We start from the raw sequence: 144,179 nt of genomic DNA, 5'->3' as shown, positions 1-144,179 counted from the left end.
AAAGAATACCAAAAGTTCCCTACATTGTGGAGCCTAACTCAATGAGCAATTCTACTCTTTTTAATTCGCGATACAACAAGTGAATCACATTCTATCACTCCTAAAGTATGGAGATCTCACATTTGTACCTAAAGACTAGACGACTCACCTCTAAATCTTCCTCTTGAGAATTTAGATCGTTAACACAATTGGTTTACTCTCAATTGCACTCACAAATATGTTCCTCGGTGAACAAATAGATGCTCACTTAAGCCTATAGGGGTGGAGGCAAGGGGAGGTTGGCAGAGGCCCTGTACCCCCTAAAATAGAAAATTTCACATTTAGCCCTTTTATAATTTATAAAAGTTTAAATTAATATATGGTAAAATTATACTTTGGTCCTCAAAATAGAAATATTTGATTTAACCCTTTAAAAATTATAAAGGTATAAACTATTGAAATGGTGAAATTGCATTTTTGCTATCGTAAAAATATACAACTCAATTTTGCCCCCTCAAAAAAATTTCAAGCTTCGCCCATGAAACCTATACAAGTCTCTCAAATATATAGATGTTCGAGACTTGCTAAAATACTAGAGATGAACTATAATTCAATCCCTATTAAATAGCAAGTAACAATATATTAATAAAGTCCAATATAAAGTAGATTCCTTGGAAATATGTCTTTAATGTAGTCCTGATCCAATCTCCCTATTTCAAGGGATTTGATTACTTTACCCGATTCGATCTAAACTTCAAAGGTTTGTTGCTCCTCAATATGGATCTCCAAATATAGGCCAACACACATCCTCAAAATCATTAAGTCATTAGTCAAGTGATTCAATTAAAAAGATTTCCAAATCCAAATAAGGTGTAACACCCCTAACCTGTCTCCATCGTCAGATTAGGGTTATGGAGCATTACCGAACAACCGAAAACATTTAAATATCATACCATTCAATAATTTAAATATATCATAAACCATTCATTCTTATACATTTCATCCCTAACACGAACCCTTGAGGCCCTAAAAATAGCTTAGAAACAATTCAGGACTAATTTGAAACAAATTGGAAAGTTTAGGAAAAAGTTGTAAAAATTGGAAACAGGGGTCACACGACCGTGTGGAATCACCTCAGGCCGTGTAACTTTCAAACGAAGGACACACGGTCGTGTCCTAGCCTGTGTCCTCACCTGTGTAACTCACTGAGTAGGGTCACACGGTCGTGTCACACGCCCGTGTGCCAGGCCGTGTGTTAGGCCGTGTAACTCACTGACTTGAACCCTAAGAAAATTATCAGATAACACACGGCCGTGTGAACCCAAAAGTACTTAAAATAAAGCCATTTCAAAACCATTTCATACATAACTTTTCAAACCATTTAAACACACATTCAAGGGGTTCAAACACCATTCAAACTTGCATAATTATACCATTTCAAAATAGTCTAATTCACCTAACCAATATGCCATTCAAAGGACCACATTTGCATCCAAACATCACTTACCTAAACATGTCAATTTTGCCTTATTTCAAGCATGAATAGTTAATTCCATTATGTAGCTAGAACACATCATAAATGACCATTTTCAAGCTAACATTAATATACCATATGGCCATGCACATCAATTACCTAAATTGATCAAAGGGACTTAACATAACAAACATTACAAGTCCATCAACCATACATAAACATCAAGGCACAAACATGCCAAATTACCATTTACACACTCACTAATTACCATTACAAAACATCCAATACATGTTAATATTGTCATTTCCATACATACTAACCTAGTTCAAATATGAACTAAAACAATCACAAGTAACCATTTTCAAACCATTATCAACATGCAAAGAGAACCTTATAAACAAGCACTTTAAAGTTACCAAAACAACATAACTTGGTAAGGCATCAAAGTGTACCAAAACAACATAGCTTTCCAAAGCTTATACAAGCCAAAACACCATTAACACATACACAATATTACCATTACAAATCACTGTATACATGTCATTATAAACCTTAACCAAATTACTCAAAAACTACCGAATTGTCTACTGGATAGTTTGATAGGTCTCTAACGAGATTCCAACCGGTCGAGCTTTCAAAAAAACAAAAGAAAACAACTACGTAAGCAACAAGTGTTTAGTAAGCTCGTGCAAACTTTAAGCATAACTTACCATTTCATTTATACAATTCATAGAATAAGTATAAGTCATTACCAATGCCATAAGCTTAGCAAAGCCTAATCAACATCACCAACTAACAAGTTAGTATATCTATCCATAACATAATTGAAATAAACCATAAGACATGTAAATTTTCAGATATACAACATGATTTAGTTCATAAATCCTTTCACTAAGTCATGATTCAATCCATTTGCATACTTATCATTTCGTTCCCTTTTCTTACCCATTGAACCTTCTAGAATTTCATCGGATACTCAGGAAAGCTCACACAAAGTGCACCTTTACATATAACCGTAACATTTCCTTTACATCAATGCTCACACGAGTTGTGAAATGGGCTTACTCACACGAGCTGTGGGTTGGAATGTAAGCTACACGATGCTGCTCATACGAGCTGTAGAGAATTTGCAACAAATGCAGGACCTTTGCCATCGATAGGACATTCAAGACCAGCACTTGAAACATGAAACCCTAAATGACATGTCATTGTATCCTAAGAATTCTGAAGGTTCAATCAGGACTCGGTATTTGTCAATTAATCATAGCATTGATACATTTGTATACTGATTCATTTACATCAAAAAAACATAACAAACATTTAATTTAAACAACATTTAAGCAATTACAGTTCATACGAACTTACCTGTACCGAAACGATGCCCTAACGTGATCCAACAACTAATTTGCTATTTTGGTTTTCCCACGATTAGTGTTCGTTTGACTCGTTTCTTGATCTAAATAAATATTTTTATTCAAGTAAACCATTCAAATAAGTTAACATAATTAATTCAAACCTATAATCCATTTTAAGGTGAATTTACAAAATTAGCCCTAATATTTTAAACATTTATGCAACTTAGTCCCTAAACCCGAAACTTGCAATTTCACCTTTTTTAACCATAAATCATGTTAGCCAATTTTCATCCAATCTTATAACAGCTCAGATTTATCCACAATTTACATTATTTTCCTTGAATTTTACCATTTTCATAAACCAGTCCCTGAACTTGTAAATCATCAAAAATTACTTATATTTACCAACCAAGCTTAATAATCGATCATAAAATTTCAAGAACTTCACAAATTCATCCATGGAAAAATTCTAAACATTTAACAATTTAACAAATTGATCCCCGAGTTAACTAAATTAAACTAATACGATAACACAAACATAAAAATAATTAAAACGGGTGCAAAATGGACTTACATGCATAAATTGGAGCTTGGGAGAACCTTAACTCAAAAATGGCTTCCTTCATTTATTTTTTTTCGGTTTGTTTATCTCTTAAGAAAAAAGATGATAGCATGTTCTTTTTTTTATGTTTTAATTATTATTAAATTACAATTTTAACAGTACTTTCAACTTATTTCATATATAAATTGCATGTACTTATATGTCCACACAAAAGTATAGGGTAAAATTGCTACTTAAAGCCCTTTAATCATTACCTTTTAGCTATTAAACACAAATAACTAATAACGATTAAATTTTGCATTCTACATGATTTAATCCTTTTTTTTAATTAACTATCTAAACATTAAAATTTCTTAACCAAATTTTAAAACAACCTTAATAACATACAGTTCAGTTTATAGAAACGAGGTCTCGATACCTCATTTTCTAAAATCACTTGACTTAAGGGTCATACCACTTGAACCTAATTATTCATTCAAATAGCATAAATTTTCAATTCAAAATTTATTTTAATACCATATTTGACTGGGCAAATGACCAAAAAAAGCCTTTTTTTTTCAAAAATTACCGAAATGGGCCAATTATTTAATTATTTACCGGAATGGACCATTTTTCGCGAAATCTCGTCCACGTCAGCGCGATGTCAGGGTACGCGCGAGGAAATCGCGTCCACGTCAGAGCGATTTGCTTACATGGACACAAATCGCGCCCTCTAGGATGCGATTTGCTTACGTGGACAGTTTCTCATTTTTAGCTTGGAAAACTTTGAAAGGCCATAACTTTTGGCTCGGTTGTCCGATTGAGACGATTTTTTTATTTCCAATAACTTTTCAAGATCTACGCGCTGACAAACTGCTTAGAGATGAATAGGGACTAATTTGTAAAGTATAATTTGTTAGTTATGAGTATAGGGACTAATGTGTAATTATTTCAAAATTAGCATGAAATTTTTGTATTTAAGAATATTTGAATGTTATAAAAGGATGAAATTGAATTTGAATTGAAAAACGAAGCTTAGATTTGAAAATATGACTATTTAGGTTTTAGGGACTAAATTGAATAAAATGGAAAATTTTAGGGAACTTCTCAATAGTGGAATGAGCTGACTTATACCTATAACAGGATGATATAAGACAATTCTGTAAAAAAAATCCGGTGTTTACTTCAAATAAATAAGGAAAATAATGATTTGAATGTTTCAAAATTCAATTTTAAACCGAAAAAATCAAAATTTAGGGGCAAAAAAGGATCTTTTTTGATGAAAACTACAGCAAACCACCTTCGGTTGTTTGTCAGCGCGTAGATCTCGAACATTTATTTGAAATAGAAAAAAATCATCTCAATCGGACAACCGAGCGAAAAGTTATGGCCTTTCAAAGTTTTCCAAGCTTAAAACCATAAACTGTTCATCCACGTCAGCAAATCGCGTCCCCGTAGGCGCGATTTGTGTCCACGTAAGCAAATCGCGCTGACGTGGACGCGATGTCCTGACACATCCCTGGCATCGCGCTGACATGGACGCGATTTCGCGGAAAATAGACCATTCCGGTAAATAATTAAATAATTGGCCCATTTCGGTAATTTTTGAAAAAAGGGCTTTTTTTGGTCATTTGCCCTATTTGACTCACAAATATTAAATAATAACATTTATTAATTTACTTGTCGGATTGGTGGCCCCGAAACCACTATTCTGACACCACAGAGAAACGGGTTGTTACATAAGGCAAGTTACATGGCTTGTCGAAGTGCCCTGACTGCAACGGCCCAAGCCTATTTAAAATATGGGTTGATAAGGCTCGGTCTCAAACGTTCAATGCCCGAGCCTAGCCTATCCCATTTTCTATGTTTATAATATATTATATTATTTTTTACATATTATATAATTTATAACAGTTAAAAAAAACTAAATCTATAGTAATATATAATATTATAATGTAAATATTAAAAAAAATTAAGATGCTTATATAATTTTAATAAATGAAGAATATATTAGACGGTTATATATTAAAATAAAAAAATATAATTCAAAAAATAAAAAAAATATAGATAGATCTAATATAAATTTGAATTAACCATTTACAAATATTTTAAATCTGAGCACAACTTTCACAGTTAAATCCTATCTAAGCCATGAAAATTTTTATTCCTATCAATCTTAGTGAGGTGGATACAGAATTTTGTCGACACTATCAAACACAACAATATCTAACAATATATCAAACACTATGAAACCCAACAAATGAATAACAATATAAAATAAATTTATTAAATCAACTAACCAAACATACATAATATTTAACAAATTTTTTATCATATCAGATCTTGCAAATGTTTAACTTTTAACAATATCTTTTCAAGCAAACAATATCTATATATAAAACAAACCAGACAATAGCCAAACTTATATAACACCATGCAGTAATCAAACATGTATAAAACAAAGGATAAAATAATATTTTGATAAAGTTTTAATTTTTTTAATACGAAGTTTTTTCAATGAAATAAATATTAAAAATGATAATTAAATTACAAACTATTTATCACTTATGCTATGTTTGGCTAAGGAAAAATTTATTAAATACATATGTGTAAAAATAATTAGGCATAAAATAAAGAATAATTTGTACAAATTTAAACTTAAAATTAGGAGATTGTTAAAAACTATTGTAATTACAATATGTGGAAAAAATAATACTCCTAACATACTTTACTTTGAAAAAATTTTAAAGATTATATTTATTAAGCAATCTAATTAAATTTTAAAAACGTTTTAGTTTATCAAACAACACCTTAATTTCTGAAGTTGACAATTTTTCTCAACTTGGTCCTGAAACTTGACAACTTTTTCCAATTTAATCTCTAAACTTGGATTCCTTCCAAGAATAATAACATGACATCATCTTTGAATGTTATATCATCATATATAAACAAAAAAAAATCAATTTTAATGATTAAATTGAAAAAAAAACTTACAAATTTCATGTGTAAAAATAATTTAAGAACCAAAATAAAAAAAAATTACTGAATTTAAAGATTAAATATTACTTTTATCCATAAAACCAACACTAATCAAATTCCCCTTAATTTTATCAACTCCAATGCCTGTTTTCTTACTAATCAAAAATCGAATCTTTGCTAAAACAAAGTGCTTTCAACTTTTTGCGTGGACTCCAATAGCATTTTTCAACACAAAATCCGCCCAGGAAAAAAAGAGAAGAAAACATTAGATTTCAAATAGGAGTATAAAATCAAAAGTTTATTTTTTTTCAAAACTCCTTCGAAATTTGCACTGAAATATACAAAAATCAATTTTGTTCGAAGAAGACTTTAGGTTATTTGGTATAACCTTAAGATGCAAAATTTCTATTTTATAATATTCTAATATTATATATTTGAATTTATTGTATTTTTTAAACTTAGGCCTTTATTAATAAGTCGTTGAACAAGCTAAATCAACGGGAAATTAATATTTTTGGTAATTTAATTTTTTATACATTTAATAATCTATGATAAAAAAATATTTTATAATTTTTTCCATAAAAATTAAAAATAATAAATATATTAAGAGCTAATTATTAATTAATTGAGAATAATTTATTTTATTTTAACATTATATTGTCTTATAATGACTTTACATTTAAATATTTACTTTGTTTTAATAAGTTTTTGTAAAATAAAGATAATAATGTAAAATAAAAGGTTTCCATAATTTAATTTCTTTCTTTTAAAAAAATTTAATTTTATCAAACGATCTAATTATATTTTTTACTTAATTTTAAATAATACAAATACATAGATGATATTACCACATCACTAAAGACACTAAATCCCAACATAGTTCACATATGAGGTATGATATTGAAGCGTATATAAAGACATGTCTTGTGTGCCAACAAGACAAGGTGGACAAAATGATACCCATCGACTTTTTAGAGCCATTTCCCAAACCAGAGCGCCTATGGAAGCATTATGGTCATCAGTGGATTCCAAAAGGTTGATCAGTTGGAAGCATTATGGTCATTGTTGATCAATTCTCAATGTACATGTAACACCCCGAACCCGAGACCGACACCGGAGTCGGACACGAGATGTCAACAAGCTTTGAAAATTTTTTTCCAGACACTGCCCAGTCTGAGTACTAGTCGCTTCAAAAATCATATCTTGAGTTTCACAACTCGAAAATCAATTTTGTGATTTTTCCCTGAAACTAGACTCATGTCCCCACCTATGTATTTTTTTCTAGAATTTTTGGTCGGGCCAATTAGTACAGTTTATTAGTCAAAGTCTCCCATGTTACAGGGGTCGACTACACTGACCTTTTCCCATTACGACTGGGATATCTCTCTGCACAGAGCTTCAATGCTGATGCCGTTTGTTTCTATGGAAACTAGACTCAGAGAGGAATCCATACATATATGGTATGACCCATAATTATCTCTGGTCAATTTATAGTGAATTTCCAAAGTCGGAACAGGGAATCCAGAAACTGTTCTGGCCCTGTTCCACAAGAACCCGAATATCTCTTACTGTACTGTTCCTATGATTGTTTCGTTACTTCCATATGAAAGTAGATTCATCAAGGTTCGATTACATAATTTATTCACTATTTAATTCCACTCCTACGAATTCTTGTGATTTTTCCAATCCACACCACTGCTGCTATCAGCTTCTGTTTTCAAAGTAAACCTTACCTAATTTGGGGTTTCATGGACCAACTAGGGCCTTGTCATACATAAGCCCACATATGATCATACTTAGCCATTCTAGTGGCTGGTCATTGGCTCAACACTTCCATTCCAACTATAGTTACATCATGAAACCATCTATACATTCATAAATACGAATGGTCTAATGCCATACTCCACTTCTACAAGCCATTTTCGCATGGCTGTAAACTTATACATTTCATAAAGTACTCGAAAGACAACGATGGGTAGTCCTATACATGCCATATCAAAATTCAACCAAAATAGTACCCAAAAGAGCCTTTGATAGTGTGGGCGACTTCGACTTCAAGATCCCGAGTCCGATAGCTGGAGAACCAAAAATCTATAAAACAGAGGAGCAATGTAACGAGTAAGCAATTTATGCTTAGTAAGTTTGAGCAAGGAATTCCAGCATGCACAAATAATAGCACACATTTAGCTAAACGGAATATTTCATAATACGCAATTTACCGATATCGAACTTGCTTCACAACATTAACAACCCTTATGTACATACAAAATAAACTAACTTGGCCGAAGGCCGGTAGCTCGTTTATCAACTGAGCGAACATTTATTTGTAAGGGCTCGATTAATATTCAACACATACGTAACATATCCCCATATTGGGATGTTTTTCGAGTATTCGCTGGAATTTTACAGCAAGCTCATTCATTACCAAATCACGTACCTTCGGGATTTAACCGGATATAGCTCCTCGTTCAAATGCCTTCGGGACATAGCCCGGATTTAGTAACTCACACAATGCCTTCGGGACATAACCCGGATTTAACAACTCGCACAAATGCCTTCGGGACTTAACCCGGATTTAACAACTCGCACGTATGCCTTCGGGACTTAACCCGGATTTAACAACTCGCACAAATGCCTTCGGAACTTAATCCGGATATATTCACTTAGCACAAAGCCTTCGGGACTTAGCCCGGACAGCATTCAATTAATCATGCACATTCATATTTCATTTTCGTTTACGAAACTCAAACACAAGGCACATATTGTCCTTGCACATTCGGCTCAATAGCCACACATAGAGCATGATTTAATCACATCGAAATTTAAGCTCTCTTACTCAAGAACTTACCTCGGGTGTTGTCGAACGATCCCGCTAACTATTCGACCGCTTTTCCTTCCCTTTATCGGATTTATTTCCCCTTTGTTCTTGAGCTTAATCAAACAAATAAATTGATTTCATCATTTAGGCATCAAAAGATGAACACAAGGCACTTAGCCCATATTCATACATTAGACATTAAAGTCTCATACATGCAAAAATCATGCATCAACACAACATATTAGCTAATTTCTTTCCCCTTGGCCGAATATGCATGTCCATTTTTGGGGTCGATTTCAACATTTAATACACACATATACCCACTAGTAAAGCATCCTCCCCCTTTTCATCGATTTAACACATGCATTGCTCATCAACATGCAAAGTTACATTCGGCCTTAGCACACATCTTGCTAGCCGATTCTTCTCCCTTTAGCAACCAATGCACATATGTGCTCACACAAAAATGCTAAAAAGGAGGTTCAAGAATCATCAAGCCATCATCACATGCATCATTAACAAGCTTCATATTTTGCATGCAATGGCATTAACACAACCTCCACCTAGGCCGAATCTTAACTCATCCTCATACCTCATCACCACAACATCAAACATCAACCAAGAATGATGCATCCATGGTCGAGTGCCATTTCCATCACATAGCAAGATTTAGACCATGGGCTAGGTAGAACTCAAGCTAACCACTAAATCATGCATGCATCTCATGAAACATCATCAAACATACCTTAGCCTAGCTACATGCATGGCCGAATCTCTTCACCTTTCTTCTTCTTTCCTCCTTAAAATTTTTGGCCAAGGATGAACCAAAGGATGAGAAATTTTTTTCTTTGTTTTTTTTCTTTCTAATTTAGGCTAAAATGGAGGTGAGAAAGGATGAACACAAACTTTTCTCCTTTCTTCTCTTGAGCTCACGGCAATGGGGGGGAACAAACACTACACACATTTTTTTCTTTTGTTTCCATTTCTTTATTACCCATACTTCTTATTTTATTCTTCCACTAACAAAACATGTTTCATGACATGTTTTGCCCATCATTCTTTGTCATGGCCGGCCACTACTCATTAGGGGGGGAATTAGACATGCAAGTCCCCCCCTTTGTCCACATGCACTAATAGGTCCTCACACATTGACCTATCACATTTTAGAATTTTCTCACATAAGTCCTATTGACTAAATTCACATGAAATCAACCAAATTGAAGCTTGAAATTTTCACACATTCATAATTACAAATTCTAGACAATAAGTATCACATTCAAACATTTCGGTGACTCGGTTTAGCGGTCCCGAAGCCACTTCCCGACTAGGGTCAACTTTGGGCTGTCACAACTCTCCCCCACTTAAGAAATTTTCGTCCCCGAAAATCTTACCGGTAAATAGGTCTGGGTATCGTTCTTTCATCGAGCTCTCGGTCTCCCAAGTAGCTTCCTCGATCCCGTGTTTGAGCCATAACACCTTTACTAGCGGAACTCTTTTGTTTCGCAACTCCTTCACTTCACGAGCTAGGATACGCATCGGTTCTTCTTCATAGCTCATGTCAACTTGAATTTCAACCTCCGATGGGCTAATTATGTGCGATGGATCAGATCGATAGCGTCGAAGCATCGAAACATGAAAGACGTCATGAATCTTTTCAAGCTCCGGGGGCAAAATCAATCTATACGCAACCGGACCAACTCGTTCGGAGATTTCGTACGGCCCAATGAATCTTGGGCTCAACTTGCCCTTACGGCCGAACCTGAGTATCTTTTTCCAAGGTGAAACCTTAAGGAACACTTTGTCTCCCACTTGATACTCGATGTCTTTTCGTTTCAAATCTGCGTACTATTTCTGACGATCCGTGGCTACCTTCAGACTTTCACGGATTACCTTTACTTTCTGTTCAGCATCTCTAATCAAATCAACTCCGAAAATTTTACTTTCACCGAGCTCGGTCCAAAACAATGGTGTACGGCATTTACGACCGTACAAAGCCTCGTAAGGTGCCATCTTAATACTTGATTGAAAACTATTGTTGTAAGCGAATTCAATCAAAGGTAAATACCGTTCCCATGAACTACTGAACTCGAGGATGCAACATCTCAACATATCCTCAAGTATCTGAATTATCCGCTCGGATTGACCATCGGTTTGGGGGTGAAAAGCAGTGCTAAAAATGCAGCTTGGTACCCAGAGCTTCTTGCAATTTCTTCCAAAATCGTGAGGTGCATCTCGGATCTCTATCCGACACGATAGAAACAGGTACCCCGTGTAATCTCACAATTTGATAAACGTACAATTCAGCTAGTTTATCCAATGAAAAATCCGTACGTACGGGGATGAAATGAGCCGACTTAGTCAGTCTATCAAAAATAACCCATATCGCATCCTTCTCACTTGCTGACAAGGGCAGTCCGGACACAAAGTCCATTGTGACTCGATCCCATTTCCACTCGGGTATCATGATCGGCTGAAGTAATCTTGAAGGCACTTGATGTTCCGCTTTCACTTGTTGACATATTAAACATCTCGAAACAAAGTCAGAGATGTCCCGTTTCATACCATGCCACCAAAATTGACGTTTCAAATCGTTGTACATTTTCGTACTCCCCGGGTGAATTGACATTCGGCTACAATGGGCTTCGTTCAGAATCATCGAAATGAGTTCCGAATTCCTTGGAACACACAAACGATTTCTAAACCTCAAACAATCATCATCATCAATTTGAAACTCCGATTCCTCGTTCGGAAAACACTTAGCCCGTTTTGCAACCAATTCATCATCGACTTTCTGAGCTTCACGAATTTGGTGAGTCAATAATGGTTTAGCTTTTAATTCAGCTACTAACACACTGTCTGGTAAAACAGACAAATGCACGTTCATCGCTCGTAAAGCAAACAATGACTTCCGGCTTAAGGCGTCCGCAACCATGTTAGCCTCTCCCGGGTGGTAATCAATGACAAGCTCGTAATCTTTCAACAACTCAAGCCAACGTCTTTGTCGCAGATTCAAGTCTCGTTGAGTCATCAAATATTTGAGACTTTTGTGATCCGAACATACATGGCACTTCTCACCAAACAGATAATGTCGCCATATTTTTAAAGCAAACACGATGGCAGCTAGTTCGAGATCATGGGTCGGATAATTCCTCTCGTGTGGCTTCAATTGTCTCGACGCATAGGCCACGACTCGACCTTCTTGCATCAATACGCAACCCAACCCAAGTAGGGATGCGTCACTATAAATGACAAACTCTTTACCTGATTCGGGTTGCACCAAAATTGGAGCTTCAGTCAAACGAGTTTTCAGTTGGTCGAAACTTTTCTGACATTTCTCCGTCCACTCAAACTTAACATCCTTTTGAAGTAGCTTCGTCATTGGTGTGGCTATCATCGAGAAACCTTTCACAAATCGTCGGTAATAACCGGCGAGCCCCAAAAAGCTCCGAACTTCAGTAACATTTCTCGGAGGTTTCCAGTCCAGTATGGCTGAAATTTTGTTCGGGTCAACTCGAATACCCGACGCGGATACCACATGACTCAAGAAGCTAACCTCTCTTAACCAGAACTCACACTTACTAAACTTAGCATATAACCGCTTATCCCGCAAAATTTGCAGCACTAGCCTCAGATGCTCAGCATGTTTGGTCTCGTCTCTTGAATAGACCAAAATGTCATCAATGAACACCACTATGAACCGATCCAAATACGGCCTGAAGATCCGATTCATCAAATCCATAAATACTGCAGGGGCATTAGTGAGCCCAAACGGCATCACTAAGAATTCGTAGTGACCATATCTCGTTCTGAAGGCAGTTTTAGGAATATCTGAATCTCGGATTCGCAACCGATAATAGCCCGATCTCAAATCTATTTTTGAGAACACTGAGGCTCCCTTCAGTTGGTCGAACAAATCATCAATGCGCGGCAACGGATATTTGTTCTTTATCATCACTTTATTCAGCTGACGATAGTCAATGCACAACCTCATGGTTCCGTCCTTCTTTTTCACGAACAATACTGGTGCACCCCAAGGTGAGAAACTTGGTCGAGCGAAACCTCTATCCGTCAGTTCTTGCAACTGAGCTTTCAACTCCTTTAACTCAGTTGGTGCCATACGATACGGAGCTATCGAAATCGGCGTAGTCCCAGGTACAAGCTCAATACCAAACTCTACCTCCCGAACAGGTGGTAAACCCGGTAATTCTTCCGGAAAAACATCCGGGTACTCACAAACCACCGACACAGATTCGGGTTTCTTTTCTAATTCTTTGTCATCAAGCACATATGCAAGGTATGCTTCGCACCCTTTTCTTACATATTTCTGTGCCAACATTGCTGATATTACAGCTGGCATCCCCTCCAAGTCCGCAGACTCAATTCGGACTACTTCGTTATTTGCGCACCTCAAATCAATAGTCTTGCTCTTGCAATTCACAATCGCATCATGCGCGGTCAACCAATCCAACCCAAGGATAACATCAGGCGAAGAAGCATCCTCGCGGGCACGTATAGCATAAGCTCTAGCAGGCGCACGGGCTTCGGATCTGGTTATATCATCTCTAGATCCTTTCTGACCACCACTAGCATTGCCCATATTTCCAGATGGTCTACCTCGAGCAGTGGTAGCACCCGGTCTCCCACTCTGATTTGCATTCTGTCCCGACAACCTCTGGCAATCTTTAATGAAGTGGTCCACTGATCCGCATTTGTAACAGGAGCGGTCAGGAAATCTACAACTCCCCGAATGCCATTTACCGCAATATCGGCATTTCGTCCTGTCTCGACGTTCATTCCCAACACTGGCGACCGAAGTGCCTCGTGTACCCACAGGGGGTCGATCACGATCTCGTCCAAAAAGGCCCGAAGTGCCTCTAAACTGGCCCGCATCATCTCGAAATCTCTTCGATGTCTGTTGAAGAGACCTTCCCGAGGATCTTTTACGAAACTCTCCAGTTCCCTCATCAACTCTTTGCTTTTCTTTTCTAAGCTCTTCGGCTTTACAAGCTCGTTCAACAAGTACCACAAACTCTCGTATTTCAAGAACGCCAACGAACATCTTTATATCTTCATTCAGCCCATCCTCGAAGCGTTTACACATAATAGCTTCGGACGAAACACATTCCCGAGCGTATTTGCTAAGTCTAACAAATTTTCGCTCGTAATCAGTAACCGACATGGAGCCTTGCTTAAGCTCAAGAAATTCCTTCCGTTTTTTATCAACGAATCTCTGATTGATATACTTTTTCCGAAACTCAGTTTGGAAAAACTCCCAAGTTACTTGCTCTCGGGGCACAACAGAAGTCAGAGTACTCCACTAATAGTAGGCAGAATCACGTAGCAAGGAGATAGCACACTTTAGGCATTCATCGGGTGTACAAGATAGCTCATCGAGTACCCGGATAGTGTTGTCTAGCCAAAATTCAGCTTGCTCGGCATCATCGCTATCCATAGCCTTAAATTCAGTAGCCCCATGTTTTCGGATTCTGTCAACTGGGGGCTTATTTGACCTTATTTGGTCCGTTACCGGTGGTATTGTAGGTGCGGGGGTAGTATTTGTCGGGAATGGAGGTTGTGGAACAGCCATATTAGTTCGAATGTATTGGTTAAACCAATCATTCATCACGCTATAGAATGCTTGTCTAGCTTCATCATTCGGATTACTAACATTAGGTTGAGAGTCTGCCGGCACTGTCCCTTGTGCGGGAGCAGGCGCTACACTCTCAAGATCATCAGCTACCTCTCGGTCACGATCGGGATCCATTACTATAAACACATTTACAATTGTCGGAAATCACCACACTATCAAGTAATCACATAAAATGGCATGTATAGCTAGACCCAACACATTACGGTAGTCCTAGAATCGACTAAACCGTAGCTCTGATACCAATAAAATGTAACACCCCGAACCCGAGACCGACACCGGAGTCGGACACGAGATGTCAACAAGCTTTGAAAATTTTTTTCCAGACACTGCCCAGTCTGAGTACTAGTCGCTTCAAAAATCATATCTTGAGTTTCACAACTCGAAAATCAATTTTGTGATTTTTCCCTGAAACTAGACTCATGTCCCCACCTATGTATTTTTTTCTAGAATTTTTGGTCGGGCCAATTAGTACAGTTTATTAGTCAAAGTCTCCCATGTTACAGGGGTCGACTACACTGACCTTTTCCCATTACGACTGGGATATCTCTCTGCACAGAGCTTCAATGCTGATGCCGTTTGTTTCTATGGAAACTAGACTCAGAGAGGAATCCATACATATATGGTATGACCCATAATTATCTCTGGTCAATTTATAGTGAATTTCCAAAGTCGGAACAGGGAATCCAGAAACTGTTCTGGCCCTGTTCCACAAGAACCCGAATATCTCTTACTGTACTGTTCCTATGATTGTTTCGTTACTTCCATATGAAAGTAGATTCATCAAGGTTCGATTACATAATTTATTCACTATTTAATTCCACTCCTACGAATTCTTGTGATTTTTCCAATCCACACCACTGCTGCTATCAGCTTCTGTTTTCAAAGTAAACCTTACCTAATTTGGGGTTTCATGGACCAACTAGGGCCTTGTCATACATAAGCCCACATATGATCATACTTAGCCATTCTAGTGGCTGGTCATTGGCTCAACACTTCCATTCCAACTATAGTTACATCATGAAACCATCTATACATTCATAAATACGAATGGTCTAATGCCATACTCCACTTCTACAAGCCATTTTCGCATGGCTGTAAACTTATACATTTCATAAAGTACTCGAAAGACAACGATGGGTAGTCCTATACATGCCATATCAAAATTCAACCAAAATAGTACCCAAAAGAGCCTTTGATAGTGTGGGCGACTTCGACTTCAAGATCCCGAGTCCGATAGCTGGAGAACCAAAAATCTATAAAACAGAGGAGCAATGTAACGAGTAAGCAATTTATGCTTAGTAAGTTTGAGCAAGGAATTCCAGCATGCACAAATAATAGCACACATTTAGCTAAACGGAATATTTCATAATACGCAATTTACCGATATCGAACTTGCTTCACAACATTAACAACCCTTATGTACATACAAAATAAACTAACTTGGCCGAAGGCCGGTAGCTCGTTTATCAACTGAGCGAACATTTATTTGTAAGGGCTCGATTAATATTCAACACATACGTAACATATCCCCATATTGGGATGTTTTTCGAGTATTCGCTGGAATTTTACAGCAAGCTCATTCATTACCAAATCACGTACCTTCGGGATTTAACCGGATATAGCTCCTCGTTCAAATGCCTTCGGGACATAGCCCGGATTTAGTAACTCACACAATGCCTTCGGGACATAACCCGGATTTAACAACTCGCACAAATGCCTTCGGGACTTAACCCGGATTTAACAACTCGCACGTATGCCTTCGGGACTTAACCCGGATTTAACAACTCGCACAAATGCCTTCGGAACTTAATCCGGATATATTCACTTAGCACAAAGCCTTCGGGACTTAGCCCGGACAGCATTCAATTAATCATGCACATTCATATTTCATTTTCGTTTACGAAACTCAAACACAAGGCACATATTGTCCTTGCACATTCGGCTCAATAGCCACACATAGAGCATGATTTAATCACATCGAAATTTAAGCTCTCTTACTCAAGAACTTACCTCGGGTGTTGTCGAACGATCCCGCTAACTATTCGACCGCTTTTTCCTTCCCTTTATCGGATTTATTTCCCCTTTGTTCTTGAGCTTAATCAAACAAATAAATTGATTTCATCATTTAGGCATCAAAAGATGAACACAAGGCACTTAGCCCATATTCATACATTAGACATTAAAGTCTCATACATGCAAAAATCATGCATCAACACAACATATTAGCTAATTTCTTTCCCCTTGGCCGAATATGCATGTCCATTTTTGGGGTCGATTTCAACATTTAATACACACATATACCCACTAGTAAAGCATCCTCCCCCTTTTCATCGATTTAACACATGCATTGCTCATCAACATGCAAAGTTACATTCGGCCTTAGCACACATCTTGCTAGCCGATTCTTCTCCCTTTAGCAACCAATGCACATATGTGCTCACACAAAAATGCTAAAAAGGAGGTTCAAGAATCATCAAGCCATCATCACATGCATCATTAACAAGCTTCATATTTTGCATGCAATGGCATTAACACAACCTCCACCTAGGCCGAATCTTAACTCATCCTCATACCTCATCACCACAACATCAAACATCAACCAAGAATGATGCATCCATGGTCGAGTGCCATTTCCATCACATAGCAAGATTTAGACCATGGGCTAGGTAGAACTCAAGCTAACCACTAAATCATGCATGCATCTCATGAAACATCATCAAACATACCTTAGCCTAGCTACATGCATGGCCGAATCTCTTCACCTTTCTTCTTCTTTCCTCCTTAAAATTTTTGGCCAAGGATGAACCAAAGGATGAGAAATTTTTTTCTTTGTTTTTTTTTCTTTCTAATTTAGGCTAAAATGGAGGTGAGAAAGGATGAACACAAACTTTTCTCCTTTCTTCTCTTGAGCTCACGGCAATGGGGGGGAACAAACACTACACACATTTTTTTTCTTTTGTTTCCATTTCTTTATTACCCATACTTCTTATTTTATTCTTCCACTAACAAAACATGTTTCATGACATGTTTTGCCCATCATTCTTTGTCATGGCCGGCCACTACTCATTAGGGGGGGAATTAGACATGCAAGTCCCCCCTTTGTCCACATGCACTAATAGGTCCTCACACATTGACCTATCACATTTTAGAATTTTCTCACATAAGTCCTATTGACTAAATTCACATGAAATCAACCAAATTGAAGCTTGAAATTTTCACACATTCATAATTACAAATTCTAGACAATAAGTATCACATTCAAACATTTCGGTGACTCGGTTTAGCGGTCCCGAAGCCACTTCCCGACTAGGGTCAACTTTGGGCTGTCACAGTACATGACCTTCATCCCTACCACCAAGTGTTGCATGGCCGAAGAGACAACCCGATTCTTCTTAAAGCACATGGTGAACCATTGAGGCGTGCCTCAACCCATAGTAAGCGATCGGGATGAAAGGTTCACGAGACGATTTTGGACAGAGCTCTTCAAGTTGCTAAGGACCAAGCTCAACTTCTCAACTTCTCAACTTCAATGCATCCCCAAATCAATAGTGAAACTAAAAGGGTCATTGGGTTGCTTGAAGTCTATTTTAGGCACTATATGAGCACCACTTGGGGAGACTAGTCAAAGTTGCTTAAAATGGCCTAATTCTCATACAACATTCAATGTAATGAGGCTACAAACTAGAGTTTGTTGGAGATTGTAATGGGGCAGCAACGATTGACACCAAGTGCCATTGCATCGAGGTATACAAGACCCAATCCGTTAGCATTCAAGTTTTCCCAAGGCTTGGCATGAGCAAGCTAACTTAGCCAAAGCTTGTTTACACAAGACAACTAAGAGATCCAAAGTTGGCCCAACTAAAAATTTTGAGTTTTAGGGTTGTGTGTCTCGAGACATTGTCATATTACTATAGAACTTTTAGCTTTTGAGTTGCCTTTTCTCAAGGCAAATGGGTGTAGGTCTTGAGAAAATAGAGCTTTTGTCTCGAGACAAAATCTAATATGTCTCGAGACATGATCCTATTACTGTAGCTTTTTAGCTTCGAAGTTCTTGTGTCTCAAGACATATTTCGAATGTCTTAAGACTTGGGACAAGGGACCTAAAACTTCTGCTTTTAAACAATTCCAAACCATACCAAATTTATCCATCACCAATACAAACATTACCAACACTTGTAAACTATGTAATACCTTATATCTACCATTCAAAACAATATTAACATAAGTATTGAAACAAATAACCACTCACTTACTCCATTTTTACACCTATGTACATGTCATTAACTTAAACCAAAAGATTTATTCCATACATTTTTCAATCCTTGATGATGTGATGAGATGAAGTCGCTACTTCAATCAAGAGCTTCACGCTGGTCTTTCACTTATGCGTCAAACAACAACGCGTTAAGCTACATTATAGCTTGGTAAGTACCCTTGAATTCAAATATTACCACTTCTATAATTTATTCAATATTAACAATTTTACTATTATAATCTCACAACTATATTACAAAAATCAAAAGGTTATTTAATATTTACAAAATTCACTAATACTTTGATTCTCTATTTTACCAGTTCACGATTTAACATGAAATTTTATTAGAAATCACTTACCAGGACTTTTAGCCCATGCTAGTCACATTTGAACTAGAGGTGATCATGTGTTGGGCTACCCGGCCCTGCCCGACGACCCACCCAAAAAATAGAAGGGTTCGGGTAAAAATATAGGCCCGAAATATGGGTTTAGGGAAAAAACGAGGCTTATTTAAAAAACGGGTCGAGCATCAAGTAAGACTTTTTTGGCCCGGGCCCGGCCCGGCCCGAATTATATTAAATATATTTATTTATTTTTAATCAGATATACTTTTTATTAAATATATTTTTTGGACTTTTAATCTGAATTATATATTAAACATATATATATTTTTATTTTTAATCAAATATGGGACGGGCCGGGCCAGGTTCGGGCTTAGCAATTTTCTTTCGGGTCAGGCTTGGTTAAATTTTTAGGCCCATATTTTGGGCCGGGCCAGGCCTGGGCCTAGAAAACGAGCCTAAAATTTTTTTTGGGCCCAGTCCGGCCTGGCCCATGATCACCTCTAATTTGAACCATATGGATACACAGAACATATCACGATACATAAAGAACAAAAATGTTAAAAACACAGGCACCGAAGTGCATTAATAGAACAGGAGGCATTGAAATGCGATATCACGAATATCACTATTAATACGAGAGCGCTCGGGTTCCTATCGCATGCCAACTACATCCACAAAGTTCAATACTAACCTACATGGGCTCTCGATACACGAATGTAATATTTCATGATTTTTACAATTTAAAGAATACTTGTAAATTTCAATTTCAATTCACTAAATTCTTGGTCCATAATACATCATATATTTTGTACTCTCTAAATCATTTTCACTTATCAAATAATAACATGTAGAACTTTCACATACTTTTCAATTTAGTCATTTTTACCTTAAAAGACACTTTAAATCAATTGTGTTCCTTGTAACACTTCACTTGAATAATTATTTTCAAATTTTTTAATACTTATATTCATTTTGAATCTTACAATTTAGTCCTTAACATTATAAAGGTTAAATAATTTTTATAATATCATTCTAGTTTCGCCCTTCATTCAAATTCACTATCACTTAACACTTCAATCAAACAATTCATCATAATATCATATTTAACATATCTTTTTTTTTTGGCACTTCACTTCTCTTATTTCAATTGTAAATTTCACAAAGTTCACAATTTAGTCCTTAGCATCATGAAAATTCAATAATTACTATAATTTCACTTTAAAATCCCTTTAGTTAAGCCTTCTATAATAATATTTAATTTCACATATCAAATTACTTTACACTTTATTTTACTAGTTTACCACAAAATTCATAAAGTTTACATTTTAGTCCTTAGATAGCAGGAGAATTCAAGGGTACTTACCTATCTTCATCATTAAATCACTTATTTTTCTCTTTTCTTTGTAACTTGAATCACTTTCTATATCTCTTTCTTCAATAACATGTCAAAAACATAAAACTTTCATAGAAATCTCTACTTTAACATCATTTCTTTACTTTTCTAGGAAGATTAAACTTGAAAGCATGATGGAACTTTGATATTCTTACCTTGTTATCTTGATTTCAAGCCTTAGCTTGATTTTCTCTCTCCTTCAATATGAACATACAATCATCCTTCTTGAAATCTAAGTTCACTAGATTGTTGGAGGTTTGATTTTACTAGAAATTTTAATGGAATTTTAATGATTTCTCTCTTAATTTCAAGGAAAGGACCAAATTGCATAGAAATAAAACTTATTTTCTCCATGGATGGTGGTGGCATGAACTTGAAAGAAAAATGGAGAGATTCTTTTCTTTTCATCTTTTACTTAATCATTAATCAATATAAAAAAATCTTAAAATAAAATAATAGTATAATAATATTTTAACCAATAAGATTTCTACACCAACAATATTTAATTATTACACCTCGATAATTGATAATTATCAAATTTGAGATATGACCATCTTTCCTTCATAATTCTCTACAATTTCATTCTTGAATCACTATTTACTTTTGGTAAAATTGTGATCTAGTCTCTCGTATTTCTCCACTTATTCAATTTAGTCCATGTTAACCAATTTTGTGTTACAGGACTTTTAGGTTATTTTCACTTTTGATCCATCAAATTTTTCATATTTATATTTTAACCCCTTAAATTTTAAATAATTATATTTAGGTCTCAAAACTTTTCACATCATTACGATTTAGTCTTTGGCTTAAATTAATATATCATGGCATACTTCTTAATTCAACTTCCTTTAGAATCCATCAACCTTCTCTTTTATCAATTATATTCATTATTTTACTTTACCAAGAAAATCATTATGCACAATCTCAATTTATTGATACTTTTATAACATAACAATTTTTGGGGAATTACACAAGGCCCATCCGATCTTCCATGTAAGCATGTTGAAACAATTCTATGAAGACTAAGAAGATTCGAATCAAGGCATTTCCCAACAAGCAATCGTATGTATAAAAGCATCATATGAAAAAGAAGTGGAGTGTATCTTAGTCGACTAGGTCCATAGACAACAATACCACATGCAAAGGCGAGAGCACCTTGTGAAGTGGAAGAGGCTTTCCGATGTTGAAGCTAGTTGGGAACCGGAGGATTCCTTATGGCAATTCAAAGACAAGGTCAAGGAGTTTCACTTGGAAAGAGAAACAAGGATGTCATTCGATTAGATGGGGGAGAATGTCACACCATGACTGAGTTTAGCATTTATACAGGCAACAACAATATATCATAGAGCAGATAAGGCCATCAAGAGAGCACAAAGCATAATTAAGAGGCCCAACTACACACCACAGAGATTTTGTAGGCTACAAGGGTCCATGAAGCCTTAGCACATTCTAGAAGAAAGCAGATAACTAGCTACCACTAGATATCTCTAGAATACTCCTTTCTTGTATAGCATTTATTAAGAGTAGTTGGGAAGATTCTAAAGATTAGATCTTCACCGTCCATAGTGGACCTTTGTACCTCAATCGTTGATGTAAAGGATCTAGGCCTATAAATAAGGGGACATCCCACCCCTCATTTGTACATAAGTCATTTGAGTAATACAAGTCTCCCATTCTCTAAAGATCTCTTATTCTAGCTTTCTAGCCAAGCATTTTAGGCACAAGCGAGTCCAACAAGCTCTCTCGAAGGCTTACTTAGTGATAGGGACGTGCGTGGAACAGGATGGAAAGTTTGTCCAAGTCGTAGATTTGACTTAGGGCTCTATACGATCAGAAAGAAACTTAGAGTTTGACTCAACCTGAAACACAAATAATCCAAGTTAAAATTGAAGGGCAACAACAAAATCTAACAAGTAAAGAACAAGAAGACCAAATCTAAAAACTAGGGTTCTTGAAAGAATCCAAGTCAGTTAATAAACCCCTTGTTCTTGATTAATTCTAAACGAAATCAAGCTACCAAGACAAGAAAATAGCAATTTATAAACAGATCTGAAGAATAAAAACTAAAACTGAATGAAAACACAAGAAATATTAAGAGGAAATTTGACCATCCCAGAACAAGAGAAAACCCAGAATTTTGAAGTGTTTGGGACGTTCTTGGTGAAGAAGAATTTTCCAAATTGAGATCTAAACAAGAAAAATAGAACATATTAGTATTTGAATGGAAACAAATGAAAAAGAAATTCAAACAACAAAGCAAAAGAGTGTGGCCAAAAAGAGTCCAAGAATAATTAGAATAAGGTTTCTTGGGAGAGAAGAAACCGTTCTTGAACCAAAAGGAGGCCTCCAACCAAATTTGAAACAAAAACAACAAAATAGTTTGTTATAATGAAGAATTAAGCAAAATAAAATTTGTTTTGTAACAAAAGAACTCAAATCAATAAGAAAAGAAAAGAACTCCTATTTTTATTGTTTCTTGAAGTATTATGATAGGAGAACGTCTTTCCTTTACTAATTCAAATATGGAAATAAATCAAACAAAGATTAAAATAAAAACAACAAGAATTGAATGGAAAATAGAAGAAAAACAATGAAGAAATATGAAAAAAGATTACAATGGTATAAAAAAGTCCTAAAGAGCCTTGGAAACAAGATGAATCCATAACCCCCCTTCAAACGACTCTAATTTTTCCTCCAAGAAAGACTCCTTGAAAAGAAAAAGCTTGAAGACGATTCTTACAATCTAAAAATATTGTTAAAACTTTTCTAAAAGAAAACTCAAGAGAAATTCTTTAAAAGAAAACTCAAGAGAAAAATTGTTGAATGAATGAATAGGGAGCGACACACCCAATTTATAACCTACCAATCCTTAACTAATCTCATAAAATTAAGGAATGTGATAAGTATTTCAACTAAGCATGACAACTCATCAACTAACTAACTAACTAACTAATTAACATGATAAAATGTCTAAGTGTGAAAATATGGATGAAAATTCGTCCAAAGGTCTAAATGGGATCCTTGGGCCAAATTTTTACATCTTGATCCACTTTTTAAATAAAATTGGAAAATAAATTTAAAATGTTTTCAAATTAAGCCACTTTAACAATTTGGCATGATATTCAACTAACTCCTCCAAACTTCATGATGAGCATGTGGACATCTCAATGGGCTAATTTTCAATAACTTGGACTTGTTGTCCGTTCCCTCCTGAAATTTGTTCATTTAGGCTTGCACATCTAATCTATCACGCACCGGCCTCAAGATTTGATTTCTTGGAAAAAAAATTCCAAGATTTGAAATCTTCATTTTCTTGATTTCTGAAATCACCTGAAATAGTGAAATTGGACCAAGATTTAGTTTCTTAATTTTCTTGAAAAGAAGAAAGTGAATCTTAATTTTCTTTTCTCCTCACATGTGCTTCTGAGGCCTTTGTAACGAAGTATTGTACGGTCTCGTTCAATCTTGCTTTGATTTCCTTGGCCTTTGACCTCGTTATTAGGCCTTGAAATAGTGTAAGCCCATCACATCCATGGGCTTGAGATTTGGCCCTGAGCCTCACATCACTTAGGCATATAAGTGGTCAAATTTCAAAGCCTAAGGTCACATGGTTGCTTGATTTAAGATTTAAGCCCGTGACACATATTGCTAAGGTTAAGCAAAAAACTCAAAAAACAACCCGAACTGAGGTGTTTGGATGGCGTAGCACACAAAACAGATTAAGGCCACAAGTCTGCATTACACCATGTTTACTCTAGATATTAAACAAATTATATAACTTAAATTAAGTATTTAAAATTTCAATTTATCAGACAACTTAAATTTAATATTTATTTGATTGTGACGATTAAAACATAATTTGTGTACACACATTCTTATATTCGAGACCTTAATTCGGACATTATTTATTTAATCAAATATAAAATACTTAAAATCTCTAGTATTTATTCATGTCCTCAAGGCACTCATAGAACTCCGTACGAAGGCGTGGCCTTAGAACAACATCAATAGGATTCAGCTTAGGTAAGGCAAGTCCGAAACCTTCTTCCATATCCACCGCAGTCCCTTCTGCCGTCTTAATATCAAATCCCTGAATTAGTTTGGCCACCATCAAGTGAACAACTTGTAACCCAAACGTGATTCCAGGGCATGACCTTCTACCGGAGCTAAACGGCATGTACTCAAAATTTTGACCCCTAACATCGAAATCAACATGCGTTGTCATGAACCTTTCTGGACGAAACTCATCGGCATTTTCCCAAACCCGTGGGTGGGTCTCGTTGCAATTTCCAAAGATTCACAATCAAACGAGTACCCTTTGAGACATCGTAGCCAGCGATGCGACAATCTTCGGTGGCTTCACGGATTCCGGTGATGGGTCCCGGTGGGTATAAACGTAGAGTTTCCTTAACTATGGCTTGTAGATATTTGAGGTTCTTAATGTCTGATTCTTCGACCCACGTTTGTTTTCCAACATGGTGGTCCAACTCTTGTTGTGCGGCCATTAAAATTTTCGGGTGGTTCAGTAGTAAAGAAAGTACCCATGTGACTGTCACTGTTGTACTTTCTCCTCCGGTCAATGAAAGAATCTGCAAACAGTAGAGTTTTAATAGCAGTAAAAGTAAGATGTCCGGATTGAATTTTGTATGTAAATATGAGATACACATGGCACATTAGGTATAATTATCTGATTATTTTATTAAAAAAGACTAATTTTTAATAATAGAAATGAAATTTTTAATAGAGAGACTAAGTTTCTATTTAATCTAATATGTATGGACTAATTTGTTCATATTTTAATTAAAAAAAGATAAAATATAATTTGACGCTCAGGCTTCTATAATACTTTTACCCATATAACCCCAAAAATTTATTAAAAATTATTAATTTTAGATAAAATTTAATATTTATATTTCGAATTAAGTTGTATTTTTGCAACTATATATAATGCTCATATCATGCAAGAGCTCAACATGAATCCTACATAACCTATGAGTACTTTTAGCCTATTTTTAACTAAATTGAACTTAAATAAGTATATATAGTATTGATACCGTATATAAACTCCACCGGAAGCTATTGAGAATAGCTAAAAGCTAGCACAACTTATGGGACCATTACCACTTACCAGTGTTGTTGCTTTTACAATGGTGTCGCGGTTATGGCCTGAAATTACAGTATCTTCCGGTAAGTGATTTAACATCACGTCCATGAAATCATTTTCAGAGATACCCTGGTTTGCCTTTTTCTTCTTTAGATGTTCTTCGAGCCAAACACTGAGTACTGAGTCGAGTTCTTTGGCTGTTCTCTTCATGGAACGAACATGGCCTTGAATATCAAGCCATTCGAGGTACGGTACAGCATCCGCCAAGACGAAGATCCCGGAAAGATGCAACGCTCGTTTAATGGCCTTCTCGTACCGCCACGGTTCGCTGTTTACTTCCTCGTAATCACAGCCGGAAAATCGTTTTCCGACGAGTAACCGTAGGTTGATGTTGAACGTCAATCGTTCCAAAGCCTCGTTGATGGTCACTTTGGCACCGTTTCGTGAAAGTCCGTACAACTCTTTGATGAACGAGTCCATTCCGGAGAAACGTATGTGCTTTAGCTTCTCTAAACGGTGGCTAGAAAGAAGCTCAACCGTGGCTATCTTACGGATGTTACGCCAATATTCGCCGTATGGGGCGAGAGCCATGATCGCATTGTTGTAACCCATGTGCCGCCCAGCAGCGATGCTAGCTCGAGTAGCCAGGGTTCGGTCATTGTCCTTGAAGCAATCCTTGGCGATTTCCCAACTGCTCACCACCAACAGTCGGTGGGTTCCGAGTTTGAGTGAGTAGAGTGGGCCGTGTTTGTCCGCTATTGTTGCTAGCTTCTTGCAGATTGGCTCTTTCCCACCTAGGAGATGGAGGTGACCGATGAGTGGCAATGAACCGGATGGTTCAGGGATGCAATTTTTCTTGGAATTTTTGGGTGCTCTTCTCGAGAAAGTATATAACAACAGCAACAAAATTGCAATTGATTGAAGGTAAGTGTAAAGATCCATGGTGATTATGGGAGGTATTGGAATTCAAGTTTTAGGTTCATATACTACTGTGGCTGCTAACTACCTTATTTATAGGGCTAAATTAGAAAAAGAAAAATTAAGGATTTAAGTGGATTTTTTTATTATTCAAGGAAGGAAAGAAATAATATACGCGACTATAAATTAAATTTATCCTTCTAATTTGTATTGAAAAAAAATTCAAATCCATTCTTTTTACGGAATAGACTTTTGTTGTTGACTGGACAAAAGCTTATTTTATGGTTGCTGACTCGACAAAATTGGGTGGGTGATTAATTGCTGATGTAAAGCTTATTTATAGTATTACGTGGTATCACAAGTAAAATTATGAAAATATTAATAAATTATACTATTTGATATTTTTATTTTAGAAAAACTAATAAAGTTGTGCATACTTAAAGATTTAAACCCACACCTATTAAATTAGTAAAACTCTAAATTTATCATTCCACCAAAATTTTATTTTAATATTTTTTATACATTTTATTTTATTATCTCCATCAATTGCAAATCTATCCAATTATTTAATCACATGGTTGTGTTGTTGTCACGAGTCAATCAAATACTAACTTAATTAAGAAAATTACAAAAATATTATTTCATAATTAAAATAATCATATTATTCAAATATATTTTAAACTTTTTTTACCTTAATATACAAATTCATTAAAAATAATTCTAAATTTTGAAATAAATCTCTATAACTTGGTTCTCTTCCAACCCCTGCAATTTCTTTTTCCAAATTTTGAGATGGATCTCAACAACAATTTAAACTTGATTCTCATCATCCAAACAACCAATAATTTCATTAATTGAGTGTTCCAACTTAATTTTATCTAATTAATTCCTTACGAAGGTGGCCTTTAATTTTTTTTTCTAAGGCAAGTGGTGATTGTTTAATTTGTATGTTATTTTTAATTATATAAATTTATGTTTTAAATGCGTGATTTTCACAATATGTGTGATAAAATTTTTAATTTAATTTAATTTTATTTTATTTCGTTTTTAGTTTTTAATTAGTAAACATGTTTTTCAAGTTATTTTATTTTATTTTTAATTCATGCTTTTAATTAATAACTCTTTTTATTTATACAAACAAAATAATAATAAATATGTACTTCAAGTTATTTCCAGCCTTTTTATTTTTATTCTAAATTTTTAGTTTCTAATTAATAAACATGTTGATTTCAAGTTTCTTTAATTTTATTTTTAATTCAACTTTTTAATGAATAACTATAACAGCCTAATTTTCAGTGGTGACAGAACAGTGGTTTTGGGACCACGAATTTTCATCGTGTCCACTCGTAAATATTATTTTTAGAACTTTTATGGAGTCATTAGATTCATATTAAATTTAGGTTCAGAAATATTAACGTTTAGATAGCTAATTAAAGAAAAAAGACTAATTTGTAAAAGGCGCAAAACTTATAATTATTGCAATTAGTTTATTAAATAGCTTGAAAGTTAAATAAGGAATGACTTAAGGGGTAAGTTAGTCCTAATTAACTTGGTTGGACGGCTAAACAATAGAAAATGATAAAAAAAATGTAATTTTAATGGCAAAATTGTAATTTAGTTGAAATTAAACAAAACAAATTGAAATTTGAAGTTTTCCTATTCATTTTTCTTCAACCTTTGCCGAAACCACCACATGAGAAAGCTTTAAGTTTCGGTTTCTTCATCGTTGTGCATATGAGTTCAATTCTTGTAATTTTTTATGTTTTTGATATCATTGCAATTAGGTCCAACTAGCCCGTACTTTTGTTTTTGAATCTGTTAAAAATTTTAGAAGTTGTCATGGATGAATCTTGAATTTTTTTTATAATACTTATGTATTTTAAGCTTTGATTGTGTTATTTGGTGATTTTTTGAAGTGATTTTTGTTAGATTTTGATTTAGGGATTAAATTGTGAAAATGTCAAAACTTTAGGGTTTGATAGTGAATTTGGTGTTTAGTAGGGAAGGGCCTAGTATATTAGATTATCATGTTGACTTGAGAAAAATGGTTAATTGATGATTTTTGGGTCAATGGACTAAATTGAAAAAATTGTAAAAATTTGAGGGTAATTGGTAAATTCAAAAAATAAAAGGGTATAAAATGTAAAATGAATTGGAATGTGAAATGTAAGCTGATAATTAAGAAATTTTACATTTTAGATAAAGACCCAGTTGATACTCGTGGAAAAGGAAAAATTACAGAATAATCCTTAAACTTCTGCAACTACTACAATTCAATCCAGGTAAGTTCGTACGATTTAAAATCCAGGTAAGTTCGTACGATTCAATCTGGTGTGTTTCGGTTAGATTATCTATGTACTCTTATCCGTAAGTCATTCATCGAGTTGAAAATATTGATAAGGTATCTTGATTAGTTATTTTGATGGTTTTGTCATATATTTGAGTATTGAATTGAACTTTTATGATTTACCGGTCGAGATTGTAGATGGCAGGAAACATTCATGGTTGTATTATTATTTGATTTGTTGTATTTACTTCGGTAAGATTTATCGTTTTAATATGTCGAACTTACTAAGCTTTATTGAGCTTACTTGTGTTATTTATTGTTCTTTTAGATATTCAGAAGGTTGGACGATCGGATCAGCACTCAAGTCACACTATCCATAAATTTTGATAGTTTTTGGAACGTTCATTTCAGATTATATGGAATGTAATAGGATTGTATGTCATTACTAATGTTTTGTATATGTAAAATGTTAAGTATGATCTTATATGTAAATTGCTTACTTATATGATACATGTGAATGAGGTAAGATGTTTCAATGCAAATATGAATGATATGTGTTAATGCAATGTTGTGTTTGAGGTGCCTATGATTGCTATATTGGTTAGGTGTTAGATTTGATGAATTGATAAGTTTTGATTGATGTTTCATTTTGATGTATAATTGTATATACTTGTGGTATAAATGATGATACATTGGTTAGGAACTTAGGATGTTGATTTGGCATATTTTTGGCTTGTTTAATGTCACTTTGAATAGGTCTTTTGGCTGGTAAATGGATTATTTAGAGTCAAAGTAAGCTTGAAATGGTAAACTTATTGTTTAAGGTTCATTTTGGGTCCACACGACCTGAGACGCGAGCATATGACTCAACTGTGTGAGACACACGGCCTGGTGACACGGTCGTGTATCATCTGATGTGTTCTTAAAGTGCAAGTCAATGAGTTACACGACCTAGCACACAGCCTGGCATACGGGCATGTGGGGCAATTTCAAGTGTTACACCGCCTAGCACACGGACGTGTGACATGGCCGTGTGACCCTACTTAGTGAGTTACATAGGTGAGGACACAGGCTAAGTGTAACAACCCGTTTTTTAGTGAAATCAGAATAGTGGTTTCGGGACCACAAATCTAATGTCAAAAAATTTATTTTATTATTTTAAGGTTTGCAGCATGATAATAGCTTCGTATAAAAATTTCATGAAGAAATGTTATCGTTTGTATGTTTTATTTGATAAAAAGGACTAAATCGCATAAAGTGCAAGACTTGTGTTCTATTAGAAAAGGTGTTAAATTACTATGAAATTTAATTATAAGTGGCCTTAAATGGTAATTAGACCATTAACATATTAGTGGACAATTATGGACTTTAGTTATAAAATTATAAAGGTTAAAAGTAAGGTTAAAATTGTAATTAAGCTAATTAGTATAATAAAACAAAAAGAAAATTAAAATGTCATCTTCCTTAATGACAAAGACCATCAAAATTGAAGAATAGGAAGCCATAGCTAGGGCTTGAAGCATTCAGCCAACACTTCTAGTGCATGTAAGTGTATTTTTGCTCGATTTTTAATGATTCCTATGTTTCTGAAGTCGTTGTAGCTTAATCTAGCTAGCCCAATGACTAATTTACAAAAATGTTAAAATTCTAGGGTTTTACCATGAATGAATGTTAGTTGTTTTTTTATGTTTGGTGGATGAAAATGAACGTTTGATAATAGTTGAACAACTTTTGTAAAGGAAATTTTGATGAATTTGCCAATTAGGGATTAGATTGAAAAATGGAAAATTTATCTTTCTGAAATTATGAAATAATTGAAATTTAGGGATTTTTAAGGGCCTAAGTGATGTTTGACTATGGTGGATTGGTATTAAATTGTATGAATTTCTATTTTTATGAGCTAAGGACTAATTTGAAATGAATTCAAAACTATAGTGGCAAAAGTGTAATTTTTCCAAAAACATGATTTTTGGATTAAATTGAATAGAATGAAGTTTGAATTAGTTAAATTTGATTATATAGATCAATAAAAGCAATGTACGGATTTAGATCGAGGAAAAGAAAAAATATTGGATTAATCAATCATATTTCTCCGTTCATGTTTGAGGTAAGCTTGTATATTTAATTAGTATTGAATTATGTTTTATTTAAATTATTTTGTGTTATATTCTTGGTATTACAACTCTACGAAAATATCCAACAAAGTTTCGAAGACTTTCGGATCCCGTTTGAACCTTAGGAATATATAGGATACAAATGACATGTTATTAGAGGTTACTGTGTTTCAGGTGCTGGTCTTGTACGTCCTACCAGTGGCTGAGTTTCCCACATGTGTTGCAGTTACTTGACAACTTGTGTGGTCAGCACCATGTGGCTATATCCTGACTGACAGCTTGTGTGAACAGACCCACTTATGGCTTGAGAGAAAGCAATTATATGAGATATGAAATAGTAGTGGTTTCGACCACGTGTTAGCACATTGTGTGCGAGATTCCCAAGTATTCAATATTATTCTAGTGGTTCAACGGGTATACAAAAAGGGAAGGATCGGCATAAGTTTCAACTTATAATGTCACGAAAGCATGAGAAAGGTATGAAATGATAGTGATTAAAGATTTTTAGTAAAAATGTTTACATGGAAAGCTTAAGGAAGCTCTTTGTTGTGTAATGAATTTGATTAAGTTATATGTTAATCACTATTGTGAATTTTTGTTGGATATGTTCACTATTTTGCCTTTAAGCTTTTATAATGAAATGGTAAGTATTGTTTATGATTTACTAACTTACTAAGCATTATATGCTTACTTGTGTGATTTTCTCCTATGTTTCTAGATAATCGGAGGTTCGTACGAGTTAGAAGCTTATTGGAGATCCACCACACTATCCGTCAGTTAAATTGGTAGATTTTGATGATTTTGAGTCATGGTTATAATGACATGTATAGGTGTTTTGTTTAATCAATCTAGCCATTATGTGTGGTTTGTATATATGTTATCTTGGTTGATGAATTAGTTGGTATGATATTAAGATTATATGGTATTTTGTGTGGTTGATAATTTGATGTTATGTTGGTTAAGATGATGGTAAGGAAATGTTGATGGAAATGGTATAGTAACAATGAATGGTTGGTGTGGAATGAATGTAGCATGGTGTTGTAAATGGCTACTTTTGGTAGTTTGGAAGTGATCATCTTTTGGTCAAATTAGTATGGTATATGTTAGTTGGGAAAATGGTCATTTGGTATTGGTTGTGTATGCATTTTAGTATATGAACATATGGATAAAAGTGGCTTTGAAGTTGTTCAATTGGTAAATTTTAGTGAATGAAATGGTTAGGTGTTAGGTAAGTTTGATTGTTGAAATTGAGGTGTCATTTTGGCATATTGGTTGAATGGATAGTTTCTATGTTGTATAAGCTTGGATATGCATATGCAAAATGTGTTTTGAATGATTGATTTTAGCTGTAAATGGCTTGTGCATGTGGTGTGAGTTTGGGTGAGAAAAATGGCTTCGAAATGGCCTAGTTTTCATCCACACGGGCGTGTGTCTCAGCCGTGTGTGACATATGGCCAGATGATATGGCTATGTGTCCCCTATAGCTTTCAAAGGTTTGCAAGTCAGGCTGTTACACGGCCTGGCACACGAGCGTGTGGAGTTATTTCGAGGGTACACAGCTTGGCACACGAATGTGTGGCTTGGCCGTGTGACCCAAGTCAGTGAGTTACACGGGTACAGACACGGGCTGGGACATGGCTGTGTGTCCCTATTTCGAATGCCCACACGGCCTAAGACATGGGCATGTCTCTTGGCCGTGTGATCCCTACAGTTTGAAAATTTTTAATTTTTTCTGAAAAATTTAATATGTTTCTGATTTAGTCCCAATTTGTTTCTAATACATTTTTAAGGCCTTGAGGGCTCATAAAAGGGACTGTATGTATGAATTTGTTTGATTTTTTTATGAATTATGTGATGAATTGTTAATGTTAACTAATTGTACCTTAAAATTATGCTTCGGTAACACTCCGTAGCTCTAACCCGGCTACGGATACGGGCTAAGGGTGTTACACTAGGACACGGTCATGTGTCCCTAGTTTGAAGGTTACACAGTCTGGCCACATGGCCGTGTGACCCCTATATCCAAATTTTTGTAACTTTTTTCTATACTTTCAAATGATTTCAATTTAGTCCCAAATTCTTTCTAAGGTGTTTCTTGGGACTCAAGGGCTCAATATAGGGACGGTGTGTGTATGTATGAATGATTTATGTTATATTTATGATATTGAATGAAATTAAGTTTAAATGTTTCGAGTGTACAGTAATGCTCCATAACCTTAATCCGGCGATAGATAAAGGTTAGGGGTGTTACAATAAATCATTTATTTATATAAACAAAATAATAAACATGTACTTATATAATCAAAATATATATATATTTACATAAATCATTATGTTAAATGTATTTTAAATTAATAACTCTTTTATTTATAAAAATAATAAAAATGTAATTATATAATAAAATGTACATTTTATATATATCATTATGTCAAAAATATTTTTAAAATTAATACTTCCATTATTTATATAAATAAAATAATAAATATGTAATTATATAATGGAAATATATATTTTTATATATCATTATGTTAAAAGAAATATTTTATTCTTTAAAAGTATGAATTAAAATTTTAATTTCTCCTTATATAACTTTGGTATGTCAAATATTTTACTTATCCACCTACATTATGTATAACCTCCCCAACCCAGCCCAAATTTTATAGTCAAATCATGAAAGTGACATTAGCCACTGAAATGGCCCAGTAAAGCTTTTGAGTTCAGTAAAAAGAGTTTGACAATACAAGTCTCAGTGGTTATTAAAAGAAATTGTCACTTAAGTTTTCAATATATATACACATGTATATTTATTTATTTTAACTCATAATAGCACAGGTAAATTTTTCTTTTAGAAAAATAATTTTGATCCAATTTTAAAAATCACATTTACAATCTAATCCATTTAAAAAAACATTAATTTATTTTAAATATCTCATTTACTTAATTTTAATTACAAAGTCAGTTGGAAAATCCATATTTAGGCTAGTTGGAAATAATTTGAAATAATAACTTAAAAATTCTTAATCATATTTGTGTTTAATGTCAAAACCAAATAACGTCAAATCTCAAATTTTAACACCCATATGGAATAGTAAAGTCCATGTCACAGTCCGTATGTAAATAATGCAAAAATCAACAAAGTTTATGAAACGGGGTTTAAAATACTTTGTATAAAATCAGTGACAATGGTCTGAATGTCGAGTTCGAACCCTAACCTCAATAATTATCCAAAAAGATGGGAAACTAAAGAATGGTTTATAAAACTCAGTGTAGTCTTAACACACAAGCAGTAAGCAAATTAAACAGTAAATGATAACATACAGTTTTGCAATATATAATACATTTCAGATTATCAATCTCACGGTGATATCAGTAAGTATGCAATATACAGGATTAACTATAGAATTTTCCTACCCACCCATTCGTTACACTCCATAATAAGAGTTCCCCAAAACTCGTCCAACCCTATACACCATAACAGTGGGAGCATAAGCTCGTGTGGATATACTGCCAGTAGATATGCAAATAACCGCCAGCAGATTTGTAGATAAACTTCCAGTAGATATGCGAATAAACCGCCAGTAGCACTTCCTCCTTCAACAACCCAATCCCAATACAATAGTATGACATGCTTTTATAAATCAATAAACAGTAATGATAACAATATGATAATGCGATTATCATACAAACAGTAGCAGTTGTAGTTTTAACAGTATCAGTGAATATATATCAGCAGCAATTTCAAATTTAATACATAATCAAACAGATCACATATTTCAGAACAAATATGGAAAAAGGGTCTCAATTGAGCTTACGAGAACTTTAAACAAGTTGGGGATTATACAAGGACTAAACTGAAATATTTCAAAAAATTAAGGTAAAACTGTAAAACAAAGGTCACATGGTCATGTGGCTAGACCATGTGAAACGTTGATGCTGTGTGCATTGAGGTACACGGGCTTGTGTCCAGGCCGTGTAACTCACTGAATTCGTGTGATCAATAAGCAAAATCTCCAACAATAGTCACAAGACCGAGTGATTGGACGTGTAACTAGCTGTGACCGTGTGAGTAAAAATACCCTAAATTTATATTAGCACATGATCATGTTGACCAATCATGTGGGACACATGCTCGTTTGGTAGACCATATGATTCAAAAATACACAAATGGTTTGCCACCAATTTTCATGGATAGGACACACACCTTTCACCACTGACTAGTTTAGCACTTCACACACTTAGATCTGATCCAACACCCCTAGATCCAGTCCTTCAAATGACATATTCACACAAGATACGTAAGTTAGTAATCGTTATTAAGGCTTTCGAAAAAAATCTAAAAGAAATCGGTTAGGCAAATTGAAAGAATGAGTGAAGATCATACACTCAAAAACACATCAACAACCAAATCTAAACGATAAAAGGAACTTACCAATCTACCGGTCGAAAAGGGAGAAGATTGCATCACACAATGGAGAAATGCCTCAATGTAAAATCGGAACGGAGAAATAGATGTAGAGTACGGCGATAAGAGAAAAAGGGAGGAAGAAAGGAGAAAAAAAAAGAGGAAGATGAAAGGAGAAATAAATGGTGTGGCATAAGGGAAGAGAATAAGGAAAAGAAAAGAAAAAAAACATAGAGAAAGGGCAACAACAGAAAAACAAAAGAAGCAAAAGAAGGACCAGTCAAACAAAAGTTGCTTATATACCTAGGGTTAGAAAACACTATGATATATTGTTTAGGGTTTATTGTACTAGGGCTTTTGGCCTTCTAACAGATTAGGCCCAAATAGAAGCCCAATTGCAAACTCAAGGAGAAAATTAAATAAATTTAACGGTAACAGAAATAACCCAGAAATTGAACCCACAATTTGAGGCGTGACATTGTGGGCATGATAAATTCTAATATTATTAGATCAAATAATTATTTCAAATACCATTGTTTTTTCACCAACAAAGTGGATATGATAAATTCTACTATTATAAAATCAAATAATTATTTCAAATATTATTATTTTTAGTAAATATAATTTTTAGGCCAATTTTATAATTACATATTTATCAAAAACAAATTTAACATAATGATATATATGAATTATATAATTTCATTATATAATTACATATTTATTTATTTTTCTATAAAAAGATTTATCAAATAAAGACATGAATTAAAAAAAATAAAATAAAGCTTAAAACAACATGCATTAAAAAGAATCATCAAACTTGCTTGGGGGAGGACTTGAACATAGGTTGGATGGTTAAAAACATCAATATTTAACAACCGACCAAGGAAGATGACATGTTAAATGTAGGGTGTGCTTTGTGTCCTGTCAGCAAAAATGGCATGTTTCTCTAAATAATAATAAAAAATCGTAATTATAAAAATATGCCTAAATCTCTATTTCTTTTTCTTAATAATTGGTTTTTTTTAGCTAATTTACACTTTATTTACAACATAGGGAGCCTCAGGTTCAGTAAAAGTATCATAGAGGCCCTTATACTAAAAGTCAAATTATATTTGGCCCTTTCTATTAAAAAATAAGTAAATTGTCCATGTACATTAGATCAAAAAGTAAATTGATCCTTCTATTAAAAATTTCATTCATTTTTATTGTTAAAATTGGTCTCTATATGTCAACATGAGAAACACGTGGCATGCCACATGTCACTGTTTGGTTATTTCATCAGTTACACCAAGTTTTAACATGTGGCATCCATCGTACTTTTACCTCCCAACTACTTACAAATTTCTTTTCTAATAATCCTCCATAATTAAGGCTCGGTACATAGGAAGATTAATTCCAAAGCAATACATATAGTAACAACATAGAACTAAAAGTCAAATTATACTAAGAAATCTATGGCTCGGGAAAAAAATATATAAGCAAGAACACAAATATCATAAACGCAATTCATTACCAATTCGAGAAATCTTTTATCAAGTTTTTGTATCCCTTAGACAAGAACTTTATTTAATTTGAGGCTTTAAATCTATTTGTATTTTATCAATAATTATTGGCTGCAATTATGAGTGAAGCTAGAAAATTTTTTTAGGGGATCGAAATTCAATTGTATATTTTTACGATAGTAAAAATGCAATTTGATCATTTTAATAGCCTATATCTTTATAATTTTTAAAGGATTATGTAACCTCTCAAAATCGGCCCAGACGTTACGGCCGAATCCTGAAGGCTACATTAGCCACTAAAATGACCAAGTAAATCCGTTCAGTTTGAAAACCTCTATTTTGCTCAAATTTTTTGAACTTAAAATGGTTGCCTTAGGTTTATTAAAAATATCAAATTATCAGGTCATCTATCATTTAAGTCCTGTTTATTAAAAAGTTGTGTCGTTTGCAAAACTCAATTACTTCCGTTATCATGCCTTTAAAAACTCAGTTCATTATTACGCAACAGAAAAGGTGATGCCTTTAATTTTTGTAAGAAAATTCATGTTTTAAGTTATATAAAGCCGATTTTTAAACTTTCTCAATTTTTATCCAAAATTTCATGCATACAAAAACCAAATAAAAACAACACATGCCACAACCCATATTAACAAAATTTACAATCCCAAAATAAAAACCGAAATAAATAAATTAAAATTAAAATACTTTATTAACTAAAAATTTGAGATGAGGCCTCCATATGAAGAGTCTGATCCTAACCTTAAGGGTTATTTGTAAGAAGTAAGCTAAAGGGGTGAGCTTGAAAAGCTCAGTGTAAGTCTTAACAGAACAAACAGTAGTAATATAAACATTCAAACAATCACAGTAGGACACATAGCCATCAATATCAATGTCCATAATAGATCCTAGCAATTGAATAAACAATGAATATGCATTGGCATGTTCAAATGCAAAACAGTGCAAATGTCCTATTCATCCATCCGCTACACACCACGAGTTCCCCAGAACCCATCATCCGAACACCAAAAATAATAAGATCCGAAGTTCGATATGGATAAACCACCAATATCAATATACAGTTAAACTACAAATATTTTGCATACAAGCTGCAAGTAAGTTGTGATAAGTCACTGGTACTCCGACAATACTCCGGGGCACAAATATACTATTAAAAATAATGCAAATAACCCTCTCGTACTCTATAGAACTCTTCCGTCACCCATCAAATCCCAAAACTCATGCAATGCAATATCACATGTAACAATGTAGCACATCATGCTTTATCAGTAACAATTTCAGTACTGTAGCATGTTATACATGCATTCAGTAAAACGATATCAGCAGCATGTTTTACATGCAATCGATATATACAATAATAATTAGTAACATTTTTTTTTTTGCAAACAATCAAAAGTAACTCATCATACATCCCAATAAACATAAAATCAGAATACATTCAACACTTACACATCCAATTAATCACAAACAAAGGTTCTTAAACATTCGACCATCACCTCTTAGCACTTATCATAAAATAGTCAGTCAATAGAGGAGTATTTGCGTGTTGTCCCTACTGAGCTGGAAATCATAAAGCAAGACTTTGAAAGGAAAAATGCAGAACTAGAGAAGAAAATAGAGCAAATAGAGGAGGAAAAAGTGGGTTTGAGAATGGATGTAGATGTTCAAAAGCTCGAGGCTGATAAATTAAGGAGGGGGAAGAATAAGGCTGAGGAGGAGCTAGATAGCTTGAAGACAGATTATAAGAAGATGCGTCTATCAATGAGAACTACCGGGCTTGGAAAAACTTCAGAGCAGTGGCGTGAAGAGGTTCGAGAAGAAAGAAACAGGTCAGACTGGTGGGAAAGAAAATTTCAAGAGGTACAAGCAAGGAACGAAGCATTAGAAAAGAGCTTGTTAGAGGGCCAAAAGGAAAAAAAGCGAGCTAAAAGATAGAGTGGTTGAGTTAGAAGGGTCTCTTCGTCAGCACAGAAGTCGAAATTCTATAGTAAAGCTAAAGGCGAGTCTAAGCAAGATTGAAGAGATAAAGAACAAAATAGAAGAGTTAGAAGCAGCATTGCGAAGTTGTGAGGTTCAGATTGAGCATCTAGAGGTAAAGAAAGGCCGTCAAAATGAGCAACTTCATTATTTCTAGAATCAAGTCAGAAATAGGGATCGCGTTATGGGAGAAGCTATGGTTTAGGTTCGAGAAGTGGCAGATCACCTACAAACTTTGGCAGTACAGGCCGACGCGTTGAGTGTGAAGTATGAATTGGAGTCAGACCGGGGACAAAAGTTGGCCTTGTTGCTTAGAAAGATCAAGGTCTTAAGTATTAGGGCAAAGCCATATTTGTAGCCCATTCTATGTAAAGAAATTTATTTTCTAATAAAGTTTTCTGAAAGTAATTGAAATTAGAATCAACGTCTCTTTATGCATTCATTTCATGCATTCGCATTACATGACATCATATGCATTAAAATCCATTAAAAGAGCCTAATTGAGTAAAATTATTTCAGTTAAATTGGAAAACCAACACCCTCATAGCACTCAACAAAGACTAGAGAAATGGACCAAAGTTTGGAGAAATTAGAGCAAATGCAAGTGCGGATATAGGAGCAATTGACCAAATTTCAGCAAAATATGAGGAATCAGTTGTTAGAATTCCAAAGAAATATAATGTGCCAGTTAACCCAGTTATTGGCTAGAGGGTTAGAAAGAGGAAAGAGCCCAGCGGTCCACTTTAGGGATAATAATGAGGACCCTACATATCCTTCAGGCTTCACCCAACAAATACCCAAGTACAACCAACTGCATATCCACAAAGGGTAATTGTTAACATTCGACCCCAATATCAGACCAGCACCTCGGCACCGGTGAATTTCCAGATTGGCTCAGGTTCCAACTCGATGGGCAATTTAACTAATCCTGTTGTCATTGATGATCAAGCAGAAACAGAACATGCAAGGGTGGAGTTCCCAAAACAATTCGAAGATCGTTACAAATGGAAAGGGCGAGAGTGGAACTCTCAAATCAATACTTTAAAGGCCCCAAGGAAGAAGGGGAATAAGGGGAATAATGTAGGCAGATATAACAAGGGTCACTCAAAACCAGTCATTGTGGGCCGGCCAAAAACAGAAATCACCAGCCATCAGAGCCCTTTAAAGCGAGAATCTTACATGAAGTCAAATACAGAAGGCCCTCAGTTTACGCCTATACCGATGTCATATAGCGAGCTATATCAAAGCCTATTTAATGCACATGTGGTGTCCCCCTTCTATTTGAAACCAATGTTGCCCCCATTTCCTAAATAGTATAATGCAAATGCTCAGTGTGAATACCATGCAGGAATTACGGGGCATTCGATAGAAAATTGCACGGCTTTCAAGAAATTGGTTGAAAGACTCATCAATATGGACATTGTCAAATTTGAGGATTCATCGAGTGCAAAAAATTCGTTACCCAATCACATTTGATAATGGGGTTAATGTGATGTACAAAAAAGTGTTGAGAGGCATTCACATCAATACCATATTTGAAGACAATTGAAAAGGGACCTTGTTAGATATCCACCCTTATAAACTGGGGAGTGTCCTAAATAATCGGATTGAAGAGGAATTCTCCGTAGTATCTAGAGCTTACTTAGAGTAATGCTCAAAACATACTTGTTTTTTTTAGCCTAGAGGCAATAAGAATTCCTTTGTGAAATAGGCTCATGTCTGATTGTCGTTATTTTAATGAAATGCATCCTTGCGATTATTTTTTTCTTTCGGTCTTTTGAATAATTATTCTTTCATTCTTTTAGATTTTCTTCCACATCATTCATTCATTCATAATCATATTGTACAAATAGTTCTTCGTAAATTTAAACATTCTTTCGTATATTCTTTGGTATTTATTATGGGTCCCAAATATCAATGACGTGAGTGACGCTGCTACAGACTCAGAATCTCCTTTTGAGCAAGACATGTGTTTAGAGGGATCTCATGACTTTGAAGATGACATAGATCGTGGCTTATCTTAGGACTTGTTGAGGATGGTAGAACATGAAGAGAAACAAATTTACCTCATGAGGAGACAATGGAGATTGTAACCTTGAGGGAACATGCATAACCGAAGAAACAAAGCAAGACCTTGTTGAGTTACCTTAAGGGTTCAAAAATGTCATCGCATGGTCATACCAGGACATGTCAGGGTTAAGTACTGATATTGTAATCTGAGCAACAGCACGACGTCAAAAATTTGTAGTATGCTCAAGATTAACATCATGAACGATGCGGTTAGAATTCTTTGCCTGGGCAAAACCTTCTTCTCTGGTTTATCATAATTTTTCCCGTTGAAGTCAAGTTGTCGTTTCTCCGTATTTTTGTTGGATTTCATCCTAATTGAAGAGGAAGATCCAAAGTTTTCTCGTTATAGTTAAATTTCGCCCCAAAAGGCTCTATGAGAGAAACTTGATACCAAATAAGATCTTTCGCATACAAAATTAAAGTGGAAGATCTTATAGGGAAGACTTTATCTGGAATAACATTGATTCTGATTGAAAGGGATGACCAGGACTTGCCTAATCCTATGAGTGCAGATTCAATCCAAAAACAAAAAACAAAAAACAAAGAAAAAAACCTCCGCTGAGGCAATGCCTTTCTCTTTAGCTTATCACGGTTTTTTCCATTAAAGTTGAAATTCTTTTTTTCCGGGTATTGGCTAAGCTGAAGTACGATGAAGATCCAATCTCGATACGATCAGTTAAACTTAATTGAAGGAAAAAGGCTAAAAGTTATTCGTCACGGTCAGATGTACCAAAAATAGGACAGTGCGAGCTTATAATAAAAAGGTTCGTCCCAGAGAATTCCACGAGGGAGACCTGGTATTGAAAAATATTCTTCCTCTACAAGAGGATTTTAGAGAAAAATGAGTGCCAAATTAGGAATATCCTTATGTTGTAAAGAAGACCTATTCTGGAGGAGCACTGATCTTGAGTGAGATGGATAGTAAAAAACTGGTCTAATCCTATAAACTTAGATTCAGTCAAGAAATACTTCGCTTAAAGAAGAAGAGGACCTAGGTAAAAACCCGCAAAGGGCACTTTGAGTCACAAAAAAAAAGATGATGTGAAAAAGATGTGAAAAATGAAAATAAAAAAATGAAAAATGAAAAATGGAAAAATAAAAAAGGAGAGGCTAAGGTGAAAACCCGCAAAGGGCGCCTTAGACCAAAGGGGATTTGAGTTAAAAACCCGAAAAGGGCGGCTCAAATATTGATCAAAATGGGGCATGAGGTAATAAGAGTAGCTCAATTCTGATCAGATTGGGGCATGTAGCGATCTTGCTATGCCTGAATCAGCAAGAAAGGGTACGCGACATCTTGGAGCATCGACAGAGTATTGTAGATCTCCTAAGCACATGTCAAACTCAGAATGGTCTTCAGGAAGTTTGTATAGAGAAGTTCAAGCTGCGATATCTGGGGCACCTAGTTTTTATACTATTTTTATTGAATGGCTTATTCTTGGAATACTTTATTCTTTTTTAAGATACGAGTCAATTCCTATTTTATTCTTAAAATTCTTGATAATATATTTATTTCAAGCTATGCTCTCAAATCAATTCTATGTTATCCATCGTTTTGCTCTTTTTGCAAGCATGTTGTATTAGAATGATGATTAATGGACTAATAAAACTTTCACAAAGGAAGTTTTGCATATTACTCTAGAAGTTTCTAAATAATACGAGAACCTGAAACAGGACTATTATTTAGAACGCACTAGGTTTAAGGGTTGGAAATCTGATAAGGAATGGTCTAAATTAAGACTTTCTCTTTGGATTTTGTTGTCAAAAACATTGATTGAACAAAATGACAAGATGTCAAGTTGGTGACGAGGCTTAAATAAACAAGTAAGTAATAATCACCAAGCAATAGAAAGGGGTTTACTTGGAGAAGAAAATCATTCATTTGTGCATATGCATTTGGTATGACCCTGAGAACGGTGTAAAGGACCAAAGTGCTTCACATTGCAATAAGAGAAGATTGAGAGGCTAGATTTTTTTTCTACCCTTGGGTTACAGCGGGAGAAAGATGGTACAAATTTTGCGTCCCAGTAGATTGACCTTTTAAGTTTATAGTGGAGGCAATCTGATCAAGTGTTTCTTTGGAGAGACTAGCCAAGCAATAAGGTGTTGTGGCGCGCCAGTGGTAAAATCTTAATAAACTTTGAGTAATGACGACTTAAGAAGGATCATTCTTGAAAAAATAATATTTTACATTCATTCAAATGGCATTCATACATGTCTAGTTAGGAGCATTTGATTCATTTTAATCATGACATCCTAATCACTAGGCATAATTAGGTTCATAATTTGAATTATACAGGTCGTGTTCCCTAGAGAACAAACCGGTAAAACTTCAGCCTTATCTTCTTTAACAGAAGTGGAGTAGGTTGAAAATAGCAATTTTTTCCCTGGGTGTTGTAGCGGAGCAGATTGAAGCCACGATGGCGAATCTTATCTCCCTAGCGTTAAGGTTTGGATTAGTTGAAGTGGAGCGGATTGAAGCTGTGGGCAGCGAATCTTATCTCTTTGGCATTGCAATTAAAAAGATTGAAGCCACAACGGCGGATCTTACTTCCCTGGCAGTGTAGTGGAGCAGATTGAAGTCACAACGGCGGATCTGGTTTCCCCGACAGCGCAATTAAAAAGATTGAAGCCACAATAACGGATCTTACTTCCCTGGCGGTGCAGTGAGCAGATTAAAGTCATAACGGCGGATCTGGTTTCTCCGACAGCGCAATTTAAAAGTTTGAAGCCACAACAGCAGATCTTACTTCCTTGGTGGTGCAGTGGAGCAGATTGAAGTCACAACGGCGGATCTGGTTTCCTCGATAGCGCAATTAAAAAATTTTTGAAGCCACAACAGCAGATCTTACTTCCCTGGTGGTGTAGTGGAGCAGATTGAAGTCACAACGGCGGATTTGATTTCTTCGACAGCGCAATTAAAAAGATTGAAGCCACAACGGCGAATCTTACTTCCCTGGCGGTGCAGTGTAGCAGATTGAAGTCATAACGGTGGATCTGGTTTCTCCGACAGCGCAATTAAAAAGATTGAAGCCACAGCGGCAGATCTTACTTCCCTGGTGGTGCAGTGGAGTGGACTTGAGATAGCAAATTTTATTCTTTCGAGCAGACTGAAGACCCAAATCCTATCTCCTTGATGTTGTAGTGAAGTGGATCGAAGCACTAGTTCCTATACTTCTGAGAATGCAGTAGGATGGAATGAGGCTACTTGAAGAAAAGAGTCCCGAAATCCAATACAACCAGGCAAAATTGACCATTGCTAAAGTCTTTGCCCTGTTATCATTACACAATAACGAGCAAAGAGGGGCAGCTGTAATAGGCCAATTTTGGCCTGGCTATATATAATAGCCTATTACTAAACCCAGTTTTAAACCCAATAATACTCTGACCCAATAACCAAATTACAAGCCCAATACCCAAACAACCCAAATACCTAACCCACTAGCCTAAAACACAAAAAAATGAACAGCAGAAACCTTTGGCAATAAGCAGCGCATCGGCGTCACCCTCGCCCCCACATTGCAGCAACCGTCTTCACGCACGAACGCATAGCAACTGCCAACGTCGTCTCACCCACATCTGGTAGCTTCGCACGATGCTCGTACCTGCAACAAGCCATGAACCACGAATAGAAATAATAGCATAAATTATGACAAAAGGAGGAGAGTTTTTTCGATAGTTTCTTTCTCCGTTGTTTCAGCTATATAAAGCCAAATCAAATCTGTAAAAGGGTTACACACATATATTGAAAAATACTGAAATACGAAAGAAAAGAATCAGAAAAAAAAAATTTTGAAGGTGATTTGTTCTTTCCAAGTTTTTACTGTTTCTATTTTTTTGTCTCATATTTTTTTTGTATTTTACTTCATTTTTTTGGAAACAAATGAAAAGTAAAAGAAAGGGAGGAGATTCTTACCAGCAGAGGCGCGCCATCGGCATCGTTTGCTTCGTTTTGTCCAAATCAAAGTTAAAGGTTTTGGCGTGAAGAGTTGGGAAGGAGATGAAACAGTTTTTACGGCTATTGCTGCTGCAGAATAGCATTTAAATTTGAGATTGAAAAGGGTTTTAAGCACTGATGGGATATTTACGTTTTTAATCCTTCCATTTTATCCCATCATTTCAAAATCATTGTTGTTTGTTTTCAAATTTTTCCAAGAAATGCTGAATTTGTTTTATTTTAATCCATTGTTGCGTGGAGTTTTGGGAGGTTTGGATTAATTTTACTTTCGGTCCTCCACTGTTAACTGCATGTTCTATTTGATCCATTGATGTTTTATTTATTTCAAATTTGCCCCTGAAACTTCAGTTATTTTCAATTTAATCCATGATCTTTCGTTTTAAGTTTTTTTTTAGTTTATTTTATTAATATAGTGGTTGTAATTATTATAATAATTATTATTATTATCATTATTATATTATTATTATACTTACACATATACACGCATGAGTATTTTATAATATATATATATATTTAAAATTTTTTTAAATACCTATACATTTTTTTTTCTATTTATTATTTTATTTTCATAGTTTTTATATATATGTATATACATTTATATTTTATAACATTTATACGTTTCCCATGTTTTATAATTTGTATATGTTTATACATTTTTATAATATGTACATATATATTTATACTCTATTCAAAACTTATTATAAATATAAATATATATTTTTATATTTACCAATATATTATGCTTATACATTTTTTTATAAATACATGAATATATTTTATGTGTATTTTATTATCGTTTTATTCTTATGACTTATGTATTCATATAGATATATGCATTGACATTTTATAAAATTTATGCATTTTTTCCTCTCATATCCATATACATATTTGCAAAAATTATTTATATGTCATACTTATGTATACATATGATTAAAATTAAAATATTTGTTTCATATTGCATTCATTTTTTTTAAACATATGTTTTAAAAATATATTTTGATTTTGCCAAAGGTTTTTAAAATAAAAACGATATTCAAAGTTAGGAACTACACCAAAACAGGCTTTTAGTGGCGCTTTTTTAGGCCTTTAGCGCTGCAGATACTTTTAGCGGCGCTTTTAAAAGCGCCGCAACAGACGCCGCTAATGAATGCACTGCTAAAGACCCTGATCTTTAGCGGCGCATCTTGCACAAACGACGCTGAAGACTAAGACCTTTAGCGGCGATTTAGTGGAAGCACCGCTAAAGACCCTTATCTTTAGTGGCGCTTCTCCCAAAAACGCCACTAAAGATCAAGGTCTTTAGCGGCGCTTTCCCCTCAAACGCCTCAATAGACCCTGATCTATAGCGGCGCTTTGACCACAAACGCCACTAAAGACTATGATCTTTAGTGGCGCTTTTTCCACAAACGCCGCTAAAGACCCTTATCTTTAGCGGCGCTTTGACCAAAAACGCCACTAAAGGCCAACACCTTTAGTGGCGTTTTTTTTTTAAAAACGCTACTAAATTTGGCAGATTTGTAAAATTAAATTTTTTATATTTTCAGCCCTCCTGTAAAAACAAATCAAAAGAAATCATATCTAAACCAGCCAAAAGTAATAAATCAATATATTAAACAAATAATATAATAAATATCAATAAATAAAATAAAAATCGTATTATTCTTACAAAAATGTTAAAAGTTAAAATGATAATTAAAAGTCAAAATCGAAGTATATTTACACTATAGTCTAAGACGGCGGCTGTTGCGACTACTGAAACATCTTCATCATACTTTGAAGCTGCTGCTGGAGTTCATCGAACTTTTGACACTGCTCTGCTTCCCTCGCTGCAGCCTCTGCTTCCCTCGCTTTAGCTTCTGCTTCCCTCGCTGCATCCTATACTTCTCTCGCTGCGGCCTCTGCTTCTCTTGCTGCCTCATCTGCTTTAAGCTGCTGCTGGAGTTCTTCATACTTTTGTTGAACCTCAGCTTCTCTCGCTGCTGCATCTGCTTTCAGTTGTAGCTTGAGTTCTTCATATCTTTTTTGAACCTCAGCTTCTCTCGATGTTGCCTCTGCTTTAAGTTGTGTAATTTGCTCAATTGTTGTCGCTTGCATACGATCCATCTGGTCTCTTAACCTCTGAACTTCAGCTTCAGCTCGACTCCCCGAAGGCATATATTGTTGCGAGCTAGATCCAAAAAATTGGGATGGGTTAACAAAAGATCCTTGAAATCGAACCCGACCATACCTTTCAGGACCCAAAACTTCAGTGATAATCCGGTTATCAATGTCGTCAATATGAATAGAACTATCACTGGAAGCAATCGCTTCGTACTCCGCCTTTTTATCCTTAATTTTTCCTAAAAAATAAATCAAATAGTTAGGGACGCAATATATATTAAAAAACCCAATGCAACATAACTTAACAATATTTGCATTACAATAAATGAAATAAATCATTAGAAAATAAACACTATAAATAATTAAAACAAGTGAAATTGTATTAATTAAGCAAACGTACCATAATTTCTGCAGCTTCAGGAGTCATATGGTTTCCATCTTTCTTCCTATGTGTAATGTCAAAAAGTTGAAGGCGTCCAACTTTTTTACCGGATGACAGTTCCTACAATACAATAGTAAAAATATTAATGTAAGTAAGTAGTTATCATCCTCCAATATATAAAAATTGAAAATACCTCTGCATGAGCTACACACCCAAAACTTTTCGACCCAGCTGTGTGAGTGAATTTTTGTTGCTGCCTACTTTTTTTTCCAACTTCCTCACGATCCTACATTATGAAATTATTAGTACATTAATTAGGAAATACTATACACCAAAATAATTTCAAAATTTTATAAGTTACACATACCTCTCCTTTCTTTGAAGCCCAAAATCTAACGACCTCTTCCCACTGGTACCTCAGCATTCCCGGCGGGACATTTTGTAATCTCTCGTCCAGTGTTGTTTTTGTCTTAAAATAGTCTTTCTTTAAAGTGCTCTTATGGTCTCTCCATCTTTTTCCCAATGCCTTCTTTACATAAGCATCGGAGACCTCTAGAGCAAATCTCGCCTACAAAAAACACAACTTAAGAAAGTAAATGTAAACGAAACTTAAACCCAAGTATTATAAATGACATACACGTTTTGTTACCTTAATGTTATCGAGAGCTTGGTTCTTGTTACTCTCGGGCATTTTATGCCATGAGTCGAAGTTAATTGGCAACATATTTGCATTCCGTGCTAGAATGCCCATGTATCCTGCTAAAAGGCGAGCTTCTGATCCAACAGGCTGACCAAAGCTATTACTGGATACTTGGACATGCTCGACTGGATCTAGGTCGTATAAATCGCTCAATACCGTACGTCCGCGACCTCTCCGCGTCCCACCAATTTCATCTGAAAAATAAAAGTATTGTAATATACGAAATTTAAAAAAAAAACAAGAAGTCAACACACATGTAAATTAAATGTTAAATTACTTTAAACTTCTATAGGTTCCTCAGGTGTAACCGGAACATTCGAAGATCCAATAGCAGTCTGTTATTCAGTGTTGTTTGTTTCCGCCGAGTTTGGAGTACCTTGAACAATGCGGTGCGATCGCACTTTTCTTCTAGGCATTTTATCTGCAATACAAATAAATTAGTTGAAAACTTAGTATACAATTACAACAATAATATCTCATATAAAATAGTTGAAATATCATCATTCGTAGATGTAATTAGATAATCGTAAAAGCTTACTACATTATAATTCGTAAGTCTCTTCATCCGTATCCTGGCGGACCCATTGAAATTGTGTACTAGTACCAGGGATGTTTTCGTTTAAGTTCTGTTCTGGAAATGGCAAAGTTTGTGTTCTGTCGTCAATGTCATCTCTACTTCCACTGCCCATGTCAAACAAGTCTCTAGGGATGTTACGGAGTACAACGTACCAACCCTCATCAGTTGGGTCTTTTGAGTAAAAAACTTGTTTGACTTGAGAAGAAAATACATACGGCTCATCAATCAATTGTTGTCCTATGTGAATCAATCGATCGAAGTTTACCATTGTGAAACAAAATTGATCTTGCTTGATTCCACGTGCAGTATTAACATCGGCCCAATCACCTCGAAATAAGACAACTTTCCATTTGCCGTAGTAATCCAACTCAATTATGCCAGTAAGAAGTCCAAAATATTCCACATTTCCCTCCACAGGATTATTGTCCCTAGCACTAGCATAACTTGTAATTGAGGAATTAACCACTATTCCACAATTTTGCGTTCTCCTCAATCTCTCACGATATTTTGTATGAAATCTGAATCCGTTTATGAGGAACGCACTATATCTTTTAACCACCCGATTTGGACCTTAGGAAAGCCATTTAACTTCGTCAGTGACATTCTTCCCACTCCAAACCTATTGACGCACTATATCGTCGTTCCCATCTTCTGTGTTTCTATTTATCCAACGGGATTCGCCGCATACATAACAACACTGTTGGTTTCTCCGATCGCCCCAATACAACATGCAATCATTCGGGCAACTATGGATTTTGTTGTACCCAAGACCTAAGTCTTTTATAATTTTCTTCATATCTTTGCAAGACTGAGGGATTTTTGCAAACGAAAACATTTCTCTCAAAAACTCTAACAGCATTGTCAATGAGTTCCCGGTCCACCCTCCCAAACATTTTAACTGGAAAAGACGAATGCAAAATGACATTTTTGAAATTTTCGATCCCTCATACAGTTCTTCGTCCATCTCATTAAGTAGCGCGTAGAACTTTGCCGCTTCTCCATTCGGCTCTTCATGATGTACACTTCTTCCGGGTTGGGCACCAGCATTTCCACCGAGATTACAATCATCAGATGGCAGAAAGTCAGGTGGGAACGACTGTAAACCATGACTCTGAATATTAAATGCTTAACGCAACATCCCTTCCATGTCATCCCCTCTAACAGACTGATGGTAGGCAGTACTATCATAAGATACATCCATCCTTGAAGAGGAAGTACTAGGCGGGCATTCTCCATGAAAAAACCATTGTTTATAACCACGAACAAACCCATCAACAATTAGATGCTCGTATACAACTTCACGATAATGCCAGTTTATGTTGACACACTTCTTACACGGGCAAAGAATCATGTTCTCTTGGCTTGCATATTGAAATGCAAAATCTAGAAAAGTTTGTACTCCATTTCGATAACCGTCGCTTACCCTTGACAAATTCATCCAAGACCGGTCCATTTCTTATTTCTTGAAGCCTAATCTTGAGAATAAATTGCACGGGTTTAGGATTTAGGAATAAGTATAACTAAGCTACGTAAGTTATGTATTATGTAAGTTATTTATTATGAAAATTATGTAAGTTGTGTATTAGTCAAATTATGCTATGTAAGTTATGTATGTCGTATAAGTTATGTAAGTTGTAAGTTATGTAAGTTATTTATTATGAAAATTAAGTAAGTTATGTAATTTACGAATAATTAAAAAATTGTAAGTTATGTAATTTGTAAGTTATGTAAGTTGTAAGTTATGTATAATATTAATTAACTAAGTTATGTAATTTATGTATAATATTAATTAATTAATTAAGTTATGTAATTTATGTATATTAACTAATTAAGTTATGTAATTTATGAATAATTAAAAAAATGTAAGTTATGTAAGTTATGTAAGTTGTAAGTTGTAAGTTATGTATAATATTAATTAACTAACTTATGTAATTTATGTATCATATTAATGTAAGTTATGTAACATATGTATAATATTAATTAACTAAGTTATGTAATTTATGTATCATATTAATGTAAGTTATGTAACTTATGTATATTAATTAATTAAGTTATGTAATTTATGTATAATTTTAATGTAAGTTATGTATAATAACATAAAATTAAGTTATGTAATTTATGTATAATATTAATTAATTAATTAAGTTATGTAATTTATGTATAATATTAATGTAAGTTATGTATAAGAACATAAAATTAAGTTATGTAATTTATGTATAATATTAATTAACTAAGTTATGTAATTTATGTATAATATTAATGTATGTTATGTAATTTATGAATAATTAAAAAAATGTAAGTTATGTAAGTTGTAAGTTATAAGTTATGTAAGTTGTCAGTTATGTATAATATTAATTAACTAAGTTATGTAATTAGAGATGGGTATTACTGCTCGAATTGGTGCCCATATGCATGTAGAGATTGACAGCAACATCATGTAGAGCAATAAATACCATGCAAATTATCAGTGATAAGGTACTGCAGATTGAAAATTTTTTTAAAAAAACTTAATTGTTTTAATATATAAACCCATTTAAAACCTAAAAAAACCCATTGCTTTTAAATTTTTAATAAAACTTGTATTATGCTTTTAAATATTCTATAACTAAATAAAAATAAATCAATGTCAATATCTTATAAATTTATTACTTTTTTTATTGTTGTTAAAACTTTCAAGAATATGTGTTCCCCTTTATATTATTATTGTTATTAAAACTTCTAAAATTTTGGTCGTCATTATTAACATTTTCAAGTTTGGTACTTTTTTTTGCTATCATTACACAATAATGCCTCGTTTGGCTACTAGAGTAATAATATGAGGAAAAAACTTATTTATTATATATGTATTACAATGGTTAGACATAAAATAAAACAAAATAGTTAGTACAAATTTAAACTTGATGAGTAATAACTCTTGTAAAAAATGAGGCTTGTTCAAAATAAGCGAAAAATTCCCCTCTTTTGCTAAAAATAAATCATAAAAGTGGCTAAATATTACCAACTGAATTAGTTTATTGTTAACCCATATACTAAAAACATGAGTAAAAAATAATACTCCAATCAAAAATAACCTTTAAAACTTGTTCTTTGCAGTACATGAATGATAATCTTGCTATCCAAGAAAATGAATGTTTTGAAACACAAAAATAGAAAAATTCTTCAAATTCATAGAAGTGTAGGCCAAACTTTTTGTCCTGCATAACCATCTGGAAATATCCAAAATTCCACATGTTTGATATCTTCATATACAACTAAATATAGTGACAAGATTCAGAGGCCCCAACTGCCTATGTCCAAACTCGTGAAGTGCACATTTCACTCTCTCAAGACACATGTTATATGCAGTGCAATTTTTTAATGAAATATTATTACAATCTAGCATCATACATGGATATAAACATTCGGGGCAATCATATAAGAAACTAAGAATGTATGATAACGAAAATAGATGTCTACAATGTAGACAGTTGCTTTCAAATGGAAACGTAAGTCAAGAAACTTACAGCAAATCTCAAAAGAAGACAAGATTTTCCAACACTAGAATCTCCAATAAGCAGAAGCTGGAATAGGTAGTCACTGCAAAATATTGCAACCAGATAATCTCAATATATGTTCCAACGATGCATAAGAATAATAGCTACAACTTTAACGTGTGAGTTATGTAATTTTATTTTCGCCAAAAGAGGCCTAATCCCCAAACCCAGTCTCTCATAAACCAAACCTAAAGTTTAACTTGTCAGCGTTAAAATGCCAATTAACCAAATTAAGTGCCCAAAGATTAACCTTAGAATACCAAGCAATTATCGGTTGACAGCGAAGTTTACTGGTGCATCAAGAAAGCGCAATTCAAAATGAATTTCGATTTCAAACAAATTAGAGCAAGTCACCATCATTCGTAAATATATACATACATAATGAGCACATTTTTTAAGACAGATTTGCTTCTTCAATACACATAATCGATTTACCAACATTTTAACAAAATATAACAAATTATTTGCAAAAGAATACCCCGACCACAATTTATTATGGCATCTTACAAAATTAGAAGCCTATGTCCCTCCTGAATGTTAATGTTAATGTTAACTCTTCAACAATGAGAAGAACAAACTAGAAAGCAAACACAGGATAGGTACTTCTTCCCAAACCCTAGACACGAAAAAATTCCCAAATTCCCCGAATTCCCAAACAAACAGGCCAGAGCTTGGTGATTGAATTTATTATTTAAACCCCAATTTACCAAATTACACTTAACCCAAACCCTAAATCAAGATACAGCATTTGAAAAGAAAAAAAGCTTACCTTTTCCCCAAAAATTCCGCAACTTTGATAGTATCCTGTCAAGATTGGCTCAGCTGTTGCTTCGTTTCACCCGATTTATGAGTTCTCCTCTCCCTTTTTTCCTTTGTTTTTTCTCTTTCGTTTCTATCGCTTCCGTTTTGTCTGAAGGCTGTTTGTTTCTGTGTTTATTGTGTTCTACCTTATAGAGAAAATGATAAGTTAAAACACGATGAAAGAAACGGCATCGTTTTGCCAAAATTTTAAGACACCATTCCGGCGTTTGTTAGGAAAACGCCACTATTTCTTGTATATTTGCGGCGTTTCCAAAAAACGCCACTAAAAATTGAATTTAGAATCTGAAACGGCGTCGTTTAATAAAGCTTTAATGCATATTTCAAACTATTTTTAACTTATTAAACTTAATTCTATTTAAAATAATATTTAAATGACAAAAACATTAATATAATTGATATCAATGGGTACTTTAAATTGATTTTTTAAAACATTATTTAAAGAAATTAATCTAAACTAACCTAAAACCTTTATCCGACCCCTGAAACCCTAAACCCTAAATTCTAAACCACTATCCCTTGGCCCGTAACTCATAACCCCTAAACCCCTAACCCTTATATCCCAAACCTTAAATTCATATATACCCCCTAATCCTTAAAATAACACGGCCATCCAAAATAATCCCTAAATCTTTAATAATCATAAAATAGTTATAATTGATTAAACAATAATTAATAGTAAAAACTTTTAATTTGTAATATTACATTTATAATATTTATTTTTTTGTATAAAGTTTGAAATTTATAATATTTAATTTATTGATAAATAAATAAATTTAAACTATACACTCATAATTTCAATATATTAAATTTATTATTATATATTTTAGAAATATATAAGAACATATTTGATATAAAAATTAATAAAACTAATTAATCTAATAACTTAAACTCTAACATAACCGTTGAAACCCTAAACCCCAAATCCATCCTAACCCCTAACCCCTAAATCCCTTAACCCCTAAAGCATAACCCTTAAACCCTAAATCCCCCTAACCCCTAAACATCAAATTTTCAATTACACAAACAAACGGTGATGTTTTCACAAAATTGTAGACATATTTGCGGCGTTTTCCCGAAAAACGCCAGTAATAGAGTACATCATTCAACTGAAACGAAGCCGTTCTGATAGAGTATCAAGAATATTAGCGGCGCTTACCTATAAAACGCCACAATAGAAACTGATTCCCTAACACGTAACGACGTCGTATATTGCAATATTTGTGGCGTTTTTTACTACAACGCCGGTAAAGGCTACCTTTTGCGGCGTTTTTCTATAGAAACGCCGCTAAATTTCTCTCTCTTTTTTTGTGGATCTTACATTTAAATAATTAATTACCTATTTATTTAAAAAATACATAATTACCTACTTATTTATTTGTTTATTTATTTATACCAAGATTATTTTGGTCCTATATATACAAATTAAATAGTTAATAACTATATATATATCCATATATATCAAAAATATCAAATGGCCGTTCAATATTTCGGTTAAATGTTTTTAAATATACAACGTTACTATATATTATTAGTTAATTGTATCATTTAACAATCTTCAAATTATAAATTAACATGCATCCATAAAATGATCATCTAACTACCACGCACCTATTATATCTATTAATAATTATAATATAAACTATACTAAACTTCATTAATATATATTAATTAAATTTATTGATCATCTGGATTTATTTTACAAATATATATATTTACCGTAAAAATTAATCAATCTAATATTAACCTCTTAAGAAACCCTATCATGACCCCGACCAAACCCAAAAAATTCCCTAAATTTATATTAATAATCACAAAATATAGTGAAAATCTATTAAACATGCAAGTTAATTATATATATAGTAGTTTAAAATGTTGTGTACAAATTAGTTGAAATATGCTAGCAATATTATCTTTATGACAAAAATTTCCGTATGGATCTAAATATAAGTTTTTATCATTTTTGAACTTAAGTATCGATATTTTTGCATCTGGTATATTGCTACTAATTAACCATATATATAGCCATGCATATATATATATCAAAAAAATCAAATGGTTATTAGGGCCGGTTAATTAATGTTTTTAAATATACAAGATAATTATCATTTTACAAGTCTCAAATTATAAATTTTCAATCGACATGCATAAAGTGATCATGATCTACCTATTATAATATTCAATATATTAAATTTATTCTGGAATATCTATTTTACATATAAGAATGTATATATTCACCATAAAAAATAATAAACAAATCTAATTAATTAAACCCTAATTAACATGCATGACTGTTGAAATTAACCCTAAATCTCAAACCCTTAAACCTCTAACCCTTAAATTAACCTTAAATCCCAATTACCTTAAATCTATACCCCGTACTCCTTAAAATACCGTCCATAAAAAATTCCCTAAATGTTTAATATATATATTAATCATAAAATATAGTCAATAATTAATTGTTAAAATATATATATTTTGTATAAATTAGTCGAACAATATATACTACCAAAATTTATTACTCTTATAAAAGTTAATTCTATTTTTAATTTATTCTTTACATTAATACAACAATTTAAGTTTTATTATATTTTATTTTATTCATAATTTAATATATTTTCTTTCATAAAGTAGTAATTTAAATCAACTGTTATAAATAGTTCGCTGTTATATATATATGACTTCTCTTTAATAAAAACTTTTTATATTAATCAATATTATTTGTTAATTATAATTTAAATGTAAATTGTCCCACTATATAATAAATAGAACAAAATATTAATTATTTCAACTTATAAGATTTTTGTTACTATTAGCGGCGCTTCGGTAAAAACGCCGCTAAAGGTCAATACATTAGCGGCGCTTAGATACAAACGCCGCTGAAGACAAGAGAATTAGTGGCGCTCAGTTAAAAACGCCGCTAAAGATCCGAGTATTAGCGGCGCTTGTATAAAAACGACGCTAAAGATCCGAGCATTAGCGGCGCATAGACAAAAACGCCGCTAAAGATCCGAGCATTAGAGGCGCCTACACGAAAACGCCGTTAAAGACTCGAGCATTAGCGGCACCTAGACAAAAATGCCGCTAAAGATCCGAGCATTAGCGGCGCTTACACAAAAACGCCGCTAAAGGTTTAAAAAAATCGCAAAACCGACGCCGTTGGTCTTAGGTTTTTTGTGGCGCTTTATGTAAAACGCCGCTAATTCCTATTTTTAGCGGCGCTTCCAGATAATCACCGCTGAAGCTCTATCTTTAGCGGCGCTTTGGATAAATCGCCGCTAATGCTCGATTTTTTGTGGCGCTTTTGTTCCAAACGCCGCAAAAGTGCCGCTAAAAGCCTATTCTGGTGTAGTGAGGAAATTGAGCTCTAACGTATTGGGTTCCGATTTTTTTTGTTAATTCCAAATAACCGAGAATATTCGTTATTCAAAATGTATAAGTAAAAATCATTTTCGGGAACTTAATTTGTGATGTCCTGACGTATTAGGCATGACATATTGCCTTCTCGAAATGAAGATTTTCTTTAAAAACAAAAGAGCGATATTTAAAGTTCGGGGGGGTTTTGAAAAATTGTACCCTAACGTATTGGGTCTCAATTTCTTTATCTAACTTGAACAATTGATTACCATTTTCAGATTTCATCATTTGAGTTTTTTTTTAAATCTTTTTAACCCTCGACACTAAGACATTAAATAATCAATTTGGTACCGATTTTTAGGCGTTACGGGGGTGCTAACCCTTCCTCGTGCGTAACTGACCCCCGAACCTGTTTTCTCAAATTTCGCAGACCAAAATCATTTTTAAGGTGAGCCGATCACACCTCAATCAAGGATCGGTGGCGACTCCAATTTTTATTTTTTTAAGTCGATAACCTAAATTTTTGTTTTCAAAAAAATGGTTTCGACAATTATAATAAACAATATAAGTACTCTCAATCTTGCACATATATAACACCATATACATAACTAGACTTTTATTATTTTAAACATTTTTTTTAACATTTCAATCCCTTACAATAATTTTACCTGGCAATGTCAAACACACTTTTCTTCAACCAGGTAGTTCATGAGAATATCTCGGCTATAAGCATAAGTGTTGTAATTTGTTATAGATTTCGGGTCTAATTTTATTCCAATTAAACATGATATTCAAATAAAATCTTTTTACTAATATCGACTTTAAAATTTAATAATGTGCTTACATTTATTCCCAAGTGCATTCAGTAAACTTATTTAATGCTCAACTAAAAGCTGTATCACCATGCCATTATCACATCCAATAATTATTTAATCAAAATATAAAACTCTAAATTTCTAGTATATATTTTTCACCATCTTAAAGGCATTCGTAAAACTCAGTTCCAAGGCGTGGCGATAATACAACTTCAAGAGGATTCAACTTAGGTAAGGCAAGTCCCAAGCCTTCTTCCATATCCACCGCGGTCCCCTCCGCCACCCTAATATCAAACCCCTGAATTAATTTCGACACCGTCAAGTGCACAACTTGCAACCCAAACGTCATTCCAGGACACGACCTTTTACCGGAACTAAACGGCATATACTCGAAATTTTTACCTTTAACATCGAAATGAACATGTGTTGTCATGAACCTTTCTGTTGTTCCAATAGGGTCAGAAGCGTGTAAATTATTGTACTAAAAAATCACACAAAGTTCAATTCCCAGAGAAGAGAGGTGGATCACATGGATCTCTTAAATACCAAGTCTTTCCTTAGTCAGAATATCCCTTCTATAGTAATTTAATAGCACAATTAAATACTACTATTATACCCTCAAATATTGAAAGAAAAATAGGACAAAAAGAACATAAGAGTTTTAACGAGGTTCGGTAAATTATACCTACGTCCTCGGGCACTAACACCAGATGATAACTTTACTATCTCCAAAGTATTACAAACAAATAGAATTTCTTAAGAATTCTCAAATGGGAGAAGAGAGAAAACTAAGAGAGAAAGATTGGTTGGGGTGGTTGAAATGAAAAATGAAAAGGCCTATTTATAGTTGAAGTTCAGGGACTAACTTGCAAATGGCCTAAAAAATTAGGGACCAAAATTGCAATTATCCCATTCAACTTTTCAACATTCGGTGCAACTTGCTCAACCTTTTTAACAAGTTGCTTCCTACCTTTGTTGACCTTTCAACAATCTCCACATTGAAGATTTGATTAGGATAATCACATCTTCACACACTTCCTTCAACTCCCCAAATTCGATAAAGTTATCTTTTGTAGTGCCTCTAAATACGCTCTCGAGCGCCATACACCTGTAGGTGCTCAAATTCTCAGGATGTTAATCAAGTTCAAAAACTTGATTGTTGTTACCACCTTGGTCATCATATCTGCGGGATTATCTGCTGTCGGAATCTTCTGAAGTAGAATTTTTCCTTTTTCAAAGACTTCCCGCACAAAGTGATATCTTACGTCGATATGCTTGGTTCTTGAATGATAGACTTGATTTTTCGCTAAATGAATAGTGCTCTGACTGTCACAATATAAACTTATGTGACTTTGAACAACTCCTAAGTCTTTCAACAATCCATTAAGCCAAATAGCCTCCTTAACAGCTTCTGTAACTGCCATATATTCTGCCTCTGTAGTAGACACAGCTACTGTAGACTGTAAGGTAGACTTCCAACTCACTGGGGCTTTCGCAAGAGTAAACAGATACCCCGTAGTTGAACGACGTTTATCTAAATCACCAGCAAAGCCGGAATCAACATATCCAACTACAAACTGACCAAGTGCTTCATCCTGTTCAAAAATTAAACCAACATCTACGGTTTTTCGAAGATACCGTAGAATCCATTTCACAGTTTGCCAATGTCCTTTTCCAGGATCATGCATATACCTGCTCACAACTCCAACAGCTTGTGAAATGTCAAGCCTCGTACACACCATCGCATACATCAAACTCCCAACTGCATTAGCATATGGGACTTTCGCCATATATTCTCTTTCATCTTCAGTCTTTGGAGATAATTGAGCACTAAGTTTCAAATGAGAAGCAAGTGGGGTACTTACATGTTTTGTGTTTTCATTTACACCAAAACATTGTAATACCTTTTTCAGATATTGCTTCTGATTTAAACAGAGCTTGCCTCTCGGTCTATCTCTACTTATCTCCATGCCGAGAATCTTCTTAGCCTCACCTAGATTTTTCATCTCGAACTCTTGATTCAACTGAACCTTCAGCTTATCTATCTCATTTTGGCTCTTTGAAGCGATTAACATATCATCAACATACAAGAGTAGATAAATGAAAGATCCGTCATGCAGCTTCTGCAAATATACACAATTGTCATATTTGCTTCTTGTGTACTTCTGCCTTCTCATAAAGCTATCAAATCGCTTGTACCACTGCCCGGGGATTGCTTCAATCCATATAGTGATTTGTTAAGCTTACAAACCCAATTTCTACCACCAGCATCTGTGTATCCTTCGGGCTGAGTCATATAGATCTCCTCTTCTAACTCACCATGCAAGAAAGCCGTCTTAACATCAAGTTGAGCTAGCTCCAAATTCAACTGTGCTACCAAGGCCAACAAAATTCTAATGGATGAATGCTTCACAACAGGGGAAAATACATCATTGTAGTCAATTCCCTCCTTCTGAGCGTAGCCTTTAGCTACCAATCTTGCCTTGTAGCGAATATCCTTCTTGCTAGGAGATCCATCTTTCTTTGCGAATACTCACTTGCATCCGATTGCCCTTTTACCTTTCGGTAATTGCGCCAACTCCCAAGTATTGTTCTTCCGGAGAGACTGCATTTCTTCATCCATGGCGCTTTTCCATTTATCACTTTTTAAGCTTTGCATTGCTTCTTGATAAATGATAGGAATATCATCAACAACGGGAAGGGCGTAGGCCACCATATCAGTAAATCGAGCAGGTTTACGAATTTCTCTCTGTGGCCTTGCAACTGCAACTGGTTCTGGTGTACTTAGTGGTTCTTGGGTCAGAACCTCTTCAACCTCTAATTCCACCATTGTGGCTGGAGAATTAGACTTATTAACTGGGCAAATCCCCATCTGCTCAAACTCTACCTGTTTTGGAGTACACTCCACCTGCTGTGGAGTATTGCTCGTCTGAATATCTTTATCTGCTACCTTTTTCAATGTGGCAGATTCATCAAAGGTAACATCTCTGCTACAGGTCATTTTCTTTGTGCTTAAGCACCAAAGACGAAATCCCTTCACTCCATAAGTGATTCCCATAAAGAGAGCTTTCTTTGCCCTCGGATCTAACTTTGACTCCTTCACATGGTAATATGCAGTGGTTCCAAACACATGTAAGGAATCATAATCTGTAGCCGATTTTCCAGACCATACCTCCATAGGAGTTTTTCTTTCTAATGCAGATGATGGCAAACGATTAACAAGATGGCCAGCGTATGTCACAGCCTCAGCCCAAAATTGCTTGCCCAACCCAGCATTGGACAACATACATCGAACTTTCTCCAGCAATGTTCGCTTCATACGCTCTGTCAATCCATTCTGCTGTGGTGTATCCCTAACTGTGAAGTGTCGAACAATACCATACTCTTGGCACACATCGAAGAACGGATCACTTTTATATTCCCCTCCATTGTCCGTCCTAAGCCGCTTGATTTTCTTGCCAGTCTGGTTTTCGATCATAGTTTTCCATTTAAGAAAAAACTTTAAGCACTTCATCCTTAGTTCTCATGGTATACACCCAAACTCTTCTGGAAAAGTCATCAACAAAAGTAACAAAGTAGTGTTTTCCTCCCAATGAAGGTGTCTTGGAAGGCCCCCACACATCTGAGTGAACATATTCCAAAATACCTTTTGTATTATGGATAGCAGTATCGAATTTCACTCTCTTTTGCTTTCCCAGAACACAATGCTCGCAAAATTTTAATTTGCAAGCCTTTGCACCTTTCAACAATCCTTGCTTTGCCAGAATTTGCAAGGATTTTTCGCTGGCATGTCCCAACTTCATATGCCACAACTGTATTGAGTCCAATTCTTTGTTGCCGGAAGCTGCAGCGACTGCTCCAATAACTGTACTACCTTGGTAGTAATACAAGTTATTTTTCCTGATGCCCTTCAATATCACAAGTGCGCCAGATGTCACTTTCAAAACCCCATCTCTCATAGTAACAACTGAACCATTGGATTCCAAGGCTCCCAATGAGATGAGATTTTTCTTCAAACTGGGCACGTACCGAACATCAGTCAGAACTCTGGTTGATCCATCTTTATTCTTTAATTGGATTGAACCTATCCCAACAGTTTTACAGGCATTGTCATTACCCATATAAACAACTCCTCCATTTAGTTCTACTAAATCAGAGAACCACTCCCGGTTAAGGGACATATGATAGGTACAACCCGAATCCAATATCCACTCATCTGAATGGAACAACGATGATGATGCAACCAGTGATAGTTCAGAGTCACTAGTATCATGCTTAGCAACACAAGCATCTACAGCAGCTTTTCCCTTATTCTTCAGCTTTGGACAATTTTTCTTCCAGTGGCCTTTCTCATGACAAAAAGCACATTCATCTTTCCCGAGTCTGGACTTTGACTTTGATCTCCCCTTTTGAGTTTTCTTCCGAGTGTATGAACGACCTCGGACTGCTAAAGCTTCTGTATCTCTGATTGAGTTTTTCTGTTTGTCCTTCTTTCTCTGTTCATAACTGTATAAGGCCGCACAGACTTCGCTCAGAGATATATCACTCCTGCCATGAAGTAGAGTAGTTTCTAAGAACTCAAACTCCTCAGGAAGTGACCCCAACAGCATCAAAGCCAAATCTTCATCTTTGAATGTCTCATCCATATTCTGCAAATCAGTGACTAACTGATTAAATTTGGTGATGTGATCATTCATTGTGGTACTTGGGACGTATGTGAAGCGAAACAGTCTTTCCTTCAAGTGGAGCTTATTTTGACTGTTTTTCTTCAAAAATTTTTCTTCAAGTGCCACCCACAACTTATTTGCAGAAGTCTCCTTTGAAAAAGCATACCTCTGCTCTCGAGAAAGGCATGATCGAATTGTGCCACATGCCAACCGATTGATCGCCTTCCAATCTTTCTCCTGTACATCATCTGGTTTCTCTTCATCAATGGCAATGTCTAGACCCTGCTGAAAAAGGGCATCTAGAACCTCACTTTGCCACATACCAAAATGGCCCGTGCCATCAAAGATCTCCACGGCCAATCTTGCATTTGCAATTGTCGGTCTTGTCCACATGGACGATGTTGAAGCTCCTACACCGACCGTTTTCTCCATAATCTTTCAATATACCTAAGGAAATCTTTTCTGATGTGGAAGATCAGTTTAAACTGCAACCACAGAGCATACTACGATTAACCTTTGGCTCTGATACCACTTGTTATTCCAATAGGGTCGGAAGCGTGTAAATTATTGTACTAAAAAATCACACAAAGTTCAATTCCCAGGGAAGAGAGGTGGATCACATGGATCTCTTAAATACCAAGTCTTTCCTTAGTCAGAATATCCCTTCTATAGTAATTTAATAGCACAATTAAATACTACTATTATACCCTCAAATATTGAAAGAAAAATAGGACAAAAAGAACATAAGAGTTTTAACGAGGTTCGGTAAATTATACCTACGTCCTCGGGCACTAACACCAGATGATAACTTTACTATCTCCAAAGTATTACAAACAAATAGAATTCCTTAAGAATTCTCAAATGGGAGAAGAGAGAAAACTAAGAGAGAAAGTTTGGTTGGGATGGTTGAAATGAAAAATGAAAAGGCCTATTTATAGTTGAAGTTCAGGGACTAACTTGCAAATGGCCTAAAAATTAGGGACCAAAATTGCAATTATCCCATTCAACTTTTCAACATTCGGTGCAACTTGCTCAACCTTTTTAACAAGTTGCTTCCTACCTTTGTTGACCTTTCAACACTTTCTGGACGAAACTCATTGGCATTTTCCCAAACCCGTGGGTCTCGTTGTAGTTTCCAAATGTTAACGATCAAACGAGTCCCTTTTGGTACATCGTAGCCGGCGATGCAACAATCTTGCATGGCCTCACGAATTCGGGTGATTGGTCCTGGTGGGTATAAACGTAGAGTTCCTTAACTATAGCTTGTAGGTATTTGAGGTTCTTAATTAATGTTGCTACTAATTAACCATATATATAGCCATGCATATATATATATCAAAAAAATCAAATGGTTATTAGGGCCGGTTAATTAATGTTTTTAAATATACAAGATAATTATCATTTTACAAGTCTCAAATTATAAATTTTCAATCGACATGCATAAAGTGATCATGATCTACCTATTATAATATTCAATATATTAAATTTATTCTGGAATATCTATTTTACATATAAGAATGTATATATTCACCATAAAAAATAATAAACAAATCTAATTAATTAAACCCTAATTAACATGCATGACTGTTGAAATTAACCCTAAATCTCAAACCCTTAAACCTCTAACCCTTAAATTAACCTTAAATCCCAATTACCTTAAATCTATACCCCGTCCTCCTTAAAATACCGTCCATAAAAAAATTCCCTAAATGTTTAATATATATATTAATCATAAAATATAGTCAATAATTAATTGTTAAAATATATATATTTTGTATAAATTAGTCGAACAATATATACTACCAAAATTTATTACTCTTATAAAAAGTTAATTCTATTTTTAATTTATTCTTTACATTAATACAAAAATTTAAGTTTTATTATATTTTATTTTATTCATAATTTAATATATTTTCTTTCATAAAGTAGTAATTTAAATCAACTGTTATAAATAGTTCGCTGTTATATATATACGACTTCTCTTTAATAAAAACTTTTTATATTAATCAATATTATTTGTTAATTATAATTTAAATGTAAATTGTCCCACTATATAATAAATAGAACAAAATATTAATTATTTCAACTTATAAGATTTTTGTTACTATTAGCGGCGGTAAAAACGCCGCTAAAGGTCAATACATTAGCGGCGCTTAGATACAAACGCCGCTGAAGACAAGAGAATTAGTGGCGCTCAGTTAAAAATGCCGCTAAAGATCCGAGTATTAGCGGCGCTTGTATAAAAACGCCGCTAAAGATCCGAGCATTAGCGGCGCATAGACAAAAACGCCGCTAAAGATCCGAGCATTAGCGGCGCCTACACGAAAACGCCGCTAAAGACTCGAGCATTAGCGGCACCTAGACAAAAACGCCGCTAAAGATCTGAGCATTAGCGGTGCTTACACAAAAACGCCGCTAAAGGTTTAAAAAAATCGCAAAAATGACGCCGTTGGTCTTAGGTTTTTTGTGGCGCTTTATGTAAAACGCCGCTAATTCCTATTTTTAGCGGCGCTTCCAGATAATCGCCGCTGAAGCTCTATCTTTAGCGGCGCTTTGGATAAATCGCCGCTAATGCTCGATTTTTTGTGGCGCTTTTGTTCCAAACGCCGCAAAAAGTGCCGCTAAAAGCCTATTCTGGTGTAGTGAGGAAATTGAGCCCTAACGTATTGGGTTCCGATTTTCTTTGTTAATTCCAAATAACCGAGAATATTCGTTATTCAAAATGTATAAGTAAAAATCATTTTCGGGAACTTAATTTGTGATGTCCTGACGTATTGGGCATGACATATTGCCTTCTCGAAATGAAGATTTTCTTTAAAAACAAAAGAGCGATATTCAAAGTTCGGGGGGGTTTTGAGAAATTGTACCCTAACGTATTGGGTCTCAATTTCTTTATCTAACTTGAACAATTGATTATCATTTTCGGATTTCATCATTTGAGTTTTTTTTAAAATCTTTTTAACCCTCGACACTAAGACATTAAATAATCAATTTGGTACCGATTTTTAGGCGTTACGGGGGTGCTAACCCTTCCTCGTGCGTAACTGACCCCCGAACCTGTTTTCTCAAATTTCGCAGACCAAAATCATTTTTAAGGTGAGCCGATCACACCTCAATCAAGGATCGGTGGCGACTCCAATTTTTATTTTTTTAAGTCGATAACCTAAATTTTTGTTTTCAAAAAAATGGTTTCGACAATTATAATAAACAATATAAGTACTCTCAATCTTGCACATATATAACACCATATACATAACTAGACTTTTATTATTTTAAACATTTTTTTAACATTTCAATCCCTTACAATAATTTTACCTGGCAATGTCAAACACACTTTTCTTCAACCAGGTAGTTCATGAGAATATCTCGGCTATAAGCATAAGTGTTGTAATTTGTTATAGATTTCGGGTCTAATTTTATTCCAATTAAACATGATATTCAAATAAAATCTTTTTACTAATATCGACTTTAAAATTTAATAATGTGCTTACATTTATTCCCAAGTGCATTCAGTAAACTTATTTAATGCTCAACTAAAAGCTGTATCACCATGCCATTATCACATCCAATAATTATTTAATCAAAATATAAAACGCTAAATTTCTAGTATATATTTTTCACCATCTTAAAGGCATTCGTAAAACTCAGTTCCAAGGCGTGGCGATAATACAACTTCAAGAGGATTCAACTTAGGTAAGGCAAGTCCCAAGCCTTCTTCCATATCCACCGCGGTCCCCTCCGCCACCCTAATATCAAATCCCTGAATTAATTTCGACACCGTCAAGTGCACAACTTGCAACCCAAACGTCATTCCAGGACACGACCTTCTACCGGAACTAAACGGCATGTACTCGAAATTTTTACCTTTAACATCGAAATCAACATGTGTTGTCATGAACCTTTCTGGACGAAACTCATTGGCATTTTCCCAAACCCGTGGGTCTCGTTGTAGTTTCCAAATGTTAACGATCAAACGAGTCCCTTTTGGTACATCGTAGCCGGCGATGCAACAATCTTGCATGGCCTCACGGATTCCGGTGATTGGTCCTGGTGGGTATAAACGTAGAGTTTCCTTAACTATAGCTTGTAGGTATTTGAGGTTCTTAATGTCTGATTCTTCAACCCACCTTTGCTTTCCAACGTGGTGATCTATCTCTTCTTGGGCTGCGATTAGAACATTGGGGTGGTTCAGTAGTAAAGAAAGTACCCATGTGATTGTCACTGATGTGCTTTCTCCTCCGGTCAATGTAAGAACCTGCAGATAGCAGCGGGGTTTTAATGATGAAGTATACACATATTCAATCTTGTTCAAGTTTTAAGATTAACAAGTGCTGGAAAAAATACTAAACGTGAAAATAAGTTGAGTAAGCTATATGACCTATCTATAGTTCAGGCCACCCGAAAAATATGAGAGTTTGGGTAAAAATATAGATCCGAAAAATAGGTTTAGACCAAAAAATAATACTCATCTAGAAAACGGATCGGGCCTCAATTAAGGTTTTGTCCGGACCCGCCCTGAATTTACAAAAAGAAATTGTTGTTTTGCTACTATTTTACTATTTTTTTCTATTATGTTGCTACTATTTTGATGTTTTTATTTATATATTGTATAACTCTTATTTTATTGTTAATTTTTGCCACTATTTTAAAGTTATTTACTTATTAAGTTGCACCTATGTTAGTGTTATTTAAATATAAAGATTTTTGTAACGTATTTCTAAATTTGTTAGGGAAACATTTATTTTAATGTTTTTAGTGTTTTTGATGTATTCTATTTTTTAATTTTTTATATAAAAATAAATTAAAATAATTTATTACGGGCCAAGCTGGGCCCAGATTTAACATCTATAATCTAGGTCGAGCTTTGGCAAAAATTTAGGCCCATTTTTCAGGTCGGGCCAAGCCTAAACCTATCAAGCGGGCCTAGAATTTTGTTAGGGCCCGACCCGACCCATTGACAGATTTAATCCTAGGTAACCAAATTATTAGTAAGTTTATGTTTTGGTCACTCAACTTCAAAAAAATTAAAAAATGGTCACAGAACTGTATAAAAGTTTAAGTACTAGGTTGTTAAAAAATCACTACTATGTGACATTTTCTATTTTACTGCCTACACCAATTGGAAACTCTCATTCTCCTATTTTATACTTTAATTTTTTTCATGAAATAAATTTTAATGTTATGAATCTACGAACCAAAGTCCTAATAACTTTCTTCTTTAATCACTTGCTGTTAAATTGACTTGGATCTAAAGTATGTACTTTTACTTGTTGATGGGTACTGATTCACTGTATCGAATCATCACCTAGAGCTCGCTAGTCAAGCTTTAAAAAAAAACTTAACAGCCTAGTGACTTAATTTTTTTTTGAATAGTTCAATAACTTAAACGAAAACTTTAGAATAGTTTAATAATAATTTTGTAACTTTTTAAGGTTGATTAACCAAAACATAAACTTACAAAAAATTTAGTGATATTGGATGTAATTCACTCGAATAAATTCAAGTAAAACAAGTTTGTAAAATTATGAGTTGAGTTTTAACTCAAATACTAATACCCATTTGGCTTGTTTTCAATTTTATATTTTATGTTATCATATGAAAATTAAATGTATAATATTATAAAATAATAGTAATTATTCTATGCACTGCAAATAAAATAAAAATACTCAACAAACTGGTTTAAGATATTAAATATGTTTTCGTAAATAACAAAAAAAAATATGACAACATCTTAAATTCAGTTTTAATTTTTTCTCAAAATAATTATCTAACTAAAGTTATTAAAAATGTTTAAGTGGTTTCATGATTAAAAATTAATAAAAAATATAAATTAGTAAATATTTATTATGGTACTCGTCATTATCGATCCGTTACTCAAATTCTCGATTGGTCCTAACTTGTAGTCTACAGGGTTTGTACTTGAGGTGTTTATATTCTTCTATGAGATCGCACGATGTGGGATCGCACCATCACGAAGACGAACTCTTATCTAAAAAATATGTGAGCTTACTAATAATTTAGTCAATTAGGAGTTTAAAAGATATAGTGTGATGTAACCATTACCAATGTTGTCGCTTTGACAATGGTGTCACGTGTATGGCCTGAAATTACAGTATCCTCGGGCAAGTGAGTTAACATCACGTCCATGAAATCACTTTCAGAGGCACCCTGGTTTTCCCTTTTCTTCTTAAGATGTTCTTCGAGCCAAACACTGATTACTGAGTCGAGTTCTTTGGCAGTTTCCTTCATGGAACGAACATGGCCTTGAATATGGAATCGTTCGAGCCACGGCAGAGCATCCGCCAAAACGAATATCCCAAATAGATACAACGCTCGCTTAATGGCTTCCATGTACCGCCACGGCTCGCTGTTTACTTCCCCGAACTCGTTACCAGAGAATCGTTTTCCGAAGAGCATCCTAAGGTTGATGTTAAACGTCAACCGTTCCAACGCCTCACTGATAGTCACTTTATCACCGTTTCGTGAAAGCCCGTACAACTCTTTGATGAACGAGTCCATTTCGGAGAACCGTATGTGCTTCAGCTTCTCCAAACGGTGGCTTGAAAGAAGCTCGACGGTGGCCATCTTACGGATGTTACGCCAATATTCACCGTATGGGGCGAGCGAAAAGATAGCGTTGTCGTAACCCATGTGCCGCCCGGCGGCGATGCTGGCTCGAGTGGCTAAGGTTCGGTCATTGTTGGTGAAACAATCCTTGGCGATTTCCCAACTGCTTACCACTAAAAGTCGGTGGGTTCCGAGTTTGAGTGAGTAGAGTGGGCCGTGTTTGTCCGCCATTGTTGCTAGGTTCTTACAGATTGGTTCTTTCCCACCTAAGAGATGGAGGTGACCGATGAGTGGCAATGAACCGGTTGGTTCAGGGATGCCATGTTTCTTGGAGTTCTTGGGTGTTTTTCTGGAGAAAATGTATAGAAACAGCAACAAAGATGCAATCGATGGAATGTAAGTGTAAAGATCCATGGTGATTATGTGAGGTGGTGTTCAAGTTTTAGAGCAGACGACCTTACTTATAGAAGCGGATTTGTGGATTTGTTTCCTTTCTAAAGTTTACGGATACGGCAATTATCAAGGGTAAAATTGTGGAATAAAAATTAAAACAAAAATACCTTACATTAAATTAACTAAATTTAAAGAAAAGTAATTACTTCAAAGGTTAAAATATATTACAAGTTTTAATAAATTTAAATTTATATTTTTATATTTTTATCTTTAAGAATTTATTCTTTTCACCTTTTAGATTTCAAATTTCAAGTTCTAGGATTAATATTATTAAAATTATTTTATTAAATCTAGATTTATTATCATATACCTTTTAGATACATAATTATTAAGTGAGTATTATCTTATTTTAAAATATCAAACTAATAAAATTAATAAAATGATTTAATAGTATTAACAATTAAATTTTTTTTTAAAATATAAAAAATAAAAGTATAATGATTAAATTTTAAATGGTGGATAATATCTAATTCTCAAATCCCCACCACAAAAACTCATTGTTTCGCTATCACCATGTTTCACACGCGTGTACTTATGTAAAACGTTTGTATAACTATTATTTTGTAATTTTAAAAAATTAAGATTTCAGTTTTTGTAGAATTTTTTTTATATTTTAAAATTTAAGTTTAATTATTGATATTGTTAAATTTTTTTCGAGCTAATTACAAAATTATTAAGTAATTTTTTTAAATTTAAAAAATGTAAAACAATAAATTTAACAAAACGAATATTAAATCTTAATTTTAAAATTTAGAAAATAAAGGGACTAAATTTCATGAAATAAAAATACAAAGACTAAATACCTAAATTTTAAAAAATATAGAAATTTATAACATATTTTAATCTATTTTATTATTATAGATTTACTCTTTGCTTTTTACATTAATAAATAATAATCATGTTGACACCATTTTTTTTGATAAAACGGGGACGACTTTGATTTTGAAAACAAAAACGAAAACGGGAGTCCCCACCAATCTTTTTTGATGAGGTGTGATCAGGTCACATTGTAAAATGGTTGTTTTTAATAAACGGTTTAGATTTATTAAAACAATGCTCTTGGTCTGCAAAATTCAGAAAAATAGGTTCGAGAGTCGATTACGTACGAGGAAGGATTAGCACCCTCGTAACGCCCAAAAATTGGTACCTAGTTAATTAGTTAATGTCTTAATGTCGAAAATTGAAAATTTTGAAGAGATTTAAAATACGATCCTTTGTTTTAAAAAAAACTTATATAAATCAAATTACATGTTAAGAACCCCTCATTTCGAAGAGAGAAAATGTCACACTCAATGAATTAGGGCATGATATTTCACCTCCTCAAAAATGAGCTTGTCCTAAAAACTCATGCAGTAAAATTCAAAAGGATATTCAATTGTTTAAGCTAAATGAAAAAATCGCAGCCCAATACGTTAGGGCACAATTTCTCAAAATTCTAAACATTGACTATTGCCTTTATTATTTTTTAGAAAAATCCTAATCTCGAGAAAACAACGTGTCATATCCAATGCGTTAGGACACAACGTATTGAATTCCCGATAATGAGCTTTTTATTTATGTTTTTTTATTATTAAAGAGCATTCTCGATTATTTAGATTCAACGAAGAAAATTTGAACCCAATACGTTAGGGCTCAATCCTCTCGAATCTAAACACGAAATTTTGCTTATTCAAAAGTTGAAACTTATGCGTCGAAATAAATTAATCTAATTCGGGATAGTAGAAATGAATCACAGTATCAATATGTGTAACAAAATAAAAATAAATACGATGATGTACACATAAATAATACTAGCAATAACAACAACCAAAAAAAGGATAAATAAAAAGGACAAATCAATTATACAAATATATAAGCAAATAAAATTAAAAAATTCCCTTTTTTTTAAATAATGATGAAAACGTGAATAAATAATTAAAAGGAACGTGGACAAAATATAAATATGAATCGTAGAACATATAAAGATATATACATGCATGAATTATAGGATATAAAAATATGTTAAAGGTATATGTTAAAATATATAGAATATATAAATATGTATATATATATATTTATGAAAAGAAAATGTGTACGTAAATATATATATAGTTACGTATATGAATAAAAATATATAAGTACGTATATATTCATATATATATAATTTATAAAAATATGTATGTGTATGTGTATGTGTATATATATGTATATAAGAATTATAAAATATAAAAATATAAGTATGTATGTATATATTCATGTAAGTAAAGTAAAAACTATGTATATAAATGTATATAAATATATATAGGCGTGTATAAATTCTAAAGTATATAAAGAAATACAAGCATGCATATATACATATATATATATAACAAGTTATGAAAATATGTACATGTATATGTGTGTATATATATATTATAAAATGTACGTATGTATATGTACATTATAAAGTATATAAAAAATAAGTATATTATGTTGAGTTAATAAAATAACACATTATAAAATTATAATAATAATATAAGTAAAATTCAAAATGACAATATATAATAAGATAATGAAAATATGATCGAATGTACCACTAAAATAATAATAATAAAATAGTTAATAAATTAAATTAAAAATGTAAAAAAAAAAAGAGATTAAATCGCAATCAAATCTAAATTAACAAGAAAAGAATAGAGTTATAACCAAGACGAGGGGTTAAAGTGCAATATGCGGATTACATGGGGATTAAAGAGGAAAATATCCCCAGCCCCAAAACGCTGTGCTGCGGCGTGGACCCAAATGAATAGGCTCAAAATAGATAGGGTAAATAAAAAAAATAAACGAATGAAATTAAGACAAGGGAAAAGAACGAGGGATCAATAGGGAAAATATCCCTCACAGACCCAGAATACGCGGATCTGATCCCGCTCGGGTCAGATCATCGGGTTGGGCCATTTGCTGATACGGCACTGTTTCTTTCACTTTATAAAAGCAACATCTTTTTTTAAAAAAAATCAGCCTGCTGTGAATGAAAAAAATAAATCAAATGCTCTTTTCTGTTAGGGTTTCAAGCCCCTGCCTCAGCGCCGCTAGTTTGTCGATCGTCACCACACCACCGCAGCGTTCGGCGGTCAAACCCCAGATAAGTTGTCTCGGTTTTTTTATAGACGTATATAAAACTCGTATGTATGTATTTTTTTTCTAAAAAAAGAAACAAAACAAAAAAAGAAAGGAGGAATAAAATAGCTTTGAATCCGTGCAAAAGCTTTGCTTTCGTTTATCCTCTTCCTTTATCTATCTTTTTCTTTCGTTTCATGTTTGAATCCGTCCCTCTATTAGAAAGTTTTCTTTCTATTTCTAATATATAATATATAAGACTGAAAGTTAAATAAAAATAATAAGAACAAAATAATAAGAAACGAAAAATCACCTCTTTTTGTATTCTATTTTTTCAATCTCTTTTCATACAAAATTCCCCCCCTTTACATCGTTTTGTTTCTGGGCTTATAAAGCTGAAAGAGAATACTTTTTTTTCATAATTTTTACTGTTTCTGCTTTTTGTTCTGCTCGTCCTTCTTTCATGCTTGTTTGTAGGTTTTCTTTTGCGGGCATCGGATTGGCTTGCCATTTTGGTGCAGGCTTGGCTGGCGATGGCAGACCTCGGGCGTTGTGCACGCTGAAAGTGAACATGGGCAGTAGCGGTGCAAGGAAAGGCAAGGAACCCTAGGGATCCCTGATGTTGTTTAATTTTTGGGCCCAATTGGGCCGTTTAAGGTTTTAAAAAAATTGGGTTGTTTTGGCCTGTTGTACATAGACTGATATATTTTTTATTTTTGGTTTTGTTTCGGGCCGGGGCAAAATGGGCTATTACAGCTGCCCCTCTTTGCTCGTTGTCGTGCAACGAGAACAGAGCAAAGACTAAGAAAGACCAATTTTTCCCGGTCTCGCCGAGTCTTGATTTCTTTTGATGCTTTTCTCTTCAAGTAGCTTTGCTCCAGTCCACTGTGTCTTGTTGCTTCAATCCACTCTGCTGCAACTTTAGGGGGACGAGATTCGTGGTTTTAGTCTGCTCCACTGTAATGTCAGGGAGATAAGACTCATATCTTCAACCTGCTCCACTACAACTACAGGGAGATAAGGTTTGCTATTTTCAGTCTGTTCCACTGCAACTTCAGGGAGATAAGATCTGCGGTTTTTAATCCACTCTACTGCAACTTTAGAGAGATAGGATTAGTTTCTTCTGTCTGCTCCACTACTGCTTAGGGAGATAAAATTGGATGCGATCTGCTCTACTGCAACTTCAGAGAGATAGGATCTGTGTTTTTTAATCCACTCCACTACAACTTTAGAGAGATAGGATTGGTTTCTTCTGTCTACTCCACTACTGCTTAAGGAGATAAGACTGGATGCGATCTGCTCTACTGCAACTTCAGAGAGATAAGATCTGTGGTTTTCGATCTGCTCCACTACTGCTTAGGGAGATAAGATCTACAATCTTCGACCTACTTCGTTGCTGCTCAGGGAGATAGGGCTGGTGCTTTCGATCTACTCCACTACTGTTTAGGGAGATAAGATCTACAATCTTCGACCTACTCCGCTGCTACTCAGGGAGATAGGGCTGGTGCTTTCGATCTGCTTCACTACTACTTAGGGAGATAAGACTTCTTTTTTTCGATCTGCTTCACTGCCAATTCATGGAGACAAAATCTGCTATTTTCAGTTTGCTCCGCTGTAAACTCTTGGAGGCAAAATTGGTGTCTTCGATCTGCTTCACTGCCAATACAGGAAGACAAGATCTACTATCTTCTTTGATTTGTTCTCTAGGGAACATGACCTGTATAATCTATTTTATGAACCTAATTATGCCTAGTGATTAGGATGTTATGATCAGAACGAATCAAATGCTCCTAACTAGGTGTGTGTGAATTATATTTGCATGAATGCAGAATTTCATGAGAATGATCCCTTTTTAATGTTAGGGTTGTCATTACTCATTATTCAATAAGGTTTTATTGCCAACACGTCAGAATGCTATCTTGCTCAGCTGGTAACACTCATCTCTTACTTAGCCGGATTGTCCTTCACTATAATCTTCAAAGTTCAATCCGTTGTAATCTTCAAGGTTAAGTCCACGGTAATTTTGGGACATAAAGTTCGAGCCATCTTCCTCCCACTGAGTATAAGATCTGGCTCTTTCTCAATCCTCTCCCACTGCAATTCAGGGATATAGGATCTGAATCTCTTTGGTCTCCTACACCATTCCCAGGGTGTCGTACCAAATATTTATGCGCAATTGTAGAACTTTCTCTTCCAAGAAACCTCTTTTTATCACTCGGTGATCATTGCTCGTTTGTTCATTGAAGCTTTGTCACCAACACGACATTTTGTCATTTTGTTCAATCCATGCTTGGACAACAAAATTCGAAAGGATAGTCTTAATTTAGACTTTTCCTTCTTAGACATTTTACCCTTTAAACTTGGTGTGCTCTAAACAATAGTCCTGTTTCAGGTTCCTGTATTATTTAGAAACTTTTTAGAGTAATATGCAAAACACCTTTTTCTTGAATATTAACATTCCATTAATCTTTATTTCAATGGAAAATGCTTGAAAAGATTATCACAATGGGAAAGATGAAATTTTATTGAGAGCAGAGCTCTAAACAAATAAATTAATCAGGATAGCGAATTTTGCTAAGATTCAAAATGAATAAGATGAAAAGGATTATCACAATGGATAAGATGGAATTTTATTAAGAACAAAGCTCAAAATTAATTAAGATAGCAAATTTTGCTAAGATACGAAATGAATAAGATTATCACAATGGATAAGATGAAATTTTATTGAGAGCAAAGCTCGAAATGAATAAATTAATCAAGATAGTAAATTTTGCTAAGAAACAAAATGAATAAGATGAAAGCAAGTGCTCCAGATATTACAACATGAGCTTCTCTGCATAAGCTTCTTGAGGACCCTTTTGAACTTGATATGTGTCTAGAAGTCCCAGAAGACTTTGTTGATGCCCCGAGATGTAGCATCTCACATTCTTGCTAATTCAGAGAGGACAAGGCCACCGCATACCCCACCTTTGATCAAAATTTGAACTACTCATTCTTAGGTTTTCAATTCAAAACCCTTTTGGTCTCAAGGTGCCCTTTGTGGGTTTTCACCTTGACCTCTCCTTTTTCTTTTTCTTTTCTTTTTCTTCTTTTATTTTATTTTATTTTCTTTTTTTCTTTTTTTCTATTTTTTTTAACATTCTTTAATTGAATTCGCACTCGTAAGATCAGGTAAGTCATTGCTATCATTTTTGGTCAAAATCAACACTTCTCCAGACAAAGCCTTCCACATAAGGTTCTTTTCAGTTTGATATCCCCTTTCTTCTAAAGTTTTTTTTTGTATGGAGAGGATTTTCTTCGATGTTAGGTCCTCTTCATGGAACTCTCTAGGGCGAACCTTCTTTGGTGAGCTCACGTCTTTTGTTTTTGGTGCATTTGACCAAAACAGATAACTTTGAACATTTCTCTTCAATCGGGATCCGATCCAACACTCGGAGAGAAGGAATATTGACCTCAATGAGTAAAACTTCGATAAGCCAATGTGTTGCCCCTGCAGTAGTTTTTCCTCTTTTTTGTTTTGTTTTTGCTCCCATTCCACCGTACATTTTGGGGCAAAATGTGTTAACTTTGAACAGACTGCAAAATTTTGACATCATGCCGTTGTTTAATTTTAGTGCAGTCAGATATGCTCCTTTTTGGCATTTCATACTGACATATGATTTTTCAAAAATCCGCAGACTGTTGACTTTGCGACATTGGCATATGAAGCAGCTTCTACCTACTTAGTGAGGTAATTGATGACCATAAAGATAACCGTAAAAAACATTAGGTGAGATCGACCCTATGACATCTGTGCCCCACATAGAGAAAGGCCATGGCTTCCACTGATTCTGTGTAAGGTAGAATCTTGTTCTCTCGTCTTTAACAAATCAGGAGATAAGCTATAGTCTCAGTTATCTCCAAAGTCCTAAGGTTTAATCCAGACACATATCCTGCTCAAAAGAATGTTCTGAGTCAATAGCAGTGTCGCTCATATCATTGATATCTGGAGACCTGTTATAGGACTAAAGTAGATCCAAAGAATAAAAGAATCTAAGAATATTTATTTGTATAGTATGATTATGAATGAAATAGAAACAATAAAAGAATATTTGCTCGAAGTGAGAAATAAAGATGCATTTTATTGAAATAAAGATGTTGGACATAAGTCTATCTCACAAAAGTATTCTTATTGTCCATAGGCTTAGAGCAATAAGCGTGTTTTGGATATTACTTCGAATTAGCTCTAAAAAATACAGGGATCTCTTTCGCAGTCCCACTATTCAAAACACTTCCAAGTGTTTTCTCCTCTCCAACCCCCTTTTTGGATACGACGTTAATGCTTTGATAGTTGGTGGTTATGACCCTCGGTTGGCCCACAGTGACCGATTGGGGATATCCTTTATTATACATGCTCAGGTTGCTTACTTCATTTTCTTTGTTCTTTGGGGTTGATCCTTTGACGCTTTCTCTCGTATCTATCTTCCCATTTTTTATGGCGTTTTTAATCATCTCGCCAGACATTACCATATCTGAGAAGCTCATGGTAGCACTTCCCAACATTTGGTTAATTAATGAGGATTTCAGAGTGTTGACGAAAAGCACCATGGTTTCTTTTTCCAGAAGAGGTGGTTGGACTTGTGTCACTACCTCTCTCTATCTTTGGGCATATTGCCTGAAGCTCTTACTTTGCTTCTTTTCCAAGTTCTGTAGTGTAATTCTGTCAGGGGCCATGTTTACCACGTGACCATATTGCTTCATGAAAGCCTGTGCCAAGTCCTTCCATGAGTGGATATTGGCACGGCTCAACTAGTTGTACCATTTGGCAGCTGACCCGATCAGATTATCTTGGAAGTAATAAATTAACAGTTGATCGTTATCAATGTATCCTGTCATTCTTCGACAGAATATTGTGATGTGAGTTTCAGGACAACTAGTCCCATTATATTTTTCAAATTCTGGATCCTTGAATTTCGGCTGGAGTACTAGATCTGGGACCAAACTTAGATCCTTGGCATCAACCCCGCAATGGTAATCAGCATTCTCCATTGCTTTGAATTTTTCTTTCAACCACCTATACCGATCTTCGAGTTTTTTTGGTAGTTCTACCATTGCTTTTACCATTTTATCTACAAGATTGGTTGGATCGCTCCTTAAATTTGGAACCTGAGCCTGTCGAGTAGTTCATTGGCGCCGAGGTATCGGCCTGATATCGTTGGGGTCTGTTAGTAGTGGGCGCCCCTTGTAGATGCGCGTCAGGTTGGGCCTGGATACCTATTGGGGTGAAACCTGGAGGATAGGTAGGGTCTTCATATTCATCCCCAGAATTGACTACAGGGTTTTTCTTTTTATCTCTAGCCGATAACTGTGCTAACTGCCTCATCAAGCTCCTTTGGGATTCTTGCATGTCTTGTTGGATCTTTTCTAGTTGTTCTTGTATTTGGGCTTGCATTTGTATTTGCCTTTGCTCTAATATCTCCAACCTTTGGTCCATTCCTTTAGTTTTTGCTCAGATACCGTAAGCGTGTTGGTTTTCCAGATTAGCTGAAATAATTTTACTCAATTAGGGTCTTTTTGTGAAAATCTAATGCATATGACGCAATGTAATGCAAATGAATGAATGCAAAAAGAAAGAGAGGTATTGATTCTGAACCCAATTACATTAGAACAACTTTTCTAGAACACAATTTTTTTTACATAAAACAGATTACATATGCGGCTTTGCCTTCATATTGCAAGCGAAGACATTGATCTCCTTCTTCATATACGGATGCTAGGATCAAATATTGTGAATTTTCCAAAATTTGTCTCTACTATCTCATTTTTGTTTGATCCGAGCCACGACCCATTGCTCCCCCGCGATGCTTTTTAGTTTCGTGACAGCTCTCGAATAATCTTTGTTGGTTTGAATCCTCAGGCAGCGAAGCATAGTCGTATATTCCTCCATGAACTTCTAGTCTTCTCTCATTGTGTTTGATCAGTCCATATTCAGGCAGTCGTATTATATTTCACTTTATCAAGAAATTCATTTTCCATGACAAGCTTTTCTATTTAGCAATCAAATTTGAATCAACACCTCTTTTCTTTGATAAAAATGTAAAGCAATCATAAACAAAACAAAACAAAACAGGTTAGTATAAAACAAAAGTAAGCAAGAAAGAATAGAACACCTATTTGGGTAACCACTAATGGTTCAGAGTGGTTCTACGTAGTGTAGGCTCTTAGGTCTCACTACATGCGGTTTAGCTCTAAAGTAAAGGAGGGTACTTGAACCGGCAGATTCCTCGATCCTTACCCATTATAGGTTCATATAGACCAAGTTCAGTTCAGGGGAATACCTTTCCCTATGGCTACACAGAGATGAAAATCTCATGAAGACATAGATACGAATGTATCCCGAAAGTGATCCACTATCCTGCACAGAGGTGAAAACCTCATGAAGGACTAGCTTCTCACTCCCACTTAAAAGGGTATAATCAAGTGGTTATGTAGTGTAATATGCAGAAACATATCGAAAATTCAAACCAATAGAGTAATTACAAACCGAAGTAATGATAATCATAACAAAAACGGACAAAACACTACAAAATGATCGTAAATTTAAACCAAGCTTTAGGGTGACCTCTAGGCATTTGATGTGATTCTACCTAGGGTAGGCTCCTAAGGCTCATTATATGCGGTTCAGTTCTAAAGTAAGGGTACCTGAACCGACAGATTCCTCAATCCTCACCCATTATAGGCTCATACGGACTGAGTTCGGTTCAGGGGAATACATTTCCCTATGGCCATACGAAGATGAAAATCTCACGAAGACATAGGTACGGATGTATCCCGGAAGCTATTTACTATCCCATGCGGAGGTGAAAACCTCACGAAGGCGTAGTTTCACACTCCCACTTAGAAGGGCATGACCGAACAATCATGTAAATGCAATATGCAAAAACTATATCGAGACTTACACAAATAAAGCAGATATAACAAAACGATGCAGACTAGATGCAACAAAAAGATCATGGTTCTGAACCAAATTATCCATAGGTGCAACAAAAAGATCGTGAATTTGAACCAAATTATCCATTTTCGACAAAAAGACAAGAAATAATCAACTTGTGGCTTTACTCTCTTTTTTTTGGGTCCCCAGCGGAGTCGCCAAGCTATTGACACCATTTTTTTTGATAAAACGGGGTCACTTGGATTTTGAAAACGAAAACGAAAATGAAAACGAGAGTCACCACCAATCTTTTTTGATGAGGTGTGATTGGGTCACCTTGTAAAATGGTTGTTTTTAATAAACGGTTTAGATTTATTAAAACAATGCTCTTGGTCTGCGAAATTCAGAAAAATAGGTTTGAGAGTTGATTATGTACGAAGAAGGATTAGCACCCTCGTAATGCCCAAAAATTGGTACCTAGTTGATTAGTTAATGTCTTAATGTCAAAAATTGAAAACTTTGAAGAGATTTAAAATACGATCTTTTGTTTTAAAAAAACTTATATAAATCAAATTACATGTTAAGAACCTCTCATTTTGGAGAGAGAAAATGTCACACCCAATGAATTAGGGCATGATATTTCACCTCCCCAAAAATGAGCCTGTCCTAAAAACTCATGCAATAAAATTCAAAAGGATATTCAATTGTTTAAGTCAGATGAAGAAATCGCAACCCAATACGTTAAGGCACAATTCCTCAAAATTCTAAACATTGACTATTGCCTTTATTATTTTTTAGAAAAATCCTCATCTCAAGAAAACAACATGTCATATCCAATGCGTTAGGACACAACATATTGAATTCTCGATAATGAGCTTTTTATTTATGTTTTTTAATTATTAAAGAGCATTCTCGATTATTTAGATTCAACGAAGAAAATTTGAACCCAATACGTTAGGGCTCAATCCTCTCGAATCTAAACACGAAATTTTACTTATTCAAAAGTTGAAACTTATGCGTCGAGATAAATTAATCTAATTCGGGATAGTAGAAATGAATCACAGTATCAATATGTGTAACAAAATAAAAATAAATACGATGATGTACACATAAATAATACGAGCAATAACAACAACCAAAAAAAGGATAAATAAAAAGGACAAATCAATTATACAAATATATAAGCAAATAAAATTAAAACATTCCTTTTTTTAATAATGATGAAAACGTGAATAAATAATTAAAAGGAACGTGGACAAAATATAAATATGAATCGTAGAACATATAAAGATATATACATGCATGAATTATAGGATATAAAAATATGTTAAAGGTATATGTTAAAATATATAGAATATATAAATATGTATATATATATTTATGAAAAGAAAATGTGTAAGTAAATATATATAGTTACGTATATGAATAAAAATATATAAGTACGTATATATTCATATATATATAATTTATAAAAATATGTATGTGTATGTGTATGTGTATATATATGTATATAAGAATTATAAAATATAAAAATATAAGTATGTATGTATATATTCATGTAAGTAAAGTAAAAACTATGTATATAAATGTATATAAATATATATAGGCGTGTATAAATTCTAAAGTATATAAAGAAATACAAGCATGCATATATACATATATATATATATATAACAAGTTATGAAAATATGTACATGTATATGTGTGTATATATATATTATAAAATGTACGTATGTATATGTACATTATAAAGTATATAAAAAAATAAGTATATTATGTTGAGTTAATAAAATAACACATTATAAAATTATAATAATAATATAAGTAAAACTCAAAATGACAATATATAATAAGATAATGAAAATATGATCGAATGTACCACTAAAATAATAATAAAATAGTTAATAAATTAAATTAAAAAATATAACAAAAGGATTAAATCGCAATCAAATCTAAATTAACAAGAAAGAATAGAGTTATAAACAAGAAGAGGGGTTAAAGTGCAATATGCGGATTACATGGGGATTAAAGAGGAAAATATCCCCAGTCCCAAAACACTGTGTTGCGGCGTGGACCCAAATGAATAAGCTCAAAATAGATAGGGTAAATAAAAAAAATAAACGAATGAAATTAAGACAGGGGAAAAGAACGAGGGATTAATAGGGAAAATATCCCTCACAGACCCATAATACGCGGATCTGATCCCGCTCGGGTCGGATCATCGGGTTGGGCCATTTGCTGATACGGCGCCGTTTCTTTCACTTTATAAAAGCAACACCTTTTTTTTTTAAAATCAGTCTGCTGTGAACTAAAAATAAATAAATCAAATGCTCTTTTCTGTTAGGATTTCAAGCCCCTGTCTCAGCGCCGCTAGTTTGTCGATCGTCACCACGCCACCGCCACGTACGGCGGTCAAATCCCAGATAAGTTGTCTCGAATTTTTTTATAGACGTATATATATATATGTAGTTTTTTTCTAAAAAAGAAACAAAACAAAAAAAAAGAAAGGAGGAATAAAACGGCTTTGAATCCGTGCAAAAGCTTTGCTTTCGTTTATCCTCTTCCTTTATCTACCTTTTTCTTTCGTTTCATGTTTGAATCCGTCCCTCTATTAGAAAGTTTTCTTTCTATTTCTAATATATAATATATAAGACTGAAAGTTAAATAAAAAAAATAAGAACAGAATAATAAGAAACGAAAAATCACCTCTTTTTGTATTCTATTTTTTCAATCTCTTTTCATACAAAATTCCCCCTTTACATCGTTTTGTTTCTGGGCTTATAAAGCCGATTAAAAATCGAAATAGATTTATTTGGAGTAATAAAACTCTTCAAATTACAATACTCGTAGAGAGAGAACCGTAATAAATGCAAAGAAGAAGCATCTTTTACCCAGTAGCGAAGGGCTTGAACTAAGATTTCTAGATGGATGGGATGAGGTATTAGTGCCTCTAACACATAATTTAAATGTGAGAATTTGTCCTCTAAAAAAGGAAATATTGAATGAATTGATTGTAAATTATAGAGAATACATTTTTTCATTATTTTTATTGTTTCTGCTTTTTGTGCTGCTCGTCCTTCTTTCATGCTTGTTTGTAGGTTTTCTTTTGCAGGCGTTGGAGTGGCTTGCCGTTTTGGTGCAAGGCTTGGCTGGTGATGGCAGACCTCGGGCGTTGTGCACGCCGAAATTGCACATGGACAGTAGCAGCGCAAGGAAAGGCAGGGAACCCTAGGGTTCCCTGATGTTGTTTAATTTTACGACCCAATTAGGCCGTTTAAGGTTTTTAAAAAATTGGGTTGTTTTGGCCCGTTGTACATAGACTGATATATTTTTTATTTTTGGTTTTGTTTCGGGCCCGGGCAAAATGGGCTATTACTATCATTATGTTTGTGAAATTAAGTAAAATTATATAAATCTTATCAATTTATATTTATAAATCACTAATCGAAATTAAAAAAAATTGAGGAGATTCGATTTACAACAGTGGGATTCATTTAATATTAATTAAGTGGTTGTTAATTCATTTGGATAGACCTTTTTATGTGGTCCTCTTATCATCTGTGGTTGAAATAATTGTACCAATAATATTTGAGAATTTGCGTGATTGGAAAACTTTTTGTTTTTATTAAATTAATGTTTTAGTTACTATTTTTATTAAAAAATAATTAGATTCATTTTAAAATATTAATGATCAAAATTAAGTAAATAAATAAAAGAATAAGGATCAAATTGATAAAAATATAACCATTGAGCCTAAATTTATCATTATGCCTTACATATTCCTAAAAATAATAAAAAATTATAAACTGGTTCAATCTATTCAAACTATCAATGTTTTTTTCATAATTTTTGGTTTTCTATCAATTTCAAGCGATTCACTTAAAAGTCAATTTAATCATTTTTTTTCTAAACCAATATAAGGGTCGATCCTCAAATCAACTAATCAATCCAATCTGATTCCAATAATACTAAAAAAATAAATAAATAATTTTGGTAACAATTAATAAATATCTATTTTCATGGTAAGGTCAAGGTTTTTTACATTGATAATAAGAAAAAAATAATTACGAAAATAGGGTGGAAGCAAATTATTGATGAGAATGGGTTGTTTTGAACAGTAAAAAATGATGTCGTTGATGTCACCAATGTTTTAAGCAAAACTACCTATAAAAATGATATTTTAATAAAATTAAATAAAACAATAAAAACAATATTTTAAATCAAAAAGGGTGACACCAAAATGTCAGGCTATACCTTCTTCACCCACCTTTACTTTTTTTATATATATATTTTTGTTTTATATTTTTATATTTTATAGTTTTCATGATTTAATTTTTATTTCAAAAAAATGGTTGAGTTTTTTTTATAATTTTATAATTTTAATTTTTTTAATATTTATAATAATGACTGAGTTGATAATCTAGCACCCGTCACCTGAGCTACAAGATGCCACATTTATTGCCGGGCAACTACCATCAAATAGACCATAAACAAATCAATCAAACACTCAAACTTGTCATAAAGACATTCTCATTATGATTCACAATTAAATCCGAACCTTAATTGAGTTTACAAAAGCTCTTTTGTTGACCCAAGCACGAAATAAGAATAAATTGTAAAGTTTTAAAAATTCAGGGTCAACGTTGTGATGTCACCTTCTCTTCGTTGTGACGTCACCAAACAGTTGGTCACGTCGTGACCTCAGGTCACTCGTTGTCGCGACGTGACATACTGACGACCGACATTGTGATGAGGAAGGTTGCTCGTCAAGACATATACTCTATTTTTGGTCAATTTAAGCCATTTAGTACTTATATCAATATAACCAAATCATTTCCATAATTGGTGCATAATTGCACACTTGAACCTGTATAAAACCAATCTAAACTCATACCAAAACATTGCAGTTAAACATTTCTCAATCAATCGATTCAAAATACCTCAACTTGGCACCATTTCATACCAATTCAACTTATAGAATTAAAATTCATTTACATATGCATTTAACCGTTCCATATAATCATTTTCCCATACCATTTCGTGCTCAAATATGCAATTATAAGTTTGATACACACAACACAACATATTACCAAACTTACATTTATCAATTGGCATTAACGTTCACGCATTAACTAAAGTTCAAACCAAAACTATCATTTTAAGTTAAAATAACAACACCTATGCACATGCCACATAACCAAACTTTAAAATGTTTGAAATACTACTGAATTGAACACAGGATAGTGTGGGCTTCTCGTAGATCCGATCAACACATTCCTCAAATTGACAAACTACAAGGAAAGGGAAAACAACGGGGTAAGCATAACGAATGCTTAGTAAGTTCATGGGTATTTGAACAAGAAACTTACCTCAATTTACAATTAAGCATGTTAAACTAACTAATTTGGCAAAGTTTACCTAACATAATAAGTCACAACAACAAGGTGAGCTTTGATACATAATCAATCATGTAATATGCCAAGTATATAACATACTAATTCATATCATATAAGTAATCTTACATGTATATCAAAGATTTATATTCAAATCATTCACTAATACCATATTTGAACATCAAATACATTTTGTGTCATCTCATTTTCTCGTTCCATAATAATAGTATTATATGATGAAACTCAATAAATAAACTCAAAAACACTGGTACGACGCCGTTTCTTTCATTTAATATTAATTAAGTGGTTGTCAATAAATAAACTCAAAAACAGTGGGATTCATTTAATATTAATTAAGTGGTTGTTAATTCATTTGGATAGACCTTTTTATGTGGTCCTCTTGTCATCTGTGGTTGAAATAATTGTACCAATAATATTTGAGAATTTGTGTGATTGGAAAACTTTTTGTTTTTATTAAATTAATGTTTTAGTTACTATTTTTATTAAAAAATAATTAGATTCATTTTAAAATATTAATGATCAAAATTAAGTAAATAAATAAAAGAATAAGGATCAAATTGATAAAAATATAAACATTGAGCCTAAATTTATCATTATGCCTTACATATTCCTAAAAATAATAAAAAATTATAAACTGGTTCAATCTATTCAAACTATCAATGTTTTTTTCATAATTTTTGGTTTTCTATCAATTTCAAGCGATTCACTTAAAAGTCAATTTAATCATTTTTTTTCTAAACCAATATAAGGGTCGAACCTCAATTCAACTAATCAATCCAATCTAATTCCAATAATACTAAAAAAATAAATAAATAATTTTAGTAACAATTAATAAATATCTATTTTCATGGTAAGGTCAAGGTTTTTTAAATTGATAATAAGAAAAAAAATAATTACGAAAATAGGGTGGAAGCAAATTATTGATGAGAATGGATTGTTTTGAACAGTAAAAAATGATGTCGTTGATGTCACCAATGTTTTAAGCAAAACTACCTATAAAAATGATATTTTAATAAAATTAAATAAACAATAAAAACAATATTTTAAATCAAAAAGGGTGACACCAAAATGTCAGGCTATACCTTCTTCACCCACCTTTACTTTTTTTATATATATATTTTTGTTTTATATTTTTATATTTTATAGTTTTCATGATTTAATTTTTATTTCAAAAAATGGCTGAGTTTTTTTATAATTTTATAATTTTAATTTTTTTAATATTTATAATAATGACTGAGTTGATAATCTAGCACCCGTCACCTGAGCTACAAGATGCCACATTTATTGCCGGGCAACTACCATCAAATAGACCATAAACAAATCAATCAAACACTCAAACTTGTCTTAAAGACATTCTCATTATGATTCACAATTAAATCCGAACCTTAATTGAGTTTACAAAAGCTCTTTTGTTGACCCAAGCACGAAATAAGAATAAATTGTAAAGTTTTAAAAATTCAGGGTCAACGTTGTGATGTCACCTTCTCTTTGTTGTGACGTCACCAAACAGTTGGTCACGTCGTGACCTCAGGTCACTCGTTGTCGCGACGTGACATACTGACGACCGACATTGTGATAAGGAAGGTTGCTCGTCAAGACATATACTCTATTTTTGGTCAATTTTAAGCCATTTAGTACTTATATCAATATAACCAAATCATTTCCATAATTGGTGCATAATTGCACACTTGAACCTGTATAAAACCAATCCAAACTCATACCAAAACATTGCAGTTAAACATTTCTCAATCAATCGATTCAAAATACCTCAACTTGGCACCATTTCATACCAATTCAACTTATAGAATTAGAATTCATTTACATATGCATTTAACCGTTCCATATAATCATTTTCCCATACCATTTCGTGCTCAAATATGCAATTATAAGTTTGATACACACAACACAACATATTACCAAACTTACATTTATCAATTGGCATTAACGTTCACGCATTAACTAAAGTTCAAACCAAAACTATCATTTTAAGTTAAAATAACAACACCTATGTACATGCCACATAACCAAACTTTAAAACGTTTGAAATACTACTGAATTGAACACAGGATAGTGTGGGCTTCTCGTAGATCCGATCAACACATTCCTCAAATTGACAAACTACAAGGAAAGGGAAAACAACGGGGTAAGCATAACGAATGCTTAGTAAGTTCATAGGTATTTGAACAAGAAACTTACCTCAATTTACAATTAAGCATGTTAAACTAACTAATTTGGCAAAGTTTACCTAACATAATAAGTCACAACAACAAGGTGAGCTTTGATACATAATCAATCATGTAATATGCCAAGTATATAACATACTAATTCATATCATATAAGTAATCTTACATGTATATCAAAGATTTATATTCAAATCATTCACTAATACCATATTTGAACATCAAATACATTTTGTGTCATCTCATTTTCTCGTTCCATAATAATAGTATTATACGATGAAACTCAATAAATAAACTCAAAAACACTAGTACCAACCACATTTGTTGCTCGTTTGAGTTGAATATACAATCGTGTTAGGTTACCCATCCTGGCTAAACCTTTGTATCAACACATCAAATAGCTTGGCCCTAGCATTAAATATACATGTCAAGTCACCCTTATGGGCTAAACCTTTAAAACGACATCAGATTACTCGTCCGAGCTAAACTTATGTCACATGTATCTTCGAGTTCGCAACAAATTCTGGATCTCGGTAATCAATCTGCATCCATGTGTACAAGCCCTTTACTAAGTTCATTGGGTGTAATTCCAACATATAAGTTCATATTCATTTCTTTACAACTCAGTCCAAATCTCACATTTTGTACCAAATCGTAAACAATCCAAATTTCAGTTAAACATATATATTTTCATAATTTTAAATACATAACAATTTAAAAACAACACACCACATGAACTTACCTGGTTAAATCAGCAGACAAGTTGAATTGCAAGGATTAATCGATAATTTTGCCTTTTTTCCTAATTATCATCAATTTGGTTCAATTCTTGATGTATTTAATAATTCAATTCAATTTATCAATTCTAGTCCTTTTATAATATCCTATAATATTCATATATCAATACAATTTCATTATTCGAATACCCCTAAATTTTTTTCATTTTATTCAATTTAGTTTCTAAAACCAAAATTGCCATAACTTTCAAATTTGAGCTTTGATTTCAAAACCAATATCAATTACATCCTTTATATACTCTCTAATATCTATAATTACAGAAATTTCGTGTCAATTTCAAAACCTGTACACCTATGTCCAAAACAAACAAACAAAAATCACTTTACAAACTAATTCTTTTCTACTTTTAAGCTTAAAATCTAACAATTTAGTATCGATTTCTTCAAGTATTCATCAATGAAAACTTTTAGAAGCTTTAAAATATTTTTACAAATTAGTACATGGGCTAGTTAAATCAAGCTCCCACGAGCTAAAAACATAAAAATCATAAGAAAATGACTTAAAATCATACCAAATTGAGGGAAGAAAATGTGAAAATGATTGAAACCTATTTTGTTCCTTTAGTTTCGGTGATAGAGAAGAGATGAAAAAAAATAAATGCTTTGTTTTCATTTAATTTTACTTATATACTTAGTTTAATAATTAATTAATCTAATTAAACAACATTAATCCTAATTAACCAAGTTGGTGGATACTAGATGTCTCCCACCACCGTTTATCATATTTATAAGGGTCCAATTGTTTAATTGGTCCTTCAACTAATTAAAATTTCCATAGCGATAAACTTTTGTAAATTTTACAATTTAATCATTATACCTTAATTAACTACCAATTTGAACAAAAAGTTAAATGACCAAACTTTAATTAACCTTTATACTAACCTCTTAAATATTAAATATTAATATTTACGGGCTCAAACTTTGAACATAAGATTCCGAAATCGTCGTTTCCGACACTACTAAAAAACAAGTTGTTACAGACAATATGTAAATGTTAAGGGTCAAATGTATTATTTTTTAGAAATAGAGTCAACTTGATATAATATGTAAAATATTAAAGGCTAAATTTATTATTGTACAAATCAAAAGAAGGCCACATCGACATTTTGTTTGATGGCCGGATACATATTAATAGTGGAGTGACTAGAATTGAAAATTCACCTAATAGGATTGACGGATTTAACAAAAAAAAATTTAGTGACCCAAAAAGAACTCGTTAAAAAACTTCAATAACTATTTAGGTAATTTACCTTAATGTTTTTATCCAAAAATTTATCAACTCAACTATTATTTTAAATATTCAAAATTTTATAATTATAAAAAATTAATAATAAAAAACTCAACCATTTTTATGAAATAAAAAATAAATTATGAAAACTATAAAATATAAAATTTAAAAAAAAAGCAAGGTGGGGTGAAAAATGGGTGCCACCTGAAATATTCACGCCACCCTTTTTTGAATTAATATATATTTTATAATTATTTTACTTAATTTTATTAAAATATTATTTGTATAAATGGTGTGGCTTGACATATTAACAACAATATCTTTTATTATTCAAAATGATTTATTCTCGCAAATAATTTACTTTCCGCCCTATTTTCGTAATATTAATGTAAAAATATAAATTATTAATAGTTTTGAGTTGTTTTGTTTTTATTAATGTAAAAAACTTAAAAATGGTTGAGTTTTTAAAAATATTCAATATGATACTTGAACTATTAATATGTGTTTTATTATGGTATATAGTGTAACACCCTTAGTAAATTACTAAATCAACCAATGAAAATTTGAGATGTAAAATATATTTCCCAAATGATCAAGTCCACAGGAATAATATAACGAAAAACTAAATAAAGCAAAAAAAAAACTAAACATATGGTTAATAAAATAGAAATAAATACTGAACTTGAAAGTACATGTACTTTCATGGATAATTAAAAATATTTTTAAAAATCAATTAAAAATATTATTTCAAATAAAAAATTCTTTCACAAAATATAGAGTTTAATAATAAAATTTAACCAATCTTTTAATTGGAAGTTAGAGAAAAAAACTCGTGCTAATTTAGGTTAAATTAGAATTATATTTCAAGAAGACTTTGGTATGGTTGGTAAAGGGTGAGCCCTAGATTTTATGTACTTAGGGTTAGTTTAATAATACTTTTGAATAATGTTTTTAAAAAGTGTTGTGAAAAAGTATTTTTTAGAAATAATTTTAAAAAGTTTGGTTTAATATTTAAGTGTTTAGCATTGTTGTCAAAAAGTACTTTTGAGAAATAAAATGACCATTTTAGACATGGTAGTATCAAGTAACAAATATGCATTTAAATAATGTTCAAATTAGTTAATATTATTATATTTTAGTAAGAATATAAAAAATAATTTATTATAACCTCTTGTTAATATTTTAATATATGAAATATAAATTTTAAATATTTTTAAGTAATAAATATTAATTATTTATAAAATTTAATTAGTATATATAATATATATTTTAAAATTTTTAAATATAACTATTAAATATTTGTAATTAGCTATTAACACATTTGTAATTAAGCATCAAGAAAAAAAGAGAAAGTACTATGTTGTTTGAAGAGTGAAAAAGTAATTAAACACCAAAAGTGCTTTTAGAAGAAGAAAAGCTAAAAATTTAATTTCTCATTTTCAAAAGCAATAAATTTCAGCTAAAAACAACTTGTTTAGCATATTTTTTTTTAAAAATATTTTTTTAAACACTACTAAACAAGACAGTTTAGCATATTTTTTTTAAAAATATTTTTTTAAACACTACCAAGACAAATCTACAGTATATAGTGATATATAAATTTGATTTGAATGGGTAAATTTTACTCTCACAATGTATATTTTATTGTACTTGATTACACTATTTTTATATTTATAAAGTTGTCATATTCAAATTGTTGTTTAGTCTTATCATGAATTTAGTTTTATTTTGGATTACTCCAGTTATTAATTTCATACTCTTTAAGGTGAAATGCATTTATCAATATATTTTGGGTACATTGTATTTGTATTTATAAAAACGTGCAAAGTGAGGGGGGAAATGAAAAGGCAGCTCAGACTTTTCGTCTATGATTGGAAAGGACAGTGCCCGGTTCTTTTCTATTGCGTCCTATTGCTTTTTTTCCAAGTATTTTTTAACGAGATAAATATATATTTTATTGTTACAAGTCAAGATCAAATTATTAATTATATTACCAATGATAAGAGATTTTAACACAAAAATCCATTCTTTTATAATACAACTTTAATCATTTGCTTGTTTTCAGTGGTTGGTTGTTACTATGTTTTATTAGGAGCACAAAGATCTAACAGTAACGCACTTGAGATAGATGAACTCTGATCATAAGGCCAACACACGAGATTAATTTTTTATTTAATTATTTTAATTTTTATTATTTCATTTATTCTCTCTCCACTTTTTATAAGTTTATGTTATAATTAAATTATGACACATTTGTAATGCAAGTGACAAAAAATCATGTAAAAATTACATTCATTAAAAGTTCATATAAAAATAAAATAATGTTAAAATTATGATGTTCTGGATTCAAATTTCATCATACGTGAGATATTGTTTATTTTATAGAAAAAATCTTGAAAGGACAAATATATCCTCATAATAATATAACTTTGTAAAAAATAATTTTTTTAATCATTTCCCAACTAAGTTGATGCCAAAGTAACTCATGACACCAATTCAAGTCAAAGTAACTCACGATGTGGATGAATCACATATTTATTTATAAAAATTTAATATAAACGACAAATAAGGAATTTGTTGAAATGATAAAGTAAACATGTTTAAAACTATAGTGTTTTTGGTTCAAATTTTATGTGTGAAATTTTCTTTCTCTTTTTATATAAAAAGGTGTAAAAAAAAGATAAAAATACTCTCAAAATAATATAATTTACTTAGTAAAAAGTGGCATTTTAGTCATTAACAAATTAAATTGGTGTCTGATTGATTCATAACATCAACTCAATATCAATAATAAAAGAAATATAAAAAGAAATTGTGAATATCGGTTTTGTTATATAAATTTAGGTTACGTGTTGTTTCCCAACTAAGTTGATACAAGGTTAACTCATAATACCATCTCAATCATGAGTTTTACAATAATAGAAATTATAATTAAGCATTTATTTGAATTGGTTTTACGAATCAATTAGAACCAACCTAATTTGAAAATTATCAAATGACTAAACTTTTAAAAATGAAAAATATAAATTAGAAGGGTTATATAGGTAATACTAATTGATAAATTAATACAAAATGTTAATAAATCTAGTAATTAGATTCTGTTTGTGTTGTGAATGTTAAAATCTTAGAACCTTGAGCACATTAGCTTTGGAGTCATGATTCAATCGGGCACATATTCAATTAAAAATTATTAAAAAAATTAAAAATAAATTTTTATTATAAGACTATTATATTTCAAAAATAATTTTTAATCAAATACCTTAAACTAGATGAATAGTTAAATCGTGAAATTTAAGATTTTTTGTATGTGGGTTCAAATTTTAGTGTTAATGTTGATTTTATAATTTGTTTCTTTACTTACAACATGAGTGTCACATAATCTAATATATATTAATCCACATAGGTCAAATTGATAGGTCGAGGTTTTGAGAATTTTGTAATATCAAGTTCGAGTTTCACTAGTTTATTATGCGGATCAGAGTTAAAATTTATTCTAATTTAGGTTCCATCATGAGTTAGTCTTGTTTAAATTTAGAAGTATCTCCATTACCAACATTATAATAGTTTATTCTAGTTGTAGTTGATTGAATGTTTATTTTGTAATTGTACTTGTAACTCAAAAAAAAAAAAACAAAATCTAAATAAAAGATTGAATGATATATTTTGGTGCAAGTGTGCTTAAACATGTTTCTTTTTCGATTTAAAAATTTGGAGGTTATGAGTAGAAGTAAGTATTGTATAAATAAAATAAAATATTAGAATTGACTAAATAGGAGCAAAATTTTTAATTTTGACAATCAAAATTTAATATAGTTTTTTTTATATAGTTTTAAATACTAACTACATTATTAATTAGAGATGTTCGAGGGTTAAGTAACTTGTCCAAATTCGAAGGCCTACTCGAATTTTGTGAGGGATTGGGTCAAAATATTACGTCTAGAAAATGAATATCAACAAAAAAATATATAGGTTTTTAAAAAAATGATTTGGGCTCGAGCTCAAACATTCAAGGTCGACTCGCTTTCTCAAATTAAGCATTACAAATATGGACAGGTTTGGACAAAATTTTAGATTCATATCTTGAATCGACCTACAGCAAGTATAAAATTATTAATATCATATTTAAGCCCAACCCGTACCTGACCTAATCTGACCCATAAACACTTTAGGGTCTGTTTGATTTGTGGAATTGATTTTCCGGAAAATCATTTCCGCCTTTTCCAGTGTTTGATTGGCAGAAAACATTTTCTATTTGGAAAATGAAATCCAAAGCACGGGAAATTGGCTTACATTTTAAGAAAAATGTCTTACCCTTTCAATTTCCGTAAGACATTTTCCGGAAACTCCTCTCTATCTCCCCATTCATTCATTCCTTCATTTCTGGTAGAAAACACTGCTTCTGTTTATCGATTTTCCACTAATCCCCCCAAGAAGTCCTTCATTCCTTCATTTCCTCGGTTCCCTCTTCAATTATCGCAATTTTCTTTCATTTCCTCGGTTCCCTCTTCTCTGTATCCCTCCAGATTACCGATCCAAATGTGCTCAGTTTTCGACCACCATTTGTCATCAACAGGTATTTTTTCTGTTAATTTTCACTGATTTGATTTCTAGATCGGGTCTGGTTCTTGTTTTTTTCTTGCTAGATGGTAGATCGGGTCTGGTTCTATTTTTTCTTGATTTTTAGATCAGTTCATCTGTTTCTAAAAGAGAACTTGAAGACATGAGATCGAGTCTGGTTCTATTTTGGACCACAAAGTTTTGGTTAGATTTAATATCACTTTTAGGCTATATAGGTGGCATAATTATTGGAAAAAGAAAACTTTAGGCATAAATTTACAAGAAAGATAATTATATACCTCTTTTTCTCCTTAATTTAAAGTTTTAGGGTTATGCAATTTTACTTCTCAATTTGTGGATATCTTCTTATTTGACGTTTTAAACTTTATAGGTTTACAGCAGTGCCTTGAAGCTTGTTCGTTCAATGGTCAGTATTGATCTTTGAACTTTATATTTGAGGTTTATTCTCTTCTAAATTGATTGAATATTTTGTAAGCATTGTCGAATCTGTTGGCAAAGAGAACAATATCTTGCTCTGTTTCCTGGTTAATTAGCATTTTCTGGATTTTTTAAGATTATTATTGGAGTAATATATTTTAGTGTAATCCATGCATTTCATATTTCTTTCTGTCAGTGCATCAGTGCTGTTTTAAATTGCCAATTATCGGTTCTCTATATTTTCTATTATTTTCTGACAATATTTTTGACAGCTACCTTTACCCTATCTCAAAGAGGGAAATATGACTGCACCACCAGTAGGAAACGCAATTGCCCCGCATCGTGATTGGAAGAGAACAGAGTTCTTTTTGAATCATGAAGCACTTCAACAGGTAAAAAGCTGATTGGTTTTTCGTTGTCTATTGCAAATAAATATCAAGTTCAATTTTCTCTTTTTTCCTGGAACAAGGGATTCATTTCTTCAAGCAAATTTTGATATTTAATGTCTGAACTTAAATGGAATGAATCGTAGAGTATGAGCAAAAATATATTTGTTGTAGATCACTATCATAATAAATTCTAGGATGTTATGCATGCAAGGCAAAATCAATGTAAACTGCTATGCAAAGTCGGTTCAGTATACTACTGGTTTATGTTGGTTTATCCTCGTGACTTTCATTTTCTTCCTCTATGTCCTCTTCTATTTTCCAATTGAGCAGGTCATCAAAGCCGAGCAGAAACAAGTTTCTCGAAGCCTCTCTGGCACAATTGCAGAAGTAACAAATGAAGAAAACTCAGCTATCAGAGTTGAGATTCCAGATATTGTATTTGTATCATCATGTGCTGATCTGACTCTACCACCAGGTGCAGGCCTCTACATTGATACTACCCATGGTCCAATTTTCTGGTAAGTATCATGCTTTTATTAAAGGAACGATATCTTTCACACTTTCAGAAAACTTGACAACTATGCTATTTAGCAATATACGAATAGCAATCCAACTTTAGTGAGTATTGTCTGTTCTTCCTTTTAGGTTGCTGACTCATGGGAATCTTTAGACGGATGGCTTGATGCTATCCGCTTAGTTTACACAATTTATGCAAGAGGTAAGACCGATGTTCTCGCCAGTATCATTACAAGCTAATTATTGTGTTGAGCTTACATTTTGCCCAAGTCCTTTATATCTGTCTTCGATTTTGATCTTGTATATCATCAAATATTTTGGAATAATGTAAGGTTGAGCTAACTTTTATGTCAAATTATTCATTTGGCATTTAGATGATAATATAGTTCTTCTGCTGCATATAAGGCATTTCCATTCTATCTTCACTAAGACTTGGGAGTTTATTTTTCTTAAAAAGTAAATATATCTAGGCATCTACCATGTTGTAATTGCTGCGAGCTTTGTGTCCTCGAACTGGCATTCGAACTCTTTTAATCTTCTGCCTTGAACATTTTGTCCCGAAGCAGTGAGAATCCACAGCATCATCCTGATTATTGGTCTAGAAGCAACGGCTGCAAGCGTCAGGTCAGCCTTCTTCGTATTCTTTTGTGCCAAACAAAAAAAAAACATTCATGTCGGTTTCACAATCAATCAAAGTAGTAGTAAGTAGCCAAAGTATCAGCCATCAAGGGCCCCAAATGCATGCTTGCCCACACACACAGAGAAAAAACTATGATTCACTATTGAAAAGTTGAAACATGATCAAGTGAAAGCCTTACAGGGTTGTCGATGGCCAAAAAGCTGTTTCCGTATCTAATTGGAAAAAAAATGGTAGGATTGCAAATGATAATGAAATCATAAGAGACAACAGATAATTATCTCTACCTCTTCTTATATTTGAAGAGAAATATCTAATATTCATATCTCAATATGTATGACCATAAATCAGCTTCATTCATTGTAATTTTTTTTTTGATCCTCCATTGTTTTTGCTTTTTTTTGGGGGGGGTTTAATCTGTTGTGTTTCTGCTGTTGATGGAGTCTTTGCTATAAACTCATCATGGTTAATCAATTCGGATAATTGAAAGAATTTCATCTATTGAAAGGTTTGGAAATTTACTTAATCAATCCAGAATTCGAGATGAATAAGAAATCTATATCCAAGCCTACTTGCTTCTCTAAAATAAATTACAATTATTCAATACTTGTTTTTTTAACACAATTACAAATAATTTTTTTATATTAGTTTTTTTCAATTTATAACGATCAATATTGCAGCTTAATAATTGAGTATTATTATAAATAAATCATTCAAATATATGTAAAAATAATTTAAAATGTAAAAAATTATTAATATATATTAATATATGTAAAAACAACTTTTCCGGAAAATATTTTCAGGAAATCTGTCAAACAGCAGAAAATATTTTACACAGATTCAATCAAACACCAAAAAATATTTTCCAGTAAATTATTTTACAGAAACGTAAAACATTTTCCAGAAATCATTTTACGGAAAACATTTTAAATGACCCTTAGTTTTAAATTTTCAAAATATTTATTGTGTACTAACAAGCGTACCCTAGCCCAAAATCAACTTAAAAGTGCCCTGGCCTGCTTAATCTGGGTGGACCCTAACAAAATCCAGTCCACGAAAAGAATTTTGTAGGTCAAAATTGGTTCTAGTTCAAATTTGCTCAAATTTAGATTTTTTACTATATTTTAATCTCACATAATTTTCTCTTTATTTTTAGGGTAAACTCACCAATTATTGGTAAAAAATTTTATTACTTAATTATGAAAAATTATAAAATGGTCGTTTAATTATTTAATTTGATTTTTTTAGTCTCCAATCGTTAAATGACTAACGAGAAAATGACGTGACAATATTTAAATTTAGAATAATAACAATTTTAACTTTCAACATTTACACATTGTGCAATTTGATCTTTTTTTGTAGTTTTGGTTTTCTTTGTGACCCTTTCAACTAAAAAGCTAAAAAAAAAATTATTAGCTAAATTTGATTGAAAATATACTAAAAATGGAAAACCCAAAATTCAAAGATAATAATTTTCATCTTTTTCTCATTCTTTTAAAATTAACCTTCAATGTTACAAAAAAAATACAAAAAGAAAAAACCAAATTACACAATGTGTAAATGTCGATGGTTAAATTTTTTAGAATTAATACTAAATTGACACAATGTATAAATATTGAGGGTTAGAGTTACTATTATACTAATATTAAAAGCTGACAGATTATCTTCCCCTTACTAATTTAAAAGCCGGTGACCAAAAATGAAAAAAAATCGAATAGTTGGATGAGCAAAAAAATTACTAATAGTTGAGTGACTACCAGTATAATTTACCCTTACTTTTATAGTGTCACTAATTAATTCGAATATCTAATGTAGTTAACAAAATTTGTTCATGGACCGAACCAACCACTCATCTTTTAGCTTGAAATAAGCTTAAATAAGGATTTTTTTTCCTTGGGTCAGCCCAAATTTTGTTAAAGGATCTTTATACTTATTGTAAATTTCGTTCCAACTTTATTTTTGTTCTTAAGAGAAAACAAAAGGATTGAATCATCTCAAATTAAAGTATAAAGATTAAATTTAAATTTTAACTATAGTAGAAGGACCAAAACTATAACTTGACCGAATTTCTAAATTCTAAATTTTGCGACGTCAATTTTAAGTTCTCGATAAATAAGGAACGAATTCGGTTCTTCTCTTAGAAACAAGAAAACAAAAATGGCGGCCAATTTCTGGACTTCTTCTCACTTGTAACAACCGAATTAAACTGTTTTCTTTTTTCATTGATTTTGCAATACATCATTTGGTTTTTTATAGTTTCAAATTTGTGCGGTTTTCTTTTTCATCATTTGATTTAATTTTTGTTTGTGCAGCGAGCAGCTTTTGGACCCGGAAGAAGTGGATGTGGTTCATCAGCTAGATAAAGATAAAGGCTTAACTCTCGAAGAATTTAAGCTCATTAAGATGCATATGACGAATTGTGTGTTCCCTTTTCTCTGTTAATCCCCTCTTTCTTTTATGGGTTCTGTTTGAGATTCTCTTTCTACTTGATTTTGTAAATTTTGTGAAATTTGAATTTTTTTCTTGGGAGGGGGTATAAGCTAAGAAATTTATTAATCTGGGTTTTGGTTTTTGTTTGTTTTGATTTAATCTTTTAATTCTAGCTTTAATGTTTGTTTTTCACCATGGAATTGTTTAAAAAATCTCAGAATTTTTTTTCCTGTACTAAAAACAATTACTTTGTGGCTTTTGTGTGTGTGTGTGTGTGTAATTAGAACTTAGAATTATAAAAGGAAATTGGTGGTGTTTTAGAAAGCTATTTGCAATGCAAATATGTGCATTCCCTAATTTGAAATTGAACTAATAGCTTTGTTCCATATAACTTCCTCTTTAAAGTTAGTGATTTTGTGCATTTCTCTTTTTTTGGAACTTTCTTAGGTATATTGAAACTGGCTCAGTCTGTTAAAGTGAGGCAAAGGTTTGATCTTGTCCTTCGGTTTTTAAGAAATACCTTTCTGTTTACTAATGCTTTGACCTTTTCGTTCAGTGATGGCATTGATTACTTTTTATCTTTACGTTTATATTATGCATGCTATGGTTTCTTATGCTGGCAATGTCTAATTGTAGCATTTATCAGTGAATCTGAACTAGTTCAATTGCTGATGATGTGACTAACATTCAGTTAATATAATTTTCTATATCGTAGCTGTCTTGCTGTGCTACCCAAAACTGATTTTAGCTGATAATTACCCACATTCACATTTATAGACGCTCATTTTCAAATCTCATATCCAGGTTTATCAAATTAATCTGTACTTAAAACACTTTGGCTGCTATAACTATATCATCCGTAACGTAATGGCTTCCTTCTGAGAAAAGTTTGTTTCAAATTCTCTGTGGGAATTATAGCGAGTAATTACCAGAAGTTGGCTAACATGATATCATGCTTGAACAAGGTTAATTTCTTTCTTTGTGAGACCCTTTTTTTCCTGGAAAATCAGTGAATTTTATTATGTGTCTTTGCAGAATGATATTTTAATATAACTTCTTGTCATTAGAAACTTGATTCACAAAAAAATTCCTTTTCAGGGTTGTAGCAACTGCAGTTACGTATATGAGACGCGTCTATACCAGGTATTTTGCCTAGTTTAGTAATGTTGATGTATAATGTTGTGTTAGTCATTGATGACAAGCAGCTCATAACCTATCCTCTCTTTTACTTTCATTGGTTTCTCTCTCTCTCTCTTTTTCTCTCTCTCTAGCTATGAATTTCTTGTGATATTTCAACTACGATATCCCAACTTTTTAAATTTATCCGGTTTTCTTTAACAATGTCAATCCTTAAGCTAGAGATGAATCATAATTTGAGGGGGGGGGGAGTGCAATTTTATCATTATACTAATATAAAATTTCATAAAATTTCAAGGGGCTAAATGGCAAATCTATCATTTTGGGGTTCCCCTGCTGATTTGCTTCTCCTTCACTTAAGACAATTCTTGTAGTAGATGTTTATGATTAACCACCCATGCAAAGTTCGGCATGTGGCTCATGTTTTTTTGTCCCACCCTAGAATCATGAATTACATGGTATAGAGATGCATTGTATCGATAGCTTGTCTAGTACAAACATAGCTTGCTAGATTCGGATCTGTAGAAGCTTCTGTTTTCCTTTATATAGTGTGTTACGAATCACTAACCATAGTTTTTCATTTTTCTTTCAGAAAGAGCATGAGTGAATATGATCCACGTCTCATTGCTCCTACTTGCTTATATTTAGCATCCAAGGCGGAAGAAAGCACTGTGCAGGCTAGACTTCTTGTGTTTTACATCAAAAAATTAAGTAATCACTTAATCACTAAGTTGGTTGATCAATCTTTTGAGCTCCCTACAAATTCGGTTGTTTACTCCAATCCTGCCATTTTTTCTTTGCAGATTCTGATGAAAAGTATAGATATGAAATCAAAGAAATACTTGAAATGGAAATGAAGATTTTAGAAGCACTAAACTATTATTTAGTTGTATTTCATCCTTATCGCACGTTAGCTCAGTAAGTTTATTTTATCTTATTTGCCATAATCTTTATGTGTCCATAGTTATATTTTACTTTGCACCATTGCTGTTTTGCATGGTTAACAATCTACGATTGGGATTAGAAAGGAATATGGCACAATGATGAAACCATAAGTTTTTCCTTAATAAGTTCAGTCTATACCTATTTACTTGGACTCAGTTGTGAGTGTCAAATACGGGCCTGTATCTGGCACATGTATGGTTAGACTTTTCTAAGGTTTTCTATGTATTTGGGGAATCTTTGGAGGCGATATCCTCGTATCCATTTGTCAGACACGGGTACTTGAAAAAAATGAAGAGTCTGAACAATATAGGTTTATATACCAGAGATAGGATCCTGTAAAGTAATTGATCTATTCTTCATGTTAAGCTCTATCTTTTTTCTTGTTACCCACTTTTTTTTCTATTGTTGTTTTAAATCTTTTTTCAGTCCCTAGTGACATAATTGCATTCATGTTTTATATTTTGATAAATTTACTCTCTAAAATTCGGTTAGCATTTAGTAAATACTTTTTTATACTATACAGGTCCACCAACTTATAGCTGATACACAGCTTTAATATAACCTTTTGCAATATGAAATTCTTTGGAACTAAGCTGCTTTAAGTTTAAAATGACCCGGCATTCTTCTTTCGGCTCATTGGCATTGTTTATTTTGACATGTCTGAATAGCATTTTGCGTCTATCATCTTGGCAGGTTATTGCAGGATGCTGGCATAAATGATATGAGTATGACTCAATTATCTTGGTAAGTGTCAAAACTCCATTTTGCATTTGGCATTGCCAATGCTACGCACGTTCCATGATAGACAATACATAAACACAAATACAGAAGTAGACATCACATGAATAAGGATAAAAGACAAGGACTTGCAATGGTTTGATAGCAACTTATATCTAACATGGAACAGATGGAACTTTGCCTGATTCGAGTCTCTGTTCAGTACGATTATTTTTATTATTGAGATTAAGGATCATGTTAGTGCCATAGCGCATGCAAGATCAAACAGATGGGATTCTGATCATGTTATATTATGGTTACTGTTGAATTGCACTTGATGCTGGTCACTTCAGTGTTTCTAGATTGAGAAACCGAAAATTGAAGTCGGTTGAGGTAGAAATTAAGCAAAGTTTGTATTCAAGAAAACCGTTTTATCTGAACTGAAATAAACCTAAGTTGTTGATGGAAATTTCAGAGTACTTTATTATCCCTCGTATAACATATGTAGTTGGTTTCTTGCATGTAAAGGTAAGTAACATTGGACCAGACAGCAGCTGCACTAATGAGCACGTAGTCTTTCGTGATCGACAGTTGGTCTAAATTTGTCTTGGTCTTGACTGTACTAAAAACATGTTTCTGTTTTCTTGTAACACAGGGGACTCGTAAACGACACATACAAGATGGACCTTATTCTTATACATCCACCATATTTGATTGCCTTAGCTTGCATGTACATTGCTAGTGTACACAGAGAGAAAGATATCACCACTTGGTTTGAAGAGCTTAGTGTCGATATGAATGTGGTGCGTTACGGTTTCTTTTGTTACAAGAAAACAACTAAATCCATATGTAATATAAAAAAGTGTCCATTTCTAACTTCATTTCATCGAAAACTTGCAGGTGAAGAACATCTCGATGGAGATTTTAGATTTCTACGAAAACTACAAAATTTCAGATGAACGAATCAATGCTGCTTTCAGCAAACTCGATTTTAAGCCTTAGATGGTTGAAGACAAATACCTAACACCAGTGCGATGCATGACTGTAATCTATTATCGCCATGTCGGTTGACTGTATATTAAGAAAGAAGTGAAAGCATGGAGATCTCTGGTTTGATTTAACCTATACCTGTATGATATTACAATGGTACTATTAAAAGCATGAAGAAAGGTTATTAGAGTGAATGTCTAAGTACTCAATTGAGATTTTCTTTTAGTATATAATTCAAATATTTGATCTAAGCTTTGTAAATTGATCCAAACCCAAATTGGTCTAAACAAGAAAGAACTCAAACCTGAAAACATTATAATCTAAAACTGACTCGGACTAACTTCGACCCGCGATATGTCTATATTTGAGTGACAAACGAGGTGATAGAGTCAAGAATCTTGCATCATTCCCAGAATTTAATTTTTCTGTTTCTTCTTAGCCTGCTTCTTCTCTGTATCCACGCAAAAATACACATGAAGATCATAAACTAAGATTAGAAATAACATAATATCAGATGAAAAATGAAGAAAAAAAATTGTTACCCAATTTTCTTTTTGCTTCGGATTTTGCAAAAAACTCCCTCCATTCATCTGTTAGAACAAAAACGGGCTCATCTTCCTCATCATCCTCTTCTTCTACCTGTTGTAGTTGTTCATACTCTTGCTCTTGCAACGCCCTAATTAATAACCCAAAACAAAGAAAAACAAAACCCAGATGAGAGATTCTTTACTTAATTAAAGAAAACAATGGTGTGGCAGTGGGATTGAGAAAATATGGTAAAAACTTCAACGTATTCAGGGTCAACATTATCTTTTAGCACCCGAATTTTCAATTCAAAATTTCATTAACTAAGCTTTGTGATGAAAACCTATGTCATAAATTTGAAAAGCGAATACAGAAATGGGTTAATCGAAGGCTGTTTTCTTTTTTTTCTTTTTAATGTTGCCATAATTAAAAGAAGACTGAGAGTTGGAGAAACTTACGGATTGCCAGAATGGTGGGTTTCGTTTGGCGCGGTTGTAGACACAAGAGGAGCTAAAGTAGGGATTACGTGAGAATGGTGAGTAATGAGGTGGTGATGGTGGTGGTGGTGGTGGTGGTGGTGGAGAGGGCAGCTTATTGTATAGTGGTGGTGATGGTGGAGAGGGCAGCTTTTTGTATGATGGTGGTTGTGGTGGGCAGGGCAGAGGATTGTATGGTGGTGATGCGGATAGAGGATCATCGGACGGTGTTGGTGCGAAACAGGGCATCCAGGCGAAGGTTCCATGGTTCCTATCCTTTCTTTTGACCACCTCTAGGGTTTATAAGAGTACTAAGTAAAAACAAACCAGAGTAGACCGATTTGCAATTGATCAAAGTATTGATTGGGAGAGTCATATTGAATTGGTTAAATTAAAAATTGATCTAAAAATCAGTTGAATCAAATTTTTAAATTTTTAATAATTTATTAATCTTGAACTAATGAACTAATGAGTTGATTAGTTTGACCACCGGTCCAATTAAAAAACATCGGTAAAATTTGAACCAAATGCTTATTATGGTGTTACTTTTAAAATTACTATTATATGTACTAAAAATTCTATCATACATGTAAGCATATGAAAACTATGTATTTAAAATGTAGAGGCTACTTTAAAAATAACATACAATAAATAATCAAACATATAATTTGAAACTAATTAATAACAACGCATTAAAAATGTATGATGTTAAAATGAACTAAATCCACTACAACTATTTATCATGATGTTGTTATTAATCTTGATTTAATGTCACGACTCAATCAATAATATTATCAATATATATAATTAATCGAGGTAATAAAATAAGCATAATATAATAAAAATGTAAATATTTAAAATAATTTTTTAGTTTAATGATAAAATTAATATTTTATTGATGTAATACCTCGAGTTCAAATTTCACCACGTTTAAATTTTTTATTGATTTTTTAAAAAAAATAAAAAGACTAAAATAACCTCAAATAATATAACTTAATTTTAATTACGATAAAACATTTTCATAATTTTTCTAGTTGAGTTATTGCTTGATTGGCTCATAACACCAACCTAAACCAAAGACTTAATTAATATAAATATATTTAGTCTATATATTAAATATATAGGATAAAATCATAAATATATTAATTATTTATATACTATTTATATTATACATACTAAAAATTATATATTTTTAAATTATGTTAACGAATAAATTATAAAAGATAATTATGTGGTACATTAATAAAAAAAACTATCATGCACACCAACAAATGGTTGTAAGGAGTGGAAAGTTACACTTTAAATATTTGAACTAAGCTTGAATTTTAGAGTCATCACCGTGGAGAGGGCTTTATCTGAATGTTGCCCTTAGCTTGAACAAGATTGGTCTCAAATTATAAAATAGATGAAGACAAATGTGGTTATATATAATAATAATAAAATCATGTGCAAGGTTTTCAAAACTAGACCTGTAATCGAATAAATCAGGTCATCGATTAACCTAATTTGATTAATTAAATAATAAATAAAATTCGATTCAACCGATTTTTAACCAATTCAACTGGTCCGTACTAATTCCTAGGACAATCGATCTAATGCCTCCCTCTAGATCAGTACCCAATCGATTTCCGATCTAACCAATCTAATTGATCGGTTTGATCTGGTTCAAGAAACCATGGCAATGTGTCTTTAATTGATATTTCTAAAAAAATTAGAAACTAAACAAAGAAATATTCATTTCTTAATTCCATTTGTAAAAATAAAAAACAGTATCAATAATAATTCAATTATAAATATAATTTTACAATATTAAATTAAAAAAGGTAAAATGAAGATTTAGGGTGTGTTTGGTTCGCTGTATTGGATTAGAGGTGTACTGGATTAAAGGTGTAATAGCAAATCAACTGTTTGGTTGAATGTAATGGAATAGAGGCGTAATAGTAATCTTGTGTTTGGTTGAATGGAATAGAGGTGTAATAGCATAATGGAAAAAACTAAAATGACTAGAATACCCTTAGCATAAATTTGTTTTGGTAAATGATTATTGTTATTGTTATTTAAATTTTAATAAGATTATTATTATCAATAATAAATATTTTAATCATATTTAAACATAATTATTATTAAATATATTATAATTAAAATATATAATTTAATAAAATTCTTAATAATTAATATTATTATATGAATTTACTCAAATCATAATATATGATACTGTAAAATATAAATTAACATAATTATTATTAAATATATTATAATTAAAATATATGATTTAATAAAATTCTTAATAATTAATATTCTTATATGAATTTACTCAAATCATAATATATGATACTATAAATGAAAATTTGAAATAATTAATATTAAATATATTTTAATTAAAATATATGATTTAATAAAATTTAAAATAATTATAACTAATAAATTATATTTTATGAATTTGTATAATTTAAAATAATAATTATTACATATAATTTAATAATTAATATTAAATTTCATAAAATTCTTGATAATAAATTTTCTTATATGAATTTATACAATTTAAAATAATTAATATTAAATATAATTTAATAGTGATATATAATTTCATAAAATTCTTAATAATAAAATGTTCTTATATGAATTTACTAAAATCAATATATAACTTGAGAATTATATTCTGCATAAATATAATTAACTTATATTAAGAAAATGTTAGATGAAAATGAAATTGTACATCATAATCCATATGTTATATAGTTTTACAACATCAAAAAGTTTGAACATTGATATTTAATGGTGAGAAAGAAATCTTCTGACCCATTCCAATCGGGCAACAAAAGGTAAACTAAAGAAAACGATCAATTGAGTTGGATGATATGGAATTTTACTCAAAGCATCATACCGTTGATCGTCGGTTAAACCTTCAATTGACCATAAGGCTGAATATAAATTTGAAGCTTTCTCTTCCATCTTTTGATGTTCTTCTGACTTCTGCTGAACTACCACCTCGGAGGCAATACTCCTACTGATTTGATCGCCAACGGCCTGGATTTTTCCCCCCAACAAAGTGGCAGCCTCATCAAATGAAGAATACACATTATCACGAGCATCAGATTTCTTCTTTCTCTTGTTTGAAGATGAGGAACCCCCTTGGTCTCTATCTCCTCGCAGATCTGTACCAGAAACATCCATGTCGTCTAAAGAGACGTTAGCTTCGCAGTCATAGAATGTGTTTCTCTCTTCATTCATATCTGTAGTACGTTCATCCTCAGCATGTATTTCTTCAAGAACATCAGCAGCTGTTTGAGCGTCTTTCCCAGTCGCCCGATCTCTTGCGTATATGGCAATAAGCTGGTTGTAGTAAGGGAAAGAACGATGTCTGAACTGAGAGGCTTCTTTGTGACTCTAAAAAAAATGAGGAAATCATATTAGTTATAAGTTTTGTAAAAAAACAAATAAATACTTGAAATACATTTTACCTTTACATAGGATTCCCAAACTGTATCTTCAGCAACAACGAGCTGCCTATGCTCGTCCCAACCAAAACCGCTGTTGTTTTGGCCATTAAGCATGCCGTAGACGACTGACCATTCCCTTTTTAGGCACCTAATCCGAGATTCAATATTTGGCTTCGCCTTCAACATTGCTCTTGGTAAAGCCTTTTCTAGCATTTTTCTAGCTCGTTCAAATAACCGGCCTTGAACCCGGTATCAGCATTAAATGTTCCTACATTGTGCAAATCCACCATGCAAGAAACGAAGGCTGCATCTTCTTCTGGAATCCATTTTCTTTTGCTTCCTCGAGAAGCTTGAGAAGAAGCATGTGATTGTGGAACACCTGACATAATTATCTTAAGAAAAAAAAATAAATTAACATTATTTATTGTTTTTAATATCATGAATCAAAAGGTGAACAGTTTATAATATTATATCGTTAGTTCAATATCATGAATCAAAAGCTCAATACTAAATTTAATGAAATAACACATGCTGAATGAAAAGATAATTAAATTATAATTCAACAAAGTTTAGTAAAATACAGAAAATTTGCTCAGAGCTAAGATCTTTTAAGCTCTAATGCTTAGTTACCAATAACAAATTAAATCATTCCTATAGCCCTTGCCATAAAACTAAATTCTTAAATTCCCTTGCACTTAAAATAGGAGAATAAAGATTTAACAAGTAGATAGAACCATCATGATCTAGCAGCTTAAAGATAAAATAGAAATTCGAGAACAATCTAAAAAAATGACATTCGCATCAAGCAATTAGATCAAAACAAGAATTAAGCAAAAAAAAACCCATTAAAACTAACAAAATCAAGCATACCCAGATCAATAATGGTATAAAAAAACGAATGCATCAATGTGCATGATAGAATTAGGAAAAGTTAAGAGATAGAAGAATAAGCTTTTACTGGTTTGAAAAAGGAGTGGAGAAATAGTGGGGATTTTACATATAAAATATAAATAAAACTTTGAACTGAAGGCAACAAATTTTGACATCTAAGCTAAGGGATCAAAGATTAGATCCATTTTGTCCACTGCTTCACAGAAACATCCATGCAATGCATGTATATCTACCCCTCCCTACACCAAAAACCATATATGCTAAAATGCCAGTAAAGTCTAATCGCCTCTTTCTTTATCGCTATTTATCATATTTAAAAGATTTAATCAGGAATAAGCAAAAATCGATGAAATTAATTAATAATCCTAGCACTGTATCTTCCTGTGCTAAACGATCAAGAAAATAATAAAAAGGGATTCAATGATAACAGAGACAGAGATAACAAATCTAAATTTCAATAATATACATGCACAACAGTTGAAGATAAACATGCAATCGGGGAAACTAACCTGCAATGAGCTACTCGAGGCAGAGTGCAATGAAGAAGAACCTGTATATTGATAAGAGAGCACAAAAACATGGTTAGGCTTATTTGATAAGAGAGCATCAGTCACTTAACAGCATGTATATTGAAGAAATACACCAGAAAAAAGCATGAAGAAAATACCAATAAACAGGAAGGATTCAAACTTAAACGTATTTTCCAACTGACAAATAAACCTCATTCATTTAAAGGATCATAACCTTTTTGGAACCCAAAATTTTAGAAAAGTAGCTGTTAAAGAGGGTGATAATCCAAGCAAAAAGGAAAGTATTTATCATATACCAGTATATGTACTCAGAAATAACATTCACAAGCTACATAACCATGTATGTTCAAATAGAGAAAAGTATTTGCCCATTGATTTCATGGATTCGGAAGAGACCAACCAATTCGGCTAATGAAATTTATATTATGTACATTCAAGCAAGAAATGTATATCAGATAAAAGAAGCTCTCAGGGGCCCCTTTAATATTCTTTTTTAATCCATTTGTAGTATAAAGTTCAATTCCTAATTTTCTTTTGTTCGTACATATGAAAGCTCATTCAGCTTGGCTATACACATGCAGCTATCTAATTTTTAATTACTTGGACCTCAAGAATCTCATAAATTATATTTTCAATAAATTGTGTGCCTGCACAGAATCAACTTACCAAAAAATTTGGGCAATTACTCTTCAAAACGTCTCAACCAATGTCTCTTCAAGGAGATCAGTTTCATCAATTGTGTCAAAGTTGAACTTCACCTAAAAACAGATGTAGGTTCCCAAGAATAAACACAATAGCAACCTACAACATCTAATTAACCAAATAGAATGCACAAAATGCATACCAGTACTGTATGTTGGACATTGTCTTTGTTCTTGCAACATTCACGGTTCTCAGAAGGTGTTGGCATGAACTCTGATATCCCTTGTGTGACCTAAAGGAAACAAGATTACAAAGTGAAAGTAGAAAATTAATGTCCACCTGTCCAGGGGAATCTCAGTAGCATCAAAGAAGCATCAGAGGAAAATTGGTCTAATCAAACTAACAAATCACCCTCACTTTTGTGTTACATTTGCTCAATAAGATTCGTGTTACAAACTCCAAATTGGAGTCTCATCCACTAGAACAGTCTAAACACAAAAGTTGAAGAAGTGAATGCACTAACAAGGCAGTAACCTTTACCTTTCAGTAGCAGTAACCTGGAAACCCACTACTTGAGAGCAATCGAAAGAGTGACAGAGAAGTTGTAAAGAAAAAGAAAAGAAGGTAGAAGGTAGAAGGAAACAGAGAACTTGATTATCTTCCTGTGCTAAATGATCAAGAAAATAATAAAAAGGGATTCAATGATAACAGAGACAAAGATAACAAATCTAAATTTCAATAATATACATGCACAACAGTTGAAGATAAACATGCAATCGGGGAAACTAACCTGCAATGAGCTACTCGGGGCAGAGTGCAATGAAGAAGAACCTGTATATTGATAAGAGAGCACAAAAACATGGTTAGGCTTATTTGATAAGAGAGCATCAGTCACTTAACAGAATGTATATTGAAGAAATACACCAGAAAAAAGCATGAAGAAAATACCAATAAACAGGAAGGATTCAAACTTAAACGTATTTTCCAACTGACAAATAAACCTCATTCATTTAAAGGATCATAACCTTTTTGGAACCCAAAATTTTAGAAAAGTAGATGTTAAAGAGGGTGATAATCCAAGCAAAAAGGAAAGTATTTATCATACACCAGTATATATGTACTCAGAAATAACATTCACAAGCTACATAACCATGTATGTTCAAATAGAGAAAAGTATTTGCCCATTGATTTCATGGATTCGGAAGAGACCAACCAATTCAGCTAATGAAATTTATATTATGTACATTCAAGCAAGAAATGTATATCAGATAAAAGAAGCTCTCTGGGTGTAACACCCCTTACCCGTATTCAATACCGGAATAGGGTACGAGGCATTACCAAAACACATGCACTTGTAAACGTATTTAACCGAGTTATAAAATTTCATTTAAATTAAAACTTTCAAAATAATTAACATGCTTTTATAACTTTTCACAGTATATCCTCAAATGTTATAATCATAATAATTAGGGCTTACGAGACCCGATACATACTCATGCAATTCAATGCTTCATTTCCATTTCCCTCAATTCGCAATTTCTCATGCTCACGATTTAGATCATATCACTAGCAATTTCCATTTAATTCACGTACAATTCAATGACATCAAGTTCAACACTAATACGTATTTACCATTTAACTTAATGTTTATTGATTATACCATTCAATAACACATTTATGAAATTCTCAATTTTGCAACGAAAATATCATTTTAGCTTGAATAACAACATCGTCCTGATATAAATACACTACCACTTATCCATTTACTTTAATTCTTTTGGGCCCATTTGTCACTTACCATCCTTAATCAAATTAGGGAACAATTACGGAAAATTGAGTACTTCACATTCACTTTGCCATAGTATAACTATGGTCTTACATATGATCACTTATCACTTGTCCCTGATCAGATAAGTGTAGCTAGGCTACCACTTATCACTTTGTCACTTGATCAGATAAGAGTAGCTAAGGCTACCACTTATCACTTTCTCACTTGATCAGATAAGTGTAGCTAAGGCTAACACTTATCACTTTGTCACTTTATCAGATAAGTATAGCACTTATCACTTTTTCACTTGATCAGATGAGTGTAGCTAAAGCTACCACTTATCACTTTGTCTCTTGATCAAATAAGTGTAGCACTTATCACTTTTTCACTGATCAGATAAGTGTAGCTAATGCTACCACTTATCACTTTCTCACTTGATCAGATAAGTGTAGCTAATGCTACCACTTATCACTTTCTCACTTGATCAGAAGTACTCAAATCCGGCGTTCCGCTCAATTTGATCATTTATTCATATATCAGGCTTACCAACATGTGTTAATTCATAAACCATTCATGACATTATTTCATGCCACATCATATATTGAATATACCATACACACATACTATGAAACTTTATTTTCACACATGAGTTTAAACCATGACCAATAATGCACAAATATAAGTATAATTCATATTTCATCGTTTATCAATTAAAATCAAGCATATGACCAATTATACACAAATCATTCATATATTTCCCAATTTTCCTCCTCCTCCTCTACATTCCACATCCTTAATGTGTATAACACACTTAAACAACATTAGCTATAATTTCACTATTCACTCACATGTATATTCAAAACTGTTTATCCGAGTCAGAGTCACTAAATTATTTTTATCCGGAGCTACAGAGCTCCAAATTAAGATCCGTTAATTTTTCCTGAAACTAGACTCACATATCTTCATATCATAAAATTTTCAGAATTTTTGGTTCAGCCAAATAGTACAGTTTATTCTTTAAAGTTTCCCCTATTTCGCTGTCTGACAGTTCCGACCACTCTTCACTAAAAATTAATTATCTCATTGTAAAGAATTTGGATGATGTTTTCGTTTGTTTCTTATAAAAATAGACTCATTAAGGATTCTAACCATATAAATTATAACTCATAATAATTTTTGATTTTCCAAAGTCAGAACAGGGGAACCCGAATTCATTCTGACCTTGTCTCACAAAATCTATTATATCTCATGATTTATAATTCCATTGCTCACACCATTTCTTTTATAAGAAACTAGACTCAATAAGCTTTAGTTTCATATTTTATTCATCCTCTAATTCAATCTCTACAATTTTTGGTGATTTTTCAAAGTTACACTACTGCTGCTGCCCAAAACTGCTTTAGTGCAAAATGTTGATTTCCATTTTGCCCCAAATTTCACAGTTTATACAATTCGGTCCTTTCTCAATTAACCCCTCAATTAATCTAATTTTCTCAATTAATACTTTACCTAGACATTATAAGTTGTTACTCAACTATTGAAATCCATAATTTCCACATATAACTCTATCTTCAAACTCTTTTACTATTAGGTCCCAAACATTCACTTTCTATTCAATTCTTTCAATAAAATCAGCATATGAACAATTTAAAGCTCTAATTTCACGATAAATCATCATGTGGTCCCGACACCTCTGAAAATTCAGGCCATTACTTTTTTTTTCTCGTCGAATTTGTGGTCCCGAAACCACTGTTTCGACTAGGCCTAAAATCGGGCTATTACACAGGGGCCCCTTTAATATTCTTTTTTGATCCATTTGTAGTATAAAGTTCAATTCCTAATTTTCTTTTGTTCGTACATATGAAAGCTCATTCAGCTTGGCTATACACATGCAGCTATCTAATTTTTAATTACTTGGACCTCAATAATCTCATAAATTATATTTTCAATAAACTGTGTGCCTGCACAGAATCAACTTACCAAAAAATTTGGGCAATTACTCTTCAAAACGTCTCAACCAATGTCTTTTCAAGGAGATCAGTTTCATCAATTGTGTCAAAGTTGAACTTCACCTAAAAACAGATGTAGGTTCCCAAGAATAAACACAATAGCAACCTACAACATCTAATTAACCAAATAGAATGCACAAAATGCATACCAGTACTGTATGTTGGACATTGTATTTGTTCTTGCAACATTCACGGTTCTCAGAAGGTGTTGGCATGAACTCTGATATCCCTTGTGTGACCTAAAGGAAACAAGATTACAAAGTGAAAGTAAAAAATTAATGTCCACCTGTCCAGGGGAATCTCAGTAGCATCAAAGAAGCATCAGAGGAAAATTGGTCTAATCAAACTAGCAAATCACCCTCACTTTTGTGTTACATTTGCTCAATAAGATTCGTGTTACAAACTCCAAATTGGAGTCTCATCCACTAGAACAGTCTAAACACAAAAGTTGAAGAAGTGAATGCACTAACAAGGCAGTAACCTTTACCTTTCAGTAGCAGTAACCTGGAAACCCACTACTTGAGAGCAATCGAAAGAGTGACAGAGAAGTTGTAAAGAAAAAGAAAAGAAGGTAGAAGGAAATCAGTCGAAACTTGAGCAAATGGGCAGAAGGTAGAAGGAAGGAAGACAATGGGGAAGCCAATCGGGAGGGTAAAACAGGGAGGGTAAAGGATGCAGCACCTGATCTGAGCAAATGGGATGTATTACAAATCGGTGGATTTCACCGATTAGGTTAGTATTGTATTACAGGCGTAATAGCATAACCATGAACCAAACAACGGCATAGAGGCATCTTAAGTGGGGCCCACCGAGCCAATACACCCAACCAAACATGGCGTTAATTGCGATAATACGCTTTGAACACTAAAATTTAAAATATTACGTTTTCTTATATTTTGATGATTAAATTATTAATAATATAATGATTAACATAACAAATTATATCATATTTTAATTGAAAATTTAAAATTAAATTACACAGGACTTAAAATTTTCATTTCAAATAACACTTAAAATTTTAATTGCTTTGTATTGTAGAGTCTGATTTTTTTTTCTTTTGAATTTTGTTATCACTCAATCTTGGAATGTGTTACAATTGATTTCTTCTTCTAATCATGTTTCAAACTTGTAGCTTAATCACAGTTTATTTTATACTTTTATTTTTAGGAATTTAATACTTTTAGTTTTTAGATTTTAAAATTTAATTTTAATTGTTAAAATCGTTATTTTTTTTGATAAATTTGTTGCTGGGACATTTTAAAATAAAAAAAAAATACTCTTAGTAGAAATGTAACTAAAAAATCGACATTATAATTAACTTAAATTTAACAAAATAAATTTAATAAGGTTAACAATTGAATCTGAATTTTAAAATTTGAAATATCTATTAAAAAATTAAATTTCTAAAAATAAAAATACAAAAAATAAATTTCAAATTTATGAAAAATACAAAAATTTACAAAATATTTTAACCTTTCATAAATCTCAAAGATTTACAGAAAAAGATATTAACATTATGTGGTCTTCTTTCCAAAAAAAAGGTGTGATTAGATGTGCGCCCAAATATTATTTCCAACGTGGGATTAATGCACCCAATATTTCACATTACAATCATAGCCAATACATTTCATAAACATAAACATGATTTTCAATATCTAAACACGATTGACTCTCAATAACATGGAACTCCAAGGATAATTGTTCAATGTTTTAACCGGTGATAACTTCAAGTATCAAGTAACATTCATAAAACTGAAGGCTCCACAATAATCTTACCAGTGGCATGACCATCACTGATCTTAGCCCATGCTTCTTCAGCCTTAACGGATGCTTCGAATCGATTACCTTCCCGTTTGTACTCAAATTAGGCTCAAATGTAGACCAAGGAATGTCCATCTCACAATGGATTACGACATCGTATTTACGAGCCACCCCATCGGGAGTTTTGTAGTCAAGAACCTCATCTGCTCCAAGGCTCTTGACTAAATCCAAATTATGAGCACCACAAGTGGCTGTCACATTTGTGTTTCCAAGCTTTGCTAGTTGAACTGCATATTGACCTACACCACCTGAAGCAGCAGTAATCAAGAGGTTTACATGCCGGCCAGTTCCGTCGAGCTTGACCCCGGCTGACTCAGTAACTGCCTGGAGAGCTGCGAGACCGGCAACGGGCAAACTTGCACCTTCGGCTGCTGATACTTCCGGTGGCCTTAAAACTATCAAGTTGTCCTTAGCCACAGCATATTCAGCTAGTCCGCCTCCAGTCTATGATTGCAAATATAATCATAAGATAGGCATAGCAAAAGGAAGAAGAACAAGAATGAACACTTACAGGATGATTAAGCATAGCATCAACTTTGTCCCCGGTTTTGTAATTTGTGACTCTCGGTCCGACCTTTATGACTTCTCCGGCTACATCAGTAGCTGCACAAGAAGAAATGAACATATTATTCTTTAGCCAATGATTAGAAAGGGGCAATCCCAATATCAACAAAGAAAACTGCATTACTTACTAATGATTTAAAGTTAGATTCTTTTAATATTACTGGTATATATTGCTAGCCAACTTTTCTTTTGAGATAGCAATCTTTAATGTATGCCATAAAATTACCTTGTGAAATTTTAAAAGAATCGAATATCATGGTAAAAGCCTTATAAGTCATTATATTTTATTATTAGACTAATACGAACCAAGTTGAGAGGGTGAATCTGCATACATGAAACTTAGTTCCAAAAAGTCGATGTATTTTAAACTGGTAGTTTTCTCCCTACATGTTGTATGTTGTGCCAAGTCTAAATTCCTTGAATCATTAAGTATTTTTAAACTAATTTTGGCTAAATCAAATTCCCCTTTTACTCAATTTACCTTTGTTATTTTTAATTAGTTGAAATCTTATGAATACTCTGGTTCACTTTCGTAATATAAATCTATCCATCTCCAGTTCTCCTCTCACTCGTCCTCTCCTTCCGCCTAGATTCATTGAATCATTTTTAAATTATTCTTGGTTAAATCAAATCCACTTTTTACTCCGCCGGTTGAAGTCCTATAAAATCCTAGTTCGTTTTCATAATATACGCACCTTAAAAATTCTATCATCCCTCTCGCACTCGTTCTTTTCATTCTTTTGAGATTGTTGAGTATTTTTCTATTGTGATCTATACTCCCGTTTTATGATGGAAAAACTTGCTAAATTCCAGAATACGCGATACACTTTAACTTATATTTATGATTTATGAATTTGGTGGAATATTTACTAACAAAGATAACCTCAACCAGTATATTGTTTTGTTGGTTAATAAACAAAAGGGATTATCCTCAAATGGACAAAATCTGTCGTTTTAACAATAACCTTGGTTAACAGAAGAAAAAGAGTCTCAAGAATATTTCAAGACCAAAAAGATGAAAAGAGTAAAATATATATAAAGTAGCAGGTATGTAGGGGAAATATTTTGGTGAAAATGGGCACCTGCATTTTCCAGTCAATTGGATTTAGACTAATTGCCTCCAATTTAACCAGAACTTCGCCTTGATTTGGAGTTGGGATTGGTACTTCGCAAAAGTTGGCAGCCATTATGATATAAGTACAGTTTTTTTTTGGTAAGATTCAAGTTATTTAAATATATTAAAAAACTATCAAATATTCACCCACTATAAACAAAACTAAATAAAAAAAGTAGTTTACAACTTAAAATGCCAGTGTTTCATTTGGGTATTTAATAATTTTAAAAAATCTAAAAGATATTTCTTTCTTTTTTGTGTGTGTGTCCTGTGGCATAAAGGCATTTTGCCCAAATAAATTATTAAATCTTTGATATATCATAATTATGTCTCCCACTATACCCTTGTATTTAGTGAATCACATGCGCGTTTTCACATATTTAAGAAGTTTATAGTGGGAAAATATTTGTTTAAATAAAATATTCGGTAGTTTTTTAAATATATTTTGTATTGGTTTATGAGTATCTATATTTAAAATTTATTATGCGTAATTTTCGAATTTTAGTTCAATCACTTATATTTTTATTTTTATTTTATTGCATTTATTACACTTCAAAAGATAATAGTAATAATAATAACTTGAAGTTTGTGTTATTACTTTCTTTTTCTTATGTAAAGAAACCAATTGATTCAGTTAAAATATAATTTTATTATTTTAATAGTTTATATTTTTATAAATTGTTAAAGAATTAAAATAAAATTCTATTATTTTTAGAAATAAAGTACAACTTTATTATATATTAAATTAAAATTTATAAATTTTAAAACACTAAACCTGTAACTTCTCATTTTAAAATGTGGAGAACGTACCACCACTAGCATCATCCCTGCCTGTGTAGTAGGATAGTATCAGAGGGTTTTGTTTTTAAATATAACGTGATTTACTCTAAAAGAAACGCTAATAAATTCTTGTGTATTCATATTACATTTAAATAATGAATTAAACTTTGTATTTTTAAAATTAAAACAACACGCGTTTAATAATGTATCAATTTTAAATGTTTCTAAAATTTTAATCGATTTTTGAACTTAAATTTTAATATAATTTTTTATGCAACTCAAAATTTTTTTTTTTAATTTCTAAAAGACGATTTTATAAGTGGCTAATCAGATTTACCCAAATAAATTAGTGAGACTCTTATTTTTATATAAAATTTCAAGTACTCAAAATCAAATTTTCTATATATTTTTTCAATAATTTATTAAGTTAATTTTTATTTTTCTTGAAATCGAAAATTGATGAAACAACATGAAAGGCTACTTAAAACTTGAAATGGTTTTTTATGAAAGTCATAAATCGTAAAACATTGAAAAATTAATTAAATAATTTAGAACTCATGAAAAAAAATACTTGATACATGAAAACTTACTTAAAACTTGAAATGATATTTAAGAAATTAATTCGTAAATCATTAAAGTACATTACTTAAAATGTGAATAATATTTTAAGAAATTAAGCATTTTGCAAATATTGAAAGAAATATTTAATTTACGAAACGTGAAAATGTTTTTAATAAATTAACTCGTAAAACTTTAAAAATTATTAAAAAAATTACTTAATAGATGAAAGAGTTAACTATCTCTTTTCAAGTAAAAGATTGTAAGATTTTAGCTTATATTATCAACTCAATTAAGTCTAAAATCAAGTGCCACAACTTCAAGTGATTAATTTATTTACTTTAAATAGATTTGAATTATTTAATAAACGTAATAAATTAAAAGTTAATATTATAAATTAATTCTCTTCACCTATTAAGCCTGCATATAATAGAAAACTATATTAAGGCACATCCATGATATAAGTAAAAAATAAATTTATGTAACCAATATATTTATAAAAGTTAATATAAATAACAAATGAGGTTTTTGTTGAATGGTAAAATATAGATATAAAAACTAATGAGGTATAAGTTCCAAATCATATTGTGTATATTTTGCTATAAAAACATTTTCAAAATAATATAATTTACTTTGAAAAGTGAGAGTGCCTTTTTTGTCTTTTTCCAGCTGAATTGATATTCGATCAACTTATGGTATTAGCTCAGGAGAAAGGATTGTATGAAACTGTGATTCCACGTCATTCTTATCTGTTTCCAATAGGAGAATGATAAATCGAATTTTTGCTCCTAATATTCAACTTTTTCGTCCTGAAAAAAATTTAAATCCAACTAAAAATACTAAAAATTAAGAAAAAAATTTGATTTGTTGTTAGAATTGTGTGACCCAAATTCTAAGAGATTGCTTGCAAGTCAAGTTAAATAAAAATACATTTTCTTTCTAGAAGATTTAGTATTTATTAGTATAATATATTTAGCATTTATTAGTATAGTTTATTTGACTTACTAATTTAGCCTATAAATAGGCTCCTTTACAATCTTAGAATTAAGAGACACCCATTAGATTAGAACTCATAACACATTCAGAGAATTTTGTGTTTACGTTTGAGGGTTCTTTGTTTTTCGGGTTTTCGGGGTTTAGTTTTTATCTTCATCTTTTGTACTCTTTATTCTTTTGCCATTATAGTAAAATTATCTTTGCCCGTGGTTTTTTATCCTCTTTTGAGGGGTTTTTCCACGTTAAATTTGTGTGTTCATCTTCTCAATTTCTTCTACTATTTTTACTTGTTCGTTGCTTAATCGGGACGATCCTAACATTTGTCATTCTCCTATTGAAAAGGGATAAGAATGACATGAAATCACAGTTTCATATAATCCCTTCTCCTAGCTAGCTCAGTTAGAGAGTTAAGTATACATTATGTAAATTAAGAGAGAGAAATCAAAATTATTGCATTAAAACAAAATTTACAAATCCTAATTATAGATAGCTATCATCTACAACATGATGAAACTCAAATTTCATCATTTTTATTGCATTGAAACCACCAGTATTAAATAATCAAATGAGATCTCATAAACTTAAGGTTCCACAATGATCTTACCAGTGGCATGGCCATCAATGCTTTTAGCCCATGCTTCTTCGGCCTTACTTAAGGGATGTATCGAATCGATTACGGCTTTAATCTTCCCTTCTTTCACGAAATTAAGAAGAAAATCGAGTTTCTGTTTCTTAGGTGTCATAAGCAATGGAACTAATTGTTTCTTTGAAAAGGTAAGCTTTTGTAAAGCGTAAGTCATGAAAACACTAGGAGTAGGAGTAATGTCGAATACTTTGCCGTTTGTGCTCAAATTGGGCTTGAAAGTGGACCAAGGAAAGCCGGTTGCGCAGTGGATTACAGCGTCGTATTTGCGGCCGGAAGGGCTTTTGAGAGCTGCCCCGTCAGGGGTCTTGTAGTCGATAACCTCGTCTGCTCCAAGGCTCTTGACTAAATCAAGATTACGTGCGCCACAAGTGGCTGTCACGTGTGCGTTTCCAAGCTTTGCGAGTTGAACTGCGTATTGACCTACGCCGCCCGATGCGGCAGTAATCAGGAGGTTTAGTTGCTGGCCGGTTTTTTCGTAGCTGAACCCGGGCGTACGGAGGAGACACTCGTGAGCTGCGAGGCCAGCGATTGGTAAAGCTGCTCCTTGAAAAGCCGTTACCTCTGGTGGCCTTGAAACTGTCAAATTCTCCTTCGCCACAGCAAATTCAGCCAGTCCACCTCCACATATGTTCTGTCATTGCAATATATATTCGTAATAATTTGCCATAGCCAATGACTTAAAACGATGCTAAATTGCAGATGAAACAAAGCTCCTTTATTAACCGAACAAAGTCTGAGGATCACTTACTCGGAAAAGATAGTCATGTAAATAAGGTGATTGCATTATAAACATGATACGACTCAATACCGAAAGAGACACGGCACAAAAGTTTGGGGCCTTGGGGTTGTCCCAATAATAACCAACAAATAGTTTAAGTGGAACACACACTCGAACATGGTAACGGGACACGACACTCTTTGGGACTTCCAAATATATGAAAAAGCTTTAAAAAGTTAGATTTTTCTTCAAGAACTATTGGGGTTGCACTAAAACCACAAATGCCATAAACTATTTATCCAAATTGAATTACCATGCTACCCTGCAGCTCGTATTCGTATCTGATACTCTTGTCTGATACATATTGTCAAACATGTAACAAATACTCGCACTCAAATCAGAATAACATAGACCAGAAGAATAAGAATGGCGACTTACGAAAAGCACGGCCACAACTTTATCGCCAGCTTTGAAATTCTTGACTCCTGATCCGACCTCGAAGACTTCTCCTGCTGCATCAATACCTGCTCCAACAAAAAATTCTTTAGCCGACGATCGAAAATAGGCATTTGAAATATTTGGCATTGAAGAGAAGTGCAATGTTTGCAGATGGAGAGATAAATGGTAGGTACCAGGTATGTGGGGGAATTTGCGAGGCAAAAATGGCCACACTATCCCTTTCTGTATTCTCAAGTCAAATGGATTTATACTAGTTGCCTCCATTTTTAGTAAAACTTCATCTTGTTTTGGAGAAGGAACTTGAAGTTCAACATGCTGCAGCAAATACATTTGCAGATATATGTTATAACTGTACCATGAACCCTCTCAGTTCCATATCCCTTTTGGAGTTTTGAACAACACGCCCGCACGCACTGTCACATGCAGGAGTAATATGCACCTTCATATCATTAAGTCGTTTCACTGCAAATGAGTGGATAGACCTCTCGGCCTTCCACAATACAAATTGGAATTTCAGAGCTTTGACTCAAACTAAGCTTCCAATGCCTACTCTTTTTTATCTTTTTACGTAGGAGAAGGATTGTACATATTAAGTTTCAAAATCTGAAGTCGTCGGATGTTATTGTTAAAGACTAGTTTACCAATACTTTTGAAAAGTGACGTGTAAAGTACTTTTGACAAGTGCTTTTAAAAAATTTAATTTAAATTTTGAGTGTTTAGCATTGCTGTCAAAAAGTGTTTTGAAATCTAAAATGTCCCTTTTAGATATGTTATTATCAAGTAATAAATATGTATTTAAATAATATTTAAATTAGTTAATATTATTATATTTTAGTAAAAATTAAAAAAATATTATAACTTGTTGTTAATATTTTAATATATGAAATATAAATTATAAATATTTTTAAGCAATAAATATTAATTATTTATAAAATTTAATTAGAATATATAAACTATATTTTAAATATTTAAATATAACCATTAAATATTTGTAATTAGTATTTTAAAAAATATGTTTTTTATTTTTAATTAATAATTTTAACATATTTGTAATTACTCATCAAGAAAAGAAAAAAGGAAATACTATGTTATAAGAGGAGTGAAAAAGTAATTAAGCACCAAAAGTGCTTTTGGAGAGGAAAAACTAAAAATTTCAAAAACATTTTTGAAAAATTAAAAATTTCAACCTAAAGAATTTATTTAGCACATCTTTCTCTTTCAAAAGTACTTTTAAAGCCAGAAATACTTTTCTTAAACACTACTAAACATGCCAGCTAAGCTTCAGATTTAGCAGCTTTTTGTTCTGCTATAATACCTACATAAATCAACACCAAAAGCATAAACAATATGAACATTTATATTCCTTCGTAAATTTAATTATCCATTCTTAGTCTCCCTTGGTCAATATAATCACAGTAGATAAACAACCGGGATTCAAATCTCCATTTCTAATCGTGATATATATATTCGAATCTAATTATGAATTTATCCTGCTACCTTATAAAAACTCGGAAATTAATCCTCTATTTTAATTTATTTATATTCTTCTATAAAAAGAAGCTGAGATGTTAGCCCAATAAGTTCATCTTCATATTGTCAAACATCACCATGTATAAAACTAACATTAAAGATCAACAGTTAGGCAAAAATGAAATAGCAAAAAGAAAAAAGAAGAAGCAAAAATCAGTAGTTGAAACTGAATTATTTTGCAGTTTCCATAATGTCGAATTTTGATAAATGAAATTCAATTCTGATAAAATAGAGGTATGAGATTCAGAATTAGACCATTTTTACTTTGTTTTAACTTTTGATCTGGGAAAATTATAAGAAAAAATGCTAACAAAAAGACCAAGAAAAAAAGAAGAAGAAGCAAGCAAATAAAAGGATGAAGAAGATTACTTTCAAAGCAGCGGCACCTCCGCCATAAGTGTTGTATTGAACAGCACGCATCATAGTATTCTTAGCCATTTTCAGTTGTGAGTAGAAAATGAATGAAGGTGGTAACTGAGAATTGAGAAGATAAAAGAGAAAGCGGAAAGGACCAGAAAGTGTGATTAAATCATGTATTTTTTGCAATTAGATAATTGGGCTTTGAGGGGTAGTTTTTATAGTGAAATGAGGCCTGCATTTAGCTAAATTAACGGTTATACCCCTCTTCCAACAAATTCGCAGAAAACCTTTGGTTACATTTCTATACTTTTTATGTATCTATATTATAATTTAATCCCTTAAATGAATTACTGTTATTTTAAATTAAAAATTAGTGTACAAAATTAATTAAAAATCAATTTAATTGGAAATTGATAAAAAAATATTAAGTTAAACTGTTATTATTGATACTTGAGGATGAATTAATCGAAGGACAAGAGAATGATAAAAATCAAGTTAATATACTACAATAAATGGGTTTGATAAAGATAGACATGTAATTTAATGATTTAAATTATTTTTTTTATAAATTCACAAAAAAGGTTAAAAAAGGTTTTTCCACTTTCCAACTAATCACATCTTAAACAAAATTTTAAATATAATTCGCTAACATCAAAAAAAGAATCAGTTCCATAAATTCTCTTCGCATTCAACTTTGTGTTACTTTATTTATAATTATTATTATTTTAAGAAAAATATCATTTTATTTTATTTTATTTTTCACCCAAGTGTGTTATTGCACAGTGGTAGATCTAAAGGGCTGGCAGGGTCGACCCCCTAAAATAAAAAATTGTTCATTTAGGCTTTTTAAAAATTTTAAAATTTAAATTAGTAAAAATAAAATTATATTTTAATCTCTTAAAATGATAAAAATTATCAAATTAATCTCTTAAAAATGATAAAAATTAAAATTTAATTTCTACCCCTAAAAATTTTGGTGGCTTCACCCTGTCATTGGACTAGTTCATAGTGTATTATTTCATATATTGTTCTATAATCAAATTAAATATATTTTTAAAGTTTGTATATTTATATGAGAATTTCTCTGTAAATAATTTATATTATATAAATAAGTTAATGTATTGTAAATTATTTTTTACAGTCATAACTTCTTGAATGTGCTACAATTGATTTCTTCTTCTACTCGTTGTTTCAAACTTGCCGGCTTGTCCCATTTCAAACCTCTACTTTCCTCCTTGCCAATAATTACTGATTTTCAACCATTTTTAATACATTTTATTATCTCACAATTTCATATTTTATAATTTTTATTCCCTAATTATATTTTTAAAAATAATTTATTCATATAAATTTTAATATAATAATTCTATCCATTTTTAATACATTTTATTATCTCACAATTTCATATTTTATAATTTTTTATATCCTAATTGTCAAAACCTTTTTTTTTCTCTGGACACAATCCAGATTCCGACCATAGGAGCCACCAGTCGTCAGCGACGGCGACCACCGTCCCCGGGGGTCGAATTTTTCGAGAAAGGACTATTTTGGCCACTTTGTTTTCCTCAACCTCGATATGAGGTCAAAAACTCAAAAAAAAAAACTCAAAAGACCAAAAATCTTTCGAGTTATTTTGCGTTTCGAAGGCTTTTTCCTCAGAAAAAGGGTCATCTTTCATCAGAGATGACTACCTCTGCCACTTGCGGTGGCAGAACTTGAATCATCAAGTAAACTTTCCCTTTTTTTGTTTTTATATTAAAAAAATAAAAATAAAAATAAAAAAGAATCACCTTTCAAATGTTTGTATTTTTTTTATTACTTTGTCCGTATCTTTGTTTACATGCTATTGATGGCTTTTATAGCCGATTAGAATTATAATATTTCCTTTTTTTTTTGTCTCTGCTCGGCTACTGTTTCTTGTGTGTTGCCTTCTGTCCTTGCTTTCTTTTTGTAGGTGTCCCTGGAGTCAACGGTGGCAATGGGAAACGCACCCTTGCCATTTTGGTGCAACTGGGGCAGGGGCATGTCAGGCCTCGGGTGGCGAGCGCGCTGGCGCAGCATAAGGAGCGGCGCCAAGGAGACTTAAGGTTTCTGAGAAAATGTTTAGGTTATTAGGTCATTGGGGGTTTCTTTATTTTGGGCCGTTTAAAACTGTAAATTTTGGCCTGATGTTTCCTGTAAATGGACTGTTGTAATTGATTCTAATATCTTCTATTTTTATTTTTTTGTTTGGCTTCTGTTTCGGCCCAGGCTAAATTGGCCTATTACACTAATTATATATATTTAAAAATTATCTGTTCATATAAATTTCAATATAATAATAATTCTATCAATTTTAATTTAATGTGCAATATCATATATAAATATTGATTTTATAACAACATTATCAAGTTAACACAACTTTACATTATACTACACACACGCAATTATATTAGTTCAATATGAATATATATATATTTCTTTTAAACATGTACAATTGAAATAAAATCAAAGTTTTATATATACATATGAACTGCAATTTATTTAAGTTTCATTTATATAATAACACCAAATAAAAATTTAATCAATATTTATGTATAAATTTAATATTTAACCCTATAAATATTAAAATATTCACTTACTCATATAATTAACACATAATTTCCAAAAAGATTTTGCTCATTCAACTATTAAATACTTTTACATAAAAACAAATTTATAAGCAAAACTTTAATTAAAAAATTGAAATATGAACATAGTAAAAGTACATACAATTCAAACCTCAAATATGAACTAATAAGAAAAAGCATACAAGTCCAACATAATCACATTTCATTGTTGAAATTGTCAAACCAAAAAGCAAGGAAATGTAGGAACCGCACAAAAGAAGAGCTAATCTGTGAATACAGAGCTTAGAACACATGATACATTTCATAAACATAATTTTCAAAGTCCACAAATCCTAATTATCCATACAAGCAACATGACCTCCAAGCATCACTGTTTATTGTTTTAATTGCTTATAACTGCAGTTAGTACAATAAAGTAATATTTTATAGACTAAGGCTCCACAATGATCTTACCAGTGGCATGACCATCAATGCTCTTAGCCCATGCTTCTTCAGCCTTACTTAAGGGATACTTTGAATCGATTACCGTCTTAAGCTTCCCGTCTTTCACCAAGTTAACGAGATAATTGAGGTTCTCCTTCTTAAGTGATACAAAGAGTGGTTCCAGCTTCTTCTTTGAGAAAGTAAGCTTTTTCATAGCAAAAGTTAGGAAAGCACTAGGACCAGGGGTTATATCGATTACCTTCCCATTTGAACTTAGATTAGGTTCAAAGGTAGACCAAGGAATGCCCGCTGCACAGTGGATCACTGCATCATATTTGCGACCCGAAGGGCTTTTTAGAGCCGCCCCGTCGGGAGTCTTGTAGTCAAGAACCTCGTGCTCCAAGGCTTTTGACAAAATCCAGATTACGAGCCCCACAAGTGGCTGTTACATGTGTGTTTCCAAGCTTTGCTAGTTGAACTGCGTAATGACCTACACCACCTGAAGCAGCAGTAATCAAGAGGTTTACTTGCTGGCCACTTCCGTCAAGCTTGACCCCAGCTGCCTGGGTGAGTGCCTGGTGAGCTGTGAGACCAGCAACAGGCAAACCTGCACCTTCGGCAGCTGATACTTCTGGTGACCTTGCAACTGTCAGATTCTCCTTAGCCACAGCATATTCAGCTAGTCCACCTCCGGTCTATCATTGTAAATATAATTCATTATAGAAGATAGTCATAGCAATCGAAATAACTGATACTGATTCGCTGATAATATGAATAGAAGATAAATTCACTGAACCACTGGACTGCAGTAAGGATATCTAGGTTTCTCTCAGCCAAATGGCGAGATAATGAGAGTAATGATAGTCACATAGACAAAGGATGGTTGCATTCTAAACACGATACCGATTAATCCAAACAGGCAAGCAGGTCAATGCTAAGCGGTTCTCATGACTAAGCTAATCAAGATCACTCATTGGAAGACCAACATGGTTTATTAGAACAAAAAATGTAGCACTAGTCCTTGGAATTTCTTTTTATGGGGCTACAATTTACGCGCATTCCATCATTGCTGGATTCAAAAGTTGATCTTTTGGCCATGAGGAGATCCATATTTTACCTCAAGAATTGTTGCCTAAAGTCCTACCAAGCTCAACGCCCAATTAATTACTCGAGCTAATACCAAAAATACAAATATCATTGACTGTTTTTCAAATTGTGATCCATTAAGCTAGTAAAATACCGGTGATTCTTCCACTCTTGAAGAAGAAATCTCCTTCTGATTGTTCTCAGAATGATTAATGACATGCCGGCAAGATTGTTTGAACCAGATTAGACCAGCCGATCCGACCGTTGGGCCAAGATCCAGCTAGAGTACCTATCCGGAAGAAGGCTTTGAACCTTTTAACTCAGGAATCAATACGGATTGGTTGGACCGCTTAAATCAGATTTTTTATTTTATATATTTTTTAATTAATTATTTAATCAAAATGGTGGTATCATCAGTTCAACCACCTATCTGATTCTGAAAACTAAGCCTACAGGCCAGACTTTTTATGCTGACTTGGGGAGGGGGGGGATTAAGAATGAGAACGAGAACTTACAAAATGATGAAGCGTAGCTACAACTTTATCCCCAGCTTTGAAATTTGTAACTCCTGGTCCAACCTTTACGACTTCTCCTGCTACATCACTAGCTGCAAAAAAAAAATATTTGAGATATCAAATCTTCCATGACGAGGGTGCCAAAAATTACCATCAATAACCACAACTGCTTAAACTACGAGACCTGCCAACCAGCTTATTATTATGTTGGTTAATTATAGAAAAAGGATATGCCTTAACAGATAGACAAATTCTGTCCTTTAATGATAACTTGAGTTAAATAGACACATTTTTTTCCCATCAATAGTTACCTCTAAAGCAAACTCCACAATGTAAATCGACGCAAATTAGATTACAAGTTCAATAATCCGGCAGATACTAAGTAAAATTTTTAGAAAGCCCTGCTAGGGAATTCAACATAGTAATACAACAAAAACAGATTGTGAAGACTCACGTAACTTGAGATATACTTAACAATAGTGTTTTAGAAACCAGGCCACTCGTTCGCTGATGCGATCAATTCGATTGGTTCAATTAAAAAAACTCAAAAACTCAAAAAACTCGGTTCAACTAGTTTTTTAATCTGTTGAACTGGTCAGTACTGGTTCCCGATCAAAACCAGTTCAAAGCCATTCTCTAAACCGATGACTAGTTTCCAATCCAACCGTAGGTTCAACTGGTCCGTATCTGTTCAAAGTCATTCTCCGGACCGATACCTAGGCCAATTCCTGGTCTAACTGGCCAGTCTGATCCGGTTCAAACATCATTGACAAAAAGAAAGTCTCAAGAAAAAGAACAAAATATATAAACTACCAGGTATGCAGGGGAATTTTCTAGGTAAAAATGGGCGAAGCACCCCTTCCTGTATTTTCCAGTCAACTGGGTTTAGACTAATTGCGTCCAGTTTAAGCAACATTTCATCTTTATTTGGAGTGGGTATTGGAACTTCAACATGCTGTAACAAGCACAAAAAATTCAAAGCTGTTATGACATCAAGTCACTGGTAAAATTTCTTTTCAAGTTTATATCCAGCAGGTCCATATAAAAAAATTATTTTGTTTTAATTGTTTGTTTTTGGTGGTTTAGTGTTGCTGTGGGTGGAGTTTTCCAAACAACCAATTTTGTCTTGTTTTGTGGTATTAATAAAGCACGCCGATTAAATTTAAAAAAAAAAAAAAGAGTATCAACCTATCAACCTCTCGGTCTCAGATCTCTTCCAAGAGCAAATCCTTATTTACTTCCGTTCCAGAATGTGCTTTCAATCACAATTTTTTAACTAATAGAATTTTGAATCCGACGATAAAATCAGTTAACACTTAACTTCACTATCAACTCTTAGCCCATAAGTCACAGATCTTTTTGGAATTTTTAATTCCAAAGAGCAAATACTTAATTTACTTCAATTCCAGAAAATTCCAGAACCCTAGTGCATCGGAGTACTCATTCAAATTATCTATATGCTTTCAATCACAAATTTAACAAATAAAATTTTGAATCCGACAATAAAATCGGTCAACACTTAACTTCTCCATCAAGTCAACCTCACAATCTCATATCCTTGTCGTGAAATTTTAATTCCGAATAGCAAATTCCCTATAGTTCATTTCCGTTCCAGAAAATTCCAATTCCTTAGTAACTCACGGCACTCATTGAAATAATATTCATGCTTTCTTCAATCACAAGTTAAACGAATCGAATTTTGAATCCGAAGAGCAAACTTAGATCAATGTAAACACTAGATTAACAACCTTAATTGAAGTCTCCACTAAAAAAAGGAACTAAACTTATATGATAAAACAGTAAGAAAAAAGTAAAAGCAAGCAAAATAGATCATCATAATGAAGTAGATTTTTACCTTCAAAGCAGCAGCGCCTCCGCCATAGCTGTCATATTGTAAAGCATGCATAAGAGTTTCAGCCATTTCTTTCACTAAAAGAGATCAAACCGAAGCTTCTTTTTATAAGAAAAAATGAAGTTCGATGAATGGCGTATATAAACAAATGGAGACCACATTGTTAATTTGACGGATATACCCTGGATGATTTTGCAAGAAATCTATTGAAATGTTGAATTTGGTAGCTGCTCAAGTTGTATTATTTATTTCATATTTGGAAAATATTTATCTATTATCTATTACCGTCTATTACAATATTTAAGTATTTTATTATATTAGTATCAATCGCAATCGAGTCACCAACTCAATAATAAATTTATTAAAAATTTCTCATTTTCTTTAAATAAAAAAACTGGAATCAATTATAAAATTATTTCATATAAACACCCACGTCAAAAGCAGTCCATCGCAAATCGCCCAAAGTTCAACCTGCTCTACGCTACATCTGTCAATATTTCATATAAAAACTTCTCATTTTAATCTATACTAAATATAATTTTAAAGGTAGTTTTATCCTTTTACATATAAAATTTTAAAAAATAGATAGGCATAATAATGAGATTTAAACTCAGAACATTATGATTTTTAGTCTTTTAACTTTATCACTTCATCCAAAACTATTTTTTGTTATTATATTTATTACATACATTTTTCACCCTTACGACGAAATCTAATAATTTTTAATAGTTTAAATTTATTTGTACTATTTATTATTGTACTATATATATATAAGCTGTGTGTCTAGTTTTTTACTTTAACTTGTTTGATTTTGAATATTTATTTTTCAAAATCTTAACTAAACAACAACAGTTAAATTACGCTATATTATTTTTAAGATTTTATGCGACAAATATATTATGATATGTTAACTTGTTATTTTAACATATCACCCATAAAAAATCAATTAATAAATTTAATGATTATCATTTACGTCAAGACTAAAATTTCAAATTTTAAAAAACTAAGGTTTACTGAATAAGAGAATATGGGTAAAATTTACAACTTTATACATAATATAAAATTAAAATAAAATTTAATCAAAATAAATTTAATTATTATCATCTCAATTGTGCTGAAATTTTAAAATTTAGAAAATATAATAACTAAAACAAATCAATTCAAAAAATTTATAAATTAAACTCATGCCTTAGGCATACTACAAGTACAAACAAGTAAAATTTGACCAACAATTTATTATGCTCAAGGCTAAAAAAATCAGTTGAAATGATTAGTCAATGCATGAACTATGATGATAAATTTTGATTGAATCGCGTACATCAACTATAGATTGCATGATTCTTAATCATCAGTACAAACTGATGAGAAGGTAACAGATGCCCAATATGTAATTAAAAAATAATTATTTCAGATATTATTTTTAAAAACTCTACAAATGAATTAAGGATATAATTTGAACTGATGAATAATTTAATGTCCCAAGGTCAATTTAATTGACAACCATAAAAATCAAAATTAATGTGTTACAATAAAAAAATAATTTAATCATTTTTAAATATTTTAGAACTAAATAAAATTGACAAAATTAAACTTAAAGCAAAATTTTAATTTTTAAAAAAATTGAAATATTAACTCAATAAAAAAGTATACAAATACCAACAAGTATTAAATGTATTGATAAGAGACACCTATCAAAGAAATATTGCAAATTTGAACTTTAAAAACGATATTACAAGGAAAAATAACCATTAACTGGGAAAAAAAAAAACACAAGATAGTCCAACTTCCAACAACATTTCATTGTTCAAATTATCAACCAAGAAAAGCAAGGAGAAGCAGGAGCCATATAAAAGCAGAGCTAAATTTGTGAATTCGAAGCTTACAACCGTTAAGAAAATTTTGCAATATATTAACCAAACATTCCATAAACATAAATTTCAAAGTGCAAAAATCCTAATTATACAAACAAGCAATATGTCCTTCAAGCATCACTGTATTAAGTATAAAGTAATATTTCATTAGATTAAGGCTCCACAATGATCTTACCAGTGGCATGGCCATCAATGCTCTTAGCCCATGCTTCTTCAGCCTTACTTAAGGGATGCTTTGAATCAATTACCGTCTTAAGCTTCTTATCTTTCACTAAGTTAACGAGATATTCGAGGTTCTCCTTCTTAGGTGACAATAGCAGTGGTACCAGGTTCTTCTTTGAGAAGGTAAGCTTTTTCATAGCAAAAGTTAGCAGAGCACTAGGACCTGGGGTTATATCGATTACCTTCCCGTTTGAACTTAGATTAGGTTCAAAGGTAGACCAAGGAATGCCCATTGCACAGTGGATCACTGCATCATATTTGCGACCCGAAGGGCTTTTTAGAGCTGCACCGTCGGGAGTTCTGTAGTCAAGAACCTCATCTGCTCCGAGGCTTTTGACGAAATCCAGATTGCGAGCCCCACAAGTGGCTGTCACATGGGTGTTTCCAAGCTTTGCTAGTTGAACTGCATATTGACCTACACCACCTGAAGCAGCAGTAATCAAGAGGTTTACTTGCTGGCCACTTCCATCAAGCTTGACCCCAGCCGACTGTGTGAGTGCCTGGTGAGCTGTAAGACCAGCAACAGGCAAACCTGCACCTTCAGCAGCTGATACTTCTAATGGCCTTGCAACAGTCAGATTCTCCTTAGCCACAGCATATTCAGCTAGTCCACCTCCAGTCTATCATTGCAAATAATTCATAATAGAAGATAGCATAGCAATCGACATAACTGATTCTGATTCATTGATAATACGAATAGAAGATGAATTCACTGAACCACTGGCCTGCAGTAATGATATCTAGGTTTCTCTCAGCCAAATGGCCACATGATGAGAGTAAAATCACTACCTCAGAAATGATATCCACGTAGATAGTTTTTGCATTCTAAACACGATACGACTCGATATGAAAAGTAGAAGTAGTAATAAGATCTGGGGTCTCAGGATAATCCTATAGTTGTAATAAGGCCAGTGAAACATTGAATATACCTATATTTCTCTAGCATCACTATCAATACAAGCAAAATAAAGAAAGCCAAAAGCTTTCAGGATTTCAAATTCTGGGGATGACAGCTTTAATTTACTTTGATTAATCTAATCAGGCAAGCAGGCCAATGCTAACCAGTTCTCATAACTAGAGCTACTCAAGATCACTCATTGGAAGATCAACATGGTTTATTTAGAACAAAAAATGTAGAACCAGTCCATAAAAATCCTTTTTATGGGGCTACAATTTATGTTGTTCTGTCATTGTTAGATTCTGAAGTTGATTTTTTGGCCATAAGGAGATCCATATTTTACCTCAAGAATTGTTGCCTAAAGTCCTACCAAGCTCGGTGCCCAATTAATTGCTTGAGCTAGTACCAAAAACACAAATATCATTAACAATTTTTCAAATTGTGATCTATTAAGCTAGTAAAATGCTGGTGATTCTTCCACTCTTCATGAAGAAATCTCCTTTCTGATTGTTCTCAGAATGATTAATGACATGCCAGTTGAGAGCCTAAGGGCCAGAGCTTTTATGCTGATTGTTTTTTCAGGTGGGGGGTGGGGGGAAGGATTAAGAATGAGAATGAGAACTTACAAAATGATGGAGCATAGACACAACTTTATCCCCAGCTTTGTAATTTGTGACTCCCGGTCCAACTTTTACGACTTCTCCCGCTACATCAGTAGCTGCACATGAAAAAAATATCTTTGACCAATGCTTAAAATGCGGCAATCCAAATATAGACAGAGAGAAAACTACAAAGCTTACTGATGATGGGTTCTTTAATATAGTTTGCAAATGGTATATAGGCAACTTTCGTTTGAGATATCAAATCTTCCATGACAATAGGATGCCAAAAATTACCATCAAATAACCATAACTGCTTAAACTAAGAGACCTACCAACCAGCCTATTATTATGTTGGTTAATTATAGAAAAAGATATGCCTTAACAAATAGACAAATTCTGTCCTTTAATAAAAACTTGAGCTAACAAATGCACATTTCTTCCATCAATTGTTACTACTAAAGCAAACTTCACAATGTAAATCGAAGCAAATTAGATTCCAAGTTTAATACTGCTTGGGAATTTGACATGGTACTACAACAAACCCAGATATTGAAGACTGATGTAACTTGAGAAACTTAACAGATAGTGTAAATTAAACACAAATACCACTAACCAAGTAAAAATAAAAGTCTCGATAATATTTCAAGACCAAAACAGTCGTGAAAGGATAAAATAAATAAACTACCAGGTATGTAGGGGAATTTTCTAGGTAAAAATGGGCGCAGCATCCCTTTCTGTATTTTCCAGTCAACTGGGTTTAGACTAGTTGCCTCCAGTTTAAGCAAAATTTCACCTTTATTTGGAGTGGGGATCGGAACTTCAACATGCTGTAACAAGCACAAAAAAATTCAAAGCTGTTATGACATCAAGTCGCTGACTATTATTTTTTCAAGTTTATATCAAGCAGGTCCATATAAAAATTTTAAACACTCAACTTCAATGTCAAGTATCAGCCTCAGTCTCAGATCTCTTCAAAAGAGCAAATCCTTAATTTACTCCCATTCCAGAAAATTCCACTATCCTACTGCCTCGCAGCACTCATTCAAATATCTATACGCTTTCAATCACAAATTTAACAAATAAAATTTTGAATCCGACGATAAAATGGCTCAGCATTTAACTATCAAGTCATCCTCTCAATCTCAGATCCTTTTTTTGAAATTTTAATTCCGAATAGCAAATCCCTAGTTCATTCCCGTTCCAGAAAATTCCACTTCCATAGTAACTCACGGCACTCACTGAAATCATCTTCATGCTTTTCAATCACAAATTTAACTGATAGTATTTTGAATCCGAAGAGCAAACTTAGATCAATATAAACACTAGATTAACAACCTTAATTGAAATCTTCACTTAAAAAACGAATTAATATCTCAACTAAACAAAATTATATATGCGACAAAACACTACGGAAAGCAAAATAAATCATCATAAGAAAGTAGATATTTACCTTCAAACCAGCAGCGCCTCCGCCGTAGCTGTTATATTGTAAAGCATGCATAAGATTTTCAGCCATTTTTTTCATTAAAAGAGATAAAATCGAAGTTTTTTTTGTTTTTGTTTTTTTGAAGGAAAAATGAAGTTCAGAGAATGGCGGAGGATACCGTAGGTGGAGATTTGTATTGTTAACTGCTTGCCATAACCATTTAAACAAATGGGGACCACATTGTTGAGTTGACGGATATACCCTCGATGATTTTGCAAGAAATCTCTCGAAATGTTTAATTTGGTAGGTTGGAAAATAATTATCTATTATCTGTTACCATATTTAAGTCTCTAATATATTATAAACTTAGGAGTGGAGTTATAAAGTTTTAGCTTGATTGATATAAATATTATTATTAATACAATAGAATGTAAGTTCGAGTACGCTAAAACACATTATTCTCTTATTTATGGATTGAGAAAAGACGTAGGAGTGAATATATTATCTATCTATTATTTATTACTCCACTATATTTATGATAACATGTTAATTTGTATGATATTTTGTGTTTAATTCGGTTTATTTCTGAATTGATCCCTGCTAAATTAGTGTTTTTATGTTTTAATTTTATCAAGGATGCAATTGGGACGCTAAGAGACAAAAACGAGCAGAAAAGGACCAAATTGAAATACAATTAATGAAATGAGGCCGAATAAAAAATGTAGAGAAAGCCAAGGACTCGTCAGATTTTTTTGACTTTGTAAAAGCCAAAAATAAAAAAAATCTTATTTTATTTTTTTATTTAATTTTAATTATATGTTGAAGTGGTTAAAGCCAAAATTAATAAATACTATGTGTATAAATAAAGCTTTAATATACTTAGAAAAGACACCGTTAATTTCACATTTTGATTTCAATTTGGAATTGAATAGAATTATTTTCTTTTCTCAAATTTGGTGCGTAACATTCTGTTACTTCATTTCCAATTCTTTGTTCTTTCAAAATTGGTCTAATTCTCCTCTAAGCCCTTTCCTTTCTCAATTTCCACCATCTTTCATTCAAATCCAGTCATAGTCAACCAAAGCATGATTAAATCCATGCTTCACAAAATTTCATCTTAGCTTTAGGTCGGTGTTCTTTCTGGTTGGGAATCGTGAGATACGTATCCATACTAAAAATCTTTTCAATTAGTATTCACATTTTTCCTAAGTATCGGAATTGACAACTCATCCCTTAAAGTTAACTCGATTTCAAGTCAAAAAGTGCACGTTGGGTTGGAGTCATGTTTGCTGACAGTTGGAGAAATGAGTCGGCCGTGCTGTATTCGAATCTCCAATAACAAATCAAGGAAGAAGTGATCAGGTTTAAACGACCCATGCGGTTGAGGCCATTAATTCGAGTTGGGTTCTTCAGAGAGCAAGGTCGCCAGAATCTTGAATTGGGAACACGTGTATTCGATTAGATAATCAGTAAGGGTTGGTTTGCAGGTTGTACTGGGACTAGCTACGACAGGAAGAATTGGTGGTTAAGATGTTCTTAAATGCTATAACCAGCTTATTATTTGGAGGAGAAAATTAATTTTCAAGGATCGATTCAAAAATCCGGAGTCCACCGAGTCTAGGGCTAAGGCTTATTATCTTTGATTACCAAATCCGAGTTTAATTTCCAATTTAATTTCTAATTTATTTAATTATTTATTTATGCTATTTCAATTATTTAGTTTCTAAACATTTCAAAACTCCCTGATTTATTTGTTTATTTTTCAGCAGGCCCGTTTGGAGTCATGGGCACGACTTTTGCCACTACTTTCAACATGACAAAAATTCTGATCACAAGTTAAACACGGAAGTTGATTATAACATCCAATCCCTATGGACTCGACCCTACTACCACTCTTTACTACTATTTAGAGTTATTTTGTAAGAATTATTTTTGGTGGTTTCGACGTCTATCAATTTAAGAGTGTATTTATCAAAAATTTATTATTTTAATCAGTAATAGAAATAATTTTAAGCGTAATTTTTTTATATAAAATCTAAAAAAATAGATAAACATAATGAGACATCAACATAAAATATGATGTTTTTTTTTAATTTTCCAACTCCATTTTTTGTTATCATATCAAATTTTTTCATTTTTTTAAAATTTGTTACATGCATTTTCACCCATATTAAATGTGTGACAAAATTTAATAGTTTTTAATAGTTTAGATTAATTTTCATTATTAACTTTTGTACTATCTATAAGTTGTGTGTTTAGTTTCTATACTTTAATTTGGTTAATTTTAAACATGTATTTTTCAAAATCTTAACTAAATGGTAACCATTAGATTTAATATGTTTACTATTTTCAAAATCTTATGCAGCAAACATATTATGTCATGTTAACTTATTATTTTAATATGCTACTCACAAAAGAAACAATTACTGAATTTAGCAGTTGTTATTTGCGTCAATATTGAAATTTTGAATTTTAAAAAATATAGGGATTAACAATAATCGAATAGGAGCATATGGGCTAAATTTAAAACATTACGCATAATCTATAACTAATAGTAGATTTTAACCAAAACAAATTTAATTGCTACCATTCGGGTTTTGGCTAAAATTTTAAAACTTGAAAAGTACTTAAAATTGACGAATTCAAAAAGTTCATGGATTAAAATTTACCAAATTAAAGTATAGAGATTAAGGGCTCTTTTGGATAGGCGGTGCGTTTACCTGCGATTAGTGTAAAAACAGTAGTAGTGGTGAGATTTGATACGGTAACATGAGACAAAGAAAAAGCTAAACGCACCGTACTAAAAAAAACTTCCATCCAAAGGGACCCTAAATCTATAACTTACGCATAATAGATAGACTAATAATAGATTTAACCAATAAATTATCATCGTGAAGGTTAAAGAAATGAGATTGAAAAGATAATTCAGTTGGTGTGATAATAAATTTTGATTCACTGCATACTTCAACTATAGATTGCAGGATTCCCCTTCATCGGTTCAAACAGTAAAGAAGGTAATAGATATACAGATATGTTCGCAAGGTTTAGAAAAAATATTTCAAAGGAAAATTATTCCATACATTATTTGTATTTGTGAAGTACGTTGAGGCTATTATTTGGACTGATGAATAAATTGATGTTATCAGTTAATCAAAGGTCAATACGATAAAAAATAATGGGTAATTATTTGATACATCGCGAATGAAATTTTTTATACTTTACAAGTGGATTAAGGGTGCGATAAGTGTCACACTTATTTATATAATTATTTTTTTTTATTTTTTACGACATCTTATAAAAATTAAAATCAATGTGTTACAATAAATAATTGAAAAAAAAGTAATTTAATAAATTTTAAATATTTTTTAACAAAATATAATTCATAAAATATTTGCTCAATAAACTTTCAAATATTATATATAATAGATATTATTAACAAGATATTTAATTTATATGTAAATCTTTAATTTTAAAAAATTTCGAAATATGCAACCAATGAAAAGCTATACAAATTTCAACAAGTATTTTTAATCTTAAAATCGCTATTATTAGAAAAGATGCCTATTAACTCTGAATATAAATTATAAAATAGACATGAAAAAAAACACATATGAGTCCAAAGGAAAAGTAGGAAACACATAAAAGAAAGCTAAATTTGTGGAAGCAAAGCTTATAACACATTAAGAAAATTTTGCAATGTCATCCAATGTGTATATTAACCATACATTTCATACATTAAGAAAATTTTGCAATGTCATCCCAATTATACACACAAGCAGCATGACCTCCAAGCATCACTGTAGTAAGTAAAAAGTAATATTTCATAGATTAAGGCTCCACAATGATCTTACCAGTGGCATGACCATCAATGCTCTTAGCCCATGCTTCCTCAGCCTTACTTAGGGGATACTTTGAATCGATTACAACTTTATCCCCAACTTTGTAATTTGTGACTCCTGATCCAACCTGTACGACTTCTCCGGCTACATCACTTGCTGCACAAGAAAATAAAAATCTTTAATCGATGATTAAAATGCGGCGATCCAAATATCAACAGAGAGAAAACTGCAAAGCTTACTGAAGACAGGTTCTTTAATATAACTTGCAAATGGTATATAGCTAGACAACTTTCATTTGAGATATCAAATCTTCACGTTTTAAAAGCATTAGCTCTATGACAATAGGATGCCAAAAATTACCATCAAATAACCACAAGTGCTTAAACTAAGAGACCTACAAACCAGTCTATTATTTTGTTGGTTAATTATAAAAGAAGGATATGCCAGACAAATTCTGTCCTTTAATGATAACTTGAGTTAACAAATAGACACATTTTTCCCCATCAATGGTTGCAACTAAAGCAAGCTCCACAAATGTAAATCATCGGTTCAACCGGTCTGTACCAGTTCAAAGACATTATCTGGACCGGTACCCCTACCGGTCTGGTTCAAACATCGTTCATAAAAAGAAAGAGTCTCGAGACTATATAAACTACCAGGTATGAAGGGGAATTTTCTAGGTAAAAGTGGGCGCAGCATCCCTTTCTGTATTTTCCAGTCAGCTGGGTTTAGACTAATTGCCTCCAGTTTAAGCAAAATTTCACCTTTATTTGGAGTTGGGATCGGAACTTCAACATGCTGTAAAAAGCACAAAAATTCACAGCGTTATAAAATCAAGTCGCTGGCGATTATTTTTTCAAGTTTATATCAAGCAGGTCTATATAAAAAATTCAAACACTTCACTGTAAAGTATCAACCTCTCCGTCTCAGCAAATCCTTAATTTACTTCAATTCCAGAAAATTCCACTATCCTAGTGCTTTATGTGGAAGAAAAATTGAAGCTCAGAGAATGGGGTTTGGATACCGTAGGTGGGATTTGTATTAATGTTAAGGTGATAGGAGAAGTTGAATGTATGATAGTTCCTTTCCTGATAAAAAATTTCTCAACCAAATGCTCAGTCAAAGTGTTTCTCCAATCATGTGGTCTGTTTATCTTTTTAGAAGGAAAAGATTAATACTATTACCAACGATGAATATTACGATTTTGAAAAAAGTTATTGATTCGTTAAAATCCTATACAAAATTGATCTCAATCATGGTAAACGTCAACTTGTCCGATGAGAAACCATATTATACAACCCAAAATTGTATGCTTTTAATATGGTAGTTGGTAATGAACTGGTTAATTATTATGAATCTAAACCCGTATCAAATAGTTTATGTTCGATTTTGGTCCAATTTTCAGTTTGTTTCAACTTGTTTTGGTCAATATTGTACAAAATTTTGGTACTTGAACTAATTTTAAATTTTTTTATCTTAACTATTTTAATTTCTCTATAAGTAAATTTAAAATTAATAGTTATTAGATTAAATTATTGAACAAAATTAATAATTTTAAAACTTACATTTATATATGTATATTTTTATATGGATGTAATTGAGATATATTTACATGTATACAATAATAATACTTTTTTAACTAAAATAATGCATCATTTATTAAGAAACTAAAATTAAACTATAAATATATATGTGAATAATATTTTTTTGAAAGGTAAATTCATTAATTCATTTAATGAATGGAGTCATACAATTCAGGAACAAAAATAACAAACACTCGTCGTATATAGTAAATGACAAAATCCGTCAATACAACAAAAGACTTTAGCCTCAGCATCAATAGAATATTATGATACATTGACAATTGGCTTTGTCACAACTCAAGCACCACATATCTGGAGTGATTGCAAGCATTTAACATGATAAGGAAATCAGCCCCGGATGGTCCAAAACGGCGAGCAAAAATTGACAAAAGAATCGAGCATTCACCAAACTATAGAGGACGACAACAAAATCATCCCTAAAATCACTTGTAAAACTAAGATTACATGTATAAGCAAGACTAAAAATCGTGCTACAAGAGCAGACAAAAACTTCTAAAATTGAAACTTATTAAACAATAGGGAAAAAAACAAAAAAAAAACATATATAAACTTAAGACAACATGGGCTCAAATTGAATCGTGAAATTATTTATTGTTCTGAAATATTCTTAAAACATAAACAAATTAAAAAGGTGATGAAGAGCCACCCATTTTCCAAGAAAAACTACTGGTAGCTAGTGAAGTTTTAGCGAACGACAGGCATCGTCATCTATCTATCATAACTTGTGAAAACAACAAAAATACCTACAAAATAGATCTGCAAAATGAAAAAGAGGAAAGACATGTGGAATGAATAAAAAGGAAGAAAGAAAGAGTTGATAAGAGGGAGAAAAAAGCGAGCAATAGCCAGCGCAGAGGCTGGCATCGCCGTTGGACAAAACAAAATATAAGAAGCAAACGACTTGGAGAAAAAAAAATTATATGTGAAAAATATTTAAAAACATCAATAAACTTAAAATGGTACATTGAAAATGTCGATATCAATATGTACCTATATCAAGAAAGTGATACACTGATTTGCATCCTCTTGTAAATGTGGCCATTTTCATTAATAAGAAAAGTAAATTATATCAATTGATTAGATCAGGTTGGTATTAAATTGGGTCAATTTTGAGTTTGACTCATTTCAATTTTTGAGGTTGTTTAGGCTATTTTGAGTTTTGTAGTTTCGATTCGAAATCAAATTATTTTATATTCAAATCTATTTGAGTTTAAATAATTTCGAATTTGAATTAAATAAATTTGAGTCATTTAATATTTAAGTCAAATTTTTAAATTTGACATGAGAAGATAACCACTTTTTTTCTTTGTTAGCGAAAATTTATATTAAGAGAACTAATATATAAAAAAATTATAATTTTTTAAAGAAAAATTATAATTTAAAGAAGTTGAAAATTTAGAAAAATACGAAACTCAAGAGGCATAAAAGGCACACATTTGAACATAACTTTTGGTTTTTAGACATAAAATTGTTAGTATTTTACGCAAAAAAATTGCCAAAAACAAGCAAGCCATTATTTATTAACCTTCAAGAAGATAACAAATATACAGATATGATCGCAAGGTTTGGGAAAAATATTTCGAACGAAAATTATTCTATACATTGCTTCTAAAGACTCCACATGCGTTGAGGATTAAAAGGTAATCATACGTCAATACAATTGAAAATGATAAAAATTAATGGGTAATTATTTGATACATCGCCAATAAAATTTTTTATATTTTATAAGTGGATTAATGGTACGACAAGTGCCACATTTATTTATATAATTATTTTTTTAATTTTTTTACTACATCCTATAAAATCAAAACCAATGGGTTACAATAAATAATTGAAGATATGATAAAAAAAAAGTAATTTCATAAGTTTTAAATATTTTCTAACAAAATAAAATTCATAAAAAATTTGCTCAACAAACTTTCAAATATTATATATAATAGATATTATTCACAAGAAATTTAATTTAAAAGCAAAACTTTAATTATAAAAAATTTTGAAATATGTATCCAATGAAAATCCATACAATTTTCAACCATACAATTTTCAACAAGTATTTTTAACTTTAAAATAGACATTATTATAAAAGACGGCAATTAACTCCAAACATAAATTTATAAAATATACATGAAAAAACACATATATAACTCCAAGTCCCAACAACATTTCATTGCCCAAATTATCAACTAGAAAAAGTAAGGAAAAGTAGGAACCATATAAAAGAAGAGCTAAATTTATGAAAACAAAGCTTATAACACATTAAGAAAATTTTTGCAATATCATCCAACGTGTATATTAACCATACATTTCATACACATAATTTTCAAGATACACAAATCCTAATTATACACACAAGCAGCATGACCTCCAAGCATCACTGCAGTAAGTATAAAGTAATATTTCTTACATTAAGGCTCCACAATGATCTTACCAGTGGCATGACCATCAATGCTCTTAGCCCATGCTTCCTCAGCCTTACTTAGGGGATACTTTGAATCGATTACCGTCTTAAGCTTCCCGTCTTTCAATAAGTTAACCAGATAATCGAGGTTCTCCTTTTTAGGTGACATAAAGAGTGGTACCAGCTTCTTCTTTGAGAAGGTAAGCTTTTTTATAGCACAAGTTAGGAAAGCACTAAGACCAGGGGTTATGTCGATTACCTTCCCGTTTGAACTTAGATTAGGTTCAAAGGTAGACCAAGGAATACCAGAAGCACAGTGGATCACTACATCGTATTTGCGACCAGAAGGGCTTTTCAGAGCTGCACCGTCGGGAGTTTTGTAGTCAAGAACCTCGTCTGCTCCGAGGCTTTTGACAAAATCCAGATTACGAGCCCCACAAGTGGCTGTTACATGTGTGTTTCCAAGCTTTGCTAGTTGAACTGCGTAATGACCTACACCACCTGAAGCAGCAGTAATCAAGAGGTTTAATTGCTGGCCACTTCCGTCAAGCTTGACCCCAGCCCCATGGGTGACTGCTCGGTGAGCTGTGAGACCAGCCATGGGTAAACCAGCAGCTTCGGCAACTGATATTTCTGTTGGCCTTGCAACTGTCAGATTCTCCGTAGCCACAGCATATTCAGCTAGTCCACCAGTCTATCATTGCATAATTCATATTAGAAGATGGCCATAGCAATCTACATAATTGATATTGATTCGTTTATAATACGAGACTACAGGGCCGGACTTTTTATGCTGATTTTTTTTTTTGGGGGGGCGGGCGTTAAGAATGAGAATGAGAACTTACTAAATGATCAAGAAGAGATACAACTTTATCCCCAACTTTGTAATTTGTGACTCCTGGTCCAACCTGTACGACTTCTCCGGCTACATCACTTGCTGCACAAGAAAATAAAAATCTTTAATCGATGATTAAAATGCGGCAATCCAAATATCAACAGAGAGAAAACTGCAAAGCTTACTGAAGACAGGTTCTTTAATATAACTTGCAAATGGTATATAGCTAGACAACTTTCATTTGAGATATCAAATCTTCACGTTTTAAAAGCATTAGCTCTATGACAATAGGATGCCAAAAATTACCATCAAATAACCACAAGTGCTTAAACTAAGAGACCTACAAACCAGTCTATTATTTTGTTGGTTAATTATAAAAGAAGGATATGCCTTAACAACTAGACAAATTCTGTCCTTTAATGACAATAGACACATTTTTTCCCATCAATAGTTGCAACTAAAGCAAAATCCACAAATGTAAACCATCGGTTCAACCAGTCTGTACCGGTTCAAAGCCATTCTCCGGACCAGTACCTCTACTGGTCTGGTTCAAACATCGATAAAAAGAAAGAGTCTCGAGAATATATAAACTACCAGGTATGTGGGGGAATTTTCTAGGTAAAAGTGGGCGCAGAATCCCTTTCTGTATTTTCCAGTCAATTGGGTTTAGACTAGTTGCCTCCAGCTTAAGCAAAATTTCACCTTTATTTGGACTGGGGATCGGAACTTCAACATGCTGTAAAAAGCACAAAAGAATTCAAAGCTGTTATGACATCAAGTCGCTGGCGATTATTTTTTCAAGTTTATATCAAGCAGTTCCATATAAAAAATTTAAACACTAAACTTCACCGTAAAGTATCAACCTCTCCGTCTCGGCAAATCCTTAATTTACTTCAATTCCAGAAAATTCCACTATCCTAGTGCTTTGCGGCACTCATTCAAATTATCTATATGCTTTCAATCACAAATTTAACTAATAAAAATTTGAATTCGACGATAAAATGGGTCAACACTTAACTTCTCCATCAAGTCAACCTCTGAATCTCAGATCCTTTTTGTGAAAATTTTAATTCCGAATAGCAAATCCCTAGTTTATTTCCGTTCCAGAAAATTCCACTTCCTTAGTAACTCACGACACACACTGGAATCGTCTTCATGCTTTCTTCAATCACAAATTTAACTAATCGAATTTTGAATCCGAAGAACAAACTTAGATCAATATAAACACTAAATTAACAACCTTAATTGAAATCTCCACTTTAAGGACGAACTAATATCTCAACCAAACAAAATTATATGAAGAAAAACAGTACAAAAAAGAAGAAGAAAAAAAAGCAAAATAAATCATCGTAATTAAGTAGATTTTTACCTTCAAAGCAGCAGCGCCTCCGCCATAGCTGTTATATTGTAAAGCATGCATAAGATTTTCAGCCATTTTTTTCACTAAAAGAGATCGAATGGAAGCTCTCTTTTTTTAAGGAAAAATGAAGTTCAGAGGATGGCGTTTGGATACCGTAGTTGGGATTTGTATTATTTAGTTTTCTGATAGGAGAAGCTATTTATATTTTATAGTAACAATTTTGAATTTGAATCTATGATAGTTGCTTTTCTGATAAAAAATTTCTCCAACCAAAGTGTTTCATGTGGTCTGTCTAGTCTTTTCTAGAAAGTGCTACTATTATCAACCAAAGAAAATTAATCTCAATTATGGTATACGTCAACTTGTCCAATGACAAACCATATTCTACAACCCAGAATTATATGTTTTTAATATGGTAGTTGATCATACCATTCCCATTCTAAATGATACCAATTAGTCTATGTTCCGCTTTAGTTAAATTTATCTGCGTTTCACCTTATTTATTATATTTTAGTACTTTAACTAACATTTTAATTTTTTTATCTTAATTATTTTAATTTCTCTATAATTATATTTAAAATTAATAGTTATTAGATTAAATTATTGAACAAAATTAATAACTTTTATATAGATATTTTTACATATATATAATAATAATTTATTTTTTTAACCAAACCAATGCATAATTTAGTAAGAAACTAAAAATTAAACTATAAATATAAGTAAAAATATTTAAAAATGTCAATAAACTTAAAATGATACATTGAAAAATGGCTATATCAATAATACTTGTACCAAAGAAAGCGATACACCAAACTTTTTCGTGCCTTACCGTGCGTCCTCCTACTTGTAAATGTGGCCATTTTCATTAATAAGAACAGCAAATTATTTCAATTCATAGGTTCAGGTAGGTATTAAATCGGGTCAATTTTGAGTTTGAATCATTTTAAATTTTGGATTGTTTATGTTATTTTGAGTTTTATGGTTTTATTTTAGTGTCATTTCAAGTTCAAATTATTTTGTATTTAAGTCTATTTGAGTTTAGATAATTTCGAATTTGAGTTGAATAAATTTTAGCCGTTAATTTTTATTGTAACAACCTGATAGTTAGGGGTGTCGAAAAGTACATTCTCGGGATTCCGTTCCCGTAAATCAGACTCATGAATATTTTTAATAAATATTTACGAAGCTAGTTGTGTAGTTAATTAGGTTTTGGTTAAGCGAATTTACTTAAATTAAAAGTATTAGGTATAAGGACTAAATTGCGTATAGGGTGAAAGTTGAATTATAGATTAAAGATTAATTAAAGGGGCTAAAGAAGAAATTATAGTTTATTCCATTAAG

The 144,179-nt window shown here is 32.7% G+C and overlaps 8 protein-coding genes and 2 pseudogenes across 15 annotated transcripts; 2 read left to right on the top strand and 8 right to left on the bottom strand.

The window, feature by feature from the left end:
• Window positions 1-24,587: 24,587 nt before the first annotated feature.
• On the bottom strand, window positions 24,588-27,273 carry LOC107954055 (dimethylnonatriene synthase-like; annotated as a pseudogene).
• A 38,249-nt stretch (window positions 27,274-65,522) lies between these two features.
• LOC121203463 (dimethylnonatriene synthase) lies at window positions 65,523-69,138 on the bottom strand. Its single transcript, XM_041097511.1, has 2 exons — window positions 68,149-69,138; window positions 65,523-66,340 (listed from the first exon to the last, which is right to left on the bottom strand). Exons 1-2 carry the CDS (start codon window positions 69,064-69,066, stop codon window positions 65,711-65,713), a joined length of 1,548 nt encoding a protein of 515 aa, XP_040953445.1. The 5' UTR covers window positions 69,067-69,138; the 3' UTR covers window positions 65,523-65,710.
• Window positions 69,139-93,032: 23,894 nt separating this feature from the next.
• LOC107954053 (protein HLB1) lies at window positions 93,033-95,615 on the top strand. 3 transcript variants are annotated; one of them, XM_016889520.2, is made up of 6 exons: window positions 93,033-93,285; window positions 93,661-93,696; window positions 93,980-94,099; window positions 94,427-94,614; window positions 94,742-94,814; window positions 95,176-95,615. In XM_016889520.2, exons 2-5 carry the CDS (start codon window positions 93,694-93,696, stop codon window positions 94,764-94,766), a joined length of 336 nt encoding a protein of 111 aa, XP_016745009.1. In that variant the 5' UTR covers window positions 93,033-93,285; window positions 93,661-93,693; the 3' UTR covers window positions 94,767-94,814; window positions 95,176-95,615. The 3 variants fall into 3 exon arrangements, with proteins under 3 accessions (XP_016745009.1, XP_016745010.1, XP_016745008.1); XM_016889521.2 differs by lacking the exon at window positions 95,176-95,615 and adding an exon at window positions 95,070-95,124; XM_016889519.2 differs by having other exon boundaries at window positions 93,034-93,285; window positions 95,179-95,615.
• Window positions 95,616-97,314: 1,699 nt separating this feature from the next.
• LOC107954051 (cyclin-C1-2) lies at window positions 97,315-101,662 on the top strand. Of its 3 annotated transcripts, none has more exons than XM_016889516.2 (9): window positions 97,315-97,438; window positions 97,562-97,668; window positions 98,127-98,166; window positions 98,778-98,822; window positions 99,409-99,527; window positions 99,620-99,734; window positions 100,455-100,505; window positions 101,134-101,281; window positions 101,379-101,662. In XM_016889516.2, exons 1-9 carry the CDS (start codon window positions 97,407-97,409, stop codon window positions 101,478-101,480), a joined length of 759 nt encoding a protein of 252 aa, XP_016745005.1. In that variant the 5' UTR covers window positions 97,315-97,406; the 3' UTR covers window positions 101,481-101,662. The 3 variants fall into 3 exon arrangements, with proteins under 3 accessions (XP_016745005.1, XP_040953443.1, XP_040953444.1); XM_041097510.1 differs by lacking the exon at window positions 97,315-97,438 and adding an exon at window positions 98,484-98,644 and having other exon boundaries at window positions 97,570-97,668; XM_041097509.1 differs by lacking the exons at window positions 97,315-97,438; window positions 98,127-98,166.
• On the bottom strand, window positions 101,329-102,830 carry LOC107954052 (histidine-rich glycoprotein). Of its 2 annotated transcripts, XR_001699402.2 has the most exons (4): window positions 102,452-102,830; window positions 102,011-102,144; window positions 101,773-101,919; window positions 101,329-101,606 (listed from the first exon to the last, which is right to left on the bottom strand). XR_001699402.2 is itself a non-coding variant. In XM_016889517.2 (3 exons), exons 1-3 carry the CDS (start codon window positions 102,733-102,735, stop codon window positions 101,885-101,887), a joined length of 453 nt encoding a protein of 150 aa, XP_016745006.1. In that variant the 5' UTR covers window positions 102,736-102,830; the 3' UTR covers window positions 101,671-101,884. The 2 variants fall into 2 exon arrangements, 1 of the variants encoding a protein (XP_016745006.1); XM_016889517.2 differs by lacking the exon at window positions 101,329-101,606 and having other exon boundaries at window positions 101,671-101,919.
• Window positions 102,831-113,393: 10,563 nt separating this feature from the next.
• Window positions 113,394-115,321, bottom strand: LOC121219132 (chloroplast envelope quinone oxidoreductase homolog; annotated as a pseudogene).
• A 2,695-nt stretch (window positions 115,322-118,016) lies between these two features.
• Window positions 118,017-121,521, bottom strand: LOC121219405 (chloroplast envelope quinone oxidoreductase homolog). 2 transcript variants are annotated; one of them, XM_041097507.1, is made up of 4 exons: window positions 121,305-121,521; window positions 119,579-119,720; window positions 119,385-119,470; window positions 118,017-118,859 (listed from the first exon to the last, which is right to left on the bottom strand). In XM_041097507.1, exons 1-4 carry the CDS (start codon window positions 121,371-121,373, stop codon window positions 118,164-118,166), a joined length of 993 nt encoding a protein of 330 aa, XP_040953441.1. In that variant the 5' UTR covers window positions 121,374-121,521; the 3' UTR covers window positions 118,017-118,163. The 2 variants fall into 2 exon arrangements, with proteins under 2 accessions (XP_040953441.1, XP_040953442.1); XM_041097508.1 differs by having other exon boundaries at window positions 119,579-119,895; window positions 121,305-121,440.
• Window positions 121,522-124,039: 2,518 nt separating this feature from the next.
• On the bottom strand, window positions 124,040-127,941 carry LOC107943456 (chloroplast envelope quinone oxidoreductase homolog). The gene is given in 5 exon segments (XM_016877211.2): window positions 124,040-124,722; window positions 124,724-125,022; window positions 125,929-126,020; window positions 126,742-126,883; window positions 127,784-127,941. Coding segments are annotated over 5 exon segments (987 nt in total). The 5' UTR covers window positions 127,850-127,941; the 3' UTR covers window positions 124,040-124,334.
• A 1,727-nt stretch (window positions 127,942-129,668) lies between these two features.
• On the bottom strand, window positions 129,669-133,110 carry LOC107953985 (chloroplast envelope quinone oxidoreductase homolog). The gene is made up of 4 exons (XM_016889435.2): window positions 132,824-133,110; window positions 132,059-132,200; window positions 131,398-131,489; window positions 129,669-130,493 (listed from the first exon to the last, which is right to left on the bottom strand). The coding sequence occupies exons 1-4, from the start codon at window positions 132,896-132,898 to the stop codon at window positions 129,804-129,806; spliced, it is 999 nt and encodes a 332-aa protein (XP_016744924.1). The 5' UTR covers window positions 132,899-133,110; the 3' UTR covers window positions 129,669-129,803.
• A 3,502-nt stretch (window positions 133,111-136,612) lies between these two features.
• LOC121219404 (chloroplast envelope quinone oxidoreductase homolog) lies at window positions 136,613-143,213 on the bottom strand. 2 transcript variants are annotated; one of them, XM_041097506.1, is made up of 5 exons: window positions 142,845-143,200; window positions 142,070-142,211; window positions 141,486-141,577; window positions 140,683-141,334; window positions 136,613-136,662 (listed from the first exon to the last, which is right to left on the bottom strand). In XM_041097506.1, exons 1-5 carry the CDS (start codon window positions 142,908-142,910, stop codon window positions 136,628-136,630), a joined length of 987 nt encoding a protein of 328 aa, XP_040953440.1. In that variant the 5' UTR covers window positions 142,911-143,200; the 3' UTR covers window positions 136,613-136,627. The 2 variants fall into 2 exon arrangements, with proteins under 2 accessions (XP_040953440.1, XP_040953438.1); XM_041097504.1 differs by lacking the exon at window positions 136,613-136,662 and having other exon boundaries at window positions 140,473-141,334; window positions 142,845-143,213.
• Window positions 143,214-144,179: the final 966 nt, after the last annotated feature.

This window comes from Gossypium hirsutum, chromosome D07, assembly GCF_007990345.1.
Source record: "Gossypium hirsutum isolate 1008001.06 chromosome D07, Gossypium_hirsutum_v2.1, whole genome shotgun sequence".
NCBI lineage: Eukaryota > Viridiplantae > Streptophyta > Magnoliopsida > Malvales > Malvaceae > Gossypium > Gossypium hirsutum.
This window is presented reverse-complemented; position numbering and strand designations above follow the sequence as displayed.

Bases quoted from the DNA above. Each gene is read 5' to 3' on its own strand.
- LOC121203463 (XM_041097511.1), bottom strand. From the start codon at position 69,066: ATGGATCTTTACACTTACATTCCATCGATTGCATCTTTGTTGCTGTTT. The intron at 66,341-68,148 runs GTAATGGTTACA...TGCTATCTGCAG, and splicing joins TTGTCAAAGCGACAACATTG to GTTCTTACATTGACCGGAGG.
- LOC107954053 (XM_016889520.2), top strand. The intron at 94,100-94,426 runs GTAAAAAGCTGA...CCAATTGAGCAG, and splicing joins ATCATGAAGCACTTCAACAG to GTCATCAAAGCCGAGCAGAA. The intron at 94,615-94,741 runs GTAAGTATCATG...TCTTCCTTTTAG, and splicing joins ACCCATGGTCCAATTTTCTG to GTTGCTGACTCATGGGAATC.
- LOC107954051 (XM_016889516.2), top strand. From the start codon at position 97,407: ATGGCGGCCAATTTCTGGACTTCTTCTCACTT. The intron at 97,439-97,561 runs GTAACAACCGAA...TTGTTTGTGCAG, and splicing joins TTCTGGACTTCTTCTCACTT to CGAGCAGCTTTTGGACCCGG. The intron at 98,167-98,777 runs GTTTGATCTTGT...ATTCCTTTTCAG, and splicing joins TCTGTTAAAGTGAGGCAAAG to GGTTGTAGCAACTGCAGTTA.
- LOC107954052 (XM_016889517.2), bottom strand. From the start codon at position 102,735: ATGGAACCTTCGCCTGGATGCCCTGTTTCGCACCAACACCGTCCGATG. The intron at 102,145-102,451 runs GTAAGTTTCTCC...GTTATTAATTAG, and splicing joins ACCCACCATTCTGGCAATCC to GGCGTTGCAAGAGCAAGAGT. The intron at 101,920-102,010 runs GTAACAATTTTT...GCGTGGATACAG, and splicing joins CGAAGCAAAAAGAAAATTGG to AGAAGAAGCAGGCTAAGAAG.
- LOC121219405 (XM_041097507.1), bottom strand. From the start codon at position 121,373: ATGGCTAAGAATACTATGATGCGTGCTGTTCAATACAACACTTATGGC. The intron at 119,721-121,304 runs GTAATCTTCTTC...TATTTGCTGCAG, and splicing joins GAGGTGCCGCTGCTTTGAAA to CATGTTGAACTTCAAGTTCC. The intron at 118,860-119,384 runs GTAAGTCGCCAT...TTGCAATGACAG, and splicing joins AAGTTGTGGCCGTGCTTTTC to AACATATGTGGAGGTGGACT.
- LOC107953985 (XM_016889435.2), bottom strand. From the start codon at position 132,898: ATGAAAAAAATGGCTGAAAATCTTATGCATGCTTTACAATATAACAGC. The intron at 131,490-132,058 runs GTAGTTTATTTA...TTTCATGTGCAG, and splicing joins AAAATTCCCCTACATACCTG to CTACTGATGTAGCGGGAGAA. The intron at 130,494-131,397 runs GTAAGTTCTCAT...TTGCAATGATAG, and splicing joins TGTCTATGCTCCATCATTTT to ACTGGAGGTGGACTAGCTGA.
- LOC121219404 (XM_041097504.1), bottom strand. From the start codon at position 142,910: ATGGCTGAAAATCTTATGCATGCTTTACAATATAACAGCTATGGCGGA. The intron at 142,212-142,844 runs GTAAAAATCTAC...TGCTTTTTACAG, and splicing joins GAGGCGCTGCTGCTTTGAAG to CATGTTGAAGTTCCGATCCC. The intron at 141,335-141,485 runs GTAAGTTCTCAT...ATGCAATGATAG, and splicing joins TATCTCTTCTTGATCATTTA to ACTGGTGGACTAGCTGAATA.